Genomic DNA, 112,991 nt, shown 5'->3' on the forward strand with positions numbered 1-112,991 from the left:
ATGTGGTCAGCTCGGCGGTATCGATTGTCAAGTGTTTGGGCGCTCAACGGGACCTTCGCGTTCTGAGGCGAGCGCGTGCGGCGCTCTGATAACACAATCTACGTGCTCGAGCTGCGCGCTGCCGCCTGTCGACATCAAACTTCACTCATGTTCTTGTGCATCCCACATACGCCCAAATTACGTACATAGGGTTTCTGTTTACAAGCCAAACCCAAGGAAAACTTACTCGGTGATGTCAACATCATGATACAATTTAAAGCTCAAAGAGGAGTTTGGTGACAGCTTCACACTGCTGCTCATAAGAGACTGATTTGGGGAGCGGGAGCGATGGAGCCACGCACCGCCAAACGAGAACTCCATCAGAGGTAAGAAAAGGTACACTACACGTTCACACAGGTGAAAACTTACGAATCACAGGTCTTATTATGCTGTTATTTCTTAATATTTTCAGTTCGTTTGTTTTTATTTAAATGATTCTTGTTAGACCAGTCAAGTGCCAGGTTTCTCTCTTCTTTGCAGTTGTTCTTATCAGTCGTCTTTATTTAGTAAAGCCATCCGATGTTTTTTGAAGGGAATTACGCATTTGTTTATCATAAAGGCATTTCATATCCTTTGATAACAGAATAAGACTATAGGTAATATACCTCAGCTCCTCTGACAGACTTGAGGTTTCTCGCCTCTTGGATATAGATTCACTTAAAGCATCAAATTAATAATAACTAAATAATATTTAAACAAAATGTAATTTTTTTCAAACAATAACAACACCGTAAATTATGAAACTTTTACATTTTTTAACTTTTTTTAATTTTAATTTAAAAGTAATTTATGTATTTTATTTTAAGGTGTTGCGGTGTAATTAGCCTACACAAGCAAGTACTGCATAATTTTTATCAATAGCATGTACTTACTATAGGGTTAGGGTTTGTTTGATTGTAATTATGTATATTTTACTGTAACAGAAAGGACACTGTAAGATAAAGTTTTATTGGTTTACTTATTCATTCATTTATTCATTCATTGAGTTCGGTTAGTTTGATTATACTCTTATCTATTTAAAGATAAACGGCTCATTGTTTCTGTTCCTGTTTGAATCGTTAGTCATAGATGACCAGCCACACGTTTGTTTTAGATAATTATCTGTTTTGTCACCATCCAGGCTTTGGACACAAACTCGCCTAATAGTTTACCTAAAAATAACTTTAAAAATACCTTTATGTGGTTCCAAATCTGTATGACTTTATTTCTTCTGAGGAACACAAACGGATGAGTAAGCAGTGTTCATTACTGGATAATCTGGTCATTTAAGAAATCACGTTTATCAGCAAACATAAAAACTATGACCAGAAAGTTGCAATGGCCTGACTAATGAAAGAACCTGTTTTACGTCTTCAGCTGAACCTGCGTGAGTCAATGAGACTCGCCATAAAAAAAAAAAATCATTGTTGTGTCATGACAACATTCATCAGGCAGCTAGATTTCCTTTTCAGCACATTTCAAATTGTCATTATGATACATATATGTATATATGTGTGTGTGTGTGTGTATATATATATATATATATATATATATGAACTCTAAAACTTACTGGGTGAAATATGGACAAACCCATGTTTTGACCAAGCCTTTTTTAAACTATTGTTCAAAAAAATTACTATATGGTTGGCTTACGCAAATTAGGCTGCAAATTGAAAATCAGACACAATAGAGGCATCAGCAATAATCAAATTAATAATCAAAAGTTCATTTAAATGTTATTTATTCAGCTAATTAAAGCGGTCCTATTATGCTCTTTTACAAAGTCTTGATTTTGTTTTGGGGGTGTACTAGAATATGCTTTCATGCTTGGTGGTTCGAAAAATGCATTATTTTTAACATAATTTACATTATTACAATACATTTCTCCCAGCCTGGCACATATGGCTCAATTAGTTCAGGGTTTAATGAAGGCCCGCCTTCTGAAAAACTAAGTGTGTTGTGATTGGTTAGCTGTCCCACTGCGTTGCGATTGGCGAACAGCTTAGACGGTATTTCAGTACTGCCACGCCTCTTGTCAAAAAAGCAAGTTCTGTGTACAACTGTTAGTGCAAGCTAGATTAAAGTGATTCTTATGTTTTAAATATGGATATCTTTCTTACAAAAACGCATCGATTCACTACAGGAGGCCTTCATTAAGCCCACGGAGCCGTGTGAGACACTTTTTAATATGGATGGATGCATATTATTGGACTTGTTTTGGACCTTTAAGAAGAAACACAATTCTAAAGCATGAGAGTGCGAGAATAAATTTTAATATAACTCCGATTGCATTCGTCTGAAAGAAGTCATATACACCTAGGATGCATGGAGGGTGAGTAAATAATATGCTACAGTAGTGTTGGGTCCTATCATCAGCCTGCGAGATCGTATTGATATTATCATGCTAATGTATTTAATTATTTACATACTTCATCACTGATCAGCCTAGCCTAGTCTAGTGCAAGTTTATGCATTTTAAAAAACACTTGTGTTATAAGTGAAGCTAGCTACACTGTATGATGAATAAATCTCTTACTACACACTGCACATGTCTGCGGCGTTACGGCTCCAACATGAGTAGATCGCAGCTTCGGCATGTGTTTCGATCCCCTGTACTGCACACGTCTGCGGCATGTCACAGCTCTGAAACGGCCACTCTAGTCAATGGTTGTGTTTACACCCGCCTTGTCCCTACCCTCCCTCCAACAATTCGAATTTCCATGGGCGGGATTTAATTTAATGATATTCTAATGGACTGCGTTGTGACATCATTGCATGCGGAAAACAAACGTTGTAGTCCAAAGGAGCCGTTCGTTGTAGTTCTTGAAAAGGGATTTTTTAAAAATGAAATATCTCCTTTTGAAGTGGACTTTGAGATTTGTAACCTTGTAGATCTTTTATATACCCAAAGATACACACAACACACTGACTAAAGTTTCAAAAGTGAAAAAGCATAATAGCATCCCTTTAATAAATTTTAATTTACAACCTATTTTGGCTTCATTTTAAGCTAGAAATATGCAAGAAATATAGTAATATTTAAGCAATAGTAGATTTTAAAACAAACTACCCACACTCTAAAAAAAAGCTGGGTTAAAAACAACCCAACTTATTTGGCAACCCAGCGCTGGGTAAATATGCTGGGTTATTTTGACCTAGCTGGTTGGTTTAAATGTTTTATTTTAATTTACTACTGTTTAAAAAATTATTATATTGTTGACTTAAAATGGGCTGGGAAAAAAATCACACTCACACCGAGGCAACAGCAATAATCAAAAGATGAGCATTTATTATTAAGCAAGAACACCCATGGACAAAATTAAAAGACAAATTGAATTTATCTGGGTAAATACAATATAGTTTACAATATTGCATGCCATTAAACTTTACACTTTAAAATTAACAGGCTCTTTAAAAATAAAAAAAATGGAACATTTAAAAGAACCATTTTAATTTAAATGTATTCAACCATTCTCTGTACTTTTTACCTAAATAGTGCTAATTCTCATGCCGAAATCTGTTCGCTGGGGGAACTACGAACCTCAGACCACCGCCTCACGTTTCACTTGTAACTGAAAGACGCTGTGACTGACTCCAAAATCTATTCATAAACAAATAGTACTGACATTAGAGAACATATTTCAACATTACATTCAATTTAATTAAGTATTATAACAAATAAAATCAGTTTATGTTTTTTATTCAATAGAATATATACAAATCTTTATTTTGCTAAAGAAGCACACCAAATCGACAGCACTGAGAACTGCTCTCTCTTGTAGAAGAAGCAAAAAAACAGTGTACGGAATGTAACTCAGCAGCTGGGTAAAAAGAAAAAACAACCCAATATTTAATAACCCATTAAAAATGATCCAGCAGCTTAGTTACAGAAAAACTACCCAGCACCTGGGTAAAAATATTAAAAACAACCCAACAGAATGACCCAACAGACTGAACCCAGCATTCTTTAGAGTGCAGATATGTGATATTTTGGTAGACACTTAACTAATAACTGTTTTACATAGGATTTTACGTTATATTTGACTCAGAAACCTGAATGGTGAGAATCAACCAATGTAAAACGTGAAACACCAAAACTGTTTTACTGTTGCAGCACATTTTGAAGAACTCTGTTAGTCTAACATGGACTACCCAAAAAAACTAAATTCACAGTTCTAGTATTTGTGAATAAAAAAACTGACAAATATGAAGCTGATGTTTTAGTTTTTTTTCTCATATTCAATATTAATTGACTGTTGAGCTTATTACATTTGAAACACAATTTGATTTAATCAAATTGCATTGTCTTACTATTTTTAAATTTCTTAGTCAGTACTTTCCATCCTAAATATAAAAACGTGACTGGCTACTGAAAAACTGCCAAGAAGAGCGAGTGCCAGTTGGCTGTTCCTTCACTCTGCGTCTTTACGTCTTTTAAGCGGCGGTTACCTCACACCAGCTGGACTGATGTCATATGTGAGGGACCTGATAAGAACAGACCTAAACTGTGCTGACTTGATACATAGTAGTGAGTGATAAGCACTGCATATGTTTGAATGTAAACACTTTGTAAATGTCCTCTTTTTGGCGGTACAGCGTGTTTTTGCAGATCAGCTGATATAGCATGGTGCTAAAAAACACTGAAGTTGTGAGTTTGATTATAACTCAAACTCAGTGTAAGTTACTGTGGATAAAACCAAATCGATTCACTGTGAAAAAGCTAGGGTTGACCTACCCATCAAAGTGAAGAAAATAACCTGCTGTCTTTCCCCTCAGGGTGTTTGTGAACCGGAGTTTGACACTTGAAAACATCAAGTGCTATGGCTTCGACATGGATTACACTTTGGCAGGTGAGACCGTTTATAGTGCCTTTGGGACAAGCTGTCAGACTATGTGTGAAGTGCTTCGTTCACATCTACTCTCTCTTGTTGTCAACAGTGTATAAGTCTCCAGCGTATGAGAGCCTGGGCTTTGAGCTGCTCAGGGACAGGCTGGTGTCAATCGGATACCCACACGAGCTGCTGGGCTATACGTACGACCCCACCTTCCCCACGCGGTAAGTGCTGCTCCATTAATGGGTCTGGATTAGGCTATATTGGGTCAGTGAGCTCATAGTAAAGGCTTTTGTGGCTTGCTGCGTGTGTCTGTACAAGGAAAACATTGACTGTGTTTGCATGCACATCTTTCCTATTATCAATATTCTAATTAAAGCGGTAGTTCACCCGAAAATCAAAATTGTGTTTTCATGATTTAAAGAGTTCACTTCCAGAACAAAAATGTACAGATAATTTACCCACCCCATGGTCATCAAAGATGTTCATGTCTTTCTTTCTTCAGTCGTTAAGAAATTATGTTTCTTAAGGAAACATCAGGAATTATCTCAATATGTAAGTTTAAACTTCCAAAATGTAGTTTAAATGCAGCTTCGAAGGGCTCTAAATGATCTCAGCCGAGGAAGAAGGGTCTTATCTAGTGCAACAATCAGTCATTCTCGAAACAAATTGCCAATTTATATACTTTTTAACTTCAAACCTGTAATCCAGTTCAATTCAGTTAGAGTAGGTTGAAAAACTCCCACCTCGTTTTCTTCTCTTACCTTTAAAAATCGTCCCACATCACTGCAGAAGTACCAACCCAGTGTTTACAAAGTGAACATGCAAAGAAGATCAAATGCCCTTTACAAAAAAAGGTAAAACAGCAATATAGGACGATTTTGAAGTTGGGGAAGAAAACAAGATGGGTGATTTTGACATATCCTAACTGTATTACACAGTTACACAGAGACAAGACGAGCGTTTGAGGTTAAAAAGTATAAAATTGTCAATTTGTTTCACTAGATAAGACCCTTCTTCCTCGGCTGGGATCGTTTAGAGCCCTTTGAAGCTGCATTGAAACTGTATTTGGAAGTTCAAACTGAGGGGCACCATTGAAGTCCATTATATGGAGATTATTCCTGAAATGTCAAGTTGTTGCAAACCTGTGTGAGTTTCTAGATAGTTTGAAGAATGTGGGTTGCCGGTAGCCATTGACTGAAGTATGGTTACCAGTCAATGGTTACCAGCAGCTATTTGGTTACCAACAAATCAAAAAAAAAATCTTATGTTGTGTTCAACAGAAGAAAGAAACTCACACAGGTTTGAAACAAATGGATGGCGAGTAAATCATGACACATTTTTAATTTTTTTGGGTGAACTGTCTCTTTAAAGTCCCCTTGAAATCAAAATTGAAGTTTTTTGGCTTTAAGTATGAATATGTTAATATTCAAACGCCTGAATAAGCCTTAAGGTTATAAGCTAATGTGCGCCAAAACAATGACAAAATTCGCATTTACACGATATAAGCATTCAAAACTTAGTTTCTGACTTCTGACAATATGGATCAACGATTTTGATGACATCACCCTGCATTTCAGCATCTCATCAAACTTTCTGTCCAATCAAATGCTCTCCCGAATCTGAGGTGTCCAGCCCCCTACACTATAAATAGACGCTGATGCTGTGGCTGAAATCGGTTACTTGTTGTGCACTATATAGGGGATAGGGAACGATTCAGACAGTCTAAATATGTTTTCCACTGGGGTGAAAGAAGTCTGGTTTCACACACACAGTCTGCTTCGGTTCAGGAGCGGATCATATATGTGAACTCAGACGACACAAAGTATCAAACCCATTTGAATTCTACACCGAATGCTATATTTATCGATATGGATGAGATTGTGGCTGTCAAATGCATCTTTAATGAGCTCAACGGCCCAAGTTGTTATATAAACGAAACGCTACTGGCTATTTAAAAAAAGGGGGCGGGACTGCTTGATGTGTCCCTCCCTGTCTTCCTGTTTCAGTTACATCAACACATAGCAGTGGCGGCTACTGGTCTGTCAAATAGGGGAAGCTCATTTTCGGCCTACATCATAAAATTGTCTATTTATTTATTCACAAGAATGTGCCTTATTGTCATAAGTAAGTCACAATGCAAACAATCGTAAAAAAAAAAAAAGCTTTAGTTTTATTATGCAAAATATGATGTATTTTTTCTTTTAGTCAGATGCTACTATATAGTATAAATATTTTGCAATTTAAATAAGGTTATTATGGAGATTTATTTATTTATTTATTTCTAAAGTATTTTAATAGAAATATAAGGTTTCATTATGTTATGTTAAAATTTTTCAAGATTACTATATATATATATATATATATATATATTAATTTATAGTCATCCTCCATGTTAATATTTAATGTAGTAATCTATATATATATATTGATTACTACATTAAATATTAACATGAATGAATGAATGAATGAACGATCTAAAAAAAATATTAAACTCTGTAAAAGTGAAACAAGGAATGTGGTGTATAATTGTGTGAAATGTATGATGAAAATCAAGCAATTTCGCCAAGCAAATATAAAGAAATAGGTTGCAGCAGTTTTATTTCGACTGAACTTGAGAAATCCGCGATGGGACTGAGCGCGAATAGCTTCAGCGATTCCTTATAGTACAAAATCGCTGTCAGTCAAAAGGAGATGCAATCTTTCGACAGACCCTCCAATCATCACGCAGAAGCTCGGAGTCCAGGCCAGCCCACTCCTCATTTGCTCCTCATTCACCCCCAGAGACGCTGAGCGTCCGTGGGCGGGACATAATCGCAGCGTTTATCCAATGACCGTCTAGTTTCAAAGCACTGAAAAAACGTTCAAAGCAGCCGCATTGAAGTCAATGGACGCTGGGCTTCAACGGGGAAATGCACTGTGACGCTACGGGAATGTATGAGAAGAAAATCAAGTCAGCCGACCTGCTATATCTAACTGATTCTGAACGAACTCGTCTTTGAGATGAACGTTTTCTAACGCATTTTTAGTCAAGAAAATGTTAATACAATAGTACATAATTTGACCATTAATTTTGTGACATTATAGGGGGAAGCTGAGCTTCCCTTGCAGTCTTAAAGAAATCGCCACTGACACATAGATAACACTTCAGTGGACCTTCAAGTTGCATCACAAAACACCTAGATTTTATTGATTTCAATGAGAATGGTGTCACAAAGGGCAATAAACAACTCGTACAGTAACAAAGTTATAGAGTAATGCAATGAATTCCAAAATGGAGCTCTTGGGAGTCTTTTACTCTCTCAGAAAAAAGATACAAAACTGCTGTCCCTTTTCAAAAGAGACTAATAAGTATATTTTAGGTATTAATATGTGCTTTAAAGTACTTTTATGTACTTAAGGTACTAATATATGCTATTTAGGAGTAAATATGGTACAAAGATGTACCTTTTGTATTTTGGTACCTTACAGTAACACACTAGTAATTGATTTATGATCATCTGCCTTTAAGTCAATGAGAAATGCCATTCATAACTCAAAATCCAGTCACTTCCATCAAGAGTTGGAAAGGATTAGAAGGAAGGTATTGAAAAATAAGAGAGATTTATGAATGAAAGTTGTAATAGAAATGGAAAAAATTTGATAAAACTATGAACACAAGGATTTTTGATATGGAATAATGTGCACAATAAGGCCAAAAAAAAAAAAAAAAAAAGATTCAGTTTTGATTTATGTTGACTTTAATATTTATACAAACATTTGTTTCTTTCTTTTGCCTTGTCTTTCAATAGTTTGATTTTTCACATCTCATAGCACTCAAAATGACTAATTAAACTAATTGAACTATACTGATTTGTTGCTCAAACACATTTCTTGTTATTATCAATGTTGAAAACAGTTCATTTGATTCTCTGATGAACAAAAAGGTCAGAAAAAAAACTTTTATTTGAAATAGAAATCCTTTGTAACCATCTGAAGGTCTTTACTGTCACTTTTGATCGATTATAGAATCCTTGCTGAACCAAATATTAATTTAAAAAAAAAATTCCCAAACTTTTGGACAGTGGTGTACATCATTACATAATGTAAATATGAATTAAGTAGAAAATTATTCTATTTCATTTTCATTTAGAAACCAGTCAGTTTGTAGTGGCTTTTGAATCTATTATAAACCATTCATGAGAGACTTTGTGGGCAACCAAACAAATAAAAACATCCTGCGTTACACCAGTCTCAAGGGTCTCATAAAGCAGAAGGTCGCTTGAGGTCATTATTAAAACGGGCTGAATACCAAATGCAGGCTGCTCAATGATACTGCTGGGGGAAAATATAAATACGAATGAACTCTTGTTTTAACTCCTAAGAGGGCCATATTTTGCTATAAATTATTCACTTGTCTGAATGCTTCCAGACTCGACTTCTTTCAAACGTTCTCTCTCTATCTCCTCTTCTCTCCAGAGGCCTGGTGTACGATACCACGTATGGTAACCTGTTGAAAATAGACTCCAATGGAAACATCCTGGTGTGCACTCACGGCTTTGAGTACCTGAGAGGGTGAGTGAGACGATTCATTGTGGTGTATTGAGTGAGAGTTTGCTCGCAAATGCCCCCTTAACCTTTCTCTGACAACAGAAGATTTCAACAAAGTAGAGTGCTGTGTGGGACAAAACATTGAAGAGAGTCAGGTTGAAAACCAATAAACCGAATGTGAAGGAACAGCAGGGTCAGGAGCTGTTAAAATCAGATCAAGAGAGACTAGCATAGCAGAGTGAGGCATTTAGTTTTTAATATCACAATTTAATGCATTGAAGGTCTTATTATTATAATACTTATTCATTAATAGTTAGCCTAAACTTAATTGCTCTGATTCATAAACAAATCATTCAGATTGGTTCGTGAACCAGATGAAGAGATTTATTAAAAATGAATCAGTGGTTTCTTGAATACAAGCTTACAGATGAAGTCATAATTGAAGACAAGTACTTTTAAATGTGTTGACTCATCTACTAACAAAGAGGAAAACACCTAGACACATATGAAGATGTGGTTTTTATGAGAAAACCAAACCTGTTACATGAAAACCAGATTTGACAGTTTAATATATTATGTTAATAAAGGCCTTCTGAAGCGAATCGATGTTTGTGTAAGAAAAATTATCCATATTTAAAACTTTATAAACCGTAATCACTAGCTTCCGCTAAGTGTTATATGTTTGTTTACAAGAGACTGCATTTATAATTTAACATTTGAACATATTTTAAAATATTATTATTATATGATTTCAAAGCTGAATTTTTAGCATCTTTACTCCAGTCACATGATCCTTCAGAAATCAATCTAATATTCTAATTTCCTGCTCAAAAAAACATATTATTATTATTATTATTTTATTATTATGTTGAAAACAGCTGAGTAGAATTTTTTTTTCAGGTTTCTTTGATGAATAGAAGGTTCAGAAGAACAGCATTTATCTGAAATAGAAATCTTGTGTAACATTATAAATGTTTTTACACCATTCAAAAGCCTGTAGTCAGTATATAGAAATTAATACTAAATTGATCAAAAGTGATGGTAGTGTATAATGTTACAAAAGATTTTTATATCAGATAAATGCTGATATTTTTGATCTTTATATTCAACAAAGAATCCTGAAATAACTCAACTGTTTTAAATATTTATAATAATAATAAAAATGTTTTTTCTTGAACAGAAAATCAGTATATTAGAATGATTTCTGAAAGGTCATGTGACACTGAAGACTGGAGTAATGATGTTGAAAATTCAGATTTAATCACAGAAATAAATTACATTTTAAAATATGTTCAAATAGAAAGCAGTTATTTTAAATAGTAAAAATATTTCACAAGATTTTGAAATGGTTAAAGAACATTTAAAATCTTACTGTTCAAAAACTTTTGACTGGTAGTGTATATCCAACACCTGCCATATAAAAGAATTGTAGTGTGTAGATTTTGTTGTTAGTTTCCTAGTATGGGTTTCTTATAAGACTTATAAAAGAGGCTGAGGACAGGCGTAACTGGACCAAATATGTGACGCTGGACCACAAAACCAGTCTTAAGTCGCTGGGGTATATTTGTAGCAATAGCCAAAAATACACTATATGGGTCAAAATTATTGATTTTTCTTTTATGCCAAAAATCATTAGGAAATTAAGTAAAGATCATGTTCCATGGAGATATTTAGTAAAATTCCTACTGTAAATATATCAAAACTTAATTTTTGATTACTAATAGGCATTGCTATGAACTACATTTGGAAACTTTAAAGATGATTTTCTCAACATTTAGATTTTTTTGCACCCTCAAATTCCATATATTCAAATAGTTGTGCCTCAGCCAAATAATGTCCTATCCTAACAAACTATACATCAATTGAAAGCTTATTTATTCAGCTTTCAGATGATGTATAAGTCTCAATTTCGAAAAATTGACCCTTATGACTGGTTTTGTGGTCCATGGTCACATTGCTTTACACCTACATATTTCAGGATTTGAGTTGTAGTATATGTCTTGGCTCTCCTTTTAAAACACACCACCAGATTTACACGTTCATATCCGAACAGATTCCAGAACAGTAGCTGCATCAAGACCAAAAATCATCCTTGGTTTTATTATCATTCTCAAACTTGAGGACAAACAGAGCATGGATCAGGACTGTGAGTGTCCTCATGTATAAGACAGCATAATAAAGGGTGTTTCATCAGACGCCACCCGACGTGGGGTATTGTGGGCACGGTTTTATTTAGCAAGGGATCAGTTGTTTGAGAACAGTAGTTGTTAGCGCTCTTTCAACACTCGCTGCTGTGACATATTAGCTGGGCAGCCCAGTGGCAGACTGTTATTGCTCTGTCACAAGCTTTCTAATGTGTTTATATATATATATATATATATATAGTTTATTTACCCGCTGTTATTCTCATTAAGATGTGTGTGTGTTTGCAGTGCACAGGTTGATGAGTATTATCCAAACAAGTTCATCCAGAGGGACGACACCGACCGTTTTTATGTCCTTAACACACTCTTCAACCTATCAGGTACAGTGACAGAGACATATTTAAATGGTCGAGTGAAAGGATAACCGATTCTGTTAACATGATTTGTCCCTTGCTTTTTCTCAGAGACCTATCTGTATGCGTGTCTGGTTGACTTCTTCACCAAAAGCTCCAGATACAAAAAGTGAGTGAATTATTGTTTCATTACAAGAGTTATGGCTCTTTTATAGCTTCAATGTCTCTCAGTCATGAGAATTATATTCATAATTAGCAACGTTTGCTAAAGCAAGCATCACTATTAATCTTGGTTATGCTTACAGCTAGGGATGTCAATAAACCTTTATGATTTCCGACTGTTCACACAGCAGACAGTAAAATGCAAAACATATTAGTAACCTATGGAAGCCTGTTTACAACACTGAATAAATAGTTTTAAAAAAGTTAATTGTGACTTTGTCTCTCACAATATTGATTTTTTTTCTCCCAATTGTGAGTTTATATCCTGCTATTTTTGTCTCTAAATTGTGTTATATAAAGTCACAATTGCGAGATATAATTTCTCAATTTTTTTTTTTTTTTTTTTGCAATTCTGACATTTTTTTTCTCAGAATTGCGTGATATAAAGTCGCAATTGCAAGTTATAAAGTCAGAATTACAGGATATGACTTTTTTTCGCTCAATTGTGAGTTTATGTCTCGCAAATCTAACTTTTTTCTCAGAATTGTGAGATATTAATTTGCAATTGGTAGTTATAAAGTCAGAACTCAGAACTGTGAAATATGAAGTCAGAATCTCACAAGAGAAGCTCACAATTTTGACATGTTTGTCTTGCAGTTGCAAGTTTATATCTCACAATTCTGACGTTTTTCTCGAAATTCTGACGTTTATTCTCAGAATTGCCTTATAAAGTCACAACTGCAAGTTATAAGGTCAGAATTACAGGATATAAACTGTCAATTCTGACTTTTTTCTCTCAATTGTGAGTTTATATCTTGCAATTCTGCCTTTTTTCTCTCAATTATGGGTTTTTAATCCTGCAATTCTGACTTTATTTCTCAAAATTGTGATAGAAACTCACAACTGCATGTTATAATGTCAAAATTGTAAGATACAAACTTGCAATTCTGAGAAATTAAATCAAAATTGCGTAATATAAACTCACAGTTCTGACTTTTCTCTCAGAATTGCCTGATATAAAGTCACAATTGCAAGTTAGAATGTCAGAATTACAGGATTTTTTTCTTATGATTGCAAGTTTATATCTTGCAATAGTGACTTTTTTCTCAGAATTATGAGATAAACTTGCAATTGCAAGTTATAAAGTCAGAATTGTGAAATATAATTTCTCGCAATTCTGATGTTTTTTCACAATTTTGATGGTTTATCTCAGAATTGTAGGATATAGCCTCACAATTCTGACTTTTTTCTCTCACTTCTGAGTTTGTAATCTCGCAATTCTGGCTTTTTTTCCTCAAAATTGTGATAGAAACAATTGCATGTGATAGAAACAATTGCAATTATACTTTTCTCTCAAATGTGCCTGATATAAAGTCGCAATTGCAACTTATAATGTCACAATTACAGGATATAAACTCTCAATTCAGACTTTTTTCTCTCGATTGTGAGTTTATATCTTGCAATTCTGACTTTTTTCTCAGAATTGTGAGATAAACTTGCAATTGTGAGTTAGAAAGTCAGAATTGTGAGATATAATTTCTCAATTTTTACTTTTTTTTCTCTCAATCAAGTGTTTATATCTTGCAAATCTGACTTTTTCTCACAATTCTGACAGTTTATCTGAGAATTAAGTTACAAAGTTAGAATTGCAGGATATAAACCCACAATTCTCTTTTTTTTTCTCAATTGCAAGTTTATATCTTGCAATTCTGGCTTTTTTTTTCTTAGAATTGTGACATAAACTCACAATTGCAAGCTATAAAGTCAAAATTGTAAGATATCAACTCAGAATTCTGATGTCTGTCTTTTTTTCCCCCATCAAAATTGGACTTTATAACTTGCATTTGTTAATTTATATTATGCAATTCTTAGAAAAAACTCAGAATTGCAAGATAAAATGTTGCAATAACCTTTTTTATTTTATATTCAGTGGAGGAAACGGTCTTCCAGATAACAAAGTCCTAACAAGCCAAAAATACATTTTAAAAATTCTTAAATATAAACTTATCTTAAAATAATATCGTATTAACCTTTTAAAGCCTGACATATGAAATAATAGACCGATTTTTAGTGGAACAATTTATTACAACTTTAGACAATTGATTGTATCTTTTAAAAAATTTTAAGTGTGTTTTTGTTGAGTATCATAATTGTTATATCAGGCTTGCATATAGTATGACGTAGGAGAATATGGAGCTCATACTCAAGGCATAAACTGATACAATATAATTTGGTACAGATGTTGTTATTTACATGGCTAAAGTAAGATAAAAATCTGCTCAGATTGTAGTGTAAATCATAGCTTTACAACAGTGTAACGACTAAATTGCTTACAAATATCTGTTAACACTCTGTATTTCCCAATCAAAAGATGATATTTAATTGCTTAGTTCATCAAAGCTCTGTAGGTTTTACTTTAATTAGCAACGTTTGCTAAAGCAAGCATCACTATTAATCTTGGTTATGCTTACAGCTAGGGATGTCAATAAACCTTTATGATTTCCGACTGTTCACACAGCAGACAGTAAAATGCAAAACATATTAGTAACCTATGGAAGCCTGTTTACAACACTGAATAAATAGTTTTAAAAAAGTTAATTGTGACTTTGTCTCTCACAATATTGATTTTTTTTCTCGCAATTGTGAGTTTATATCCTGCCATTTTTGTCTCTAAATTGTGTTATATAAAGTCACAATTGCGAGATATAATTTCTCAATTCTTTTTTTTTTTTTTTTTTGCAATTCTGACATTTTTTTTCTCAGAATTGCGTGATATAAAGTCGCAATTGCAAGTTATAAAGTCAGAATTACAGGATATGACTTTTTTTCGCTCAATTGTGAGTTTATGTCTCGCAAATCTAACTTTTTTCTCAGAATTGTGAGATATTAATTTGCAATTGGTAGTTATAAAGTCAGAACTCAGAACTGTGAAATATGAAGTCAGAATCTCACAAGAGAAGCTCACAATTTTGACATGTTTGTCTTGCAGTTGCAAGTTTATATCTCACAATTCTGACGTTTTTTTCTCGAAATTCTGACGTTTATTCTCAGAATTGCCTTATAAAGTCACAACTGCAAGTTATAAGGTCAGAATTACAGGATATAAACTGTCAATTCTGACTTTTTTCTCTCAATTGTGAGTTTATATCTTGCAATTCTGCCTTTTTTCTCTCAATTATGGGTTTTTAATCCTGCAATTCTGACTTTATTTCTCAAAATTGTGATAGAAACTCACAACTGCATGTTATAATGTCAAAATTGTAAGATACAAACTTGCAATTCTGAGAAATTAAATCAAAATTGCGTAATATAAACTCACAGTTCTGACTTTTCTCTCAGAATTGCCTGATATAAAGTCACAATTGCAAGTTAGAATGTCAGAATTACAGGATTTTTTTCTTATGATTGCAAGTTTATATCTTGCAATAGTGACTTTTTTCTCAGAATTATGAGATAAACTTGCAATTGCAAGTTATAAAGTCAGAATTGTGAAATATAATTTCTCGCAATTCTGATGTTTTTTCACAATTTTGATGGTTTATCTCAGAATTGTAGGATATAGCCTCACAATTCTGACTTTTTTCTCTCACTTCTGAGTTTGTAATCTCGCAATTCTGGCTTTTTTTCCTCAAAATTGTGATAGAAACAATTGCATGTGATAGAAACAATTGCAATTATACTTTTCTCTCAAATGTGCCTGATATAAAGTCGCAATTGCAACTTATAATGTCACAATTACAGGATATAAACTCTCAATTCAGACTTTTTTCTCTCGATTGTGAGTTTATATCTTGCAATTCTGACTTTTTTCTCAGAATTGTGAGATAAACTTGCAATTGTGAGTTAGAAAGTCAGAATTGTGAGATATAATTTCTCAATTTTTACTTTTTTTTCTCTCAATCAAGTGTTTATATCTTGCAAATCTGACTTTTTCTCACAATTCTGACAGTTTATCTGAGAATTAAGTTACAAAGTTAGAATTGCAGGATATAAACCCACAATTCTCTTTTTTTTTCTCAATTGCAAGTTTATATCTTGCAATTCTGGCTTTTTTTTCTTAGAATTGTGACATAAACTCACAATTGCAAGCTATAAAGTCAAAATTGTAAGATATCAACTCAGAATTCTGATGTCTGTCTTTTTTTCCCCCATCAAAATTGGACTTTATAACTTGCATTTGTTAATTTATATTATGCAATTCTTAGAAAAAACTCAGAATTGCAAGATAAAATGTTGCAATAACCTTTTTTATTTTATATTCAGTGGAGGAAACGGTCTTCCAGATAACAAAGTCCTAACAAGCCAAAAATACATTTTAAAAATTCTTAAATATAAACTTATCTTAAAATAATATCGTATTAACCTTTTAAAGCCTGACATATGAAATAATAGACCGATTTTTAGTGGAACAATTTATTACAACTTTAGACAATTGATTGTATCTTTTAAAAAATTTTAAGTGTGTTTTTGTTGAGTATCATAATTGTTATATCAGGCTTGCATATAGTATGACGTAGGAGAATATGGAGCTCATACTCAAGGCATAAACTGATACAATATAATTTGGTATAGATGTTGTTATTTACATGGCTAAAGTAAGATAAAAATCTGCTCAGATTGTAGTGTAAATCATAGCTTTACAACAGTGTAACGACTAAATTGCTTACAAATATCTGTTAACACTCTGTATTTCCCAATCAAAAGATGATATTTAATTGCTTAGTTCATCAAAGCTCTGTAGGTTTTACTGTGGGGCAAAACATAATGCAATATGCAGACTGGGAGATCAACAAATAAACATTCCTCAAAAGCCGGATATTTCATACTGACATTTAAACATGATTTTTTTTTTTAAAAGTGATGTACGGATAATCAAGTTAACTTAAGTTGCTTCATCCAGCAACTGTTCATCTTGAAATATTACTAAATATTATTAAATATTACAAAATGTCACAGCAGAAAGACACTTGAACTGCTGTCTCTGTCGAGTTTAATTGGAAATTTAAAATGAAGAGTTCAGAATCAGAAGCCTCTAAGTGCCATCTGAAATTTTCTTATAAAATTTGCATTTTTTTTCAGGCTCCTACATTTATGCTCAGTTATTTCACTTTAATGGCAATGAGTGAAATTACCGAAACTACACATAGTAGCCTGATAAAAATGCAAATTTTAGAAGAAAATTTGAAACGGCACAAAACGGCTTTTGCATCTGAACTCCTCAAATACACCCAATAGCTGTCTAAAATCTAACTCACTATTTTTCTCCCATTTAGTTGGAAGAAAGGGTTCAAACACGGTGACTTGTTCATGTCACACAGAAGCATGTTTCAGGACGTGAGGGACGCCATGGATTACCTTCATGACACGGTAACTATTTTCATGTAACTAATTTTAAGATTTTACATATTCACCCTCTCATGAAAGAATTTACTTCCAAAGTCACTTCAAATTAAGATTAGTGGTGTCAAAATTAGACAACTAATTTTTTCAGTTTAATGGCGTTAAAAATATTTAACGCAGTTAGCGTGGGGCGGAGTATCAGTGGTATTAGTGATACTCACCTTCAGTCATAAAAAACATTTAACAGATATTAAAAATCTTTATATTGTTTCTATATTAATTTTAAGATTGAATGTAAAATTATTGCAGTATAAAAGTATATTGAAAAACTTAAATGTGGGATTAATCACGATTAATCATGATTAATTTCAGAAAAAAGTGCAATTAGTTTTTTTATTGATTTACAGCACTAATATAAATACTAGTGTTGTCAATCAATAAAAAATTAACTAATTGCACATTTTTTTCTGAAATTAATCACGATTAATTCCATCTGACATTAACATTTTTAATTATACTTTTATACTGCAATAATGTCACATTCAATCTTCAGATTAATGTAGAAACAACATGTATATTTTTCATATTTGTTTAATGCCATCTTTTTTTTTATAAATGAAGGAATGTATTATTGACACCAACTGATGTCTCTGAATCTTTTTTCTTATTATTTAACCATTGACTATAGCCATGAAATAAAGATAAAGCTTAAAATTAAATTAAAATTATTTTTTTCTTTGATTAACAGACATCACAGCAGCTGGTTATTGAGATATTTTGGCTGCTGTTACTTTAAAAGCTACCGCTGATTAACTTGATGTGGATCTGACACTGCTTTAAATGTGACTCATAAATAATAAATACTTACATGCACAGTTTCAAGGCAGCTTTAATCACCTTTTTGGTAACTTCTTGACGACATAACTACGAAATTGCATACTCGTAGTTTCATTTGGGTTTGAATATGATACAGCGCTTTAATATAACCTAATAAGGTGCGTGCTGGCACATTTGTTCGTGCACTTGAAGATCGCGCGCTGCAAGCACAGTACAACGGCTGAGAGGAAAGGGAGATTTGATTTTACTGCGCTAATTTTGACCACTTAACTTAGTGATTGTTATTAGGATGTTTAGAGACGTTCAATCAGCATAACAAAAAATGGTTTTGAATATAATCATTCCCTGTACAATGTGAGTGTTTCATACCACAGTGTTTTTAACCAGTCATTGTCCTGTAGGGCATTCTGAAGGAAAGAACATTGAAGAACCTGGAAAAATATGTGATTAAAGATGTAAGTGGCCTGAGAGAAAATCTTGTATGCTAATCATAATTAACGCTGTATGATTATAAGTATTTGTATATGCCACAAAGACTCATTCATATGAATTTTTTTCTTCAGCCTCGTCTTCCTGTGTTACTGAGCCGCATCAAAGAGGTCGCCAAACTGTTTCTGGCCACCAACAGCGAGTTCAGTTACACTGAGGTAAGGAGAGCGCCAGACCCCTAGAAATAATTTAAACTGCCACTGACAGGCTGCATATCATTGCACGCTGTCATTAATATTCATAATTCCATTTTAATGACACTGTATAACATCTTTTCCCAAATTAGGCTATTATGAAATACTTACTGGAATTTCCGTCCGGCTCTAAGGTGAGCAGCACGATCACTCTATGACTGACATAAAAACAGTGTTTAGCATTTACTCTGAGAAATTGCTTGTGACTGGTTTTGATTGCACACATAAAGATATTCAGATTTCGAAATGATTCCTGTTTTCTAGAACCCTACGAAACCGTGGCGCTCGTACTTTGATCTGGTGGTGGTGGACACGAGGAAGCCTTTGTTCTTTGCAGGGGGGACAGTGTTACGACAGGTAGACACGGTGAGTGTCATATGCACTGCTACAAAAAAAAGAGTTACTCTCTTTTAAATAAAGAATTTATTCAGGCGTTTGATGTAGTCTGTCAAGAACAGACCCTATTATAGACCCTATTTTCCACCAAAACCAGAAAAAAGAAAACGTTTACAAGCATTACACTTTGGATAATTTCATTTAAAATGGATAAAGTCCATTTCCCCTCATTTCTCTTAGCAGTGAATTGGACAGTTGTTTTCAATAACATACACAAATAAAATATGATTATATTATAACATTATTTTATTATAAAATAATACAAATCTTTATGCTGTGTGGGGTGACATAAAACTAGACATTTGGTTTTCAGCATTTTTGTGTATTTGAACCCTTTCCAACAATGACTGTATGATTTTGAGATCCGTTTTTTCACAATGAGGACAACTGAGGGACTCATATGCAACTATTACAGAAGGTTCAAACGCTCACTGATGCGCCAGAACAAAAAACGATGCATTATGAGCCGGGGGTGAAAACTTTTGAACAGAATGGAGAGGTGTACATTTTTCTTCTTTTGTTTTAATATATTATTTTCATTTAGTACTGCCGTTCAGAAGCTACAGAAGATATTTACATGTTTCCCAGAAGACAAAATTGGTTAAATTTACCCTGATCTCCAAATTCAAAAAGTTTTCACCCCCCAGCTCTTAATGGGTCATGTTTCCTTCTGGAGCACCAGTGAGCATTTGAACCTTCTGTAATAGTTGCATATGAGTCCCTCAGTTGTCCTCAGTGTGAAAAAATGGATCTCTAAATCATAGTCATTGTTGGAAAAGGTTCAAATACACAAAAATGTTGAAAAACCAAAAAATTTGTGGGACCTTAAGGATTTTTCTGAAGAACAGCAGGCAGTTTAACTGTTCAGGACAAACAAGGGACTCGTGAACAACTATCACTAAACAAAAACACAGCTGTGGATCATTCAGGTAACAACACAGTATTAAGAATCAAGTGTATGTAAACTTTTGAACAGGGTCATTTTTATAAACTCAACTATTATTTTCTCTTGTGGACTATATGTAGACATCTTTCATGTGTAAAACATCTTAATTCAGGTCAGTACTAAATAAAAAAAAAATAACATGCATTTTGTATGATTCCTTTTATTTTGGTAAAATTAACATTTTGCAGATTCTGCAAGGTGTATGTAAACTTTTGACCTCAACTATATATTAATAACACTGAACATTGTACTGATAAATGTTAATTGGAGTTTAGTGAAATATCAGCAAACATCTTAACTTTAGACTGTACTTCAATCTCATCATTCTGTTGTAGGACACTGGGAAGCTGCGTATCGGCACATACACTGGAGACCTTCAGCATGGGACGGTGTATTCTGGAGGTACTCAGATGTTCTTCTCACCAGGATCTGTTTGCTAGTCTTGCTTGAAGGCAATCCTTTGTCTTAAGTCAGTTATCCTTGTTCAACCCCTTTCTTAGGATCTTCTGATATTGTCTGTGATTTGCTGGATGTTAGGGGGAAAGACATCCTCTATGTGGGCGATCACATCTTTGGCGATATTCTCAAGTCAAAGAAACGTCAAGGGTGGAAGACCTTCCTGGTGGTTCCCGAGCTCGTGAAGGAGCTGCACGTGTGGGCCGACAAAGCCAGTAAGTGTGTGCTTATCTAAATAAAAACAACTTTAAAGAGATAGTTCACCCAAAAATGAAAATTGTCATTCCAAACATGTAAGACCTTTGTTCATCTTCAGAACACAAATTAAGATATTTTTGATGAAATCCAAGAGCTTTCTGACCCTGCATAGACAGCAACCTAACTGACACGTTCAAGGCCCAGAAAAATAGCAAGAACGTTGATTAAAATAATCCACACGTGTCACGGCACTCTTGTGAATGAGTGTTGAAGACTGAAATTGTTGACTGAAGTCGTTTTTTGTTTCAAAAAGTATTCTCGTAGCTTCATAATAATAAGGTTGAACCACTGATGTCACATGGACTATTTTAACAATGTCCTTACTACCTTTTTGTGCATTGAACATAGTAGTTGTGTTGCTGTCTATGCAGGGTCCGAAAGCTCTTGAATTTTATCAAAAATATCTTACTTTGTGTTCTGAAGATGAACGAAGGTCTTACAGGTTTGGAACGACATAAGGGTGAGTCATTGATGACAGAATTTTCATTTTAGAGTGAACTATGCCTTTAATATTTTTTTTATTTCATAAAGAATGACTGAAAACACTTGTCTATTTTTCCAGCTATGTTTGAGGAGTTGAAACATCTTGATATCTTCCTAGCAGAATTATATCAGTGAGTATGACTTGTTTCATTGCAGCATTACTTGCAATACTTGATATGATCAATAGATGGAGCTAGAGTACCATTGGTTTTTGTAATGTAATTCAAGACATTATTTTGCCTCTTTATGAAGTTTTTTCTGAGTATTTATGGATAGCAGAACCTGTAACGCACACAAACAAACATCAACATCAAATTAACATTTTCATCTCACCTCTTATTCAATCCCATCAGGCATTTGGACAGTGGAAGTCAAGAGTGCCCAGATATTAGTGCAATTCAGGAAAGGATAAAGGTGAGCACTTACGATCATCTCAAACTTTACTTAACTAATCTATAGTTGTCCCTTAAAGAATTAGTTCATTTCTAGAATAAAAAAATCCTCATAATTTACTCCCATGTCATCCAAGATGTTTATGTCTTTCAATCTTCAGTCGAAAAGAAATGAAGGTTTTTGAGGAAAACATTCCAGGATTTTTCTCCATACAGTGGACTTCAATGGGGATCAATGGTTCCAAATTGCAGTTTCAATGCAGCTTCAAAAGGCTCCACACAATCCCAGCCATGGAATAAGGGTCTTGCCTAGTGAAACGATTGATCATTATATTTAAAAAAAACACAAATTTGTATACTTTTTAACCACAAATGCTCATCTTGCACTAGCTGGACTTCACGCATTACGTAGTCACGTTGGAAAGGTCATGCATGACACAGGCTGAAGTACCGACCCAGTGTTTACAAAGCGAACATGCAAAGCAAGTCAAACACCCTTTACAAAAAAAGGCAGAACAACAATGTTGGACGATTTTCAAGTTGGAGGAGAACTAACCACGCATGACCTTTCCAACGTGATTACATAATGTGTGAAAATGAGCATTTGTGGTTAAAAAGTGTATAAATTTGTTGTTTCACACGTAAGAGTCTTATTCCTCGGTTGGGATCATGTAGAGCCCTTTGAAGCTGCATTGAAATTACAATTTGGACCTTCAACCCGTTGATCCCACTGAAGTCCACTATATGGAGGAAAATCCTGGAATGTTTTCCCTCAAAAACCTTCAACTGAAGAAAGAAAGACATGGGTGACATGGGGGTGAATAAATTATCAGGATATTTTTTCTCTGGAAGTGAACTAATGTAAAGTTATTAATTAATGTTACTAATTACATTTGTGTTTCAGATGTTGACGTACGGCATGGATCTGTGCTATGGGAAAATGGGCAGTCTTTTACGCTGTGGTTCCACAAAAACCCTCTTTGCCAGTCAGTTACTGCGCTATGCGGATATATACTCTACCTCCTGCCTCAACCTCCTAAACTACCCCTTCAGCTACCTCTTCAGAGCCCCTCTTGTCCTGGTAAACCTGTCCTGGCTAATTGTACTTGTCTAATATATATTTAAGGCTACTGAATTGCTTTCAAAAAGAGATTTAAAAACCCTAGAAATATTATGAAAGAGGTACTCATGTACTCTGTCTGATATTGCAGCTGCCACATGAGGCCGCTGTGGAGTCTCAGGCTAAAGAGCACATAACAGAGCTGTCAGAGCACATGCTCAAAACCAACATCAAGGTTTGAATGGCACACTTTCATTTTCCATTCTAATAGTTCCGTTATATATATATTGACATCGTAATTTTGTTGTGTTACTCCCAAACATAAAATGTTATAATATTGTTTTCCATTGTTCTACATTTTTGTTTTTCCTTTAATAAATATTAAAGTGATTTACATCATCACATCTTTTTCACACAGCGGCAATGTGAGTGTGAAGACGGTGATTGCGGACAAGAGGATAACTGTGCCCGAAATAACCCAGCTACATCTACAGAGACATAAAGACGGATTTTGATTCTTTTTTAACTGCTGTAAATATGAACTTTTTATCTAGTGTGCATGTTTTACTTCGACAGTTTCCATTCCTGCCTTAAAACTGTGTTTTGATACACAGTGCTTGTGTGGTTGATTTGCAGTATTAGTTCTGACTTGAGTATAATTCCACTTAAAAGGAAAAGTTTGCCAAGTTTTTTTTGTGATGTCTTGTTCATGTTGTGTTGTTATTTGTAAAGCAGGTCTAAAATCTTTATTTAACCATTTTATAAAACTTTTATATTCTGTGTATTTAATTAAGACAACTACTATTTTGTATGTCACGAATGCATGAAAACTAAAGAATTGGGTTGTGTGATTTTTGAGGTCTCGTTGGTCAAATGTTTATTTGTATGTTTATCTTCACATGTGACTGAATAAGTTAAATTAGGACGTAAGTTTTAAAACAGTTTCTATATTTTGCCTCTACAACTGATTTAATATATTTATGTATTTACGATTTTTCATAAGCATATTGAAATATTAAAATGCTTTATTTTAGACTTCTGTTGTCATTTATTTCTAATCTTACTGAACTTAAACATTATTAAGGGAAACACCACAAGTTGTTCTGTGTTGTATCGAGTTAAACTAGTTTGTTCTTGCATCTTACCAAAGGTATTTGCTTTTATAAAAGACCATATATGTACTAAAACGACAAATTCATAAAAATCGGTGATTAAGCACGCAAGGAAGAAACGTTTAATCTATGACGTGTAAATTAATCAACAAACGGACATCTTCAGGAAAATCTCTGTACGGTGTCCGTAAGATGGCGGCAAAGACTATAGTGTGTGCAGTCGATTTGAATGGAGACCTTTCCTTTTGACATAATCAGCTTTTGTTAAAGCATAATTAGAAAATTACACCGTTTATCTTAACTTTGTATAAAAAGGTAAACGGCTCGTTTAATAATATACCGCTACTGTTTTCACACAGTAAGATTTCGCGCCAATTTCTTTATTTCGGTTGCGTCGACCAACGTGAGAGAGGGGAACGGTAACCATAACAAGGATTTCTAAGGACCATAACATATTATTAACTCCCAAATTAACAACATTCATTACCACAGATATCGACACGTACAATGATTGTCATCAAAGGCAGCCCACGTACAGGTATGTTGCTCATACAGTGTAAATCAAGCGAAATGACGACAGAACTCACAAAATACTGTGTTATTTATCCTCAAAACAAATTATTTAAATTCACACAGAGGCCTGAGTATAACTCCCACTTCGAACCACTCAAATTAATGCAGGAAAACAAACGCCTGTGGCTTTTTCCACAAACACAACACGTGACCCATCTCAGGTAAACATTTTTGTGACTCTGTTGTTAGAACTATTAGGCCTAGATATGTTTGTTTAGCTATTATTGCTTTACTTTTCAATACTGAAACTACCACATCATAAAACGAACAACTTTCACAATGAATGCATTAAAGTGCAGTCTTTTAATGATTAAAAAAGCATATTTACCATTCAACCTTGTTACTGCCTGATCTAGAGATTTAGCATTCAACCCTGTTACTGCGTGATTTTATTTTAATTACAAAAAAATAACATTCCTAATGAAGTAACATTATATAGCATTAAGTAGCCTAATTAATATCTTTCCTCAAACTGGACTGCATTTGTGAAGTGCAACCATTCAACCCCGTTATCCACATTATTACAAGAAAAATTATAATTATATTTAAATTACACAAGTCTGTCATTACCTACAAACTATCCTTTGGCAGGGGCTCACATAAAAAAAAATATTTTTGGAAATGAAAACATTACATTTAGCTTGACCTGAGGCTAATAATCATCAATTACACTTAATTTCTAAAGACTTTTTGACACTATTCCATACCATAGTCTTGGAATGTGTCTAAGGTTTTTCCAACAGAAGAAGTCTTTGATCAGTGGTAATGATGAATCAAACAGGTTTTGTCTAAATGTTTAGGGTGACGTCTTGTATACACTTGCTATTCCTGCGCTAAACCCTTAATATGGATTGAATGCCCTTTGACTTTAACTAAATCTGAGTTTCACAGACACAGATCCATCTTAAATTCAGTTGATACCTCACAAATAACATAATGTAGTGGTTTTAAGACACTGGACTGCCTATGGACAGTTTTATATCCGCATTCTGGTAGCTAGACAATCCTGAGGCCTACAAGATGATTTGAGTCAATTACAGTTTTAGTAACACTTTTAACTGTTTCACTCAAGTGGTCTTTGACCCGTTTTTGAGTGACCTTTGAATGAAACTTGATAAGCGCAAATGCTAGAGTGCAGTTCAGTTGTAATTAACTTGTTGCATCATGTCTAACAGAGTTCAATCATCAAGCCAAAACAAGGTGTAACTGATATTAAAACACTCAGACACAAATTCATGTTCTTTCTCCATAATCAAACAGCAGGTGTGACAGCAGATTAAAGTATACAGACAAGTTAATTACTGAACAATCTGTTTGGGAGAAGTAAAAGCACCCTGCACTCCTAAAAATGAAAGCTCTTTACTCTTAAAAATAAAGGTTTCAAAAGGTGGTTTTCGCAGTGATGTCATAGAAGAACCAGTTTTGGTTCACCAAAAAACCTTTCCGTGAACAGTTCTTAAAAGAACTAAAGAACCATTTCCACTATGAAGAACCTTTTGTGCAATGGAAATGTTTCCATAGATGGTAAAAGTTCTTCATGAAACCACAGATGCCAATAAAGAGACGTTATTTTGAAGAGTGTTTACTGGAATTTATGGTTCCATGAAGAACCTTTAACATCTATGGAATCGAAATGTTTCTTTTTTTAAAGTTTTTTTTATTGGTATTGATGCTTCCACGAAGAACCTTTAACATCCATGGAATCTTTCCATTCCACAAATGTTTCTATTTTTAAAAAATAAAGGTTATTTTTGGCATTGATGGTTCCATGAAGAACCTTTAACATCTATGGAATTTTTCCATTCCACAAACAGTTCTTTTTGTTTGTTTGTTTTTTTTAAATAAAGGTTCTTTATTGGCACTGATGGTTCCATGAAGAACCATTAACATCTATGGAATCTTTTAATTCCACAAACTTTTTTTATTTTTTAAATAAAGGTTCTGATGGTTCCATGAAGAACCATTAACATCTATGGAATCTTTTCATCCCACAAACTTTTTTTTTTTTTTTTTTTTTTTTTTTTTTTTTAAATAAAGGTTCTTAATTAGAACTGATGGTTCTATGAAGAGCCATTAACATCTATGGAATCTTTTTTTTTTTTTTTTTTTTTTTTAAATAAAAGTTCTTTATTTGCACTGACGGTTCCATGAAAAAACCTTTAACTTCAATAGAATCTTTTCATTCCACAAACTTTTTTTTTTTTTTTTTAAATAAAGGTTATTAGCATAGATGGTTTCATGAAGAACCTTTAACATCCATGTAAGCTTTCTATTGGAGAGAAAGTTCTTTAGATTTTCAAAATGTTCTTCACACTAAAAAGAAAATGATTTTCGTTAATAAGAACTGTTCACTGAAAAGTTCTTTAAGGAACCAAAAACAGTTCTTCCATGGCATTGTTGCGAAAACCCCTTTTGAAACATTATTTTTTAAAAGCAATATAGTAATATAGTTCTAGAAAAAATCTCTTTAGATTATTAAAACATTCTTTACACTGGAAAAAAATGTTTTTTAAAAACAGTTCACTGAAAGGTTCCTAGAACCAAAAATAGTTCTTCAACCATCTGAAAACACCTTTAGGAAGTTTTACTTTGAAGAGTGTGATGATGTGTCCCGTATGATAGCGGCGCAGACACATATCATCTCCCATTCCTCACATTCCACTATTTCCCAGCAACCTTTGCAAACGTGCCCCAACAAGTCGCAGTCATTACTAAAGTGGTTGAGGTGCTCCATTTACAGAGTTTCCCACTTCGGTGGATAAACAGGGTTAAGATTTAACCCCAGGCGTATTCCTAAAATTGCACTACTGCCTTGGTGTAAAACCAACTTGATGAGCAAATTTCATCGCAGAGACACTTTTGATCACTTGAGAGCTGATAACGACACATTTACAGCCTTCATGTGTAGCGTTCCTTGTGAAGTTATGATAATAGAGTAACCTATGCTTCTTCAACTTCACAAAGTCAACATTCATATAGATTTGGGGCAAGTACAGACACCTTGTGTAGCGTGAGACGCCCCACTAATATAGGCCCGGCATGCATGATTCAGAGCCTATAGGGTTGATTCACGCAGTTATGTTAAAGGACTGTCTCAGCAATGCCGAGAGACACGTTTAGCAGTCCTGGGCCCCTCTCCTGACCATCCCCCACCCCTGGACTTGCCTCCCTGCATTCCACTGAAAACATTCCCTTCCCCCTGCTAACCTGCGACAAGGGAGGGTCCGACCCGTGCACCTTTATTCGGCCCTTTAGCTCCAAAACAAGCCTCTGTATGGTGAGGAAAACGGCAAGGCCACCAAAAAAACAAAACAAATGACGCCTGAACTCAGCTTTAAGTCCAAACAGAACTGATTTTATTTCTCAAAGACATGCGTTACACCAGTTACAGTTGGGGGTTAACCTACGTAAGGGGACGACCTGAGCGATCTGGCATTTGTTTCCCAGGGTTCCCGTGGGCGTTGAGCATATCAGAGGCTAAATGCTATGACAATACTATTGCACTGCTAGAATGGATGGTACAGTAGTGCAACATCGTCAGAGCAGCTGACCTCAGCACATCAGCACGTGGACAGAGGGACAGCCATCTTCTCTGACCAATGACTGTTTGCCCTTACTGTCAATTTCAACCTTATCAGCAAGAACATATATTAAAAAACACTAATAATAATAATAATATTTTTCAAACAGTTTTCAGTTCAAATGATACCCATATATATAGCAAAAGGCCTATGAAAATCATAGTTTTTAATGAAAATAAAAATATTGGTAACGCTTTACAATAAGGTGTCATTTGTTAACATTAGTTAACATGAACAAACAATCAACAATACATTTATTAAACTTTTTATTAATCTTTGTTAATGTTAGTTAATAAAAATTCAGTTGTTCATTGTTTGTTCTTGTTAGTTCACAGTGCATTAACTAATATTAACAAACACAACTTGTGATTTTAATAAGATTATAAGATTATAAACCTTAGGTAATGCTAATTTCAGCATTTTCAAATGCATTATTAAAATCACAAATTGTGCTTGTTAACATTAGTTAATGCGTTACCTAAGATTAATAAATGCTGTTGTTCCTTCTTGATTCATGTTGACTAATGTAGTTAACTAATGTTAACTAATGAACCTTACTGTAGTGTTACTAAAATATATATAAAACACACAATAAAATGCAGAGAAAAACTACAATAATATTAATACAATAATTATACCACTCATAATTATTTTTTTTTCCCAAATAAACCATTTAAAAATTATTAGCATTGCTAATTTTACATATAAATCAGTTACAGTTAAATCAAAATGCAGGCAAAACAACGAAAACCATGTAACAACAATATTAATACATTATCAATAATAATAATAACATTGTTTACACTATATTTAAAGATGTCTTTTTTTTTTACAGCGTAATTCTACATTTAGGTACTGAGAAATATTAATTAACAACATAATTACTATAGGGTTAGGATTAGGGTTAAGTTTAGGGTTACTGCATGTAATTATGCATAATTTACTGTTATTACTATTGTAAATACATTAATAGTTTAATAAGGACATTGAAAAATAAAGTGCAACCACTTTTTTCACATTTTTTAAATTAAAAAAATTATACAATTATACTATTATTAATATAATATTAATAAAATGACTGGTAATTATTATTTACAATTAAATAGCTTAGCTTTGTTACAATAAGCTATGAGTCAATAATAAAAATAATAACAGGCCTAATAATAAAGGCAAAAATAGTAATTTCTTGAAACTGATTCGAAGCAAGTTTGTCAAACATTTACAGTTTGCAGTAAATTTGTACAGTGTGTCAGCTTTTATGGTTTTCCAGGTTTCCAGGCCTCCACATGTTAAATAATGTCAGAGCAGGAGAGGGGTGAGAGGTGAAGCAATAGAGGGAGGTGGAGGGCTCTGTTCTATCAGCCAATGCCCTTTTAATATTGCACTGCTCTTTTGATTGGCCAGTAGTACAACAGAAAAAGGGCAATGGACAAAACATGCTCAATATCACCATACAATCCTTCCCTTCATTGCATTTAGAGGTTTATGCATATTTGATTTTATACACTTAATGCACATTTTGTTGGAAAAATCAAAGGAAAGATCAACAGACTCTGAGCAGATCATTAAAGGATTACTCACAAACCAAACAATTAATCAACAAAAAACTAATTTAAACAGAAGGCTTGGCAAAATACAAATTAAAACCACAATCTTACAAAAACAAACACATCTTTCCCACATGTTTCCTTCATGGTTTGGGGCTCTGCTTTACAATGAAAACAATTTTTAGAGCTTAAAATAATTAGATTTAGTTTTAATAGTGCAGTTAAATAAAAAGCTTTTTAATCAACTTCGTTGGGAATATGTCAGGACTTCTGACAGAGAGAATCAAAGTATTCCTGAAACAACTGGAATGCGTTTAAAAAAAAGAGAGAGAGACTCTGATAGTTACGTAAGATTAAATCAAATCGAAACAACTTTACAGAAAGAAAACAAAAACAGAGAAAGGTGGTTATTTGGTTTTTTTTATACGTGCAAAACATTCAGGGTGACCACACTTTCCTAGAGAATTTCCATGATTTGACCACAACTTTTCCAGAGTTTTATAAAGATTGAATAAGGATTAATAAATATACAGACACTACAAATATTTTCTTGCCTTGAAATTGCATTTTACAACTGAGCATAATTAAAACACATACTGACTACAGAAATTTCCAGAACTTTTCCAGGCCTGGAAATCACTTTTGAAATTCCCTAATATTTAGTTTTCCAAGACACCCTGTGAGGTTTGGGAAATTATGCGACTTCATACACCGTTCTTAAAAAGCAAAAACACATTTAAAGGCGTTGATTTATAGCGGTGAGAGCTATGAAAGTAAGAAAACACTTTAATGTGTTGCTTAATTTACACTAGCGTTTTTAAAGACTTGTTGATAATCATAAAAAAACTTTCCGAAATGCTGTCTAGCCCTAAATAATTCTGCAATAATTTACATGCGCATTAGAAGCATTCTGATCGAGCTAATAATGGAATTAAGTCGAATTAAACGCACTCGCCACTTTCGCATGTTTGTTTTGATTCGGATTAAACGTAAAGCATCACCAGCCCAACTAAACTTCGGCAGACAAACGAATAATAACGGTGGTGTGTTTACATTACCTCAAATTCACACAGTTTGAAATCGTACCTATCGGCGCCTGCATTTAAACAGTGGCAATTCTTTTAGCCTTCTGTGTTATTTTCTTAGACAGCAAACATTGCGCACATAAACGATGCATACTACAGAAAAGATCTCGTACCCAGGGTTTGATGGCACACGGTCCTGATGCGCATGAAAATGAGGCGAGTGGATTGGTCCCATCCATCCAAACTCTCCTTTACGCCCTACAGCTCCCGCCATTTCCGCCCAATCATCCCAAATGCATGAAGAGCACATAGTGAACCCCAAATTCATGAATGGCAGCGAACCAAGGGAGGGACACTCCGTCAGAGAAAAAAAAAATGAAGAGGGAGAGTGAGAGAAGAGGAAAAGTTGAGTAAAAGGTGCAAAACCTGGACGCCGTCGTCTTCGGTCCGTTTTCAAACGGTAAATGTATTAAGTCTCTCCGTTTGCGAGAGCGCAAAGTTAAAATCTGACCGCGCGGCTCTGCGAAATAAATGAGCAAATGTAAAGACGCGCGGCCTCACGGCCTTCCAGCGTCAGACTCCATCTTTGACTAGTTGACATTCAGATCCAGCCGGAGCAAATGCCTCATTTGCATGCGCGGCGCTCATTGGCCCGCTGCTGCGCTAGTCTCTGCCGTGCGGCCAGCCATTGGTGGAATTCTCAGTTCCTCGGCGCTGTGACTCGCGCCGTGATTGGATGCAAAACTGATACCGCCGCTGCATACTTTAATTGAACAACAAATACGCGACGCACTGTGTCTCTCATTCACAAAATCCCCATCACTGCCGTCCGCTCACATCCCCGATGAGACCACTGCTGAAATACAGGCGTCAGGATCATTAATGATGACAATCATTTCTCATTTCATTTTGATGCTGTCGTATTTCTTGATAGATAACCGTTTTAATACAAAACTCGGCACTTTTGAAGGTTCTGAGACGCTGTGTATTACACAGAAATGTGAACTGAAGGAAAGTTCAGACTCTCTTGATTTTATGTGAATATTTACAGTAAATAGTCACGTGAACCGAGATGTTTAATTTCATTTTACCTCATACAGATATAACATACTTAATATGTTATATTTAAGCCTGTTTTTTGTCTAGTAAATCATGATCACACATGTAAACATGTCAATGAACACACTGATTAACATTATAAAATAAGATTTTAAAGTATTTTAAATTAAATGAAAAAAACAGAAAAAATGCATTTGAAATAAAAAGAGTTATATATTTTGTATCACTTTAAAGCTCTTTTTCTTTTATAAAAGCTGTAAGGAACATTTACATGCACATTTTACATTTAGATTTTTTCTTTAAACCTACAAGACATCATTAACATCTAAATAATTAATATATTATTATACATAATATGTTTTACGTTCTGTTCGGAGCTTTACGAAAAAAATTAAGCACTGATCTCTAAAAAGTACATTTGAACTAAAAACACAAGTTTTCAGATGATGTACATATAAATGCCCAGGTGAAAAAAGTGCACTTCCGTAATGTACTAAAAGTGCTATAATTTCACATACTTAATATACTAAAAATTTTTTAGTACTTCTTGATAATCTTAAAAAGTGTGCTATTTTGGGACACCGTGAATATGAACCCTTGAACCCACTCTACAAGTGGTAACTAAAAACATTTTTAAATACAGAGATAGTATGTTAAAAAGACAATTTAGTTTACATTCATGGTTTCCCAAAATAGCACAGCTGAGTACACTTATCTTATGAAGTACTAACGAATAATTTTTAGTCTGTTAAGTTCAAAATTAGTGCTTGAAGATAGACCACTTTAAGTACATTACGAAAGTGCACTTTTTTTTGCCTGGGTATACACCTTTCTTCTAAAATTTATACACAGATTGTGGGACATGGATTTTGTGGGTGGGCCACGGCGGTGGGCCGAACCAGGGCTGGTTCTGGGTGGCGCTTGAGTCGCCAGTGAGCTTTGATTGACATCTGGAGGAGGGTAGTGGGCTGTGAAATGTGGCATTCTTGGCCAAGGGAGCTGAAATAATGGTATTGTTTAGTGAGAAAGGGCCCGTTTCCCCCCCTTCCCTCTCTCTGTCCCCCAATCTGAAGGGATCTGATTGTGCGCTTACTCTGTTAAAAGTGTTTGATGTGGCCAATGCATTCAAAAGGCTGCAAGGAAAACTACAAGGGATGTTCTGCCTCTGTCTTTCTGCTGGCTATTTAAAATCATAACTGACCCCACCTTGCCTCTTTGCATTATCACACATTTAAAAGTTCAAAAATGATCAATGGCTTTTTGACTAATTTTACAATCTTATAATCAAAATTTCAACAAATAAAATAATATTTGAAATCATTTATAACTCATCTCTGATGTCATATTTTGCATTCTATAAATCATTTAAATTTACACAAGTTTTGACTGAAATTGCTTATGGGTGGATTCTCTTTAAAGGTTATCATGTTATCGTCATGCTGTTCGAGGGTTGATGTGCTCAAAAACTCAAAAACATGCTCATAAAATCTCAATAGTAATGCTTTGTTGCTTCGTTTTTAATAGTAGCATAGAAAATGTAACATTTTACCACTATTTTACCATCGAAACAATTACAACAATTGTTTTTTGTTGCGCAACTGTAAAAGTGCTTATTAAAAGTAAACATATTTGTTTTAATGTTAGTAAGAAGGTGAGCGAAAATGTATTTTGTGTTTGTATTTATTTTGGAAAGCACAGTTAAAAGAAATGAAGAATCATGTTTTGACAAGAATATTTCTTATATTTGTACCGAATGTTTGAAAACATAATCAAATAATTGCAATAAAACACAAAGAAAGGAAAACTAATTTTCGTGGAGGTATTTCTAAAATACTTCACTAAACTTGTGCCTGTTATTTACAGTTTTCGATGTTCAATATTCTGCAAATTAGCAACAAAATTTGATGTAATTAATAAGTTGATGTAATTTTCCAGGAATGATTTAGAAATGTATTTAAATTATTCAGAAAGACAGATCTAATTGTATTAAATGGATTTCATCAGTGTCATCGTGATTTCACAGTACGAATTACAGGCTTTTCATGTTTTTGGAGTGTAAAATGATAATAATCATAGTAATTATTTGTGAAACTACAGAAATGATAAAGTTAAATTTGTATTTTGAAAAACAGTTTGACACAAAAAAGATGGAATCAGATTTACAAGAAATAAAACATTACTATATGTAATCGACTACACTGATTCAAATAAAAAATATTAAATAAGGACATTTCTAATTAATTTACGCAGTTTTAGAATGATTTCCTTCAGTAGAAAAGCTATTTTTCATTTCTATAGTCAAACTGTAATTTTCCATTTAAGTCACATGTGACTTTCTTCAGGGATTTGATTTAATAAAAACATGAAAAATATAAAGTTAAATAACTGGTTTCAGCATTTGAGATATATTTACTTAGTGTTTAACTGTTGCTGTTTACAAATGAATACTACCTCATTTAACCACTAATAATTCGTTTTGTTGTTATAAATTAATCTATTATTGATTTAAATGTTAAACTTGTTAATTTAGATTTTTTTTTTAGTGTAGTTTAAATTTGTTCTGTAAAAACTCATGCTCTGATATAATTCTGAGTTTAGATCATTCAGATGTCTTTGAAAAACAAGCTAAAATACATTTTAAAAGTTATTTTTCGATCATTAAATCGAACATTTTGATTGTTCAAACACAACCATATAATTTTCATCTTTGAATTCGTTTGAAATGCTTCCTGTTTGATCTCCAGCAGTCATACCTGAACGGTGTTTCCAAGCAAGAAACCTTTCCCACATGGGAGGTAGAGATTTGTTATTGTTCTTTCTTTTTTCCCCCAATTCCCTTCCTCCAAAAATGTTCCTCCCCTCTTCCTCTGCCCTTTAACCTTTCCCTGCCTATACCCTCTTCTTCTCCATCCCATGCCTCTCTTCCTCATGGATCACCCAACAGGGAAAAGCAGCGCTGATAGACAGTCATTGATAATTTCCCCGAGCCGAACAGAAGGTTAATGGATGAGCTTCTTCTATCGCCGTCACAGTGGGTGGTGACACGGACGGGATGCGAGTCCCTTTGAGACCCACCACTCCTCCAGTTCACCAGCACTTTTCTCCCCCCACCCCGTTTTGCCTTAAGAAGTGTCGTCTACCCTTTGCAGCCCAAAGCGGGTGTGTTGAGCGCATGCCCGGCATTCCAGCTGTGTGGGTGGTGGTCCGGAGCAGGGTGAGGAGTTCTCAAGCTGAACGTGACACCAAACATCACAGCATTTCTGTAGGGGGATTCCAGCCGTATACATGCTCGGGGTGTGAACATTTACGGCAAGGACGTTTATGCTCATTTTGACTTTGTACAACACCTTCACACACCGTCCTTCATTCTTAAAGCCACTTGGTTGGCGTAACATTTCGGTACTAAACTGAGAAGGAATTGTGAGGGGAAAAAATCAATGCAATTAACTATAGAATAATCGATGGTTGCAGAATCAGATGGAATTAAAAATAGCATAAAAAAACTACATTTATTTATCATTTCACAAACTAATCTAAATGCATTTAGTTTACGTGTACATTTTTTAGTGTCTTTTAATGTTTTTGAAAGATATCTCTTTTGCTCACCAAAGCTGCATTTAGTTGATTAGAAATGAGGCAAAAACATTAATATTGGCAAATGTTATTGTAGTTTAAAATAACTGTTTTTCTCCATAGTTTGTAGAAACGTTCATCATTTTTTCTGGACTCTTTGATGAATAGAAAACTAAAAAGTACAGCATTTATTTGAAATAAAAATAGATATATTTTGTAACATTATCAATGTCTTTAATGTCACTTTTGATCAATTTAACTTAACCTTGCTGAATTAGTATTACTTAGTAATTAGTAATAAGTATTAAGTTGGTATTTTTGTAAAGCTTACTGACCCCAAAGTTTTGATTTGTGGTGTATGAAAATTGTCAAGTTGATAGATCTTAAATTATAAAATTTCTTTCATTTTTGTCATGATTTTTAATCAATATTTTACTTAAACTAGTTCATTTTAAATGCAGTGTAAATTACTTATATTATATTATGTTATATTGTATATTGTATTATATTGTGAAATATTTTACTATTTAAAATGTGTTTGCTGTTTTAATACATTTTAAAATGTAATTTATTCCTGTTATTTTTAAGCTGAATTTTTAGCATCATTACTCCTGTCAAATGTTCCTTCAGAAATCATTCTATGATTCTGATTTGCTCAAAAAACATTTATTATTATGTTGAAAACAGCTGAGTATAATTTTTCAGGTTTCTTTGACGAATAGAGAGTTCAGAAAAACAGCATTTATCTGAAACAGAAATCTTTTGTAACATTATAAATGTCTTTATCATCACTTTTGATCAATTTAAAGTATCCCTGCTAAATAAAAGATTAATTTCTATCATTCCCCGAACCCAAAAGAAACAAAAATAATACTGACTCCAAGATTTATTATTATTATTATTATTGAAAATGAAATAAAATGTTTCTTGAACAGCAAATCAGCATATTCGAATGACTTTTGGAGGATCATGTGACTCTGAAGCCTGGAGTAATGATGCTGAAAAATTAGCTTTGATCACAGGGATAAATTATATTTTTAATTAGAATTACATATTTAAATAGAAAACAGTTAATTTAAATAGTAAAAATATGTCACAATATTACTGCTTTTGCTGTACAAAAAATCTTACTATTCAAAAATGTTTGACTGGTAATGTATAGATATAAAATTATACACTAATAATAAATAATCTAAGAGGTCTTTTTCACAGTGATGGCATTAAAAAAAACAAAGAATCTTTTAATGAACTAGACCACTTTCTCCTTACCTAAAGAACCTTTTTCAAGTATAAAGAACCTTGTGGACTGAAAAAGTTCCATGAATGTTAAAGGTTCTTTATGAAACCAAAAAGAAAGAAAAAAAGAAAAAAGAAAATCACTTTATAAACCTTTATAAAGTTACAAATTCCAAAAGTGATGTTTTTTTGTTGTTGTTGTTTTTTAATTCCATCAAATGTTACAACCACCCAAGAACATTCATAGCCTTTGTGATTGTGTCTTTTTAGTAGCCTACTGAAATGCCAATTTTTACCTTTTAAAGCATCTAAATACACATTTATTATAAATCAGCCCACGTCTACATAATTCACTAACTACCCAAACATATTAGACTTCTAACATCATTTTTACCATTGCCGGCACAATCTGCGAGAGCCAGAGGTCCGAAGTACTTTCCAAGCCATGTGTTCCTCAGTAGCTCCTCCAATCCATTAACTAAACTTCAGAGGAATTCCTCACTTCATTTCACAGAATACATGTGGAATGTACACAGGGGTCAAAGGGCACGGAGCTAGAGGAGCCCACCCCATACAGGGGCACGCAGACCTTATTCAAACAAGCCCTGAGGGTCGGGGGGAGGAGGAGCGCTGGACGTTACTTTAAAGATAACCTATAATCAAAGCATTCACCTACAGCCGCCCTTCATCAGTAACTTTACACCCGTTTTATGAAGTGCGCCACTTCCGTGAGTTGTAAAACATGTACTTCTGTAGCATTAGAAGCAAACAAGCTAGCATTGCTAAAAAGCTCCAGCTCTTTATTACGGAACAGTTCACTTTATTGTAACACTTGTTTGTGTATATGGGCCATTATACAGAATTGGTTCTGTACAACTTGTGTATGTATATAAAAATTGTATAATATCCAAGGTACACCATTTCTAGTAATTGTGCAGCTAATTCTCATATTGTATTATCAGAAAGTTCTGGAATATTTGTCCTTTCCCCAAATTTGTCACTAACCAAACACAATAATACACAATGTAATAAGAGGAGTGATATTGACCTATTAAGATTAAAATTTGCTTACATCTTCCTTGTAAATATACATTTTATATTATCTATTTTGTTAAAAAAAATTCTGAGGTAAATCAAAAACAATTACAATTTTAACAATACTTCAAGTGTGATTTATGAGATTTATTGTACCTGGTTTTTCTTTGTAAAAGGCAAAAAGTTGATCATACTGATTTCAAACTATGCATTGAACCAAACACTATCATAACATCTTAGGTGATAATTCAGCATACTTTATTTATGACTAAACATCCCATGTTCGGTTGTGATTGCACATTTTTGGTAGTAAAAGTAATGTTTTGGTAGCGACCACATCACACTACAGAATTTTAATCCACATACTAAAACACTACTAAAACATACTGAAAATTTGCATAACTGTACTAAAATTTTGTTTATTCCCCCAAATAAAGGATTATGTGTTTCCTTTTGTTACTACCGAAACAATGATGACATGTTTCGGTTGTGACTGTTTCGACAATTTTATAGGATAACACCCCAAAAAACAAGGATGTCACTACCAAAACTTCACCAAATGTTTTGATCATGACTGTTACGGCAATGACAGTTTATGGGATAACACCCCAAAAAACAAGATGTCACCACCAAAACTTCACCAAATGTTTTGATTATGACTGTTACAGTAGTGACAGTTTTATCGGTAACACCCAAAAAAACTAAGACGTTACTACCGAAACTTCACCAAATGTTTCGGTAGTGACAATTTTATGGGATAACACCCCAAAAAACAAAGAGGTTACTACCAAAACTTCACCAAATGTTTTGATCATGACTGTTACGGTAGTGACAATTTTACGGGATAACACCCAAAAAAACAAAGGCGTCACTACTGAAACTTCATCAGATGTTACGGTCGTGACTGTTATGGTAGTGATGATTTTATGGGATAACACCCCAAAAAACAAAGACGTTACTACTGAAACTTCACCAAATGTTTTGATCATGACTGTTATGGTAGTGACAATTTTATCGGTAACACCCAAAAAAAAAACAAAGAGGTCATTGCCAAAAGTTCACCAAATGTTTCAGTCATGACTGTTTCGGTAGTGACAATTTTACGGGATAACACTCAAAAAAACAAAGGCGTCACTACTGAAACTTCATCAAACTACTGAAACTTCATCAAATGTACGGGATAACACTCAAAAAAACAAAGGCGTCACTACTGAAACTTCATCAAATGTTTCGGTCGTGACTGTTACGGTAGTGATGATTTTATGGGATAACACCCCAAAAAACAAAGACGTCACTACCGAAACTTCACCAAATCTTTTGATCATGACTGTTCCGGTTGTGACCGTTTTGGTAGTGACAATTTTATGGCACAATATCAGTCAGACTTCTGAACACATTTTACTTTGAAAGAATGGGGCCTGTCTACTCGCCATGTAGCTATAGATGTAGAGAGAGGGACACATAAATATTTCCTAATCATAAATGTAGGGGTGTAGTTAAAATCAGTCTCAGCCAATGGACTAAAACATACATGGTAGTGACATGGAAAAAAACAGGACACATTTTTTTTTTTTTACATAAAGTTTCAGAATTTACTAAGAAAATATAAAATACATATTTTTTTGAACTTCAATTAAAAAAAAAAAAAAAAAAAAAAAAAAAAAAAAAATATATATATATATATATATATATATATATATTTTAACAACAATGGAATAAAATGCAAAAATGATATCAATATAATTTTCATAAGTTGAAATTTAGGGGTTAGGGTTCTGGACAGCCATGATTTTATATATATTAAGCTTCCTGATATTTTAAATATTATTGATATTAATTGATATTTAGTAATATTATTATAAATATAATTTAATATTTAATAAAAGGATCTTAGTAAACATCGAAGATTTGAATACTTAAATGCTTTTTAAATGTATTTTTTGGTTGTGGGACAGCAGTTTGTACCAGTTCTGTAGAATGGCCCATATAAGAGAATAAATGTGTGTAAATGACATCCGCTCTTTCCATTCAACACACTCCCCACCCAGTTAACTTTGTACTGTGCCTCAGCCATTTTTCCCACAGATAACATGTGACAATCCACACCGTCCCAGTGGAATCCGGCACGGCCATCCTGACTGCAGAGCCTTTGGGTGCTCTGGCCAATACGTGAACAGGGGTGGACCCTAGAAATTCCACAGCCGCAGCGTCTCTCTAACACTTGCTTGACCTGAATGACCCCCAATAACCCCCCTCACCCACAACCCTGATGCCCTGACGGAAATTTCAAAGGCCAGCAGATTAACCCTACAATGCTGTGAGGTCCTAACAACTCTGAATTATGAGCAAAACTTTGTTTTAAAACCTGTTGTACACAATCTACTACAAGCATCTATTATTTGATTGATACTTTTAGTATAATTGTAAAAACATAAACCTCAGGTCATGCCATACACATCTTTCTTTGCTGATTTTTATACAGCAAATGTAAAAATAATTTTTATATTGTTAGTAATATTGCACTGTATTGTGTCGCATTGTATATGCTTTGCCTCCAAACTAAAACCTACAAAAAAGCATTTAAATAATCTTACTAAGACATAGAATGATATAGAGACATTTTAGAGAATTTTATTGTATGTTTTGTCCATTTAAAAATCAAAAATACACCAAATTGCATATTTTAGCTCAGTTTTGCCCTTTGAATAAAGCTGATTTTGTTTTCTCCCAAGTATGATCTCATATTTATCTATATAATATCTGATGTATCAATTGTGACCCTGAACCACAAAACCAGTCGTAAGTAGCACAGACACATTTGTAGCAACAGCCAAATAGATAATTTTTTCTTTTGCCAGTCATTGATATTAAGTAAAGATCATGTTCCATGAAGATATTCTGTAAATTTCCTACCGTAAATACATCAAAACCTAATTTCTGATTAGTAATATGCATTGCTAAGAACTTCATGTGGACAACTTTAAAGGTGTTTTTTTCAATATTTCCTTTTTTTTGCACCCTCAGATTCCAGATTTTCAAATAGTTGTATTTCAGACAAACTGTCCTATCATAACAAACCACACATCAATGGAAAGTTTATTTATTCAGCTTTCAGAAAAAAAAAAAAAAATCCTTATGACTGGTTTTGTAGTCCAATGTCACAAATATGAAACAAAACATACACCTGTATGAATACGCTTTGTAGATTCTCTTCTATATTTTGTTTTAAAGGTTAATTAACACTTTAATTTTAAAAAATCTGAGTAGTGTCATGTTTTACATGGTTAAAATGATTTCTTTAAGTGTGCGGTGTCATTTTTCATTATTGCAGAAATAAACTATTTGTAGTTTGATTCATCTCAAAAAGTCAATGGCATTCAAAAATCAATCAAACAAGCTATATTCCAAGTCCTATGTTAGATTTGCATTCAACCAAAAGCTGTATTTAGCAACTCGTTTTGACAAATTGCTCATCTTCTTATGAATCTTGTTAGACCAGCACTAGTGTGCTGGAGAGGCCCAGCAGTCAGACCTCAGCTCGCTTCTCTCTCTTGTTGTGTTAGCAGTGGCTGATTCAGCACTCAACACTTGAATGAGCGGCCATTTTCCCTCAGCACATCTCTGCATGAGAAGTGACGTCACAACCTGGCTACGCCACGACAAATTGAACACGGAGAATTATTAACGCCAGGTAGGTGTTTGATTTAGAAGGACACTTCTTTCCCCGTATTAATTTATGAAATGTACAGCTTTTAATTTTTAAACAAATGTGTTGGTTATATTTTCCATATTTACGTTTAATTTCAGCGTTACTGTATTATTTTATTAGGCCTATACTTAATTCAAAATCACAGCAATCTTTAAATTAAAATGAATGTCCACAGAATCATAGAGTAACTGGGCACGGAGGCAGATGGCGTAGGAGTGAGCTGCAGTGATGTTACAATGCCACCTTGTGGTCACAAAGTGAACGTTTTAAAAGAGTTTTATCAAATGAGTGACTTACCATCAACAGCATTTCGAAACTAAGGTCTAAAACATAATAATGAACTCATTAGGCAACCCATTAAAAATAATTAAGTAATTAGCTGGAAGCTGGATCAAAAACAAATAGGCCTACCACTAACGACCAGACTATTAAACTAGACGTGTTTACAACGGGGTTGAACCACAAATATTCAAATATTACGCTTCTAAACGATACGACAGTTTCTCCATATTCAAAGCATGTACAATAAACAATTCTCTCATACATGTTAGCAATATTGAGTTTTTTTTGTAGCAGGTAAACTTATTTTTTAAATTCAAATTGACATCCTCATCTCATTCAGCGTGTGAGAATATTTCCCGCAATGCCCCAAATCCAGTTATCCAAATATTTTAATATTTGATATTTGATGTCGGAAACAAGGAACCGGCAAATAATAACCGCAAAAGCCAAAAAGCATGAATGAAAATAATAATATATACCCAGATAACAGTTTTTAGTTCGTTTTTGGTTCCTAGAAAGTTAACCAGAAATAGTTTTCTTAACGTTCCCAGGATGTTAGTTTTTGTTTGTAGAATGTTCCCAGAACATTAGTTTTTTTGGTTTGTAAAACATTAACATTATTCTAAAGTTCCCAAGGTTATTTTTTAGGGTTTGTTTTTGGTTAGCCAGGAAGTTTTCTTAATGTTCCTCGAACGTTAGTTTTTGTTTGTAGAACGTTCCCAGAACAATAGTTTTTTTTTGTTTGTAGAACATTAACATTATTCTAATGTTCCCAGAACGTTTGTCTTTTGGTTCCTAGAAAGCTAGTTTTTAGAACGTTATTATAACATTCCCAGAAAGCTGTTTTGTTAAGATTTGTTTTTGGTTAGCAAGGAAAGTTTTCTTAATGTTCCTAGAAAGCTTTTGTTTGTAGAATGTTCTCAGAACATTGATCTAACGTTTTGAGTTCCCAGAAAGTTTTTCTTTTGGTTTTTAGAGCATTATTATAACATGACCAGAACGTTTTTTTTTTGGTTAAGGTCTGTTTTTTTGCTTGGCCAGGACAGTTTTCTTAGAAATAGAACGTTTTTGTTTGTATAATGTTCCCAACGTTAATCTAATGTTCTTAGAATGTTAGCTTTGGGTTCCCAGCAAGTTACTTTTTGGTTTTTAGAACATTATTTTGTTTAGGTTTGTTTTTGGTTAGCTAGGAAATTGAATGCTAGTTTTTGGTTTGTATAACGTTACTACACTCTTAAAAATTAAGGTGCTTCACGATGCCATAGAAGAACCTTTTTTGGATAAATGGTTCCATAAAGAACCTTTAAAGGAACACTTTTTTTTTTTTTAAAATAGGCTCAACTCCCCCAGTTAAACAGCTGAGTTTGACCGTTTTCGAATCCATTCAGCCAGTCTCTGGGTCTGGCGGTAGCACTTTTAGCATAGCTTAGACTTGGTTTGTCTAACATTAACATTATTTTAAAGTTCCCAAGGTTATTTTTTATGGTTTGTTTTTGGTTAACCAGGAAGTTGTCCTAATGTTCCCCGAACGTTAGTTTTTGTTTGTCGAACGTTCCCAGAACAATATATAACATTAACATTATTCAAATGTTCCCAGAACATTTATGAAAAGGTAAGAAAGAGATGGTTCTGTGTGGAACCAAAAATGGTTCTTCTATGGCAATGCTGTTAAGAACCTTTTAAAGCACCTTTATTTTTAAGAGTGTTGTTAGTTTAACATTTCCCTAAACTCTTTACTCCAGTATGATCACCATGCTGCACGTAGGTAATCATCCAGCACAATCACAACGCAGTATAGGAGTATGGAAATGATCAGCTTTAAAAAAAAAAATAAAAAAAAAAATTTTTACTTTAAAACTTAAGTATACTTTTGTAGGTATAATGAGCTTAGTCCTACAAGTAACTTTTGGCTCCCCTTATGAATATTAACCATGGTTTTATTATAATAAAAGTAACCATCTTTTTTTTTCTTGACGTATTGATCATTTTTATAGCCACATTTTTACTACAAATACAATACAACTATGGTTAGTGTAGTAAAACCATGGTTTATCTATAGTAACCATGTTTTTTTTTTTTTTATTTGTAGTAAAACCATGGTTAATTTTTGTACAGTAAATATATATATTTTAAATTATGTAATGACAAGCTGTCATGACTTACTAAGCATATATTTATTTATTTATTTATTTATTTATTTATTTTACAGTGTGGAAGTAGACAGAGTGTAGAAGTCATGTCCTCCTTACCCACCTTATTTTTCCCAGAGTGGATGCGCTCATTTGTAAATTTATGGGTGTGGTTTATGGTCTCATCAGTTTCCAGTTATTTTTAAATGACATTGCAAATTGTTGTCTCTCACCATATTATTTTAACATATTATCTTAATTATGAGCACATTGGGTTGTAGAGCAAACAGTTTTACCGTTTACCGCACGCTTTTATTCTTCTCATTATTTCTCTTTAGCAGCTAATGAACCGGAAGTCTCTCCCATAGGCTTACTTCTGCATGAAAGAAAAAGGTAGATAGTAACCAAGGTTAATTTTCACAAAACTTAAATGACATTAAACCAGTTTTAAAACAAATTTGAATTTCATAGCATTTACAAAAACAAGTTGCTCAACTGATCTCGATAAGCTAATGCAACGTAAAAACATTAATTTTTTTTTTTTTTTTTACAGTGTAGCAAAAATGTGAAGTTGCTGCAATCGGAAATAAAACCGCTTACGCATACAGTTAGAGTCATGTTTATTTACAGCAGAATCCTGACTAAGGAGAAGAAAGGGAAGGTTATGAGAGCTGAAATGTTTTCAGTACAGCTCATTTGGATCCACATTTCACTACACTTTTTAATTTATTTATTTGATTTTTTTTTTTTTTTTTATACAGAATCCTTTTGGCTGTTAATGTTGATAGCCCAACAGAGCTTAGCGCCCTCTGCAGGCAGGGAGGATGATGGAGGGGAAAAAAAAAAAAAAAAAAAAAAAAAAAAAAAAAGGAAATTGAAGTACAAAACAAAAATCCACAGCATTAGGGGGGAAGTGAAAGAAAAAATACAAACAATGGGATAAAACAAACAAACCAAAAAAAGCACTCTTCCATTAAAAAACAAAACAAAATAACATTTGAGTTTCAATGCAATCATCATGATCGTCATTTATATTGTTCTTTTTTTTCTTGTAATGTCTTTAAGGGTGGCAGAGGGACAGTGAAGAGGTTTGTGGGGGATGTCCATGATGCTCAGGTTTAACCAAGGCCCACTGCCAGGCAAACGGTCATACTGAATATTCAGGCAACGCAGTGCCAATGTTTCGCGCGAGGTCCAAGCCGGCCGCGGGGGTCAGAGCGGTCCGGTCTCGTCACCCCCCTCTCGGACTAATTCTCTTGTGCGACTCATCGTCCACGACCCCGTGTCTGCGCCTCAGAGTTTCAGAGTGTCGCACGAGCACGGTTGCCCTGAAAACGCAGCTTTTGAAGAACGACACGCTGTACAATTGACATGCAAGGCCAGACGACTAACAGATTAAAAAACAGGTAACAACAGGTAAAAAAAACAAAACAAAAAAAAAAACAAAAAAAAAAAAAGAAAAAAGAAAAGAAACAAAAGCAAACCTCAACGGACTGAGCCAGCAAAATGCATTATTTTCTACAACGCACACACACGCACGCACACACATTCACTCAATCTTGCACCTCAATTCCAGTTTCATCATTGCAGAGCCAATTGGGTTGAAGGAATGACTACAAACAAAACAATTAATGCTTGAAATACTAGTGGAAAAAAATTCGGCCTGTTTAAATAACTAAGCTTAGTACAATCCTTAAACATTTCCCCCCGTTAGCCCGGCAGAGCTCATCTTCAGTGGTCCATCCAGAGCCGTGGAGGTAACAGCATACATTCATACAGAAACGCAAAATCACACCAACCCTTGTGTTCAAAGGCCAAAGAGTTGAACGACCCACTGCAATGAGTTTTATGGAAGAAGTGAGCAAAAGGAAAAGAAATATGCGTATTTGGAGATCTAAAAGTAAGGAAATGAAAACCGTTTGCCGTTACAATTCATTTTCGCCCGTTCGTACACACACACACGCGATCTCACGCACACTCGCACCTCAACATGATAACCCCTAATACATGTGTACACATATATACATAGAGCTGTACGCCCCCACAATTTATAATGCATCATTTCTGTATATGCCAAGAATAAAATCTTTCTAAATAAAATACATGTTTCTGCGAAGGAAGGGTTGTTAGAAAGGGAAATCGGGATGGATGCGGGTTGGGTTTTATCAGAAAGGGAAAGAGAGAACGAGGGAAGGAAGGGGAAATAACGACGCTGTCCTCTACTGTGTGCTGGTCCCTTATAGGGTCATCGTCATCCCGAGCTGTGGCAGAATCTACGTTCCTCGTCCACAGAGCGGTAAATAAAGAAATCTCAGTCTGTAAATCCGTAACGGCGCCGAACGGTACAAATGGAAACACGCTCGGAGCTCAAAGCGGCTCCGGTTCACGTCCAGATGACGAGCGATCCGGTAAAATGCGGCTGAGTTCGGTGGAACACGGGGAAAAGAGAGAGACAGAGAGAGAAAGGTGGTGTGATGAAGTTGGAATGGAGCTGAGAAAGAAAAGAGGTAGAGGAAATAAAGACAAAGAGAGTATGGTTGGAGCGCATGAATCCATCTGGCAGTGAAGTCCGCGTGCTGCTGTTCATCCACTGGCTGGAGGATGACAACGGGAATGAGGGATGATGAGAAGACGAGTGCAGTTCCTCTCTTCCGACACCTCTCCTTCTCTCTCTTTCGCTCTCTCTTTCTCCGTTTGGTGGGCGGGAGGGAGGGATGATGGGAACTTGTGCTGGTCAGAACAGCATCATACCTCCAGGAAGCGGGAGCTGCTGGACTTGGCGTGGAAGGGCTCGGACCACATGCGCCGTAGGTCCCCCTGTGGAGCAAAAGACCCAGACAGAATTACTACCAATTCACATCAAGAGCGAGTTGAGTGATAAACACACATCCAAACACACAGCTTCTGAGTAAAGTTATTTAGTTAACATTAGTTAACATGAACTATGAATGAACAGTACTTCTACAGCATTTCTTAATCTTAATGTAAATTTCAGCACTTACTAATGCACTATTAAAATCACAAGTTGTTCGTTAACAGTTAATGCACTATGAACAACATAAACAAACAATGAACGACTGTATTTTTATTAACTAACATTAACAAAGATAAATAGCGTAACAAATGTATTGTTCATTTTTCGTTCGTTAGTTAATACATTAACAAATGTTAACAAATGAAACCTTATCGTGAAGTGTTACCATGAAATAAAGTACAAAGTAAAATAAAATACTAAAATCATTAAAAAACAGCAATAAAATAAAATAGTAATAATGCTAATAAATAGCAGTACAATAAAATAGTAGTTGTAATAATAATAATAAACAACAGTAATAAGATTATTTACAATGACTATAAATTACAACAACTCGTTATTATTTTGAGTGTATTATCCACATATATACCTTCTCTCTTGATAGTCAATGAGTTTAAGATAAAATAAAATAATAAACAGCAATAAAATAAAAAATTAGTAGTAATAATAATAAACAACTAATAAGATTTACAGTGACTATAAATGACTAATAATAATAATAATAATAATAATAATAATAATAACAACGTTATTTTTAACTTGTATTATTTTATTACCATTATCCACAAAAGCTTCTTTGTTAATAATCAGTAAGTTAAAAAAATAAAAAATTAAAATTAATAATGATAAACAGTAATAAATACAACTAGTAAAAAGAATAATAATAATAATAATAATAATAATAATAATAATAAACAACAGTAATAAAAAGATTTAAAATGCCTATTATTGACAATCATAATAAACAACAACGTTATTATTTTGTTACTATTCACATATTTAAAAGCCTCTTTCTTGGTGGAGTTTAAAATAAAATTAAATTAAATTAAAAATAAAATAGTAATAATGATAAACAGTAATAAAACTAATAATAATAATAATAATAATAATAATAATAATAATAATAATAATAATAATAATAAAATAATAAGTAATAAAAAAAATTACAATGACTTATTGACATAATAATAATAATAATAATAATAATAATAATAATAATAATAAGTATTATTATAATAATTAACAACAACAACAACAACAACAACAACAATAATAATAATTTTATAACTATAAACAAAATTGCAACAACATTATTATTGTGTTATTATTATCCACATATTTAAAAGCCTCTCTCTTGATGGTCAATGAGTTGAAAATAAAATAAAAATAGTAGTAGAAGTAGTAGTTATAATAATAATAATAATAATAATAATAATAATAATAATAATAATAATAATAATAATAAACAGTAATAAAAACCATTTACTGACTTTTATTTAATGACCAGATTACTACTACTACTACTACTAACAATAACAACAACGTTAATATTTTGTTAGTATTATTTACATATTTAAAAGCTTCTCTCTTGATAATCAATGAGTTAAAAATAAAATAAAAGTGATAAAATAAAATCAAAAAAAATTAAATAGTGGTAATAACAACAACAACAACAACAACAACAACCCGTAATAAGATTACCAAAAAGATTTACAATGACTATGACTAATAATAATAATAATAATAATAATAATAATAATAATAATAATAATAGTAATAATAACGTGTTACTATTTTGTTACCAGTAATAAATATTATTTTATCCTATTTTTTAATTTACATTTTTCCTTAAAACTTTTTTTCCCATTGCATTTCTTTCGCTTGCATAATCTATAACATGTTTTGTGCATAAAAATGAACTTAATAAAAATATAATTTCCCATCTACTATATCTGGTCTGAAATGTGTTTGGTAAGATAAAGTGCACTGTTTAATTATACCGTCTATGTGAATACACTGATGCATGTGATAAAAACACAATGTCCCAGTGCCCATCATTCCTGCATATTCATCTGACCCATTAGCAGAGCAATAAACTGCAAACATATCAGAGCTCACAAAGATGAGATACAGTCACACATTACTACAGCGAATGTCAGTGGGTCTGTGGCTGCATGACAGAAAGTTACAGATACCTCACTCAGCACACTTTAAGGTGTTACGTGACAGTTCTGACAGCTAGTCTTGTTATAGTTACAAGAGGCTTGTGCATACGAGTGTACAAACCTTTATTTTGCCTCATCTTCTTTACTTGATATCAAGTTAAATGTTTCACTAACATGTTAAATTGTGCAGAAATGCTGACGAAAGCGGCACAAACCTGCGTGTCTGTGCTTACATAATCTATGATTACACCTGTTCAGTCCATGAAGGTCACACCCATCCACACACACACACACACACACACACCTCACAACTGAACCATTCAACCAACAACAAAAGACCTAATTTATCCTTTAATATGATAAACAACTACACCAACCAGAATACAGGTCAATGCAATATAAACTGCATGCCTACATGGAAAAACACACTGTGGGAGCTTCCTGTTTTTGTAGATGGGTTTTGTATTTAATTTTGCTAATCCTAATTTGCTTGTCCCCGTTTATTTTTAGGCACACGGAATGTGCTGTAACAGACTTGAAAACACATGATTTTATCTTGTTGATGATTATCACGTCCAACAAGTACTACAGCATACCTTGACACACACACATGCTTTAAAACATGTCTAAACCGGTTATTAAAATAACATACTATATATACTATATTATATTTGACTTGGCATGAACCGTTTAGTGACTATTTGGCCATTGTCAAAGAAAACCACCTTCCTATTTCATAAAGCTGCATATAGCTACTGAAACAGCATTTCGACTTCCATAAATGTGAAAAAATGTTCCACAATTGATCGTTTCTATGGGAAAGAGAGGCTGTTTCTATGACGACGGAACTACACAGAACGGATCAGATAATGTTACAACACATGCAGAACAAAACATCTGCCACAGTGAAAAGAAACCGGCGTACAATTGGCGCTTCAATAGAAGGAATGCGAATTACCCGCAGAGACGCACACAGGTGTGTGCGCTTGCACATAAATAATGTAGCACAGTGTTATGGATATGGCACACTCCCTGCTCAAATAACCTGACAATGAAAGGATGTAGACTTCTGTGTTGCTTCTGAGCAGGTGAGGAAAAGGTGATTCTACGAAATTAAGGTGACACCGTTTCAACATTTCCTAGAAATGAGGCAATAGCATCCCCGTGGAGATTCAGGTGTTGGTTTGAACAGACGCACCTTCAGGTAGGCCATGGTGAGCAGAGGCAGCAGGGTGAAGGGCACCAGGTACAGGAGGGCAGGCTGGGCCGCGCGGTGAATACGAGAGGCCACGGTTGCAGTCAAAAGACCTGAGATGGGAAGAGAGAGAATCATTAAATGTTGCAGGAGAAAAGTGCTGAATCCAAGTAATATTACATACAGCCTGTTTACAGAATGAATGACTCTTCTGAATCTTTTTAATGAATCAAACACATTCTTAAAAAGTTAGTTCATCCAAAAATGAAAATTCTGTCATTAATTATTCACCCTCATGTCGTTCCAAACCCGTACGACTTTTGTTCATCTTCAGAACAATTGTTGAATAAAGTTATTTGTTTTCTTTGTGCACAAAAGGTATTCTTGTAGCTTCATAAGATTACGGTTGAACCACTGATGTCACATCTACTACACTGTGTGCAGAATTATTAGGCATGTTGATATTCTGGTCATATTTTTTTTTCCAAACACATTTTACCAATTCCAAACCACATCAGTCTTAATAACTACTGTCAATTTTGTATTTAATCATTTATATGTGATATATAATTGTCCGTGAAGGCTGGAAGTGAAAAACTCCTTATATTCAGGTGTGCAGAATTATTAGGCATGTTTTCTTTTACAGATAAAATGAGCCAAAAAAGATATTTAACCCAGACTGAAAAGTCCAAATTATTAAATGCCCATAAGAAGAATGCAATACTAATGCATTACAAGAATTTGCAAAGTTAAGTCTTGACCATTGGACAGCGAAATGCTTGTTGAGTCTGCATGGTCAGAAAAAACAGGTGGAGAAGAAAAGATGGATGTTAACTGCAAAAGAATTAGGAATTAAGGTGAAGAATTAGGTGTGACACCATCAGGAACCGTTTCCAGTTCTCCAGCGCCACCATTTTCCAGAACTGCAACCTACCTGGAGTCTTCAGAAGTGCAATGTGTCAGGTTCTCAGAGACTTTGCTTGGTAAAAAATCCTAAAAAATGCTCCTGACTTAATAAGAATAACAAGCTGACGTGTTGTTAAATACATGAAGACATTTTTTCTTTTTTTTTTTTTTATAGGCTTTATAGACAGATGAGTTGAGAGTGACTCTTGAAGGACAAGCATCACATCCTCTTGTACCTCTGATTCAAGAATTTATCTTCCAAAATCTGGCAGTAAGTTTTGGGAGTTCATTTTAGTCCATCTCTGCAAGTCAGACTTTTCAGGATAAGAGACTAAACATGAACTCCCAAAACTTACTGCCAGATTTTGGAAGATAAATTCTTGAATCAGAGGTACAAGAGGATGTGATGCTTGTCCTTCAAGAGTCACTCTCAACTCATCTGTCTATAAAGCCTATAAAAAAAAAAAAAAGAAAAAATGTCTTCATGTATTTAACAACACGTCAGCTTGTTATTCTTATTAAGTCAGGAGCATTTTTTAGGATTTTTTACCAAGCAAAGTCTCTGAGAACCTGACACATTGCACTTCTGAAGACTCCAGGTAGGTTGCAGTTCTGGAAAATGGTGGCGCTGGAGAACTGGAAACGGTTCCTGATGGTGTCACACCTAATTCTTCACCTTAATTCCTAATTCTTTTGCAGTTAACATCCATCTTTTCTTCTCCACCTGTTTTTTCTGACCATGCAGACTCAACAAGCATTTCGCTGTCCAATGGTCAAGACTTAACTTTGCAAATTCTTGTAATGCATTAGTATTGCATTCTTCTTATGGGCATTTAATAATTTGGACTTTTCAGTCTGGGTTAAATATCTTTTTTGGCTCATTTTATCTGTAAAGGAAAACATGCCTAATAATTCTGCACACCTAAATATAAGGAGTTTTTCACTTCCAGCCTTCACGGACAATTATATATCACATATAAATGATTAAATACAAAATTGACAGTAGTTATTAAGACTGATGTGGTTTGGAATTGGTAAAATGTGTTTGGAAAAAAAATATGACCAGAATATCAACATGCCTAATAATTCTGCACACAGTGTATTTTAACGATGTTCTTGTTAGCGTTCTGAAACTTGAATGTGGTAGTATCGTTGCCGTCTATGAAGGGTCAGAAAGCTCCTGGATTTTAAACATCTTAATTTGTGTCAAGAAGATGATCATAGATCTTACGCGTTTGGAACGACATGATGGTGGATAATAAATAACAGAATTTTTATTTTTGAGTGAACTCTTTAAAGGTTAAAGTTCACTTCCAGAACAAAAAATTACATATACTCACCCCCTTGTCATCCAAGATGTTCATGTCTTTCTTTCTTCAGTCGTAAAGAAATTATGTTTTTTGAGGAAAACATTTCAGGATTTTTCGCCATATAGTGGACTGATGTGGTGCCCCGAGTTTGAACTTCCAAAATGTAGTTTAAATGCGGCTTCAAACAATCCCAAAAGCGGTTATAAATGATGCCAGCCAAGGAAGAAGGGTCTTATCTAGCGAAACGATCGATTATTTTATTAAAAAAAAAAATTCAATTTAAATACTTTTTAACCTCAAATGCTCATCTTGTCTAGCTCTGCTAGGTATTCCAGTTCAAGACAGTTAGGGTATGTCGAAAAATCCCACCGCATTTTCTCCTCCAACCTCAAAATCATCCTACATCGCTGCAGAAGTGCTGACCCAGTGTTTATAACAAAAAAAAAAAAAAAAAAAAAAAAAAAAAAAAAAGTGCTAAGATCATCAAACACCCTCTTACAAAAAAATGACATGGTAAAACAGCGATGTAGGACGATTTTGAAGTTGGAGGAGAAAATGAGAAGGGAGATTTTCGACATACCCTAACTGTCATGAACCGGAATACACAGAGCTAGAAAAGACGAGCATTTAAGGGTTAAAAAGTATATAAATTGTAGATTTTTTAGGAAATTAACCGATCTTCCTTGGCTGGGATCATTTAGAGCCCTTTGAAGCTGCGTTTAAACTACATTTTGGATGTTCAAACTCGGGGGAGTTGAAGTCAACTATATGGAGAGCATTCCTTATGTGTTTTTGCTCAAAAAACTATTTCTTTACAACAGAATTTTTTACGGAACTTGGATGACAAGGGGGTGAGTACATTATCTGTACATTTTTGTTCTGAAAGTAAACTACTCCTTTAAAATGGAAAAAAAAAAATGGAATCTAGAAAAAAAAAAAAAAGAATTTGGAAAAAAATAAAACATTTCATAGTGTCTTAATGAAATTTTGTTAAACTTTTAATACATTTCTATTAAATTGTGCAAGCTTTTATTATTTGAATTAATTGGATATGCTTTTCAATAAACAAAATGTAATTTAACCATTAAAACAGTCTAGAAAAATTAAAATGGAAAAGAAAAACGAAAACTAGACAGACAAAATCATTAACAGAATGACAGACTAAATGACAGGACAACAACAGAATAGCTGTTTTCATCAGCCATTATCCAACTTAATTCACAAAAAGAAACTCAATGCATTATATGCTCGCTTGAGATGGTTTCTGACTTATTTGGAAATGCAACTGCCGAATAAATTCCTCCACACGCTAGGGATGGCTCGATACCATAATTTTGGCTTCTGCATGATACCAGAATGTGATACCTCAGAATCAATACTAAATCGATATAAATAACCAGCCTTAAAAGATAAGTGAACTGAAAACAATTTAGTAAGTAATGTTAACATACTAAATAGGGGTGCTCTGATTGATCGGCTACCGTTCAGTATCGGCCGATAATCGCTTGGGGATGTTTGATCAGCGGTCTCTAAAAAGGCCGATCTCATAAACCGATATAAAGCTGATTGCCATGCCAGGTTTGGTACGACACACAGTGGCACCATCTCAGTCTCTTTTTGGCAAGGGTAAAACAATTATAATGCTGAAGGTGAGGTACAATTCATATTTCTTCATTAAATAACTTATAAAGTAATTTGAAAACCTTATGTGAGCCGTAATTTCACAAAAAGCATGAATGAATGACGGCACGCTCTCTCTCATTCTCTCTCAAAAGTGCGCTAATGGCTTCCAATCACCACATCGCGTCTGACTATAAGCAGCTGCACAGTTGACACAGGAATTGTTACCTGCACAATAGAATCAGTGTCGCATCGTTGCTAAAATGTATAAACTGCATTTCTTTTTAATTCTTTCCAGTGTTTAACCATTCAGCGCTCGCACGCTCTCCTGGAGACTGGGTGCTTATGCACACTTGACGCGTACACACATAACGCCGCGTTCACATAACTCCGTTTGCAGTGCAGATTTTTTTTTCTGCGCTCATGCTAACGGATTAAAGCGTTCAAGCTGCACACGGTTGCGGTCTGGCAGTGCGTTCCAGGAGCACTGTATCAGCAGCAGTGCAGAGATCATTTCCGCAAGTCTGTGTTGCACGCAGAATTAGCGTGACAGTGCATTGTTTGCGGTAAATATGAACAAGGATTGACATGAAAATGTCGTGCATATCGTTAAAGTCTATTGTGTTTCACAGTCAACACATATGGGTTTTGTTTTTAGAATAAATGTTATAAATGATAAATGAACTAATACATGTTTAGTATTAGGGGTGCTAAACATGTATTAGTTAATTTAGCATTTATAACCAATTATTGACCTCGATCAGGGGTCACCAAACTTGTTCCTGGAGGGCCGGTGTACTGCAGAATTTACCTCCAACTTTCCTCAAAACATCTGCCTGGAAGTTTCAAGTATAGAGGGTATGCATTGACATCACTTTCCTACTGGGACACGTCCCCTCAGCCGGACTGAGTGGCAAAAGAGCCTTCAGCATGAATAGATTTAATAGGGAAGATGTGAAAACGTGGGTAAAACAAACGATAATCAGTTTAAACTAAAGGTTGCTGAACTTGATATAAAGTTCCTAACAACTTAACAAATATCCAGTGGTCAATGACTATTGATGCAGCCAGAAATCGTGTTTTCTAACACTTACATGTGTCTGATTTTGACGCAGACGAAAACAAATGCAAATTTGCCTGTGACCTCATTTTGTAAATACAAAATAGGTTGGTCTAAACCCCGGTGATCACTTATATCAATGTTATATATATTGTCATATCGTCCAGCTGAAAAACGTATATAGTTTTTGTCCGTGTTTACTTAAAAACATCCAGTTACGCAGAAATTAATATGGCAAATATTTAGCTGATGACTTGTCAATACGATATACTACAATACAATATATAGGATATGATTGGGAGATTATTTGTTTCTTTGAATTGCAGCGATTAATTTGCTTCTCTTTTCAGTAGCTTTCAGCAGTCTGTTAAAATATACCTATAAAAATATAAAATCTCTTTGTACAGTCAATCGCAAAGCTTGTTCTAGTTTTACAGGTGTTCTGTGTGTTCTGTCGCAGCATTCGCAGCAATGCTGCCACTCAGTCTTTTTGCCACTAAGTGGGCGGAGCCACAGCCAGTCCAGCTGATGGTGACGTCACATGCATACCCTCTATACCTAGTAAGACCTTGATTAGCTGGTTCAGGTGTGTTTGATTAGGGTTGGACCTAAACTCTGCAGCGACACCGGCCCTCCAGGACTTTGTCTGGTGACCCCTGACCTAGATTAATAAGTGCTGTAATACTGTTAGGTCAGCTTACCTAATGAATTTGAACAAAGGTTGCTTTACTGTAATGTGTTATTCTAAAAGTAGAAATCACGTTATCATCTCTCTTTCTCTCTCTGGTTGTTTTCAGATTTCAGACTCTGATAGCCAAAGAAAAAGCATATGACTTACACATGATTTATAGCAATGCTTGCATGCAGGTGCAGTAAGGTCAGCTCGTTTACTTTTATCTGTTTTGCATGCAAAATAATGTCAAATTTCACTTCTACCGTTGTCTTTATGTACTAGTTTCGAGCGCGTTGATGGAGTTTCGTCTGTTTGATAATCCATCGCGTTGTTCTGTTGTCACATTTACCTGTTGTGCAGCAATTTGGGAAGCTAAATGATAGTATCAAACCATTTGACATAAAATATATATACCGGTATTTTTCCAGTACCAGTATACAGCGCATCCCTACCATGAGCATCAAAAAACTCACGTGACTTTGCGCTATGGGATGACATAACCTGATGATAGGCACAGACAGGACTAAATGATACAGAAAGAAAAAAATTTCTGCTGCATCTCTTCTCAACCCAATCCACCTTTTTAATGCAAGTGTTCAGATGATACTGTTGCGATACGCACCGACAAAGTAACCAATGAGGGTGCAGTGGAAGTAGGAAACCCGCTGCATGCGGCCGGACATGTTGACAGGCCCGGGCACTTCTCCGTTGGCCTGTTTCTTATAGTTGTCGTATCGGAGCACGAAGCACAGCAGCAGACCCGGCATGACGATGTCGCCGATGCCCAGCATGGAGAAGTGGCTGCCGGTGGAGCTCGGGAACACCAGCTTTCCGGGAAGAGAGAGGCGGGGGACGTCCCGTCCCATGCCGGGGCCCAGATGCAGCTTGCGTGAGAGCACGTCGAGGGGGTTGTCGGCGGGCTGCGTGGCCACCTTCACCATCACGTTGCTGTTGAAGATGTAGGCGGAGAAGAAGACCTACCGGAGAGAGAAGGAGATGAGTCAGAGGGACAGACCAGCTTGCCCTGCTGTTTTAAGACGCTGAGAGAGAGTGATGTCAGGCTTGTGTAAGCGTGTTTGGACTGATTTGAGACGCTGACGAAAAGGTCCCGACAGTCAGCACCGGGGGTGGGATGGGGAACACGTTTTGGAGTTGCAATAAAAAATTATTTAATTTGCTCTAGCGGTTCACATAGTGGACTGACAACCAAAGGGTCATAGGGTTTGCATTCCAACAACATTTAACCCAGTGTGCATCGACGTAAACATATCCGTTAAACTACTACTCACAAGCAAACAGGGAAACAGCCTTTACAGGATTCCTTGAATATTTCAGGAAGAGTTTTATGAGCTGCAATTACATGTTTAATAGCACAAGCTGGGTGGAGTGGCATAGCAGTGTATGATGATGACGACAGATACAAGTCAATCTTATACACGATTGCTTTATTTGCACGTGAGAGTGACAAAAAACATGACAGAATGAAAATAAGTATCAAGTTTTCTAAACATGTCAAGACGAGCAACAACTTATTATGAAGAAAAGCTTTTAAATCCTGGAAACACCATTTTGAAAGCAATATAGACTGATGATGATGTAGGACTGCACAATTATTTGATATCAAACTGAAATAAATCGCAGTATGGTTTGAAGAAAATGAAGAAATTAAGCCATAAATATTAGTATTGTAAAGTTAAAGTTGCAATGCAAAATTACACAGATTTTAATTTTGCAATAATATTACAATTACTATAAAAACATATTACAAAAACTATACTTTCTTTTTTATTTAGCAATTTGTCTTTAACAATAAAACATTAATAATTATTAACATTTTAATATTACTACTAATTAGGGCTGTCAACGATTAATCGCGATTAATCGCATACAAAATAAAAGTTTAAGTTTGCCTAATATATGTGTGTGTACTGTGTGCAATTATTATGTATATATAAATACACACAAATTAATGTGTATATATATGAGAAATATGTTATTAATATACAAAATTATTTTATTTATATATAATATCAAATTATAAAAATTATAATAAATATATATGCTTGAAAATATTTCTTAAATATATACATGAATGTGTTTGTATTTATATATACATAATAATTACACACAGTACACACACATATATTAGGCAAACTTAAACTTTTATTTTGTATGCGATTAATCGTGATTAATCGTTGACAGCCCTACTACTAATACTAATTATTATTATTTTATAGCCATTTTGATATATATAATCATTATTTTTTTAAAGGTTTTAAAAGGTTCGTATCAGAGAGAAAAATTAAATTAAAAAGAAAATAAACTTAACCAGATCGCCCTCAAAATAAAAAGGTACTTCACATAGAATTTAGCATCATTATTACTAAATGGTTTATAATAATATCTGCATTGAATTATACATATATAATTGCGTTATTAAAAACAACAACAACAACAACAACAATAATAATCATAATAATAATAGGTTTTAAAGGGTTGTATTAGAAAGAAAACAAAAAAAAAATCTGATTCCCCCCATTAAAAGTTACTTAATATTTTTTTGTTTCTGAAAGACAAACTAATAAATAAAATAACTGAATGCAAATTGTGAGATATTTACTGGATTACCCAGAAATACAAAGAATTGTTTTTAAATAAAAAAAAAAAAAAAAAAATTAAAATTAATAACAACAACAATAATAATAATATTATTATAAGTCAGGGCAATCTATTTCATAATAATAGTTTGAGTCTTTCAACTAAAAACTGCCATTGCTAACTAACTATATATTACTAACTATATATTACTAACTATATATATATATATATATATATATATATATATATATATATATATATATATATATATATATAAAAAATTGATTTATTTATTTACTTAATTTTCAAGGAAAAAGAAAAAAAGGTGTGTAAGCCCTAAGTACAAAAAACTAATTTCAACTTTAAGCTTTTAAAAGCCATGAAACTGACATTGTGATGGATCTTTTCTTCTGTACTGTGACACACAGATTGCGCTGCTGTCTATGCAGGGTCAGAAAGCTGTCAGATTTCATTAAAACTATCTTAATTTGTGTTCAAAAATGAACAAAGATCTTACGGGTTTGGGAACAATACGAAGATGAGTAATTAATGATAAATCCCTCATGGTGTGATATGAAGACTTAATGCCCATCCCTAGAAACCAGTATGACTTGCTGCATTAATTGCTTACCCAGAACACATCATAGATGAGGAGGCCTGACAGCAGCAGGCAGGACACCTTCAGACTAGGCAGTCGCACAAATGCGATCATGGCCACACAGAGACCCATGGCAAGTGCTGCGGGATACAGAAACACACAGTTGAGAGGAAAATATCACCACAACATGAGGTATGAGCTAAACGTGTTTACATTCTCTTCCTACACACAAACACAGAGTAACAGCGCGCTGACGCACCGTCCATGAGCAGCCAGTGGCCCGTCAGCACCCAGATGAGAACCAGCATGACAGAGAGGGAAAACGACAGCAGCTCTGCCAACGTGAAGCGGCCGCAGCAGCCGAACGAGATCCTGGAGACAAGAGAGACACACTGGCTCACATGCTGAATACACTAGCAAGTGCACGTCACTCGTCCAAGACATCAGACTCTCTTTTTCACTCCCCAGCATCTGATCTCTAACACTTTTGTCCATTAATACACAAGAGGATTGTTCCACCCAAAGCAAACACCACAGACTCCAGATTACATTGTGAGACTGAGTGAAGCCGCAAGGCAAATCCTTATGAACAAACAGGTTCATTGTCTGTGTAATAAAGATTATTTTAAAAGCCAATTATGTAAGATTTGAAGCATTCTATCAGCCAGAGAATAATAAATTAATAACTTGATTTATGGATGAGCCATATAACTCAAAAATACATTTTTATATAAACCCAAAAAAGTGCTTTTTTAACCCAAATGCTGGGTTCAGCCTGTTGGGTCATTTTATTGGCTTGTTTTTAATATTTTTCCCCAGGTGCTGGGTAGTTTTTCTGTAACTAAGTTGCTTTTTTTTTCTACCCAATCTCTGGTTTGAGCCTGTCTCAGATGAAACAACCCAGTTGCTGAGTTACAGTCAGTCAGAGCGTGGGCTTGTTGAGTCTGCTACAGGAGAGAGCGGTCCTCAGCGCTGCCGATTTTTCTTTACTGTGCTGTTAATTGTATTATTATACACAACGCAACATAAGGATGAGATGTCAGTCAGCTGCATCAGCAACGGTCACTTTGCATGATAGAAACGCCTTTTGCTTTGCATAAAATAAATGGATTTTACTCGTTATAGTATTAAATTTAATTTAATGTGAAAATATGTTCTCTAATGTCAGTAGTGTTGTCACGATACCAAAATTTTGACTTCGATACGATACCGGACTAAAATATCACGACACTACTACTGAACCAATACTACGAAAAAAAAAAAACAGAACAATAGGAAAAGTAATTTAATAATAGATGATTCAAGTTGAGATAATTGTTATTTTATCTATTAAAACAAAGCATTTCATCCCCTCTTAAAAAAAAGAAAATAATAAAATAATAATAATCACATGCCAGTGCCACTACACAGGATTATGGTGAACAACTACCGAGCCTACAGGAGCCTTTGTTATTAATAATAAAAACCTAGATGCAAGTAACAAACTAAAAGGACAACTACAAAAAAACAAAGACAAATGAAAGAGGGCCCTACGAAATCTTTTATTTATTTATTTATTTATTTTTGTTTTATTTTTTGCCTAAATTCCATTTAAATTTTTCTAGACTCTATTTTAATGGTTACATTAAAAAAAATACATATTTATCAAAAAGCATGTCTAATTAATTGAAATCATGAAACTTGCAGAACTGAAAAAGTTTAACAAAAAGACATGTTTTTAAGGCCTTATGAAATACGTTTTTTTTATTTTTCTCAAATTCAGTTTTGTTTGTGAATCTGTTTTCCATTAATTTTCTGGATTCCATTTACTCGTTTCATTACATTTTAATAATCAAAAGCATGTCTAATGAATTTATAAATGATAATTACATTTTTGTGCATTTACAATTTTCTGGTAAATATTTTTTTTTTCTGGTAAAAATTTTTTTTTCTGGTAAAAATCCTTTAAACATTGTTTTAATATTATTTTTATTAGTAGTAGTAGTAGTAGTAGTACTACTACTACTATCTTTACATACAGTAAAACATTTCTGATTGTCAAGTTAAACCGAACTTTTATTTTGACGGGCTGCTGTGAAGACCTTTAGGGTCTTCATTATATGACGATAGTTTTCTGCAAAAGAAACTGTAAAATGCTCATGAAGTGACTCTCAGAGCAGTTCTAGAGATTATGTTCATGTGTTCATGTACTCACATATTGAGGCGGCAGAGGCTGAAAACACAGCGAGTGTCACTTGTATGTGTGTAACGTTGGTAAACAAAACTGCATGTCTGCGCCACTCACAGGCAGAAATATGGCTCTTATTAAAATACATTCTTAAAGTACCGGTACTAGTAAAATGCGGAATCGTACGGTTTTTAAAAGCAGGGTATTGCGATACTTTTTAAATACCGGTATATCATGCAACACTAAATGTCAGTACTGTTTGTTTATGGTGAGGAAACACGAGGCTGTGATCTGAAGTTCACAGTTAACTGGGCAAACAGCAGCTGTTCACAGGCTCAGATTTCGCCGACACACTGGCACGAAAATTATTATTTTAGGTACAAAACGATAACAGAGAACGGTTGAATACACAAAAATTAACATGCTACTTTTAAATGTTAATTTTTTTTGCCTAAAATGCTTGTTAAATGCATTTAAATGTATGTAATATTGTAAACTATGCTGTATTTACCCAAAAAAAAATTAAATTTGTCTTCTATTTTGTCCATGTATTCTTGCTTAATAATAAATGTTCATCTTTTACTTATTGCTGTTTATTGCCTTTTGACATTTGTTACTGGAAAAGCATTACAATTTTCATATTTGTACAGTATTTTATTACTATTTTAAGAGACTGATTTTATTACTTTATTATATTTTTTAACAAAATTAAATAGATTGTCATAAATAAGTTAGGGATGTGAAAAAGCATTAACAATAAAAAAAAAAAAAAAAAAAAAAAAAGAAAAAAAAAAAATAAAAAATCATGAATGAAAGTTACTTAATCTTTTTTCCAGAAAGACAAAATTATCATAAGAGTTTATGATCACCAGGCCAGTACCACCTTTTTTTTTTTTTTTATTAGCTATACCAGATAAAATGACATTTCAAGAAAAATGTATACATGTAAATAAAATATATTAAGATTTATAATGGTTTTGAAAGATGTCTTTTATGCCACCGTTAATTGTTATTTAGACTACTCCTTATGTTCAGAATTTATCATCATAATCATTATTTTTATATGGTTTATATTAATACCTACATTTAATAACAAATATGTAACTGCTTTTATACTAATACTAACAATTACAACAATATCCTAGATATAAATTATTACTATTATTATTAGTAGTAGTATTTTTAATGACAATAATAATATTATTTTATATTTATAGCCACATTTAATTATTTTAATTAATTATTTAAAATGATTTTACTATTAATAAAAGAAAAGTTGGCATCAGCTATTATTAGACATCATATACATATGTTGCTAAAAGGACACAATTAACTTCTCCTGAGTGAATGTCACATAAGATTTATATGTGAATAATTTCAATCCCAATGAGACATGGTTTGTTGACATATGAACTGAGGTAAATGCAGTTAACCACAAACCGTTCTGACAAGTTAAGGAATTAGTAAACATTTCATACTTGTTCTGTGGGGAGCAGGGCCTGGTCAGATACTGGCACATCGGCAACAGGAGGAAAGCAAACGCGATGGTTGCTAGAACTGTGAAGACAGGGCAAAACAAACACAAAGAATTACATAAATATCACTCAAGCATATCACAGCGACAAGGTGCAGTGCATGAACTAGGTCAGTGTGTGACAAAAGAGGCAGTGGAAGGTCACCGATGTGCGTGCCGTACGTACCTGCAGTGCATATGGTGAACACCACCTGAACAGAGTCAAAGAAGAAAAACATGACGAGCAGAGACACGGAGGCTCCGATGGGAAGAAACAGCGCCTGTGTGGAGTCTATGGTCTGAATACCTGCACAAATGCATTAGATGATTCAGGGTTCTGGTTTGAAGAACATGCTAACCTACTTATAATGCATTTCAAATTCCATTTCTAGTGTGATTAATGAAGCTTAGCTATTGACTCACTGTTGTTAGAGTTGGCATTGTTGAAGGAGCCGGCGGCGGTGGGGTTTCCATCCTTGTCCTTCTCCTGGTTCTCACAGTCCATGTTTAATGACCTGCGTTGACACATCGTTTACCCATAAACCACAATTTCTATACCCCCTGAGTGAACCAACAGCAGACAGAACTAGGATGCATGAGTTTTAAGCTCGATATCATTGGTTGCATTGACAGCATCTTTAATTTGAAGTGAATGAAAGCTTGTGATGGACAGAAGTACAATTTTTTTAATACGTCGTACTGTTTTAACCACATCTTACATGAGTCATTAGCAAGAGCTGTCTACTTCAAATTTGCAAAGACAAATGCTTCATTAGCTAAACAATCCACTACACAATGGATAAAAATACAACACACGGCAAATTACACTTCTGTACCTCCAAGATTAATTTGTCACGACAAATTAAATATATCTTTGACAATAACTACAATGCCCAATGATTCATTCAATAGATATTTGTGTATCAAGAGTAGATGTTTTTCTGCTGACCAAGGCCAGTGCCTACTTTTTTTTATTATTATTATTAATTTTTTACACCATCATGCAAACATTCAGCTACATTACAAAACAATATTTCATTTTCTGTTTTTCACTTTTTTTTGGAATAGGAAAAACATGCAAGAAGGTGGAAGTGAATTTCTTTTAACTTAAGCGCTGCATTTTTAGAATGCCGTTTCATACATGAGAAACTGCAAGAGAAATGAGTGTAACAGTCAAATGTGTCCATGTTTACATAGGAAGACAATGGAAAAGCAGCACAATCAAAAAAAAAAAAAAAAAACCTGTGAAGAACTACTACTGTATGTCTGATATTTCATGTTTGCATCATGGTGACAGGCTCAGCAGCTGCTGTTCATTGTTTTTACAGAACATTTACAGTTAATAATAGTCTACCTAGTCACTTTGAATTTGAATTACCTAGACATTTGAGGGTTTTTTTTTTTTAAAAGCATTTTCCTCATTATTTCATAACATGTAATATGTATATGACAAGTTTGTGTAGTTGTAGTTCATGCATTTTTCTGCAAAGATATTTAACAAGTGATTTGTTAAACAACATTCACATCATGTTGACAACTTCATGTGTGCACTTGCAATAGAATTTTCTTCAACAAGAGGGTTAATAAAGAAAAAATAAAAAGAATCGGTCAAACATTCTGGGAAAAATGTAATTTTTTGCCGTATCGCCCAGCCCTAGAATATATTAGTCATTTTAATATATTATATATATATATATATATATATATATATATATATATATATATATATATATATATATATATAAATATATATATATATATATATATATATATATATATATATATATATAAATTCTGTCACATGATCCTACAGAAATGATTCTGCTGATGAAGAAACATTTCTTATCAAAGTTAAAAACCATTGTGCTACTTAATCAAAATCTTTTGTAACATTATAAATGTATTTACTGTCACATTCGATCAATTAAATACATCCTTGCTGAAAAAAAGTATTAACTAAAAAAAAAAAAAAAAAAAACTCTCCTAAGTATGGACCCACTTTAACTTCTCAAAAAAGATTAGTTATTTGTAATTTTTCTGTTATTCAAAGTGTCAAAATAAAATGTGGTGCAACCGTCTGGACATAACTGTTGCTTTAGAAATGTCTTTAAAATTACCCATAACTTATTCTGAATAATTTTCTGCACTATTTGGCATTATTTCCAACACGTTTTGTAATCCTGTATAAAATTGCAAAACATTTGTATTTATATTTACAAAAACTTGTAAACACTGCAGTGTTTTCCATTACAGATGTGCATCCCAGATTGGCAGTTTCTGTGCTTTTATATTCAACTGATAGCTTATATACATAAAATACTTTATTTTAGTATCATTTGGAATAGATTTTTATGCAGTTTGGGTAATTTTAGACAGTTTATGTTTAATCTTTCTACAATATCAGAAAAATGCAAAAAATGAATTTAGAGCATGTCATTTTATTTCAGTCATTATGCATTTATTAGTTATTTTTTAAATGTGTTTATTAATAACTATTTTAATCTATTTTAGCAGATTTCACTGCCAAGCAAAGTAAAATAAATGCTCGCCACTGGCATCATGTTAATTCTGACCCTGCAGTTAAGCACAAACTCCAGATTTCATTTTCCACTGTAAGAAAAATGTTCATGTTGATCTCAGAATCTGAGCCAGCAACCTCCCGCTACTCTAAATTGACCCTTCGCAAAGACCCGACCCCCTTAGTTACTGTTGCTATGCCCAAGAAACCATAGCACTGTTATGCCACACATGAGGCAGTGAAAAATACATCACGAAGCAAAGAGGACACTGACCATGCGCAGACTGGTTAAGAAATTCAAACCAGAAGTATGGTTTTGTGGCTCTTTAATTTGTCCTGACATCGCTGTAGCCTTAAGTGGCGCATGAACCGAAAGTCTTTATATCTTTACTAATTATACCATGAAATAAATGTAAATAAATATCAGAAGGTATCTTATTTCACCCTTGAAAAGATGTCAATACACACCATTTTTCAAGTTCAAGCCCACCAACTTTATTCTACTCTCCTGTCTCTTGACGGACTAAACGGCATATTTGGTATTATGATTGGTCAGACCGCCTGTTAACCAAACTACCAGCGAAGGGTCAATTGAGCAGCCAAGATTGTGCGAAGTTCAGAAATAACGGGGACTAAATGCCATGTGCTGCACTTTTCACACGTCTCTTTAAATAGATTTTTAATAATATAAGGCCTGTGCGTCATTTGGAGCGACCACTTATCATGTGTAGCGACCGATAATAGAAATAACTATTAAAACAAAAATAAAATATCTCATTTCTGTGGTTGAAATATGAATCACTGCTACAGCATGCTTAAATGAATGGTATTTTTAAAACATTATCAGTTTTATGCAATTTACAGGAAAAATAAGTTTGCTAACTACATTTAATAAGGTAACTGAAATTATAAAACAAAAATGAGACCATTATTTACAAAACTGACAATAAATGCAAATACTTTAATTAAAGAGAACATCTAAAAAATGTTAAGCATTTCAAGGAAATTAATTTTAATATAAATCATGGTCGCACCACATGACATTTTTTAAGGCTATGGCCAATTCATCGAGATGAAAAAAACACTAAAATCACTTCATTTTAAATTTTAATATGAATTTATGTGTACACAACATCCTTAATGTTTAAACAATTACAACAGATATTATTATTTTTTGTACTTTAAAATTGGCCTGTTGAAAATCCTCACATCAATGACTATATATTCATATTTTCTCACTACATGCCAGTTTTATTTTCATTTTCATTAATATGGAAATTGATGTAACTTACAATCACTCAATGACTATGCTATAAATACATAAACTTGGAAACTAGATATATTTGGAAATTAAACGTTACTGATTAGTTTCTAATAACAAGCCATTCCAGGGCTCCAGACTAACATTTGAGAGCAGTGGCACCAGCACCACTACATTTTATAGATGGTGGCGCCAAGAGCATATTTGGTAGCGCTGGGGGTGGTGTGTGGGAGTATTAGAAATACATTATTTAATCATAAAATAACTCGTTTGGCATTATTAAGTCCAGTTATTAATAATATTACATGTTCATTTCTTGTTTATTTCATGTTTATACAGATTTGACAGTAAAGCACTAAGCTGGAGTTGGAAAGCATACAAAATGTACTTTTATTAACAGTAACGTGCAAAATCTAATTTTTATATAGAAAATTTACATATTCTACTCTTATTAAAGGTACTATTATTCTTATATATATATATATATATATATATATATATATATATATATATATATATATATATATATATATATATATATATATATATATATATATATATATATAATCCGTACAGGTAAAACATGCACACGATTAAGAAATACAAGATTTTTGTGACAGCACTAATTCCAGGTCTGCAGTGGAAGAGATGAGAGCTTACCTGAAGCTGCCATAGACGATGAGGAGGATGGAGATGAGGAAGGTTGACACCTGGCTGGAGTCGACAAGGGAGTACGCCCTGAAAAAACAAAAGGGAAGCCTTCAATTATTGTATCCCACAACAAAACAACAAGACGAAGGGTACCAGGCCTCTGTCATACAACAGACACAAAGATCGTCACCCTCTACGACCCTTCCTGGTACAAACTATTCACGCCCTTGTGAACTCAAGCTGTCAGTTATTGATGCGGCGTGCGGGTGGAACATGAATCAAAGCTCAGTCTGGACCAGTTGTTACCGAGCCGTGTATGAGAAACGTCTCGAGTTACCGCATTCTCACCCTCCCTGAGCGTCTTTTGAGACCATGTTTGCCTTTTGTAAATAACAAGCTTTTAGAGAAAGAGGTCAGGCTGTACGCTGAGGTGACTTAAAATATGATTACAGCGAGCGAGCGACAGTTTGTTTGCTGGATAAATAATGTGGGGCTGCGAACAAAAGCGGACTTGATTGTGTGCATTTATGAAGTATGTATGAATAAGGAAAACGAGAGCGAGAAAAAGTAGGACGGAGTGCTGACCTTATCCTCAAATGACACTCTTTAATATGGACAACAAATGGTTTGAAGAAAAACTCATTAGCAGTCACACAGAGCCCTAACCTCGGCTTTATATGAAATGAAACAGGACAGACGTATACAGGGCTCCAAACTAATATTTGAGAGCAGTGGCACTGGCGCCAAGCTTTACAGATCTCTCGCACCTTATTTGGTAGCACTGAAATAAGTTATACTTATTAATAATACCAACTGATAATATTACGCGTTTTGTCTTTTAGAGTTGAACATTTGACAGTGGTTGAGTCTGAAATGACAGAAGCAGTAGCTTGAGCCGGGATGCGGATATAAATGTATTTTCATGATCAAAAACAATAACATCTGTTAATTAATTATTAACTCATTTTTTATAGAGTAAAATGTAAATATTTTGGCCCGGCTCAGTCAGTAGCCTATAAATTTAATAGTTCTATAAACTGATTCATGTTATGAAAAACAGGAGCCTAAACACTTCTAATATAAACGTCAAAGATGAGGTTTTTAATTTTAGCATTCACATCAAATTGAATTTACATAAGAGATTTTGTAAAAATGGAAAACATCCTAAAAGCAAGTAAAGCTTTTAATGTTTAAAAATTATTTTAGTGACTATAAAATGTAAAAATATGGGTGAAATGATATTCCATTGTCATTCAGTGTTACAGATATTTAGGTAAGGGCGGCCGTACACGGTGCGAATTCGGACAGTCGGAAGACCGTATGGCCACGCACACGTCACGAGTGACTTTGTTTACGGACGCAGTGGTAGACGGCACGATTTTAAAACCTGCCGATTTCGGAGGCAATCACATTCACGAAGTTCCGCGCCAAAAACATGGACTCCGAGGAAGAGATCCTTTCCTTTGTGGCAGCAATGGCTTGCGAAAAAACAAAAAAAGAAAAGAAAACGAAGGGCATGGCAAAGAGTTTGGCTGAAGGGCAGACTTTCTTTTCCTAATCGTCGTCGTGGAAGATGTAAATTACACAATCATTGCGTGTCATGCAAGTTTCTGCAATTTGTGACGTTGTTTTTATACATGTTAAAATGCTGGATAGTTCAGGTATTATTGTATACATACTGTAACTTACATGTTCTATTGTTGTGGAAGAACAGTAATGCAGAATCATAAAACTGCCTTCAGGACTTTTGCTATATGGTTTTCTTTTCTTAGCTTCTGATTGGTCCTTTCCAGTTTGCTCAACAAATCGGCTCGTTCAACAGCACACATGTCACGCTTTCAATCCGACAGCACCCGAAGTTTTTTGACATGTTTAAAAATGATCGTAAGGTCGTGAAGTGCTCGTAAGGCACTCTGCTCGTCTCGTAATTTCTCACACACCATACGAGCCCCGACCATACGAGAAGAGACGATTTCCTCCGATAACCAAAAAAATCGCATGCGAGCTCGTACGACCTCAAAAATCGCACCGTGTACGCCCGCCTTAAGGCCCTATGATTTCCGTGAAGCGGAAACATGGACAGAATCACTGAATCCAGTCATAAAAACGGAATTTATTGAATAATGTGGAATGTCACAGAATTTGTCAAAGTTTGAATTAATTGATCAATTACACTTAAGGTAACTGGTCATTACACTTCAATCAAACCGTTTACAAACAAATATGGACTAGTTTCTGTAAATATTACGCTGCAAAAATACCATTTAAATGTGAATCCTGCATGTTCTGCGTGTCTCTGTTGTAATGAATGGAGCAGACGAGCAGTTTTGTTTACAGCACACACTGAAGCACGTGTGACGTGGTGATTTTAATGTAATCCAGAAAAATTAGAAAGGAAAAAAAAAAAAAAAAAAAAACAAACAAAAAAAAAAAAACCCCCTGATTTCATAGGGCCCTATTTACATAAAAGAAACAACATACTTAGTCTACCCTCCACCTAATAAAATACATAAAAGACAAAGCGATCATACTTTTATTATATTTTTAATGACTAAAAACAACTTGCTGCCAAATAGGGAAAATCTAGTGTTCTGAAGAATAGAGGCCAATCTGGCTGATTCTGGTTATAAAAATGACTGACGAGAATTTTTGGTAAAGGGGAGTGCGGGGCACAACATTTTTTGAATTTCTTAGTTTGTGTAAATCCATGTGGCTTTCAAAGTATCACTTTTTTTATCATTTAACATTAATTACACACTTGTCTTGTACAAATATGTCACTTTGTTTCATAATTACAGTGTATATGTTTTTTGTTATTTACCTCAAAAGAAAGGAAAGTGAAATGTGACAACGCCCCAAAATATACAAGACAAACTAAAATATTTTGTTGATAAAATAAAATAAAAATTATTATTATTATTATTATTTTTTTTTTAATAATGGCGTTTTTTAAGAATTAAAAATGATCTAATTTTGGAGTTTGATAATAAACACATTGCAACCATGCTTGGGACAACCCTGATCGCAACACACATCTATTCCATATAGTTCAAAACAATGTGGGCAAATATATGAAACACATTAAAACATTGAGAGACACTCCTCTCCCTCCACACACAGCTCTCATAGAACACGAGACACATAAACGAGCAAAATGCTTTACATTTCTTGAAAAAATAATGTCTGAACATTAAACATCGACTGTCAGTCTTTATTTCACCAGTTTCTTGTGGTTTCTCATTAAAATCCATAAAAGTAAATGGCGTAAATTACATCGCTAATGTCATAGAATTGAATAGTTTAATAATATCGGGGCACATTGTAACGCAGTGTTACAACGTTCCCCATCTGCACGACCGGATATTAAAACTGCTTGGTGTCTTCCGCTGGATTGTGAAGCATTAATAAACTAATATTTAAACTGATAAATAACAGATACGAGATAATAATCATAACAAATTTGTCTAGTTTTAAATGAATACTAAAAACTGAAAATAAAAATTTACTTCAGCCAACAATTGGACTTGGATATTTTACCACTTACTATGGTAAAATAAATATTCAGCGATATTTTGGCGCACTTTTTTTCTCTATAGTGTTGATATCGCAACTAGCAAATACCATAAATTTGGTTATTCTAGCATGGGTGGAAATACTTAAACCATGTATGTTGCAATTAACCCCTGAAAGGTCCTCAAGTCGGGATTCGAACTCGGGTTGCCCATTGTGCAATGCTGCTGTATGTCGGTGCGCTGCCCACAAGATTATCTGTGCCGACACTGAATAACATTTTAGCAGGTGCCTTCTGTAAATCATGGTAAAAATGTATGATAGGCATTATTTTTGCTAATTAAAGAGCACACAAAAAAAAAAGCTGTATTAGACTTTTATAAACACAAAGGCACAAAATCCACTGTATGAAAAAACAAATTTAAATTAAAATTGTGAATTGAAAAGCCTTCTAACGGGATCACTGTGGCACAATGTTTCTCCTGTTTTCCGCATTAGTTTATTGAAAATGGCAGCACTGATTATTCTTGCTTTAAACTAGTTTTAAATCACTAAAACATTTGCAGATTGTGGAGAACTTTGTGGCGAACCCGAATGCTTTTTACTGGATCTTACAGTGCTGTTTAATAATGATCGTGTGGTTGAGATCGTTCAGCGAGTAAACACATTGGCTCTAAATCTTTGGGCTGAGCTGATGGTCCGTGCTGCGCAGTTCAACCATGTAACTGTTTTTATTTCCCACTCCCCAAAGAAACAGCATAGGCCTATAATGTCAAGTCGCATTTTATTAATTTTAGAAACAGACCTGATGCTGACATGAAATGTTTACAAACACTATAAACATAAGCTAGGCTATTTTAGTTCCCCTCGATCCATAAAAAATCCTTTCAGTTTAACAGTGTTCAGAAAAGAACAAGAATGAAAAATATAAGGAGCTAGGCTATATAAACGACAAGCCATTTAGTCATTTAGGCTAAAGCGAAACTGAAACTAACGTTGGGTCTCACATAAGACACAAATCCAAATGTTTCCGTATTCAAGATGTATTTGAATACCAAAATATTATTTATTATGTAAACCTGGTTTTGTACTCACATTCCAATATCCACATAAACAAACTGTTAGGCATAATATCACGGCAGTACAGTGATAACGATTAAAGGAGAAGTCCACTTCCAGAACAAAAATTTACAGATGATGTACTCACCCCCCGTGTCATCCAAGATGTTCATGTCTTTCTTTCTTTAATCATAAAGAAATTGTTTTTTTGAGGAAAACATTTCAGGACTTTTCTCCATATAATGGACTGATACAGTGTTTGAACTTCCAAAATGCAGTTTAAATGCAACTTTAAATGATCCCAAATGTGGTTGTAAACGATCCCAGTCGAGAAGGAAGGGTCTTATCTAGCAAAACGATCTGTTATTTTCATAAAAAAAATAAAATAAAAAAAAAATAATGTAAATTACTTTTTCAATCTCAAACACTTGCCTTGTCTTGCTCTCGTTGAACTCTGTATTCTGACTTAAGACAGTTAGGGAATGTCGAAAAACTCCCATCGTATTTTCTCACTCAACTTCAAAAATGATTTCAAAATCATCCTACATCGCTGCAGAAGTAACGACCCAGTCTTTGCAAAGTGAACATGCAAAGAAGATTAAACATCCTTAACGAAAAAAAAAAAAGTAAAACAGTGATATAGGACAATTTTCAAGTTGAGGGCGAACATGAGATGGGAATTTTGCGACATACCTTAACAGTCATGAACCGGGAAAAAAACAGTTTAGGCAGAGCAAGACAAGACGAGCATTTGACATTAAAAAGTATATAAATTATATTGTTTTTATGAAAATAACCAGAGATAAGATAGCTAGATAAGACCCTTCTTTCTCTGCTGGGATCATTTACAACTGCATTTGAGATCGTTTGAAGCTGCATTTAAACTGCATTTTGGAAGTTCAAACTCGGGGCACCATAGGAGTCCACTATATGGAATAAAAAATGCTAAAATGTTTTCCTCAAAAAACATAATTTCTTTACGACTGAAGAAAGAAAGACATGAACATCTTGGATGACAAGGGGGTGAGTACATTATCTATACATTTTTGTTCTGAAAGTGGACTTCTCCTTTAAGCAGTGTGTTTTTTCCATATGTTTGGCTGACTGTATTTTATATGTTAATGGAAAGGCTGTATTATCAAGTTACCAATGCTTAACTGTGTGTGTGTGTGTGTGTGTGTGTGTGTGTGCGTGTGTGGAACAGTGGAAACGACTCCTAGTCATACAGATAATTGAAACCGTAAATGGTTTGCTTTTATTTGTGTACATTCACAATCAAAACATGTCTTTGTAAAATAAAGAAAAACAGGATGCTGCTTTTAGCCTTTCTTCCTTTCGTGCAGCACAAAAATGAACCAAAACTCTGCTACTTGTTGCAGTTTTCTCTTTCGTTTTGTTAAGTAACAATATCTATCATATAGGCCTACTCATTCATTATATATAGCCTAGCTTTATTACGTTTTTCTCCATTCGCAGCGTGATGCGATGTGTCCATGTGAATCCTCATGTTCTGTTGTTTGCTACTTTTTGCGCATCTACAAATGAATCCCTGGAAAACAAATTGTGGTATTTTTAACGTGACACTTATCCTTTCTAATTTAATTCAATTCTAATTTACAATAACCTAGTCGGTTAATGGTTAAGAAACGTCGGCTGTCGGTCAGGAAAAATAACAGAAACGAAAATCCCTAGGTGATACCAGTGCGACCTCTAAAATAATTTAGTCACACCAACAGGAATAAAGGTTCCAAAATGCAAAGCGAGGCAAAGATGACAGGGTGTTTGTGGACGTGTCTCAAAGACAGGCCCTGTGAGGAATGTATCCAGGCCCTGTGAGGGCCGCCTGGCCCCTAAAACCCTATAAAACTGCTCAAATGAGCCCTGACTGCCACAATGTTTCAGAATCACATGTGCCCACTGGGAAAGAAAGCCGCACATGTAAGACCTAAATGTGGTTATTTAGCAATTTCCATTAAAACGACTTTATTATCTTGAATTCCTGAGGTTAAATAGACTATTTACATAATTAGTGGTGTTTGCCAAGGCAAGCAAAGACTTGCATGAAAGAAAAGGCCTGACCAGAATATCATAGAGACTTGGGGGTGGCTCTTTTGACTTAGGTTAATAAGCCACCACCTAGTAACCACCCAGAAACACCCTAGCAACTTACACCCTAGAACCTACATAAAGCCACTCAGATTTTCTTCTGCAATGCGTTTTTTTTTATATATTCCAACAATCTTAGGTGTTGATGAAATCCAAGCGCTTTTTGACCTTGCATAGACAGTGACAAAACAGACACATTGAAGGCCCAGAAAGGTAGTAAGAATAGAGAAAACAGTTCATGTGACATCAATGGGTCAACGTTAATTTTTCTGAAGCTACGAGACTACTCTTTGTGCAAAGAAACTTTAAAGGAACTTTATTCAACAACTTCTCTTGAGTGTCAGTTTCCACTGTCATTCACCAAAGCACCATGACGCCTTGCTGTCTACGCAGGATCAGATTGCTCTTGGACTTCATCAAAAATATATTAATTTCTGTTCTGAAGATGAACGAAGATCTTATGGGTTTGGAATGACATGAGAGTGAGTAATTAATGACACATTTTTCATTTTTGGGTCACAAAAATGTGCAGTAGCACGTCTATTAGTGACTGAAAAATATTGGTTTCTTTCTGCTTCAAATAATCATTCATTCATGAATTGAAATGAATGAACACATTTTTTAAAACTATTACAAGGAGTTGAAATATCGATGCAATATCACAGGACAGAGTGTGAGTGAACGAAGTGTCTTCAGATGTCCCTTAAGGGTGTGTCCTGGTAGATGAAGCTCGATGTGATTTACATGATTGTGTGTCTAAATCCTCTCAGGCCTGATTCTTGAGCCAGCGACATACAATGGCTTTTTGAACAGAAGAAAGGAGGTATGCACAACCTTTGGACAATCATGTCAATGACACATTTTGGGAGTTTGACTCCTGACAGACATTTCAATGGTGATTTCAGGACAGTTGCCGCTGTTCTGTTCGCTTAATCTAACAGCTGATCGTTGCAAATGACAGTCCCTGTAAATACACAAGAGGGTGCATGGAGGCTAAACTGAAGGCAATACTAAATGAAAAAAGATATGACACTTATGTAAAATAAGAAATCAAATTACACATAATCTAGGGCCCTATGATTTCCGCGATGCGGAAAACACGGACAGAATCGCGGAATCCAGTCATAAAAATGTAATTTACTGAAGGCAGACACGGCAACCCGTCAAAATAAAAGTCCGGTTTTACTTGAAGACATTGCGCCAGAAATATATTACTACTATTACTACTACTGCTAAAATGAAACAAACATTATTTTTTAGGGTATAATCACACAACATTTTTTCCATGTTTTAATTTTAACAGTAAATTCCCCTTTGTTTGCCAAAAAAAAACTTCGCTTAATTTTCAATAATTAAAAGATAACTGAAATGTTTTATGCCTTCATTTTTATATCCAGAACATTTTAAATACACAACACAGAATTTCTGAGGGTAAAAAAAACTTTCATAAGGCTATTTTAAGAATAAATTAAGTATGCATTCAAATAATTAGACATGCTATAACACAGAATTTGATAACAATAAAACATATGGTGAGAAAAAAATAAAACATTTCAAATGGCCCTAAACATGTCATTTTTGTTAACCCTTTATTAAATAAAAAAAAAAATAACGGAATTTGGAAAAAAATAAAAACGGTTTTCTAAGGCCCTAATAATCATCCTGCATTGTTTCTCCATGAAAACCAGTGAACATTTTCAACCTCCATCAGTTGTCCTCAGTATGAAAAGACCGATCGCAAAATCATACAGTCATTGTTGTACAGTAGGGAGTAGGGATGGGCGATATGGACTTAATGTATCACGATAAATATATGGTATCTGTGTTCTTCGAGCAATCTTGGGTATTTTTATAAGGATAAAGTATATTTCTAATGCAATGCTAATTGACATAGCATTTATCGCTGTATAAAATACTATAAAATAGTATGATTTCTGCTTCATTTTGTGATATGAAACCATGTCTGGTCACAAAATGAAGTTATTTTAAACTTATGTTATGTACTTAATTTGGAAAAAAAAGCATGTCAATAAATTATATCTTTGCTGGACAACAGATTTGTAAACAGGCTCATGTAAAACTGTATCGCACACATGCTACTGTAGTACATTTATTCAAGGCTCAGACCGATTTTTTTTTGTCACATTGACAGTCCTAACCAAATCAGTTCCAGATTGTTTTTTTTTTGGTAACCGAGTAATCGGTCTATTATGACGATTATTTGAGCAATCGGATAATTGCAATTAGTATTTTTGTAGTAAAAAATAGACCTTAGTGAATAATAGCTTTTATAATTACTTAAAATATGTATATAACAGCAATGAGGCATTAATAATTAGTTTAAATAAAGTATCAAAAGCAAGTAATTGTATGATAGATTACTTACAACAGAGCTAATGTACATTACTCATAACTGCAGAGGGAGCCGATGTTCAATAAGGCACAAAAGATTATTATTATTTCAGTGAAGCAATCTGGGTTTTTTGGTAACTGAGTAATCGGTCAATTATTATGACAATTAATCGAGTAATCAGATAATTGCAATGAGTATTTTTGTAGTAAAAATAGACTTTAGTGAATAATAGCTTTTACAGTTACTTAAAATAGATGTATAATAGCTATGAGGCAATAATTAGTTTAAATAAAGTATCAAAAGCAAGTAATCGCATGTTAGATTACTTACAATAGAGCTAATGTACTTCAACATGACCTAAATTAAACTATCGAGCTAACGTACATTACACATTATATCAATGACTGCACTTTACTGCGCCATCTAATCCTTGTTAATATTGACTAAACAACATTCAGGTCAAATGCTCACTTAATCTGTCATATTTGTCCATTTCTTTATGACAGAAATGCTACAGCCACAGTAATTTCTTGAATATGCAGACTTGCGTAATGTGTAAACTCGTGACGAACAGTTAGCATATTTAAAAATATGAAGTATTCTCCTGTGTTTGCATAGGTTTATAAATTATTTACTTACAAATCTGATGAAATGGCACACATTGCGTTCCCAGATAAATGTTATAATAAACCCAAACTCGCAGCGATATGCAGAGATAAACTTTGAGACACTTCAATGATAACAGTTTGTGTGGAGCAGCATTTACTGTGAACTGAGCTGCTCTGACATACGTAGTAGTAGTATATTTTTATTTAATGCCATGCCAGCAGTTTTAAAAAGTATAAAAGTAAAACTTTTTCTGGCAAAATTATACTAAATAACTCTTTAATGTGTTCACTTCATAAAAGTTTTCTACATAGACCAAAAGCAGGAGAGTCCCTGATACGTACATACGTAATCCACAAGCATGTAAATAATTAAAGTGCATATGAAGAGTTCAGATGCAAACGCCTCTAAATCCATCAGACGTATTTCTTTAAAATTAGCATTTCTTTCTGCCAACTTTGTATAGGTTTCTATGTAAGTACCGGTACTTCTGATTGAGCTGAGGCTGGAATTTAGCGAGTTTGATGGACCTATAATGCGTGTCAGGAGCATTCACTCAGTATCATTATCTCACTTTTGACCGAGATGGCTTTTAGCTGGTTTTGCATCTGAACTCTTCATACATTAAACCTGCATTGCATATTTATTTCATCTAATTGTAGCGTTTGTGAATTCATAATAATAGCATTATGTTTCATGACTTTTAAATGGGTTTAATATATCATGCAGCCTTGGAAAACTTTAATAATGAGTTTCATGGATTCTCATCCTTGGGATGCGCTGCTTCCGGTATTTAGCCGGTTATTAGACACAGGCAAAATGCAATCAGGTTTTTTTTTTTTTTTTTTAACTTCGAGTACCCAAACTGACTCGAAGAATTGTGACAGCCCTACTTGTAACTTGAGCAGGAGCAGTCATTTAATGACCAATTAATACAGAAGACCAACCAATTTTCCTCACAACGCATTTTTATTTCACGTGCCTTTCATTCATGTGACTTTTCAAGCTTCTCTTTGCGGTTCATCATTGTTTTTAAATCAATGCTGAATCAAAAGTGGAATTAAATGCAGAAGTTCTCTGTTCATTCTCAACTCTAATACTCATCAAATATCCTTTCTAGAACACCACTTAGGCCAAGCAAGAAATCACGTGGCATGCTTCAAAGGCAAAGGCATTTCCCACTAAAATTAAAGTTCATTTCTTTTAAAAGCTGTTTTCTTGCATAATCAACATCAGAGGCAAATTAATTCGGCTCCGAGTCCGATTGCTCACTTAGCGCATGTATGTGAATTAACAGCCTATTGGCTGTAGATTGGTAGAAGTGGCACCACGCCACAGCTTTCAAGAGCAAGCACTTCCCCCTCTAGATCACACTACCTCATTTATCTTTCACAGCCACATCTGACCACGGAAACCTTAAGATTTACGCTGATTTGAATATAATATGTATTCATTTGGTTACAAATAGCACTAAAGCCTAGCACACCCATCAAGACAAGGTTTCCCTTGAGGCGCTTTTAGCAAATTCATGAAAATGGTGTCATTCATGCTGACAAAACTGTCAGCAAAACTGCCAGTAGGACCAATAATCCAATAGGCCATAACAAAAAAACGCTCTGGCAAACTACACAACAAAATCTCTGTACTTGGCACTGCACACAGCACTGTATATAGGTTTTCGCATTGATTTTGCTTGCTCTTAAATGTGATTCAGTGGTATGGTACTTCCTGAATAGCAAAATCCTATTTAAAGGGACAACAGCTGAGTGTGGGCCAAATGCAATGCAACATGATCATTTATAACACAGCTGTTTGCTGTATTAAGTATATAAATCCTGACATCTCAGTGAACAATTCAATTTAACAACAATATGTGTTATTAGAAATGGACAGCTCGATAAAATACGGATTAGTAAGACCTAAAATGACTAGGGCTGCAACGATTCGTCGACGTTGTCGACAAAAATCGATAATAGAAATAGTCGACAATGAATTTCATTGTCGAAGTTGTCGCCAGACATGTTTTTTCCGACCGAGTGGAAGCATTTGTGCGAGTGCGAGAAATTGTTGTGGTGCGACTTGTTTTCATTTCTTTACAAAACTTTCGCCAGCCTAACTACTGCCCAGAGTGCTGTGAGCTGATACAGTGACAGTTTCGCCGTTTTCTCCAACATTACACAACTAATTAAACTTGATCTGTACATTCTTCACTTGCAGATTTTAGATATTAGCCGTCAATCATTCCCTGTCACTGACACTGCGCTCCGCTGAAACTCGGAACCGGCCGTTTTTCTCTCTCTCTCTCTCAACCAACCTCCGTTCCGGATTTGTAAACTACATTTCAGTTAGGGGTGTGTGATATGACGATTTTTGATTGTGGACAAATAAAATGTCTCCACAATCTGCTTTTAAGGAAATATACTATATTTCGTGCTACAGCGCACATTCTGTCAGACGCAATTCTGGCGCCTCCATCTCCATATACTGTACAACGCGGCATACATTCACATCAAATGATAACTCATCTTCAGAGTTTTACTCACGCAGGGGCGTAATTTCCACTGGGGACACACTTTTCAAAATCCCCCCACTTTCAAATTGTTTTGTTAAATTAATGTCTTGTATTGTAGAATGCACACTCAGCACCGCCGAGAGTTTAGCACCATCGTTAAAACGAAACCGAAAGTAAAACGCGTGCGCGCATTCAAAAGCAATTTTAATACCCCAAGTTTAGAGAGCGACTCCCCAATGTGCGCAAATTAGGCTATATAACATATCTAGGCTGTAGGCTATAGGTTGTGTAGTTGTATTTAACACAACCTTAATATTCATTTGGTGCTCCTAAATTTTTTTTTGGTGCTCCTAACTTGGGAGTTGGGAAGTTGGGAGCACCAGTGCTACCAAGTAAAAAAGTTAATTTCGAGCCCTGTGCATGGTTTGCAAAGCAGTCCTTGCGTATCACGGCAGCACCTCGGTGATGCACGAACATTTAAAGAGAAAGCACGTCGGACAGTTGAATGAAACTGACTTGGTTTGACTCGCCTCGGTAAGATTTAAATAACATGGAAGCCAATACGTTTTGTTTTGGATGTACATTGTACATTTTATAAGCGTCCTTTATAAAAATGATAGAGTGTCTTTATTTATGCATTTATGTCTATACTGACCAAGCACTGTGCCTAATTGGTTTTAGACAGGGCATTTTTATTTACTTTTAGTATGAATCGGCCTATCAGCAGCAAAGTTCAATAAACTATGCATTTTTCATTGAAGTACCCCCTTCTTTCTTGTGTTTACTATCATTTTCCACAGAATTAAAGCAATCTCATGCTAAATTTTAGAAAAATTTAATAATTATTCGATTAGTCGACTAATCGTTTCAATAGTCGGTGACTAGTCGACTATTAAAATAGTCGTTAGTTGCAGCCCTAAAAATGACAGATGTTTTTAACAATTTCCTTAATCATAAAACTACATAATGCTTTTAAGCTCCTTATTCATTACTTGTCACTTTACAGTGGCTTTCTGTATGTGGTTTACAGTACACTAACAGCAACTGCAGTCACCCTGGAGTCATTTAAGGTTAAGTGCTTTGCTTGAGGCTTTAACCGCTCAACTGTCAGTTCACATCTTACACCATTAGTCTACCACTAGTTAAAGTCACCTTTTGACTTTTGTCAGTTTGTCATATAAACATTTGAAGAAAGTTTAACAGTGCTTCTGTCTAAACTTTCACATTGCATTAAATACAAGGCTACTGTCACAATACTAAATAGCTGAAAATGATCTTTATACTGAACACACGCTCTTCTACCTCAGGCCAAAACAAATAGATTCACAGTGCTTCTATTTCACAAACAATTTTACCTCCGTAATGTATTTTTAAGTAAAACATGATATTCAGGTCAATTAAAAGGGCAAGATTTTACCTACTGGGAATGAACTGGATGGTGTAAGGTGGGTGTTTTATACCAGAATGGAGCCAGAGACTGAAAATATTGGCAATATCAAATATTTCCAACACACAATTTTAAGGATGCTTTCTGACCAAACATGAAGACTGAAGGTTGAATTCACAATCGAGAGCATCTCAACATGTCCCATTGCTAACGCATGTTTTTCAAATCCATAATTTGCTATTATTGCCATAACCTTTACTACATAAAGAGGAATTAAGCACTGACAAGCCTACAATAGTATCTAAAGTATCTATTTAGAAATTTATTGATGGTGATAGTGCTTTAGTTAATGCTTTTATTTGCTTTAATTCTTCCTTTTTAAGCGAAGAAAAATTAAACTTATTAAAAGTGACAGTAAAGACATCTATAATGATCTCCAATTCAAACAAACAGTTCTTTTAGATGTTCTACTCAAAGAACCCTGAAAGTATATATATATATATTTTTTAAAAATATATTTAAATCGAAAAGGTTAGAAATGTTAATTAATGTCACAATACTACCATTTTTACTGTGATTTTGATCAAATAATGCAGCCTTGAAGAGCATAAGAGTAATAAACTAAGATTAATAAAAAAAAATATAAGATTAGCAAAAATAACCAATAACCTGCAAGGCCTACATGACATCAGCTGAACAGGAAAGTAGTTTCAGTTATACATTTTAATGAAAGATTATGAAGACAATTTGTTTCTTTGAAATAACTACAATGGCAAATTGTACACAATAAGATCAAGAACATCAACATATCAACATAACACCAACTTCAACAAAAACAACAGTTCAATTCATACTCCATTTTGAAGTCTAAGTATTTGATACAGAAGGGGGATGAAAGAAAAATGGCATTTTCGGTTCCCAGACGAAAACATGAGCAGGAATTACAAATAATTAATAATTAATAATTAAGTCTGGGCGATATGGCCAAAAAAAATTATCACTATAAATTGTGTCAGTCATATCAGTCAATATCAATAATTATCACGATAAATGTCAAATTTTTATTTTTTCAAGTTTAAAGGCAGATTTAACAGATTTTACAATGTGTTGTAAAAACCAGATGGTTAAATGTGGCTTTATGGCCAGAACATGACAAACACCTCCAATGTTTTTGGAATTCTTCACACATTTTCCAGTCATTTTTCCTTATCAAAATAAATATCTTAATAGAAAAAAATATATATTTTTTTTTAGTTTTGCATGTTTTAATGAGTAATATTATTTCAAATCAAGAAACAGATTTGTGTTGCCTGACAATATTAATAATAATAATAATAATAATAATAATAAATATATTTTTAAATTCTCTTAGAAATTTGATAGTAGCTTGAGTTAGAATGCGGATGTAGATTTATGTTCATTATCAAAATCAGTAATATCTGTAAAAAACATAGCAAAGTTATTTTTACATGGTGAAATTTAATTACATGACCGTTTGATTTATTTATTTTTTTAATTAACCATTGCTCTTCCATAGTAACATCCATAGATCATGAAACAGTTAAAACCATAAATACAGCACCTCAATACCATGGTAAAAATGTAATATGGTTCGTAGGTTTTTTGTATGAAAAAACAGTAGTCTAAATAAATTTACTTAATTACAAATACTGTAATTATATTACATTAGTCCTCCTTCAATACACTTAATACATGTCTACATTAAAAATATAATAAAATTTGACACAAACATACATACATTTCTGAGACAATACCACTGTGCAGTTAGTGCTACTACAGTAAATCTATGGTAAATTATGGCGATTTGTAGATTAAAAAGCCTTCTGACAGAGATTCTCTCCTGTTTGTCAGCGCTTTTTCCTCTGGCTATAAACTGATTCATTTGTGTTCTTCACTGAATTCAAGTGCTTCACACGGGTGCTGTTTGTGACCGAGACTCAACAGTGAGTGAACAACGCATCTCAAGTAAGGCCCTGTCCCAAATAGGGTTGGGTACCGAAACCGGTACCCATGTGACCGGTATGTACCGGACCGAATCAGAACGCGATTTTCGGTGCCACTTAAATGCCTGAACTGTTGATTGAAATATTTGTCTTCTGGTGCTATGACACGGATGTAGAAGCACTGATTCATCAACATGCATGATCGCTAGTTAAATTTAAATACTGCATTCATGGGGTGTCAGAATGATCAGAAAATTTATTTACTGAATGAGAAAACTCACGTGAACGTCGGAAAGCTTTGATGATAGAAATCCAAGACATCTTTGTAGTTACTATCCATTTTCACATTTCGAATTAAAAGCACAAATCGTCTGGAAATGAGACCATCCGAGAAGCGCGTGAATGCTGCAACTATCGTTACACTTGCTCTGACTGCAGCAGGTGGTTTGCCGTTAGCTTAGCTAGCTACATTAAACGCGTCCAACTCAAAATGCCAAAAACTAAACATTCTAAAGTGTGGCTATATTTCACGAGAAATGATTCAGACACTGCCACGTGCAGCAAATGTTTTACAGCAGTTGCGTGTGAAGGGGGAAAACGCGTTGCGCATTTCGAAGAGATATTTTCAGAGATGATAGACAAGATGTTATAGAATAATAATTTAATAAAAACGAATTTCCTGAAAACGTCCCACCGCGACATCCGACGGGTTTTCCCAGATCTCATCACATATAGTCATATTTCTGCAAAAGAATTGCTTAAATTTTAAGCTGTTAAATTATTGTAGTTGGGTTAGGTGGCTTAGGTTTTATTGTTGTTGCGTTTTGCATTGACTTAATAATGTATAGTACTACTACTTTTTTTTTTTTTTTTTTTTTTTTTTACTTTTAATACATTGTTCAATTAAAAGAACTTTTTTGTCCAATATAAATATATTCTTGTGTCATCCACCACTTTGTGGCTTTTTTAAAAGTATCGGTTCAGGCACCGTTTTGGCACCGGTACCGTTTTAAAAGTATCGATTTGGCACCAGTATCGAAAAAACCCTAAACGATACCCAACCCTAGTCCCAAATGGCACACTAAACCCTTGCGGTTCCTCTAAATCCTCTGAGTCTGCACTTTCGTGACGTAATGCCACTTTGACTATTAGGTAGAAGTCTGTTCTGAGCTCGCACCACTGTCGTATTGTTTATGCGCCCAATATTGAGGGTGCATAACAGCCGCAAAGGGGGGGTGCTCGTGAGCACCCTTCTGAACGCTAAAATTACGAATGGGACACCCCACAATCTCGTGGACTTAACGGACCGCAAATGCACATGAAGTGTTCCATTTGGGACAGGGCCTAAGTTTAAGCCGTGCCGCCGTTTGAACTTTGATCCAAGAGGATAAATGGTCCGAGTGGCGCAAAATTCATACTGCATGATAATTACAGTTAGCAATTTATTGCCCAGCTCTATGTATAATATATAGGTCTATATATGGTGCACCGCATCTTCCAGCAGTTGATGCTCCGCTCAATATTCCGCTCTATGAATGTGCGTTCCACTCGTGTACTCATACTTACCAGAAAATCAAAGTACTCAAAGCTCAAATAATGCGCTGATAAAAAAATTTCTACGTAGTATACTTGTTCCTGTTTGCAGTAGCGCTACTGTGCTGTAACATGCTGTAGTAGAGCTGTACTGGGCAACACTGGTAAAACGACGCTACCCTCTCATCCACTGATCTGCTCCCACTATGCTCTGATAATAATAGATTTGTAGGACTATAGATTATTTGGATAATTATATCTGATTCTGTTGCACAGAACTAAAAAAAAAATATATTGACATTTATTATTATATTTTCTGTACAATTTTATTGTGTTATTTTCAGTAAAAGTGAGGTTATTTTATTGGCTTGTGTTTTTTTTTTTAATTAAGTATCATTCAAATTAAGTTAAATTAAAAAAATCTTACAAAATTGCTTCACATCATTTAATAAAATAGTAAACAATTATTACAAAGCATTTTCAGTTTTGGTTTTCGACCAGGTGCATTCAGAATTTTCAGTTTCGGCCCAGAGTTTATTTCGGTGCATCCCTTCTTCTGTTTATTAAACAGTGGATTTTTAATTTCCCTCTATCTACATAGAAATGGCAACAACACACTCTTTGTTCTGCAGTTGATGGTCTTGTTGTAAATAGAGGAAGAGAATTTAAAGCGCTTCCACTTTTGGATTCAAAATATATCTTAGTCAGAACTATTGCACTGTCTATTTGACACACATGCATGTGTTGATGCTCCTTCAGCAAAGTCTGTAAAGTTAAACAGATACTCACTTACTGCCATAATGCAGAAAGGAAATTAGTGCTGTCTAAAATACTTGTACTTGGTTGTTTACATAACTGAACAGTATTTGAAGGCTACATGCTAATGTAGTAATGTATTCATTTATAATTAAGGCTGGGTGATACCAGCAAAACAAAATATCATGATAACATTTTTATTAAATGGAAATACATTTTAAAAAATTGAAAACTTAATTTCTTTTATGTTTAAAGGTACATTTTTGCTCCTAAGTGAATGTTGTAGAAACCAGACCACTCTTTATGGTGAGAAACACTTCACATTTTTAAATCTGTTACACTTTCCCAGTCATTTTTCCTTAAAATAGATATCTTATTGTTTCAAATCATGAAAGGGGTTTGTGTTGCCTGACTTTGATGACGTGCATCTTCAGCACAGTTTGCAGTGCAGGCTGCAATAACAATATTTCATTTTTTGTCTCTTAGAAATGCACATTTGACAGTAGCTTGAGTTGACAGTAGTTTCAACTTGAGTTAGTATGCAGATTTAAATATATGTTCAGTACATCTGTAAAAATTGCAACAACCTAATTTTAAATGGTGAAATGTAATTATTCTAACTGTTTGAGTTTCATTAAAATTAACCACTGATCTTCCATAGTAGCATAAATTTAGGTCACGATAACCACAGTTAAAACCACATATAGCACCTCAAAACCATGGTAAAAATGTAAACACCTCAATACCATGGTAAATTTGCTAAGATCTAAATACATTCAGTATAAACACTATGGCTTAATCACAAAAAATACTTTAATTATATGTCATTACTCATTTAATACATGTCTACATTAATAAAATAATCAAATTCGATATGAATGTCCCACATTCCTGCTAAATACCATGGTGCAGTTAGTGTTACTACAGTAAATTCATGCTAAATGATGACAATTTGTAAATTGAAAAGCTTTCTGTCTGTATCGTTGCAAACAGTGTTTCTTCTGTTTGTCAGTGCTGTTTCATCTGGCTTTACACTTGTTTAAATCTCCGAATCATTTGTGTTCATCACACTGGATCTGACAGTGCTTGCATAGACATTATATTGAACATTTATCAAGTCCTATTATCATTTTATTGGGGAAAATTATATTGTGCTAATTATAGTTATTGTCTAATTGCCCAGCCCTACTTACAAATAATATCATTACAATAACTTTTTGCTACGGTACCAAAATTGGTACTAAGAACCGAAGGATGGAAATACTAGCATGAATGAACATTTTCTCAGAATGTTACAATCTTAAGATGACATGTGCAGGTTATGTGCTGAGGAAAACATGTCACAAATTCATTAAACATCACGCATCTGACAGGTGGGCAAGCCATAAACTGTATGACCATAAGTTAGTTTAAAGCACATCTCATCTTTAGGACAACTTGGATTGTGCAGTTTTCCTGCTTTCATTCTATGTCCTCCATTGTTTTTCAGATACATTCACAACATCAAAGCGTATCGATATAACTCATCCTAGAGAGAAACTCTACGTTCAGCAGACATACGCAGCATTAATTCAGCACACCTGAAAATTTCCAGGTCGCACGTGCACCGTTACACTCCTAGCATCAACTCTCTTACGCTTCCTCAAAATCAAGTCACAGTTTATACCTTTTCAGCCGCATTAAGCAAATCAGGTGGCACATGCAATGTGACAATGCCACACATTATGCAAGCTACCTGAGCTAAAATTAGCAGCATTTTTCTGAATTACACACCTTACGTGCATAAGCACAGAAAAGTTGAACATGTTAATGCACTGACAAAATTGCTAAAAACATATTCTGGCTTCTTAAGGATAGGGCTGGGCGATATGGGCAAAAAAATTATCACAATAGGTTTTTTCCAAATCAGTCGATATCGATATCTTTATTTCTTTCCAGAAGATTTTTCCTCCAAAGTGGAAGTTGTAGAAGCCAGACCATTAATTTTCCTTAAAATTAATATCTAAACAGAAAAAATAATTTCTGCATGTTCTAATTAGTTATATTGTTTCAAATCAAAAAACAGGTTTGGGTTGTCTGATAATGATAATGATAATAATAATAATAATAATAGTAATAGTAATATCACTTTTTTTGTCTTATGAATCAGTAACATCTGTAAAAATTGTAGCAACCTCAGTTTTATATGGTTAAATTTAGGGATGCACCGATACCACTTTTTTCAGTACTCGCCCGATACCGATACTTTTATTTTTGGTACTTGCCGATTCCGAGTACCGATACAGATACTTTAAAATGTACAGGTAGATTTGTAAAATATAGGGTACAGAAACTAAAAGAATATGTATAATGTTAGTTGGTCAACTTTGTTTATCAAATAGATACAGTCAAACCAAAATGTATTTAGAATCCATTATCATAAACTGTGTCCTGCACCCACTAGTAAAAAAATAAATAAATAAATAATAAAAATAAATATATATCAAAAATTGTCAAAAGATGGTGTATATCTGCTGTCTAAATAATTTTTGGGTTGACTATATATCACTTAATTATTTTTACACTTAATTATGCCCATTAAAATGTGTTTTGTTGCTTTAACTGTTTTTTTTTTTTTCTCTTGCTCTATGGTTCATCATCTTCAATTTAATAGCATTAAACTGCTCAATTGCAGCGGCTCAGTACTGTAATCACGTGAACCACTCATTATGAATCTCCTAACTCTGATATTTTCAGAATTATAAGTCACGTTTTTTTTATCTGAAATATGCTGCTATTTGGGCTACAATCCAAAGCGACTCAAATAATGGAGAATCACTCGTGAAGCAAAACATCGCATCGCATTTCACACAGGCTGCTATAGTTTCACTTTCGCCGGACATTCGTGTATGCTTAAGGCTGAAAAAAAAACGATGTTAATAGCGAATATATATATATATATATATATATATATATATATATATATATATATATATATATATATATATATATTCTTATATCTACGATTTTGTTTTAATCCAAAAGATGCGTGTGCTAAATATGCGAACATCAATGAAGATCACGCAACAGCGCGCGTTTCTCTCTCGCTCCCTCTCTCTCTATACCGTTAAATAACTTGTGCATTGATTTACTTAAATTGTTTTTGACATATCATACCGAACTACAAACTTTCCAGTGATGTCAAGGCGGGATATTAACTCGACAAGCCCGCACATCTTGGCCGCCGCACGCTCAATCCAATCTGCGTGCTTTGCCTATCTGCTGACGCGCACCAGTTATACAAGCTTAATACTGAATGTTTAACATTATTTTACTTACATACACATACTTCGTGGACATCTTTATACTCTAATGACTCCATTCTGCTGTCTGTTGTTTTGTTGTCGGTGTTTCTTTGCCTGCATACGCACTTGTCACATGATGTGGTATCGGCGTTTGGTATCGGGGCATTTTAACGAGTACGAGTACAGGAGCTCAGTATCGGCCCGATACCCGATACCAGTATCGGTATCGGTGCATCCCTAGTTAAATTTATTCTGACCATTTTTTTAAATTAAGCATTGGTCTCCCATAGTAGCAAGCATACATTTTAAATCATGATAAACAGTTAAAACCACACATAATGGTTCCTCAATACCATGGTAAAAATATAACTACATGGTTTTATAGGTAGCCTATTTGTATGAAAAACGGTAGTCTAAAAACATTGTTTAAATGCACACATGCTATAGCTTAATCACAAAAATACATACTATAATTATATACCACTACTCCTGTAATAAAATTCAATGTGAATATACCACATTGCTGCCACAATACCATGGTGCAGTGAGTGTTGCTACAGTAAATCCATGGTAAATGATGGCGATGTGTAGATTGAAAAGCCTTCTGACTGTCTAACAGCGCTGTTTAGCGCTCGCGTGACGGAGTCGTTCCCATATCGCGTCTTTTGCGTGTTCAAGTTCGTTATTTCAAATGTAGGCGCGCAGCAGCTGCGCTCATAACGGAAGGGACGCGCATGCGGTGCAACGCGCTCGGTTATTCCAGACGCGTCCGCGCTGCATCAAGTTAACAAATGCATCTTCTGTAGTGAGCTCACGCAGGGCGGCAGTTTGAACTTTGGTCCGAGCAAATAAACGGTCCGTGTGGCGCGATTTAAATGAGTCGCACTGTTTCATTCCGCTTTTGGCACATAAAAGTTATATCGAACATTTATCGAACTCTTCATATCTTTTTATCGAGGAAAATTATATCGAGATATAATTTCGATATAAAATTATCGTTATCGAATAATCGCCCAGCCCTACTTGGGGACAATTATCAATAGGGTTGGGTTAAAAATATTGATTCTCATTTTGAAGAACCGATACTGGTTCTTAAATCCCAAGAATCAATCTTTTAGTCTATGCCTTTTTCAGGTGATGTGTAAACAAAACTCCACTAAACATTGTTTGTAGCATGCCTCTTATATGATAACTGCAATAACTGTTACTTTAGATATGAAACAAAGTCTCAACTTTCAAATTCTGTCAATTTTATTATGAAATTCAACAGAAGTACTGTTTTGAAACTCTTTGTGTCATGACAGACTGCTGAATGTCTCATGTAATTGCCCAATAAGTGTTTCAACCACATAAAGACGTCAAAGCAGCTATAAAAAAAAAAGTAATGTAATGTTACATGTAACAAAAATCCCATTCAATGACCAAAGCTTGATATTTAGCTAAAGAGAGGAGCTCTTGCTATATGCATTATATTAAATATTAGATTTTTACTTAGTACTTACTGTACTTCAATATTTAAGTCATGTTTGAATAAATTCATCATGCTAACAAGTTATGACAGCTACTGCCTAAATGTTTATATTTTAGAACAAACAGAAGTAGAAATATTATATTAAAAATGATTATTGCAACTTTATTATGACTTATATGCAGTTATTTTTGTTAATAAAATATCAGGGTTCCCTGTACAGTTTATAGCATTACTTGAAAATTGTTTTCACTGAGAAAAAAAAAAAAAAAAAAAAAAAAAAAAGACGTGTACTGTATATGACAGATTTATTCAAATGATATCAAATCAAACTGAACTGAGATTGAAATTGAATTAAATTGTTAAATTTGTGCCAATGCCCAGCCCGAAATATCAGTAGTTTTTACACCAACCTTTTTATAAAACTATTAGTTTATGATAAAAGCAATTACAAAAAAAATATTGGATGCATAGCCTTGTACGACATTATGATATTTTTTTTAAAAAGTGCTGATATTTGTTATGCAGTGCCATGGTGGGAAAATTTGCTCTGCCAGGCACGTTTCCGATTGACATTTTATAAGAAACATAATGCATAGAAGCAACACGCCTAATTATATCTTCAAGTCAGATAAAAACAGTCATCAACACGCACACAGAGAACACATGCACATGAAGAGTTTTCACACTTTCAAGTGGTTTTTAATGTGTCTACATAACAGCCTAGACACACATCTACCAGCCACTGTGGTTGGTGGGTAAAAAAAGTTCGTTTCCCACCATGATCATAACCCTGGTTAACATTTAGCCAGTTCTACAACCAGACAAAGTGCAAGTGCAAAAAGCACCATTCTTTCCACATCTCACTAGAACAATTCACACCGCACAGGCAATTTCCTTCCAAAAAAGCACATCTTAAGATGCCGTAGATATCAGAAATAAAAAGTCATTTAGAGGCAAAAATGGTCAATGGTCGACTGCTGTTGTCACACTTGTGTTTTAGGAGCATTAGTCATACGTGAATTGGAGAGTCAAGAACATTTGTTAAGCTACAGATTATAGACGTATACCAGGCAGAAGCACCCATGGTTTGGTTATGCAGAAAAACAGGATTAAACAGGCTAACATACTGCAAAGATCAACCAAATTACATGTAATGTGCCCATTTCCATATGCTAAGCTAATGTGATTTGAATATTATTGATTCAAGTAGTTCTACACATTTCATCAGAATGCAGACAATATCCTATTAAGAACAAAAGACCATTTAAACGGATTAGTGTCAGACAATTACTTGTTCACATATGGCACATGAGGTCAACAATTAAATGCAAATTACTCTGTCTGCTCTCATATTGAGAATTCTTGCTATGTGGCATGAGGTCACTGCATAATTGGCGCTTGTTGTGTGCATGTGTATCATATATTTGGGTTTATCACAGTAACAGGTATAGGTCAGTGTTACAGATCACTGATAGTCAAGTGTACCGTCATGCCCTATCACTTCAACTACTTTATTCAAGAGCTTCTAAATACACAATTACAGGCAAATCATGGCGATTTCCTGGCTGACGACTTAAGCTCAACAATACCACGATTCTTCAGGCAAACAAACGTCATTCATTACTGGCCAGCAGAGACATTATAGATGCAGACGGTTATGAACACCTACACGCCAGTCAAACTTCCTGTAAAGTCCTTTTCAATGACTTGGCCTGGGATAATTAGATGAGTGAAATTCAGATGAAAGTTATGAAAAAAATATGTATTCTGCCAGTTACAGATATACAGACTCCATTATGTACCCTATAACTACTATATATATATATATATATATATATATATATATATATGGAGAGAGAGAGAGAGAGAGAGAGAGAACATAATTGGAATATATATAGTACATAATTGCCTAATAATATCCAAACATATATAGTATATAATTTCATTTATTACTTAAATTTTGTTTTAATTTAGCTATTTAATATATATATATATATATATATGAGGGTCAAGGACATTAAGATGTCCAGAAATTTACAAAAGTGATTTTATTTCCATAGCAAGCACATTAAATTTAATAAAGTGTCTACTTTTAAGGTTTCAAATAAGTTTTTGGAGAATAACATTTGGTTGAAATAACGTTACCTTGTCATTTGTCATTCAGTGTAACCCAATATTTATGCAAAAATTAGATATATACATATTAATACATATACATGCATATTAACTACATATTAAAATATATAAAAGACTAAGGGAGCATATTAAATTTTATTGCGTTTTAAATTAGTAAAAAAATTCTTACTTACAAATGGGCAAAACCTAGGATAGTGGCAAATTTAAAAAAAATAAAAGTAGAATTACAACTAATAAAAATTTAGGGTGAAAGTAATTCATCTTTTAATGTCATAAATTGATTTTTGTTGTAAACATGCCTGACAAGATCGTTACACTGAATGACATTTTAGTGGGTGTCTTTAAATTACGGAAAAACGTATGACATTTATTTTTTGCTCAGAAAAACAAAAATGTATATATATATATAATTCTATTTTATAATAACTGTACAGAATAATGTGTTTAAGTGATATATTAATAATATCTAATTATAATAACAGAATTGACTTATGCTTAAATATGCATTACACACAAATATATAAATGTACTAAAAACATAAAATGTTTATTTTTACACAATTTAATTTTTTAGAATATTAATTATTTTGTGTTTTAAATATTACATGCATCACACACAAAACAAATCATATTCATTCCACTATATTTAGATAATCTCTCAATATATGCCCAAAACGTATCAACTTGGTAGTGTAAAACATTTCATACATTCCAACATTTTACCAGCAACTACATCAACTGAAAGCCTGACAGAGTTGAAGAATGAGGCATAAGCTGCCATTCATAACAACCTAGAGTTAAAATGAGGAAATCGCAGTTCACAATGAGTTGAATATTATGTTTACACATCACAGCCTGCCTCTCAAAACATAAAAAGCTACCTACCTAGAAAGCATTTTAGAAGATCACATCCGCATCAAACTTGCCGTCAGTGACGGCAAAACTGGTTGTCTAGGTAGTCAGCTCCCTTGGCTTTTGAAACACAGCCCGAGTCTTACATATACATTGCTCTCTTCCTTAAAGACTGGATTAGAGCAGCTAATGAGCTAAAGCACGGCAAGCACGACCCAATCTACAATTACCAGTTACTACAACACTGATTCTGACGAGAAACGACGAAATAATGATATAATCAATGAGATTATATTGATTTGATAATGTTTCAGATTGCACTGGTAGTGTTAGCACGCTAGCGCACTGCATTTCCCTTTGTGTCACTACTGAATCAAGCGTATTACAAATAAACACACTTACACACGACGGGAAATATGTGTTATTAATAACAGAAGGATTGTAAATAAATTATTTGTGAGGTAAAACGTATTAAACGAGGGGCTGGTTTGACGGCGGTTGAGATTAAAACCCCAAACCCGTATATGTGAGAGCTAATGGGCTACATTAGACCCAAAATACGCCTCGAATGTTCACCTGAGCGCAATGCTGCCGTATTAACGGCGAAACTGAGGTAAAATCAGAGATTTTATACGCTGACAGTGGCTGTATGTGCGTTAAAGCGCGTTGAATATCGGTGTTTTGTGTCTGAATGGTTATATTTGCTGGCACTCACCAGGAGTAGCTCTGCTCCGCCATGTCAGTCAGTCAGTCAGGCAGGCAGCAGGCAGCGGCTGAGGACTCAGGTTCGGCTCAAACGACGAGATTATCTCCTCCACACGCTCACGGTTTCGCCTTCTTCACAGAGCCCCCTCCGATAACAACATGGCGATGTGTTTTCCTTCGGCAGCTCGCTGCAGAAACGACAATGATCGTGGCTGAGCTGCTAGCCGCGGCTAAGAAACAAAAGCAGTCCGGAGAAAAAACCGAGACGTTTCGCTGACTTCAGCTGGCTGTCTGTCCTCGCAACAGGCCCCGCGTTCAAAGGCCCTCAGATGAGCTGCAAACCCATCTTGGGTGTGCATGCAGAGAGAGCTGTGTGCTGGGTTTGCCCCGCTAGCTGTAATGGAAGCGCACGGATAGCTTTGTTTTCTATGGCGAACGCACGAGAACGCGCAACTGTCGCCCCTGCCAGAGGAGTGCGCGTGCACACCTTTTGCCCACACAGATGAGATTGAAGGGACAGGCTCTGCCACTAGGTGACATGCAGTATTGCAGCTTCGACATCCTCATAATTGGCTTGCCTGAAATAATATAGTAGGCCTACGTTTAAAAAGAACAAGTGTGATAAATGCCAGGAAGCTGAAAATGATGTTAGCTTTGTGATGGAGTCTTCATTTTCTAATTACTCAAACAATATAAAGATTAAACATAGTGTTACAGGTGTCATCCATCTATCATCTAGGCCTAATGTTTTTTTTATTTCTATTTTTTTCAGAGTAACTTAGGCTACGGCTAGTTGTCACAGTTTTTACTTCGGTGAGGATTTGTCAAGGTACATTTATATTTGGAAGTCAGTTTCTGTATAAACAGTCTTGACTGCAACACTGTTACATATTTACAGGATTATTGAATATGATATAAAAGATACAGTTCACTGAACACATGTTGCCACAATGGAAACTGCCACTGAACAGCATACATACATTTATTTGGAGGGAAGAGTTCATATAAATTACTTTAATTACCCAAATATATTTGGATACATTTACTGTAAGTTGAATGTAATAATTATAATTAATGAATGTAAGAATGTAATACTCTAAATTGATGTAATAATTATGATTATGATGACAAATTTGGAGAGCAAAATTCACATACATTATCATAATTGTTCAAATATACACTACCAGTCAAAAGTTTTTGAACAGTAAGATTTTTAATGTTTTTAAAGAAGTCTCTTTTGCTCAGCAAGCCTGCATTTATTTGATCCAAAGTACAGCAAAAACAGTAATATTGTAGAATATTTTTACTATTTAAATAAACTGCTTTCTATTTGAATATATTTTAAAATGTAATTTATTCCTGTGATTAAAGCTGACTTTTCAGCATCTTTACTCCAGTCTTCACTGTCACATGATCCTTCAGAAATCATTCATTTTATCATTATTATCATCAATATTTAAAACCGTTGAGTACATTTTTTCTAGGATTCTTAGATAAATAGAAAGATCCAAAGATCAGTATTTATCTGAAATAAAAAGCTTTTGTAACATTATACACTATAACATTCAAAAGCTTGGAGAAATTATAGAAATTATAGAAATAAATCTTTTTATTAAGCAAGGATGCTTTGAATTGATCAAAAGTGATGATAAAGACGTTTATAATGTCACAAAAAATTATATTTCAGATAAATGCTGTTCTTCTTAACTTTCTATACATTAAAGAAACCTGAAAAAATTCTACTTGGCTGTTTTCAACTTAATAATAATAATAATAATAATAATAATAAATGCTTTGAGCAGCAAATCAGAATATTAAAAGGATTGTGTGACTGGAGTAATGCTGCTAAAAACTCAGCTTTGAAATCACAGGAAAAAATAAAATTTTAAAATATATTCAAATAGAAAACAGTTATTTTAAATAGTAAAGAAATTCAAAATTTTACTGTTTTTGCTGTACTTTGGATCAAATAAATGCAGGATTGGTGAGAAGTAGAGCTATATATTGTGTGTTTTTACAGAAAGGTGTGCGTATTCATGTTAAATTATTGTTTTTGCATTTAATTTTATATATATAGTTTTTATTTTAAAATGGATATTAATATAGATACACTTATTACACATATGGATGAATTACATTTTTATTTTTTATGTGTATTATTATTATTTTTTTTAGTTTATTTAATTCATTTTCTATTTATGCATTTGCACATAGGGAATGTTTAATGTGATTTTTGTTATATTTTTAATAAGGAAAATATCAAGCTTGACATTTTATTGATCATACAAAACATTCCACAGACTATTTAGCCTTGTGGGTTTTTTTTTTTGATAAGACATATTTTGTCTGCCAGTGTACAGGACAGTGTTTTTCGCAATGCTATTAGACTTTAGCCTACTGCATAATATTTGGATTTGATCCAAGTCATTTTTTTTTTATATGTTCAATCAGTTGCAGAATCTCTATTTGAAATTTCATGCTGATATGTTAATACTTTTTTTATACTAAACAGTAATTTTGGTTATTTGTTCTGTTGGGCAATAGTAACACAATTGCCATTGCAATAGATCTGGAACACAATTCAGTTAATTTGTTTGAATAGCACTTTTGGCACGGCTCACACTAAGTTTTTGGCTTCGGTTGTTTTAGGTTTAGTTGTGGGCTGCTATTTGTCCCTGAATGGCAGAGGTTATACTAAACAGATGGTACACCAATTATGGCTGCCCTTTCCTGAAAACATCTTTTGCATTGGGTAAATTATCAGTGACTCAGTCAATAAGTCAGTAAGAGGATACAATGGCAATCTCCTGCTAATTCCAAAGCCAAAACTACAGGAAAGCGCACACCATTGTTCCTTTTTTCCTCAGTCCAGAAGCTCAAGTAAGTAAAAGAGCTCAACGGCAGGGTCTTTGTATGTAAGGTATAGAGAAGAGTCAGATAAATCCCCCCAGGGGGCTTCAGCCTGGGATTACAAAAATCTGCAAGGAGCTGTTGTTCCCAGAGATTATTCCCAACCTGTCCTTGTAACCACAACAGTTGCTTAGAGAGAAGCTGCCCTGAATAGGTGGACTATTGATTCTTAGGTTTGTCTCATCTGTAGTCCTGCTAGTGTAGTACCCCTTTCAGGGAAGATATTATAAGTGAACACACAAGATGCGATGCTTCACATTCACAGCTTTACTTGGAATGGAGCGCATCGCGAGATCTCCCTGAGAATACACGTGCACACACACACCGGCAACCAATCAAATACGCCCACTTTAAACATTACAACATTTCACTCTGTAACGTAATATACATTTTTCTGAACACCTTAGTTACTCTGAAACATAACATTTGAAAATATTTTCCAACATTTGTATAATTAATAATTATTTAAACTAAAGACCAATTCCATTTTTAACAATATTATAAAAATATCAATTTTGTACAAAAATAAACAATAAAAATAAACCTAAATAAAACCATACAAGCACAAACACAACCCATATTCACAACACCACACTCTCCCTTTAAAATAAGATGTCGTCCCAACATCAGATTGCTTAAATTAGTCAGTCACAGTAATGCTCAATTTACAGCATTAAACTCCACCCAACAGTTGTTATACATTAGATATTATAACACGGTTACCAACATTTTCTTTGTACATTTTCTTCTCTTCTCTTTTGTTTCCCCAAAGTTAGCATTTCTGCAATAAGCATACATTTGTAGTATTAGAATTAATCATTTTACCATTCAAGAGTCCTTATTGGTCAACAGACAAGAGGCACCTGATTGTAAATAGTCCCATAGGTCAGTGTCAAAGATAGTTCTTTTCTTAACCCACCAATGAGTTATCTTTCCAAGGGAAAAAAAAAACAGTCCATTCAGTTTGCTTCTGCAAAAAAATGACAAAAAGTTTAGGCGGTTTCAAAAGTGTCATAAAGTAAGTCTCAAGTGACGATTCATTCAAGAACGAATAACAGTCCATATTCTGACTTATTGAGAACTCTCATCCGGTAACAGTTAACTTTTTCAGTTAACGTTTCTTACTATCAGTAATAAACAGTTTCTGGGTGATGTGCTGTATAATGGCATATCATGCCTTTATCACAGCATAACACAGGCCATACAGTGACTAGTCAGACAGGGCAAAGGTTCATGGCGTTGTGCAATTCACAGTTAATAGCACACAGGTGAGAACTGAGGGTAACAAGATGGCATTGGTAACCAGGGTGTCACAGCTGTTATCCCACTAGATGCAAAGTGGGGTAGGGGATATTGCCCACTATCTGCACATTGTAGCACGATGGGGACCTAAGGCTGTCGTAGGTAAACCTTTTTGGTGCCCACCGCTTCCTCTTGGTGAGCTGATGCCAAGCACTTCAGCTGATTCATTAACAGGCAAGTCTTGTTCCTTTGGGACAGAAGTCGGATCATTTCGATAAAGTTCTTGTCTTACTGCAGGTGCAGCGGCAGGCTCTGGAAGATCCATCACCGGCTCACTTGGTACTAACTGTGGTGGTAACATCTCCTTTTTTCTAGGTGCTCACTGCTTTCCTGTGGTCTTATCTGATAAGGCTCCACTTGGAAGTGGTAGTCATCTTCTTCACCTTCACTTTCACTCCTGCTGGAGCAGGGGGACCGCTCACTCGAGGACCACACCACAGACTTTTTGTTTTTGGACAACTTAACACATTACCCGGACAGCTGCCTCTGCTCGTTCTATCACACTGGACTTAACAACGCCACACGAGCGCAGCTGTCCGAGGAAGGTCTTCGAGAGAGCCTCGTCACCTATGTTGAGTGGGTGGTGGTGTCCTGCCAATCTATGTTGAGTGGGTGCTGGCGTCCGGCTCTCGCACCGACTAGGATTGGACTGGATTTCCCACCCACCCTCCCTCTCTTGCTTCATCCACTCATCCCTGCCTCAGCCACGCCACCTCTGTCTCCTGACAGCCCCACTCCTCACCTTCAGCCCACCATCTGTGCCAGTCAGGTCTGCCAGTTTCCATCGGTGTCCTGGTTGGAGGATCCCTCGTCTCCGCCTCCAGCCTCCGAGTCCTGGACTCCTCCTCGGCCCTCCGACCCAGCGGCTCCACCCCGGCTCCTGGCTCCCTCGCCTCCACCGTCGCCCATCGGGCCCACCAGCTCCACCTGGCTCCCGTGTCCCTCCAGCTCCGCCTTAGTCAGTCGTCAACCCGCCATCGCCTCAGGACTCCACACCTCTGGCTGTGCCTCATCGCTCCATCCCACCTGCTCCATTGGGCTCCTCCCTCCCTCCAGCTCTGTCTCAGTCCTCTGTCGCTCTGGCTCTGCCGTGGACCTCCGGATCTCCTCCTCCGCCTTGCTCGCCTGAGCCTTGGACTCCGTCTTGGCCCTCCGGATCTTTGGTGTCACCTGGACTCGTCGGCTCTCCGCCTCGGGCTCCACCTCCACTTACTCCTTTATAAGTTGTCTGAGGTCTATGCTTTGTGTCCAGTCTTGTCAATGAGTATGTGTGTTCCTGTCTTCCTTTTGTGGATTTACCTGTGTGGATTATATTAAAGACTTTTCATTGCATTTCATCTTCGTGTTGCGCCTTGCAGTGTTGTCACACTGGTTGGTAACAGGAGATGCCAGCCTGAAGGACATCTCTACCCATCCACTGTATGGCATGCTCGCTCCATCGGCTGCCACCAGAGACAGATTGTCTGGGGCATCTGTCGCCTCTGTAATGCTTCTCAGTATTACCCCAGGTGCATATTTGTCTTTCCCTTTCTTATCTATAATGCATACCTGGGAGCCTGTGTCCCATAATACGTGTGTTTTTTTTTTCCCTGTAGATAACAGGCCACAAGACATTGTCTGTCCACTAGAGAAGTGACAGCGGAATGCTGGTTAATTTGGCAAGGGGCAGTTATAATACTATCAAGCGACGGCAACTCAAGCTCAGGCTGTTTCTGATGACTCTCTCATTCATGTGGGACTGCTCGGGTCACACCCTGTCCCTGGGTGCAACCCGCTCCTGTTTAACGGGGCTCCTGGCTTGAGTCTTGCACCCTTACTCTTACAGCCAGCTGAGAAGTGCTCGCTGCTGAACGTGTAAATAGCTTGAATGTGTAAATTGGCAAATTAATCTGCAAATCACATGCCAAACGGTGGGGTCTGGACCTGGTTTGTACTATCACGGATCAAATGCGATCCGTTTAAGCCCTAATAGATTATATGACAGATCAGAACAATCTTTTATTTACTAATTTAACATGAAATCATCAAATTGTTACTCCATATCAATTGCATACAGCGAAAGTACAGAATAATTCGAACAATCATTTACGCACAATAAATGATGCAGAGCATCATATCTATACAATTTTTCCCCAAAAGGTTCTCACGACCCGGTGGTTGGGGACCTCTGCTCTACAGGAGAGAGCCGTCCTCAGCACTGCCGATTTGGTGCACTTCTTCAGCAAAAAAAAGGTTTGTATACATTTGATTTCATTTATAAAGTCTATACTGTGCTGTAAATTATATTATTTTTTATTAGGTTTTAGAGTCAGTCACGGCATCTTTCCGCTATGAGTGAAACCTGGCGAACAGCAGCCCTTCACCGGCTCAGATTTCGCCGACACACTGGCAGGAGAATAAGCACTATTTTGGTAAAAAACGATTACAGATAACGGTTGAATACATTACAATTAAAATGCTATTTTTAAATGTTACATTTTTCATGTCTAAAATATTTGTTAAATGCATTTAAATTTATGCAATATTGTAAACTATGCTGTATTCACCCAAATAAATTAAATTTGCGTAATAATAAATGTTCTATCTTTTGATTTTTGCTGTTGCCTCTAGTAATTCTGTGTGTGTGTGTGTGTGTTTTATAAGTTCCAGTCCATTTCGAGCCAGCAATATAATATTTTTGAAACAATAGTTGACTTAAATAAAATAACCCAGCATGTTTGGTAAAAACATTTAACCCAATCATCTGGGCAAAAGAACCCCTGTTCTGTCCAATATTTACCCAGCGCTGGGTTGCCAAATAACCCAAGTTGGGTTGTTTTTAACCCAGCATTTTTTAGAGTGCAGGATGTTCTATCATGCACCCGCTGAAAATAAATCCTTTACAAACTGTATGTTTTAAGGAATCTTTAGTGCAAATAGTTACACATCAAATCTCAAACCCTAAGTATTACAGTAACCATAATAATAGAGTTGCAAGAACTATAAAAAGACATTTTCTTTTTAGTCTCATTTTTACAGCCCCTTGAATGTTTGAATGAGTGCATGCAACACAATGTATGACATGACTGTGATAGTTTCATATTCTTTATTCAAGGTTTTGACATCCTTTGAGACATTTATTGTGTATAAAGAACATGTCCACTTCCTCTCTTGCCTTTACACAGTATCATGTGTGACCACTAGATGGCATGCCAGTGAAAGAGAAAATCAAGCTTCACTAACAAATCCGGCAAGTGAATGATTAAGAAATGTGGGTGAATACAATGTTAATCATTGTCCTAAATATACAGCCAATCCAATGCATCATGACTTCCATATGGCTGTGATGTATGTACCCTGCACTAGAGTCATTTAAACTAGAATAAAAAGGTGTGATATGTGAATATTAAATAAGATAACAAATATTTCTATTGTAATATTTAGCTGTAAAATTAAAAGAAAAATAGTATTTTTGAATAATACCAATAATTCACAGAACAGCTTTCAAAATTTCAGGTAAACCATCTAGCTTTTTGATGAGAAAAAAAAGAACAGATTTGAAAAAAATTAGCATTACATCACTTGCTCACCAATAGATCCTCTGCAATGAATGGGTGCCGTCAGAATGAGAGTCCAAACAGCTGATAAAAACCTCACAATAACCCAGAAGCAATTCACACAACTCCAGTCCATCAGTTAATGTCTTCTGAAGTAAAAAACTGTGTTTGTAAGAAGTAAAATTACATTTTTATCAGCTGTTTGGACTCTCATTCTGACAACACCCATTCACTGCACAGGATCCAATGGTGAGCAAGTGATGTAATGCTAAATTTATCTAAATCTATTCCAGTGATGAAACAAACTCATCTACATACTGGATGGCCCAAGGGTGAGTAGTTGCATTTTCAGCAGATTTAAATTTTTGGATGAACTATTCTTTTAAGTGGACTTAAAGTGGAAAAAATGCACAGATTACTTGTTCACAATAAGACTTATAATATGCATTGACAAAATAGGGTGAATATTCATTTCATGCCAGCTTAAAAAAAATCTTTTTCTTTTCTTTTTGCCCTTTGTTGTGCAAAACTGCTATGGGCACATTTGAACAATTATGTTGTTTAGACAAAGTGAAAGTGAGTAGGTGGTTAAGAAGAAAAGAAGGGTAATGTGTTTATTATGTGGCATGCTATCTAGGTCATAAATGGAAGGGAGAGTGGCCTTTTTTGTGTCATGACTTACATAATGAATTTCTTTATAACCCACTGACACTATGAGGACTAATGAACCTCATCTGAATCAACAGGCATCGCTGGACATCCCGTACCCATTAGTATACTTACACCGCTCGCCGCTGTCAATCTGGTTTAAGCCTTAAATGGTAAAAAAAAAACGTTGACAGGAACTGATCACTATTAGTTGCTGAAATAGCAAAAAGAGATGGAGGAGATAGAGGCTCATCTAGGTGGTTGACTATCAGATGTTGTACTTCCTGTGCACTGCTGGGGCGCACCTATGCTCATGCACTCTTACTGATTCAAGAAAACTGATTACGGCTCTCAGGCACCTGCAAAACCGAGAGGCGTTTATGTTAAAAACACAAGAAAATCATTTCTCAAAAAAGTTTGTTACTTCTGCTAAAACACCTGTGTGAAACTGAGGGGAAATTATACACTGTGTTCACCCTGGGAACAGTTAGTAGCTTAGAGAAGTGAACTTAGTGCTGGGAATTTATTTATTTTTTTAAATATATATATAAAATGCATGACATTAATATATTTTAGGTGTGATTTAAGTTTGTTAGGAAGCCAATATACACACAGGATATATTGTAGTAGGCCTGTATATAAAATATAAAAGTTTGGCCCATAAATGTGACTTGGAAAAACCTCGCTGTACTGTTGATATAAAACAGATTCCTTTTAAACACACAACAAACTCAATACTGTGCTTAACTCACGAGATAAGGTGTCTGGCTTTGGTAACTTCACTTCCTCTGAGTGTAAAGTTTCTGGCCATGTCAAATGGGCACCCTGGTTACCCGTCAGGGTGTGAGATATCACCGTGCAGGAAGTGGAAAGTCTGCATCCCCTGGGTCAGCAAAGCTACTCAACACCAGACTCGCAAAGGGTTTGAGACAGTGCAAAACACAAACAGCACCTGGCTGCTCCAGCAGATGAATATTAATGGAATATTCTACGTCAGTAGTAATTAAACTAAATCAGCAGCATTTGTGGTATAATCTTGGTTGGTGCAAAATTATTTTGACTTGTCTCTTGTTTTCTCTGGGGGACAAAACAAACACTGAGACGCTTACGATGCAAGTTTTTGAAGGACTGAAAGCAACTGTGTGTAGTTTGATTGAGTAGAGTATTTTTATGACTTTGGAGCCCCTTGCAGTTAAGTGAGTGGAATTCACTGTCGTAATTACAGCGTATACACGTACACGTGCATTTGTTGTTGCCGTAAAACAGTCCGCCCTTCTTGCGAAATTTCATACCCCTTCACCAAACTTATATTTACCTTATTTTTCCTGTAAGAGCATTCGCTGTCATCTGTACATTTAATGGGTCTGGCTTCCAGTGTATTTCAGCTGTACAAAATATCTTGTTTTACCATTTCCTACACTTTGTTGCTCTTCTTGTTTTTACTCTACAGCAGCTAATGAACCGGAAGTCTCACACATTCACAGAAAAGGCTTTACTTCTGCTTTGAAAAATAAGGTGGAAAGTGAAAGGTTACTAAGAGTGATTTGGAAACTTATATTTCAAGGTAGAAAACGTACAAACAGTTGCTTTAAAACAGAAATGTGAAGATTATCATTTAATTAAATCAATTGCATTAATAATTTTGTTAAAATGTTTTTATTATTTGAGCAAAGTTGTTCTGCCCATTTTTATTCTGCCAGAAAGGCATTGTCATGGTGAAGAAGCTGAAAAATTGGAACTGGATTGAACTTTACACTGAAAAGGTTAGTAAGTGAATTCAAAATGTACGTTTTTTGGCTTGAAGTATTAATGTGTTAGCCTTAAGGTTATCTATAAGCTAGTGTGTTTTAAAACGACCAAATTTGCATTTAAAAGATATAAGCGTTCAAAACGTACAGTCTGTAACTTCCGCCAATGTGGATCAAGGATTTGGATTTCAAGGATTTCATCCTGCACTTCAGCTTCTCATCTAACTTTCCGTCCAATCAAAAGCTCTCTAGAATCCGAGGCGTCCCACCCTCTACTCTGTAAATAGACATTGAAGCTGCGGCTGAAATTGGTCTCTTGTTGACAGAATTAGTATTTTCTGTACAGTGAATGGCACGTAGTGCACTACATAAGGGATAGGGAACGATTCAGACAGTGTAAGCGCAGAGATGCGATAGCACAGAGCAGATCATAAGCACGAGTTTGCACAGACCATGAAACTTATCGGACCCATTTGAATTCTAGAACACTAAGAAACACTATTGGCTATTTTAAAAAAGGGGGTGGGACTGCTTGATATTTCCCACCCTTTTTTCCTGTATCAGTTGAAATTCCATCAACACATAGAATAACGCTGCGTGTTTCAAGGCGCTTTAGTGGATGTGAACATTCATGTTGTTTACATCTTGTGAATATTTTATTGTTTATGGTTCGGTCGCATTCAGTTCCACTTGTAAGTGCCTCATTGCAACCCAGATTTAAAAAAAAAAAAGAAAATGCTGTTCATTTAGCTTGCTTTAAAAGGCACCTATTCTGCAAAATCCACTTTTACATGATATTTGGATTTAAATGTGTGTTGGTAAGTGTGTGAACACAACCATCCTATATTAATAAAAATCCATACACTTATTTTTTACTTCCTATTAAACCAAACTGGTCTCATTAGACATGCGGTTTTGCTTCGCAAAGCAGTGTGATGTCACATTGTTTAGGCCCCGCCCACAGCTGCTGACTGACAGTCCTGCACTGCCATAGTTTCCTTCCTGCGCTGTCGACGTCAGCATAGCGTGAGCTCTATAACATCGTGCTGTTTTGTCCCACTTTCAGTGTTGGCTTCCCCTATGTATGGTTGAACACCGGTTCTCTCGTTTTCAGTCATGTTGCTTCTACAGACTGTTTATTGCTGTAGGTATGCAAAGCAGAGATGTATACGCTTCGCCCTCTTCTCAAGATAGGGCAGGAATATGCAGCTCATTTGCATTTAAAGTGATATACACCAAAGAAGCCCTTTTTAGACACTCTCCAAAAATGATTACATATCATTACATATAAACTAATTACATAATGTGTTGATTAATTAATCTAATTAAAATAAATTGGACTGTGAAAATACCCTTTAAATATTATTTAAAGCATTTTGTGTTAAAAGTATCAAGTAAACATCAGGTACAACAAATTGTAACTTTAGAAAGAAATATTTTATTTGATTCAGCATAAAATTTATTACAGGTAAACATTTAGGCTGCAACGGCCTATTGTAAACTATGGAATATTAAAGAAGATGATTTGAGAAACATCTTTTTTTGTTCATTTAACAAAAGTCATGGTAACCAAAACAGCTTTGTTACCAACAGTCTTCAAAATACTTTCTTTTATGTTCCACAAAAAAGGTTTAAAACGACATGAGGGTGAGTAAATGATGACAGAATTATTATTATTATTTTTTTTTTGGGTGAACTATGCATTTAATGTTTTTTTTTTTATTATAACTATTATTTTTTTAATAAAATGATACTCTAAATAAGAAACTAAATATGCCAGCAGGTGGTGGCATAATAAATATCTTTAAGAGTTATTCACTCATTCAATTCAATTAGTTCAAACAGCTGATTCATTCAGGCCTTTGAATCATTGATTCACACGATTCATTCAAATTGTGGATTCATTCAGAAACTAAACAGCCTGTGTTGCTCGGAGACATGCAACAATTCTGCTGTGGTTTCAAAGGTAATATGTTCTCTGCAAAACTGAGCAAAAACACAAAAACACAACTTCTTATTTACTGAACTGTTGTATAAAATCACATCTAAGCTCGTGATAGATCAGGACAAGATCAGCACCTGTGTCATATTGCTCTTGCTGCCTGTGCGATATTGTGTGATATGTGATATATATAAATATGAGACAAAACATATACAGGGGCATTTTCTGCACCAATATTTTGAATTTTAGGGCATACAGTCATGTGAAAAAGTTTGGACACCCTATTGAATTCCATGGTTTTCCGTATCAGGACATCATTAAAAAAAACTGGTCCTTGGCTGGTCTTAAAATTTTGAAAATAAAACCTCAGATGAACAAAAACACATGGGAAATTGCACCGTGTCATTATTTACTGAACAAAAATAAAGCCAAAATGGAAAAGCCATGTGTGACAAAGTTAGGACACCCTTACTATTAACATTGGAATTAACAGGGTAAATCACAGTCAAGCACTGCTGATCAAATACCTTTGATTAACTGATCATCGGCAAGTCTGAGCACCTCTATAAAAGCATAAGCTTTGGCAGTTTGCTGGTCTGGAGCCTTCAGGTGTGTGTTAACACAATGCCAAGGAGGTAAGACATCAGCAATCATCTTAGAGAAGCAATTGTTGCTGCTATCAATCTGAGAAGAGTAATACGGCCATTTCCAAACAATCTGATGTTTATTCACAAGTGGGAGACATTTAAAACAGACACCTCTCCTTCCAGGAGTGAAAGTCCCAGAAGATTCACCCCAAGATCAGACCGTGTAAAGCTCAGAGAAATGGCAGACAACCCAAGAACTATACCTTATACTCTACAGGCCTCAGTTAACATGTTAAATGATAAAGTTCATGACAATACAATTAGAAAAATATGGGACAAAAATGGCATGTTTGAAAGGCTTGGCAGAAGAAAGCCTCTTCTGTCTAAAAAAAACATTGCAGCACAGTTTAGGTCTGCAAAGTTGCATCTGAACAAAACACAAGTCTTCTAGAATAATGTCCTCTGAACAGACAAGAGCGAAGTGATGTTTGGCCATAATGCACAGCGCCAAGTTTGGTGAAAACCTAAAGAGCATATCAGCACAAACACCTCATACCAAAAGACAAGCATGCTGGAGGAGGGCTGTTCATTTTGGGCTTGATTTGTAGCCACAAGTCCTGGGCACCTCACAGTCAATGAGTTGAGGCCATGAACTCCTCTGTATATCAAAGTATTGTAGAGTCAAATGCGAGGGCATCTGTCTGACATCTAAAGTTGGGCCAAAATTGGGTCATGCAACAGGACAATGATCCCAAGCCCACCAGCAAATCTACACAACAGAACGGCTGAAAAGAAAAGAATCAAGGTGTTGCAATAGCCCAGTCCAAGTCCAGAGCTCATCCTGACTCAAATGCTGTGGTGAGAGCTGTGCATAAGCAAATGCCCACAAACCTCAATAAACTGGAGCAACGTTGAAAAGAAGAGTGGTCCAAATTCCTCCAGAACAATGTGAGAGACTGATAAAGTCACACAGAAAATGAATGCTTCAAGTTTTTGCTGCTAAAAGTGGATCAACAGGTAATTGACTCATAGGGTGTCCTAAGTTTGTCACACATGGCCTTTCCATCTTGGCTGTATTTTTCTTAAATAAATAATGACACTGTGTGATATGTCATGTGATGACGTTTATCTGAGGATTTATTTTCCAAATTTTAAGACCTGCCAAGGACCAGACAATTTTTTATTATGTCCTGATACAGAAAACCATGAAATTCAATAGGGTGTCTCAACTTTTTCACATGACTGTAACTGCATTTATGGAGTTGTTGCCCTGCATCATATTTGTCAACAGTCAATTGTTGACTGATCTGATGATGTACAGGTCTGGGGGCGGGGCCAGCACGTTAACTGCGTTAAAATATTTAATCGCGTTATTTTTTCATTACTAATCAAGTCAACGCGTTAAACTGACAGTTTAAAATAAAAATAAAAATATACCTAGTTATAATAAATGATCTGTGGGGTTTTTTGAGCTGAATCTTCACAGACACATTCTAGAGACACCCAAAACCAATATTACATCTTGTGAAAAGGGGCATAATAGGCGGCCTTTAAAATCAAATCAAAACAATTTATCGCAGAGGCTCTTACGAAATGTAGCATACATTACTAAAAAATTTTCATTTAAAATTCACAATGCTTGTAGCAGCCCAACATGTGCTAGGGCGTTTTTGAGTGTACTCTGCAATTCCCTGTGATGTGAATAAGTATATCATGAAGTGAATTTGGCTCTAGCAGGGGTCTTGATGTGCACTAGAGTGATTTTATGGGGACTTTAAATATAACAGTATCCCTTAAATTAGTCTGTGTAATAACAAGAAATTCAATGGCGAATGACCCAAATGCAGTAGTTGTTATGCATCATAAGGCTTTTAGGATGACGGCGTCTGGGCGTTGATGAACTGCTGTCAGAAGCTTCTGCGCCAAGGCTCCAGGGTTCTGTGGAATCCGGGTGAGCTGACACCGAATCCACCGTTGATATAAGAGCCTGATCAAAGCCGCCCTGTTTCGCCTGACCGATTTTCACAGGATTACGGATTAGGGAGACAGGAAGCAGCGAGAGAGGCGCGGAGACAGACAGAAAGAGAGAGGGGGAAGATGGAGAATGAGAGGAACAGACAAACTGAAGGCTAGAGAGCGCTATAATTATGTTGAGTCACACACTGAATGCAGAAATGCTTAGTACAAATAATGGTGAAATGTGTTAAACCTCAAGACTGAAAGTGTAAGAGCAGAAACAATCTGTTTTCTATGAAATTTATAATAGATGATGTACTTTTTTTCAATAGTGTAATTTTTTCTTTCTTAAAGATCATTCGTTTTTCAATACAACATATGTTTAGGCTGATTAGGGCCTCAATAGAAAATAGGGCATGAATTCCCTAGTGAAAAATAATTACGCTAAATGTATTTTAAATTAGGGCTGTCAAACGATTAACCACGATGAATCACATTCAAAATAAAAGTTTGAATTTGCCTAATATATGTGTTTGTACTGTGTGTAATTATTATGTGTTTATATATACAGGAGAAATATGTTATGTACAAAATATTTTTATTTATATATAATACAAATTATATAAAACTAAAACTAAATATATATACTTGTAAATATTTCTTAAATATATACATTAATGTGTTTGTATTTATATATACAAGATACACACAGTACACACACATATATTAGGCAAAACCCAAACTTTTTGTATGCAATTAATCGCAATTCATTGACAGCCCTAATATAAAATACATTTATTTTTTACGCAAATTCTACTAAAAAATACATTTACATATTATATACTTAATAAAAATACTCTGAAATTGCCTTTTTAGTGTCCTAAACTGGTATATTTAAAGTTTAAACTAAAGTTTAAATTAAAACAACAAATTTTGTACTTTAATTGTGTGAAAGTAGTGATGAATTCCAACTAAAGATATACTTAAGTATATTTAATTGTGCTAAAGTGAAACTATTTCAAGCATGCTTTAGGTACACTTTAAATATTTGCATTTAAAGATTGATATCATTTAAAGATCATACAATCCTCATCGATAGTAACATTAAAACATATTTTAGGCTTAATATTAAGAATTGTACATTGTGCACAAAATAAATCAAGTTTAATTACAATTTTTATTTCAGTATTGATATTGATATGTCAATAAATATGTTAATAGACTTGAGCTATACTTAGTATAAAATGCATGCATTTTAAATTGATTACTTTTTTACTAGGGTTTCTTTAAACATGAAGTAATTTTGTTTAACAAACCAGTGTCAGTACAAGAAAGTGCTTAGCCTCCAGAAAATATTGGTCATTAACCTTAGGAGGTCAAACCACATTTTTGGTTTGAGAGCAGCTTTGTTAATTTTATATGAGGTTTGCAAATTTTGGCAGCCTTGTTATCAAAATGTCCAAATAAAACCGTGTTTTTTTATTTAATTATTCTGTCAGCAAGCATTAAATGAACATTAAAATAGTCATTTTTATGTTAAATAGTCAAACAAACAAATAAATTAAAACATTACAATTTTTGCAGAGTTGCAAGTGTCAGGGTTGCGAATTTGGTCTAAATGTAGGTAGTCGCTGCTTACTCTGAGACCACATATAAGAGAAAAAGTGCCTCTAATGCCATATTTGTAGACTATTTTTCAATGTCGTTCATTGCTTGCTATGATCTGATAAGACACGCATACGCCTGAGGTCATGTGTTGCATCTGTGACATCTATTTCCCCTGAAACCCTTGCAGTGCAGCCCTGTATCCGTCATGTACACAGCAGAGCCACAGGTTCATTAGGGTTGTGTGGTTGTGAAGCAGTGAAAGCTTGTAACTATTAAACATGGTGCGAACAACTGAACACACGGGTCTTGAATAGCACTAATTAAATAAACTGCTGAACCAATCGGAATTGAACCTTTAGTAATATCCGTGCAAAGGCAGCTATTGTGAATTGCATCCCAGCGTGCATGAGCAGATTAGGCATGCAGTTTCTATTTATATGCGATTGAAGAAAACAAAATTTATGAAAATGTGGCCCGCATGAATATTTATGCATTGCAATATCAGATGAAATGCTGTTTTCAAGACACTTACATTATACATAAACTCATGTTACCTGCTATTTCATGGAAATACAAGGGCCAAATTGACACTGTTGTGTGACATGATGGTTTGCAAAGCATTTTTCAAGTGCCAGACTTTTCTTTTGCCTGCATGGACAGACTGCACATACATCACGCCTCCCACAGGATAGCTGTTTATAGAAATGTACCATCAATTCTCACCCAGAATGCAAGTAAGCATGCCCAACAACATGTATTTGGCTTACTACAAAACATTACAGCTCCCTGTCCTTGCCTCATAGGCCATTTCAAATCCATTCACACTAGGTTCATTTAAGAGGCCGTGTGGTGTGATCATTATCGTTGCACAGTTGTAATTTTAATCCCACAAGTTTATCATGAGATGTTCATTTCATGTACATGGAAAATTTCACACCAGATTCCCACCAAAACCTTGTTTACCTCATATCCTAAACATTTCAGTAACTGTTGGGTTTTTATATGTTTTTTTCTTGTAGCACTGATGACTTTGTGTTTACATTGCACCTAACAGACTTTGTAATTTCCGATATCTGCACCTCTATGTTTCACACATTAATATTGACGCATTGACACATTGAAGTTGATATTTTAAAATACAATTTGCATCAAAAGTTTACCGACGTTTATATATAGTCCACAAGAGAAAATAATAGCTGAATTTATAAAAATGACCCTGTTCAAAAGTTTATATACACTTGATTCTTAATCCACAGCTGGTTTTGTTTGTTTGTTTGTTTGTTTAGTAACAGTTGTTCATGAGTCCCTTGTTAAACTGTCCGATATTCTTCAGAAAAATCCCTCAGGTCCCACAAGTTCTTTGGTTTTTCAGCATTTTTGTGTATTTGAACCCATGCAACTATTACAGAAGGTTCAAACACTCACTGATGCTTCAGAAGGAAAAACGATGCATTAAGAGCTGGGGGGTGAAAACTTTTTTAATTTGAAGATCAGGGTAAATTCAACTTATTTGTCTTCTGGGGAACATGTAAGTATCTTCTGTAGCTTCTGAAGGGCAGTACTAAATGAAAAAATATGATATTTAGGCAAAATAAGTAAAATGTACACATCTGTTCAAAAGTTTTCACCCCCCATCTCTTAATGCATTGTGTTTCCTTCTGGAGCATCAGTGAGTGTTTTAACCTTCTGTAATAGTTGCATATGAGTCCCTCAGTTGTCCTCAGTGTGAAAACTTGAAGTACTTTTCTGAAGAACAGCAGGCAGTTTAACTGTTCAGGACAAACAAGGGACCCATGAACAACTATCACTAAACGAAACAAAACAAACAAAAAAAGAGCTGTGGATCATTCAGGTAACAACGGTATTAAAAATAAAGCATATTTAAACTTCTGAACAGGGTCATTGTTATAAATTCAACTATTATTTTCTCTTGTGGACTATATGTAAACGTCTTTTATGTGAAATATTCAGGTCAGTACTAAATAAAACTAACATGCATTTTGTATGATCCCTCTTATTTTGGTAAACAGGATTGCATTTTGCACAAAAAATACATGCAATGCCTTAGAATTTGGCCAAAATTAGGTAATCGGAGGAGGAAGAAAGGTAGGAGGCAGGAGAACTGCAAAAAAGGTTTATACACTGTATGTTTACATATTTTTATGCAAATTGGTTTTGATATTTCATATTTTTCATTTCCTGCTTCCTTCTATTAAATCATCCACTGAAATCACGTTGCTGTCTGGCGATGGAATGATATGTTTGACAGCTTAATACAAGGAGGTCTTTTTTTCCATGCTGTGTAATGTAACAGGGCAGTGACACAATCTGATAGGAGTGAGAGGTGTGAGAGTTTATTCATTAATCACCCACTGATACTCACACATGACCGAAAACCACAGGTAAGTCCCTGCCACAGTAACCTACAAATAAAGCTAAAAAAAAAAGACTACCAAGTAGGTAGAGAACATATGAGAATAGTTGCACGTACCCAACTGTCACTTGTCGGATTGTACAATACACTGTCAGAAAAAACAAAAAAACAAAAAAAAAAACAAAGAAACTTTTAGGGGTACTGGCTTGCTTAGCTGGGGACACTGTAATTTCCAGTAATATTGTATACTAAACTGAGCTGGATGATGACATCACTGAATTTAATGATGAACTGCCTTTAACAGAAAATTGAGTGTTTACTGTTGTCTTTTTATGTTATTGACACACTATTTCCTATTTAATACTGTAAAGCTGCATTGAAAACAATCTGTATTGTTAAAAAATGCTACATAAATAAAGGTGACTTGACTTGACTTAACTTTTAGGGCTACAACAGCTTGTCACTACGACAAAAAACCCTGAAGGGACAACCTTGTACCTTATTTACCCTTAAAACGGCTGTTCCTGGAGGGCTTCTGTCCTGTAGAGTTCCAGCTTGCCTCAACACACCTGCCTCGAAGTTTCAATCTAGTATGTCTGTTAAGAGCTTGATTAGTTGGTTCCAGTGGGTTTATTTGGGGTTGGAGCTAAACTCTCATAAAAAATCCCACCTCATGTTCTCCCTCAACTTCAAAATCATCTTATATCGCTGTTTTACCCTTTTTGTTAAGGGTGTTTGATCTTCTTTGCATGTTCACTTTGCAAAGACTGGGTCGGTACTTCTGCAGTGATGTAGGATGATTTTGAAATGATTTTTGAAGTTGAAGGAGAAAATACGATTGGAGTTTTTATAACTGTCTTGAACCAGAATATACAGAGTTCATGGAGAACAAGACAAAATGAGCATTTGAGATTAAAAAGTATTTAAATTGTATTTTTTAAATGAAAATAACTGATCGTTTCGCTAGATAAGACCCTTCTTCCTCGGCTGGGATTGTTTACCTGCAATTTTTTATTTTTGGGAACTATCCCTTTAAAAGATGTATGTTTGCACCTTAAAACAAATAGAAAAATGTATACCCTAATGTTACTACAATGAATCTTTAGAGCATTTTTTTCCCGAGAGTGTATAAGCTTGGTAAGATCGTCTGAGACCAAGCATATCTTCATCAGAGTCTAAAAATCGTCTTGAAGACAGTTAATGAATTGTCATTTATCATGTCACACCAAGCCTACTTATTTTTCCGTACAGCAAAAGAAATCTTTAGACTGGGAATGAAGAATCAAGAATGGGTTGCACCTTGCTGTTCCCTTCACCTCCCTGAAAGTCTAGTCCAACAAAACATG

The 112,991-nt window shown here is 34.7% G+C and overlaps 2 protein-coding genes across 2 annotated transcripts; one reads left to right on the forward strand and one right to left on the reverse strand.

Annotated features, from left to right (window-relative positions):
- Positions 1-203: 203 nt before the first annotated feature.
- Positions 204-23,925, forward strand: nt5c2l1 (5'-nucleotidase, cytosolic II, like 1). Its single transcript, XM_051120388.1, has 18 exons — positions 204-365; positions 4,795-4,868; positions 4,957-5,074; positions 9,309-9,404; positions 11,813-11,904; positions 11,989-12,046; positions 17,313-17,406; positions 18,618-18,671; positions 18,780-18,863; positions 18,992-19,033; positions 19,164-19,265; positions 20,577-20,643; positions 20,742-20,912; positions 21,518-21,569; positions 21,792-21,852; positions 22,735-22,911; positions 23,042-23,125; positions 23,309-23,925. The coding sequence occupies exons 1-18, from the start codon at positions 328-330 to the stop codon at positions 23,390-23,392; spliced, it is 1,548 nt and encodes a 515-aa protein (XP_050976345.1). The 5' UTR covers positions 204-327; the 3' UTR covers positions 23,393-23,925.
- A 20,429-nt stretch (positions 23,926-44,354) lies between these two features.
- Positions 44,355-93,550, reverse strand: sppl3 (signal peptide peptidase 3). Its single transcript, XM_051121067.1, has 10 exons — positions 93,045-93,550; positions 66,811-66,888; positions 62,795-62,886; positions 62,559-62,678; positions 62,337-62,415; positions 58,951-59,063; positions 58,725-58,831; positions 56,118-56,472; positions 49,930-50,039; positions 44,355-46,568 (listed from the first exon to the last, which is right to left on the reverse strand). Exons 1-10 carry the CDS (start codon positions 93,065-93,067, stop codon positions 46,497-46,499), a joined length of 1,149 nt encoding a protein of 382 aa, XP_050977024.1. The 5' UTR covers positions 93,068-93,550; the 3' UTR covers positions 44,355-46,496.
- Positions 93,551-112,991: the final 19,441 nt, after the last annotated feature.

This window comes from Labeo rohita, chromosome 10, assembly GCF_022985175.1.
Source record: "Labeo rohita strain BAU-BD-2019 chromosome 10, IGBB_LRoh.1.0, whole genome shotgun sequence".
Lineage (NCBI taxonomy): Eukaryota > Metazoa > Chordata > Actinopteri > Cypriniformes > Cyprinidae > Labeo > Labeo rohita.

What these genes read in the sequence shown, in the direction of transcription:
- nt5c2l1 (XM_051120388.1), top strand. Translation starts at nt 328, where the DNA reads ATGGAGCCACGCACCGCCAAACGAGAACTCCATCAGAG. An exon ending in AAACGAGAACTCCATCAGAG is followed by an intron (nt 366 to 4,794) that starts GTAAGAAAAGGT and finishes CTTTCCCCTCAG; the next exon opens with GGTGTTTGTGAACCGGAGTT. An exon ending in GACCCCACCTTCCCCACGCG is followed by an intron (nt 5,075 to 9,308) that starts GTAAGTGCTGCT and finishes TCTTCTCTCCAG; the next exon opens with AGGCCTGGTGTACGATACCA.
- sppl3 (XM_051121067.1), bottom strand. Translation starts at nt 93,067, where the DNA reads ATGGCGGAGCAGAGCTACTCCTG. An exon ending in CAATGCCAACTCTAACAACA is followed by an intron (nt 62,679 to 62,794) that starts GTGAGTCAATAG and finishes GCATTTGTGCAG; the next exon opens with GTATTCAGACCATAGACTCC. An exon ending in CCCTGCTCCCCACAGAACAA is followed by an intron (nt 59,064 to 62,336) that starts GTATGAAATGTT and finishes TCTTGTCTCCAG; the next exon opens with GATCTCGTTCGGCTGCTGCG.